Here is a 141,282-nt window from a genome sequence, read left to right as displayed (position 1 = left end):
ATACAATTTGAGAACTGAAACTATATTTTGAATTTTAATTTTTTTAATCTATCTTTTAGTTAGATTTTTAAAAGTTGTCAGTGAAATTACTACTTGAACTATCCCTCCTAATTTAATTGAAACAATATGAAACATAATTACAAACTTAAGAATTAAAATTCCCAATATGTGATTGGTAAGAGACAATTTTGTAATCTAACTCGTAATGTACACAGAAGGCGGAACCAGACTTTCAATTCAGAGGGTCCAATTTTTTTAATAAAATTAATAATTACTCCCTCCGTCCCAATAAAAGTGGCCATTTTTTTGGGCACGAAGATTAAGAAGGGGATTGTTATGTTTTAATTGAGTGTGACCTACAAAAATTAGTGAGTAATTTTTAGAAAGTGGCCTACAATTGTTGACCAAATTAGTGAGTAATTGTTGACTTAATTAAAGTAAACTTTTGCCATTTTTAGAAAGTAGCCACTTTTAATGGGACACCCAAAAAGGAAATGTGGCCACTTTTATTGGGACGAAGGGAGTATATAAACATAAGGAAATAAAATTAAATTAAATTAAATAAAAAATAATAATCATTAACACAATTATAATGTCATTTAAATTACAAAAAAATCCTTTCAAATTGACTTTCAAGTTCATACAAATCAACTTAAAAAAATTAAGACGAATAAAACTTTGCAAGACGAAGTAGCTTTCAAGTGAATAATACTCAGTTGAAAAAAGTACTGCTTGTCTTCTAGTGAATTCAGCTTGCCATCTTGCAATAGAACATACGAAATAAGAGTCAAAAGGGAAAGAAAAAAAACACTTCAAAGAAACAACTATGCAGTATGTGTGAACCAAGTACATAAAGATGATGAAATAACATCCCAGACAAATCATGCATTGTCCAACAAGCTTCCCTTTTCATGCTTTCCTTTCCTTATGGTTTTGAGTAAGCAGTTGTTGGAGGCAAGGGAGCACTTGATTGTCCATCACAAACTGCCAAATAAATGAACATTATGAGAACATGAAGTCAAAGCCAACAAACCCAAAACTGGCCATTATAAGTGTTTGTGTCCACAAATTCTAGCAATCTTATAATTGACTCACTAGTACTACACAGCTGGTCAACAAGTCATGTCTATGAAAGTGAAGATGCCCAATGGAGGCCACTTGGGATTCTTTATCTTGGCCCCGATTCTTGTGAATAATGTTTTGGCCTTATCTCCCTCGTTACTTATTGGATTGCGCCAATTCACGCATCTATGGAAACCTTATTTCGATCCCTACGGCTCGATGCGGTCGAAATTCATGTTCGACTTCTGCACAAAAAACTGGGCAAGAAACGGGATACAACCCTTGACGGAAAACGCAGATCCCCACTGTTTTGGCAGTATCTCATTCATTACTCGACGGATTGAGACAATTCTCGCGCCGTTGGAAAGATTAATCAGAGGCCCACAACAATTCCGATCGGTCCAAATCACATTTTCAGTCTGTTGAAAAATTATCGGGCAGTTTGATCCTGGCCTAAAGCGAGACGTGGTCAGAACATGTCTGGAACGTCACTGTACGTTCCACATCACATATGGGTTTCAAAGGCGAAAGAATCAAGGCATTCCGACTTGTAACGAAAGAAAGGTGCTCATAAAACCCGATTCATCATTCAGAAGTAATTTTGAACCGCACGATCTTCAAACAATATGCACGCGGGATCGTGCGGATTGGCCCGACCATAGTCGTAGCCCTCTGAGTTAGCTTGAAATCAGCGTTGGTTTGACATGAATCCGACCCATAACGAATGAGTTATGGCCAAAACAGTGGATGTCTACCTGGAAAATGAGTCCAATAGAGGCCACTTGGGATTCTTTGTCTTGGTTCTGTTTCTTGCGAAATAATGTTTCGGCCTTATCTCCCTCGTTACTTATCGGATTGCGGCGATTCATGCGTCTATGGAAACCTTATTCCGATCCCTACAGCCTGATGCGGTCGAAATTCACGTTTGACTTCATTACTTGATGGATTGGGATAATTCTTACGTCGTTGGAAAGCTTATTCTGAGGCCTACAATAAACTTGGGCAGTCCAAATAATATACCCGCTCCGTGGAAAATTTATTGGACATTGTCGATCGATAATCCACACCCTGAGCAATTTCGCCCTCTCGGGCCACGGGACAGAACGTGGTAAGAACATTACTACTCGTTCCCCTTCATATATAGGCCCAACAGAGAAAGAATCAAGAGATTTCGACTTGTAATGAAAGAGATATGGCAAAAGAACTACGAAGAATTGCTTCGATGTAGTGTCGAAATAGCCACTACCCACTATTTTGGTCGTATCTCTTTCGTTACTTGATGGATTGAGACAATTCTTACACTGATGGACAGCTTATTCAGAGGCCTACAACAAACCTGAGCGGTCCAAACCACGTACCTGCTTAGTGAAAAAGTTGTTGGGCGTTTTCGATCGATAATCCACACCCCGAGCGATTTCGTCCTCACGGGCCACGGGACGGAACATGGTTGGAACATCACTACTTATTCCCCTTCATATATGGGGCCTAACAGAGAAAGAATCAAGGGATGTCGACTTGTAATGAAATAGATATGACAAAAGAACTGCGAAGGATCACTTCGATGTAGTGTCGAAAATGCCACTGCCCACTATTTTGGCCGGATCTCTTTCGTTACTTGATGAATTGGGATGATTATTACGCTGTTGAAAAGCTTATTTAGAGGCCTACAAGAAACCTGAGCAGTCCAAACAACATACACGCTACGTGGAAAAGTTATTGGGCATTTATGCCGATAATCCACACCACGAGCAATTTTGCCCTCCCGGCCACGAGACGAAACATGGTCTAAACATTGCTACTCGTTCCCCTTCTTATATGGGGCCCAATGGAGAAAGAATCAAGGGATTTCAAATTGTAATGAAAGAGATATTGCAAAAGAACTACGAAGAATCACTTCGATGTAGTGTCGAAAACGCCACTGCCCACTATTTTGGCTGTATCTCCTTCGTTACTTAACGGATTGGGACGATCCTCACGCCGATGGAAAGCTTATTCAGAGGCCTACAACAAACCTGAGCGATCCAAATCACGTACCCTCTCCGTGGAATGTTATTAGGCATTTTCAGCCGATAATCCATAAAAGATTACAGAGCGAAATTGAACCATTTCCCACGCTGCATTTACTGGGACTCGAAAACCGCTTCCAGAATCTGCAATAAGATCGACATCTAGCTCCAAGAGATGGGCGTGTTGAGCGTCAAAATCGATATGGTAGAGGAGCTCTTGAGGCCTGTCCACTATCGCAGGTTGTTGGGGCCCTTTTTCGAATCGGTGAAGCGGACGGGAATCATCGTCTGTGGCGCGAAGGAATTGGTGTTCCTGGGCCGATGTTGAGGTATTTCTGTGTTTGGACTGATATATAGATTGCTCTTTGCTATTCCTAGATGTTTAATTCTGTTTGATTATGTGTTTGATAACTTTGAACGAAAGCTAGAATCACTTGACTTGTAATCATGCATTATGAGAAATCGTATTTGTTTGGGATTGGGCTTTTCTTTTTGAATGAACACCCTAAATTTGCATAATACTTGGTATCTTAGATTGAATGTGGATCAAACAGGTGATTTACGGCATGTGTATTTTGCATTTCTTTGGTATCTTAGAACAATACAAAAAGAAAAAAAGAAAAAAAATCAATCTGTACGAATGTATTATTGTTGATATATTAATATATGTTGTGATCTGAGTTTATGATTCAAAAATGTAGCATTGAAACATCATAAAAAATTCTAAATACCAAGTCCTGATTTTGCAAAAATATCAACCTCTGTTGTCCTTGTATTTGGGAATGAGAAGGAAAAAGAAACCTAGAGAGATGATGTACATGATATTTGACAAGGAAAGGCATATTCATATGATACATATATATATCCAACATTGGCCTCTACCTAAGTGGGAAACAAAATGACAAGTGCTTAATTATATTATAATTATAATAAATACATACACTCTGGTAATGGTAATGCTAACTAAAATGAGTTATAACAGTCGGAGGAGTTGGAATCATCAGAGGGAGAATGGTTGTGTCGGCCTTCATAGGTAGTAATCACCATCCTGCAATCTTCCGACAGCCGCTCTACTCTCTTCTTCACTCTACAATTGTTGTGTGTGCATCTGTAGTAGCTTCTGCATATATTCATCATCAATCCTCTTTTCTTCTTCTTCAAAACCACAAAAACAAAAAACAAAACACCTACCTAATGCAAACAAAATCCTCCACATATCATTATAACATTACCTTATTACTTATATACATATATTACAAAACTTTACTCCAAATAAAAAGTTATATCATTGTAAAATAAAAGAAATGAGAAAAGGGAAACCCGAAAAGCAAACTCTTGAAAGCACAACACGTAAACTAAGGATCGACCTCATTAAAATCTTTCCAATGAAAACCATGTGAGACACTGAATGGAAAAATTGCTATCAATACAATTTGAGAACTGAAACTATATTTTGAATTTTAATTTTTTTAATTTATCTTTTAGTTAGATTTTTAAAAGTTGTCAGTGAAATTACTACTTGAACTATCCCTCCTAATTTAATTGAAACAATATGAAACATAATTACAAACTTAAGAATTAAAATTCCCAATATGTGATTGGTAAGAGGCAATTTTGTAATCTAACTCGTAATGTACACAGCGGCGGAACCAGACTTTCAATTCAAAGGGTCCAATTTTTTTAATAAAATTAATAATTATATAAACATAAGAAAATATAATTAAATTAAATTAAATAAAAAATAATAATCATTAACACAATTATAATGTCATTTAAATTACAAAAAAATCCTTTCAAATTGACTTTCAAGTTCATACAAATCAACTTAAAAAAATTAAGACGAATAAAACTTTGCAAGACGAAGTAGCTTTCAATATCAAAATCAAAAAATGAATCTCTAACATCCAAGCATGACATGCATAAATTAGTTACCTGTTCACTTCACCAAAATATCGATTCAACTCTAAACTTGCATATCAAATACTGTGTAAAAATAGCTCAACTCGAGAATAATGGAGATAAAATCATATTATATATATATATATATATATATATATATATATATATATATATATAAAGTATATATGTACTTTACTTGTATTGAATACTATACATTTTGGGTACATTTGATTTGCGGTATATATAGGATAAGGTGTGATATGTTTGAGAATATCATGTTTGGTAAAATGCATTAAACTATATGTAAAATATAATATGTTGTTTGGTATGATATATTAAGAATATTATATAAAGTTAATAATAGTTATAATTAAAATTTGTATTACGCATATCACCTAAGGAGGTGCTATACAGAATCCCTCAAATCAGTATAATATTTTCGGGCTTTTAATTTGTAAAGGGTCGTGTATTTCGTATTACTTTTTACCATATGTGCTAATATGGTATGTATGTACCAGTAAGTAAAATTACTATGAGAGTATCGAAATTTAACTACTAAATTAATCAGTAGGTTTGAGCTTAGATTAACACTTTTAGTCACGCTCTGATAGATCTTTTAGATCCTCATGAGTCCACGTCTCTTGAGCTTTAAATCGATAAAACTCATTTACTCTATCTAGCTAATTTATAGTTAAGAAAATGCAGCGCCCTTCATAATGCTCCGATTAACATTATTTCTGCTAATTTGATATGTATATAAATACTACTAGAATTAAGATATTGCTAATTAATTGTCGATAACAAACTATGAAAGCTTGGAGTGGGCCGGGGTGATCTAGTTAGTAGGTTGAGTTATGCAGATCATAGATTAATAGTAGTTGCGGGTATCTCAGACATGTAGGAAAGAATTAATATTGATAATATATAGTGACCCATAAAAACTAATTTATGATTATTACGTACACGGACTAATTTAAATTATTAAAACAATTTGCTAACTAAAGAAGGATATAAACCACTGTCATCCGAGAGATTAACTAAGAAAATTAATTGTAGACTGTTTTTAAAGGTTAATACAATATTTTCTTCTTGTTAGACATCAGGTGTGGTTTGGTTAAACGCATCAAAAATATTTTCGAATCGGTGAAGCGGACGATAATCATCGTCTGTATGGCGCGAAGGATTTGGTGTTCCTGGGCCGATGTTGAGGTATTTCTGTGTTTGGACTGATATATAGATTGCTCTTTGCTATTCCTAGATGTTTAATTCTGTTTGATTGTGTGTTTGATAACTTTGAACGAAAGCTAGAATCACTTGACTTGTAATCATGCATTATGATAAATTAATCGTATTTGTTTGGGATTGGGCTTTTCTTTTTGAATGAACACCCTAAATTTGCATAATATTTGGTATCTTAGATTGAATGTGGATCAAACAGGTGATTTACGGCATGCGTATTTTACATTTCTTTGGTATCTTAGAACAATACAAAAAGACAAAAAAATCAATCTGTACGAATGTATTATTGTTGATATATTAATATATGTTGTGATATGAGTTTATGATTCGAAAATGTAGCATTGGAACATCATAAAAAATTCTAAATACCAAGTCCTGATTTTGCAAAAATATCAATCTCTATTGTTAATCTTGTATTTGGAAATGAGAAGGAAAAAGAAACCTAGAGAGATGATGTACATGATATTCGACAAGGAAAGGCATATTCATATGATACATATATATCCAACATTGGCCTCTACCTAAGTGGGAAACAAAATGACAAGTGCTTAATTATATTATAATTATAATAAATACATGGTAATGGTAATGATAATGCTAATGCTAACTAAAAAGAGTTATAACAGTCGGAGGAGTTGGAATCATCAGAGGGAGAATGGTTGTGTCGGCCTTCATAGGTAGTAATCACCATCCTGCAATCTTCCGACAGCCGCTCTACTCTCTTCTTCACTCTACAATTGTTGTGTGTGCATCTGTAGTAGCTTCTGCATATATTCATCATCAATCCTCTTTTCTTCTTCTTCAAAACCACAAAAACAAAAAACAAAACGCCTACCTAATGCAAACAAAATCCTCCACATATCATTATAACATTACCTTATTACTTATATACATATATTACAAAACTTTACTCCAAATATTATCTTATTATTATGGTCCCCTTAAGACGGTCTAGTGGTAAAGTGGGTATTTTTTAAACCAAAGGTCTCAGGTTCAAGGAACATGGTTTACGTGCGCATCCAAGGTAAGAACTACAAGTTCTCATGAACTGAAATAAAGAAGAAAAATAAGCTTATAATTATGACTTGGGTGCCTGAAGAGAATTAACGTCTTGAAGAAAATTGCTATCATATAAAATTTCTCAAAAAAATAAAAAGTTATATCATTGTAAAATAAAAGAAATGAGAAAAGGGAAACCCGCAAAGCAAACTCTTGAAAGCACAACACGAAAACTAAGGATCGACCTCATTAAAATCTTTCCAATGAAAACCATGTGACACACTGAATGGAAAAATTGATATCAATACAATTTGAGAACTGAAACTATATTTTGAATTTTAATTTTTTTAATTTATCTTTTAGTTAGATTTTTAAAAGTTGTCAGTGAAATTACTACTTGAACTATCCCTCCTAATTTAATTGAAACAATATGAAACATAATTACAAACTTAAGAATTAAAATTCCCAATATGTGATTGGTAAGAGGCAATTTTGTAATCTAACTCGTAATGTAGACAGCGGCAGAACCAAACTTTCAATTCAGAGGGTCCAATTTTTTTAATAAAATTAATAATTATATAAACATAAGAAAATATAATTAAATTAAATTAAATAAAAAATAATAATCATTAACACAATTATAATGTCATTTAAATTACAAAAAAATCCTTTCAAATTGACTTTCAAGTTCATACAAATCAACTTAAAAAAATTAAGATGAATAAAACTTTGCAAGACGAAGTAGCTTTCAATATCAAAATCAAAAAATGAATCTCCAGCATCCAAGCATGACATGCATAAATTAGTTACCTGTTCACTTCACCAAAATATCGATTCAACTCTAAACTTGCATATCAAATACTGTGTAAAAATAGCTCAACTCGGGAATAATGGAGATAAAATCATATTATATATATATATATATATATAAAGTATATATGTACTTGTATTGAATACTATACATTTTGGGTACATTTGATTTGCGGTATAGGATAAGGTGTGATATGTTTGAGCGGTATGTCTTTTACAATATATCATATTAATATCATGTTTGGTAGAATGCATTAAAATATATGTAAAATATAATATGTTGTTTGGTATGATATATTAAGATTATATAAAGTTAATAATAGTTATAATTAAAATTTGTATTACGCATATCACCTAAGGAGGTGCTATACAAAATCCCTCAAATCAGTATAATATTTTCGGGCTTTTAATTTGTAAAGGGTCGTGTGTTTCGTATTACTTTTTACCAAACAAGATATTAGGGTGTCATAGGCATATTATACACCTTTATCACCCGTTCCAAACGAGCCTACATGTACCAGTAAGGTAAAATTAATATGAGAGTATCGAAATTTAACTACTAAATTAATCAGTAGGTTTGAGCTTAGATTAACACTTTTAGTCACGCTCTGATAGATCTTTTAGATCCTCATGAGTCCACGTCTCTTGAGCTTTAAATCGATAAAACTCATTTACTCTATCTAGCTAATTTATAGTTAAGAAAATGCAGCGCCCTTCATAATGCTCCGATTAACATTATTTCTGCTAATTTGATATGTATATAAATACTACTAGAATTAAGATATTGCTAATTAATTGTCGATAACAAACTATGAAAGCTTGGAGTGGGCCGGGGTGATCTAGTTAGTAGGTTGAGTTATGCAGATCATAGATTAATAGTAGTTGCGGGTATCTCAGACATGTAGGAAAGAATTAATATTGATAATATATAGTGACCCATAAAAACTAATTTATGATTATTACGTACACGGACTAATTTAAATTATTAAAACAATTTGCTAAGTAAAGAAGGATAAGCCATTGTCATCCGAGAGATTAACTAATTGTAGACTGTTTTTAAAGGTTAATACAATGTTTTCTTCTTGTTAGACATGAGGTGTGGTTTGGTTAAACGCATCAAAAATATTATGATTAATAGTTTTATATAGTTTAGAAGTTGATGTAGTGTTTGTTTGTAATGGCAGTAGATAGATATATATACCTTGGATGAAGGCTGTTCTTGACAACTTTCTGTCCATATTTCCTCCATTTGTAGCCATCATCAAGAACGTCGACATCGCTCCTTGTCTGAAAACAAAACCTTGGCTCTCTCAGCTTTCTTCTTATCTTCACCTTGTTCTTGTCTGAGGAACAACTCCTCCACCTGCAACTTAATTAATTTAGATCACATGCACATCTGATTGAGATTAATTAATTTTAGCTAGCACTATATATATATAGTGGAATGCCCATTATTGATCATCTGAATCGGACTTGATAATAGTTGATGCACCAAAATCATTCATGTGGGATCTCTCTCTCAACAATCACAAGCAAGACGAAGCCTTTTTGGTTCCCCACTCAGCTTCCAAATGAAAATTAAAGCACCCACAAAATAGATCTCTAGCTAGGGTTTCATAATTACGAATCATCATATGCATTCATAAGAGAAGAGAGAGAAACAAGCCATTGAGTCAATCAGAATCGGGAAAGAGATGATACCATGAATTGCCACCGTCGTTGGCGTTACCACTGCAATTTTCATCATTCACGACCTTAGGATCCACCACCTACACATATATTTAATTAACAAAAGAAATAATTAGAAATGAAGCAATCATGGTAGATTTCAATTTGACAATGAGTAGAAAAGAAAGAGAGAGAAAGGGCAACTACCTCTACCTGGTCGTTATTCCATGAGGGTCTATTCACTGCAAGCTCAGCATGATTGAACCCTAAGGAACAATTATTATTGGTGGCGGTGGTTGCCTTGGCGGCCATCTGCGGCGGCGCCACCAGAAAGCTCAACACCGGATTATGATCTTCGAACTGCACAAACCCCATTTCTTGCTCTTGATGATGAGGAGGAGCGCTGAAGGAAATCTGCAGATGATGATCATAAATGGGAGCCAACCCTCTTTCCCCTTCCATTTTCTCTAAACTAATAGTTGATGATCAATTCAAAATTTTTCTCTCTGCAAATATGTGTGGGGGCTGGGCGACTCTCTATATTTATGTTTCTTGAATTTTAATTTTTTATAACAGTATATAAATAATAATTTGAGTATTGTTGGGTCAACTAGTAAACGCTGGATATGGAATATTGTGGCATGAAATTTCAAGATTATACATGATCGTGTTTCTTCTACTTAGGTTGTCCGGATTCTACAAATAAAGAAGCACTGCCTCACACCCTTCTCTCTCTTCACGCTTCCACTGTGATCAACACTTTCACCATCATGAAATGAAACTAATCAATATTAATCGTTTGATTAAGGATTAATAGGAATGTATTACGTACTCTCTCTGGAAAAAAGAGATTAATTATATTGTCTTTATAGATTGAATGTGGAAATTATACATTCAAATGATGCGCATTATTCAAGTATATATGAGTCAACAAAATCTAGTGCATGTTCAGACGCAGTAGTACTAGAGAACTAGCTAGCTAGGGATAATACAACTAAGCAACATAAATGAAGGAGTGTATTTCTATTTGTAAGATGAGCCATGATTTGGATTCAAATTCTCTTTCAATTACATATTTCAAATACACGTACCTGTGTGATAAATGAAAAAAATATGTTATTAAGGCCAAATAAAGACAGTGAGACGATGTATATATATATTACTATAAAGTTCATACATATATATATACACATTACACATTGTGTAAAATAGTTTCGTAAATTGCATACTATATATAAATATAAACAAAATTTTGTGTGAAAACCATCTCGCACAAATTTTTGTGTATAAGATATATAGAAGAATATATATATACTAGTTACCTTTAGTGAGAAATTAGTGTTCACGTCATTTATTTAATTCAAGTCAACACTTGTATAATTTGTTAACATTATATACAAGTCACCTTCCTGTGGTAACATTATTTTTTTAATTTGTTTTATACGAAATTATTCTTTTTATTTTATTCTTTCTCTATATATATATATATATATGTGTGTGTGTGTGTGTGTGTGTATCTCGTAAATTATGACGCCGTTTATTTAATTTATAAATTACATAAAACTAAATCTTAATTTATTTTTAATGATTTGGCTTAAAATAAATTAATAAAAGAATAAATTGAGTTTTTCCTTTTATGCAGTTTATAAACAAAATCATACCGAATAACAATTTATGAGATATTAAAATTAAAATAAATAAATAAATAAATAAATAAAATACTAATATTGTCTAAAAGTAATCAAGGCTCACCAAAAATGACTAGCGTGTCATATCTTGATATTACCAGAGATTAAATTGACCTGAGATTACTCGAAATTAGTTTTGTTATATGAGTAGGCAAAAACTCACAAGTCATGATTAATTCTATGTGATAATGTCTTGAAATTAAGTATCGGATCATACTCTTCTCAAAAAAAAAAGTATCGGGTCATACCATCCAACCAAACATTATATGAATAATCCTATCTAATATTCCTAAAAATTGAAAATCCCCATATATATTGCATCTAGCATAATAATTAAATGGATTCTTATAGATTAATTACGTACAGTATCTTGATTGTTTTAATTAAAATGGATTTCATTTTTAATTACGTAAATATCCATTAATATAATCATTATTTTGAATACATATAGCACACATAATATGCAATCAATAAATAAATTACAAATACAGGGGAAAAAAAGAAGAAGCCAAACCGCATAATATAAACAATAAATGATCTTTTCGATTGTGACAGAAAATCTACCGTGATAGTGCAGCGATTATTAGCTTCATTAGCAAATTAATTAAGCTGGATAAAACCATTAGGTTTTGATAGCTACTTGAAGTTAAATGTGGCTGCGCATTATTGAAAAGGAAAAATTGGAGTTAGATTCGAGAAACATAATTTAAATTAAGTCAACACTCGTATAATTTGGAATAGATGTGGTGCCTTGTGTTTGTGTATCCTAAATCAATTATAGATAGGAAATTATTTCAATATTCTAGAAATTGTCGAAATAATTTAGGCGTACCCACCGAATGTAGGAGAAGTGACGGGTTACATGATCTTTTCTTGCTGCAATCTATATATAAGTAGAACTGATCAAACGAGAATAATCTTTAAAATAGGAAATATAGAATTAGATTTAAAACGTCGCACATTAAATATTTACGGTTAAAATTAATTATGTGAATTGAGATTAGCGTTAATAAAATGCACTAATAACATTTGATTTTAGGGTCAAATTTTGGAGGGATTGAAATTTTACCACATTAATTTAATATGGTTGTTTGTGTGTTGTTATTTATTTGTTCGTAAATTTTTATTGACTTATTCGTACATTTAAGTAATTATGTTCATTAAATATATTTATCATAAATCTTAGATCTGAATCGTAGATACAATGATCCTATGGTCTATAAGTCATTATATTTCTTTTTTTCTTTTTCTTTTTTGAGTAAAGTTAATTCATTTCTTAAGATAATTATGTGCATTCTCACAAGAACCTATGAATCCTACAAATCGAGATTATGTGTTTATTAGTAAAAGTAATATGACTTTTTTACATTTTCTAACTTACGACTCACAAACCTACGCATTCTAAAATGTCAATTTTGTAATTGCATGTAATTTAGTATACTATTTTTATGGGCTCAACAAAAAACACAAGCCCAACACGCGACAGATTAGTAATATAGAATAACCAAACAATTAGATAAAGTTAGATATAGTGTTTATAAGGCCTACCAAACAAGGCCTTAAGCGCACAAGATATTCGACAAGGGATATGAAAAGAGTAATAAAAGGCAATATACTTCAGATTTCAGAATGTAATGTCAAAACAAACAACTAAAACGTGTTTTTTCAGATTTCACGAAGCAAAACTGAGCATCAATGTCACAACTAATTGTTCATATTCTCTCCCGCACGATTGATAGGAAACTGGACAATGAGCGGCAGAAGCAGCACAAGTAACATCTCATTTACCACCCAAGGTAGGGAATTGCCCCGGGTCTTCGATGGCTGGTGCTTGGAAACTGCTCCTGTCGCTTGGCCCGCCATAGCCTACTCTCCCGCCACGGCCACGGCCTCGTCCACGCCCACCGGGGCTGTAGTACCTCTCACCCTCAGCAGGCTTCAAGAATTCATTGATGCTGACAGCCTAGACCAGCCAATGTAACAGACATCAGATTCCAATCAAACAAATTTCTTCCCTTTTCCAACATAAATCCCTGTCTTCTTGAAACAGATGATGTATTGATCTTTAGCAGACTACATAAACTAAGGATATATGGTATGATAGAATGGAAGAGGGAACGGAATGGTCATTTCTACTTCCACTCCATTCAATTGCTAGGTATAATTTTTTCTTATGAATCACCATTCCTACTAGATTAGGAATAGCTTGGTATGATGGAATGAGGGGTACAAGAGGCTATTCAGCACTTTTTCAACAAATATCCATAATGGATTCAAGAGGGGTGATATACAACCCAAAAGTAAATGCAAGAATTGTCTAGCAACAGCTACATACACCATAAGAACGTACTCAGCATGCAAGAAAGATACCTTTTTAGCTCTCTCTTCTTTCTCGGCCAACTCTTTCTTTTTATCCTTCTCAGAGCCCTAAACAGAAGCATCTCATAAATAAGAAAAGTTCATACTCAAAATAAGCTAACTTCTTGAAGCAATAGCCAGAAAAAAAAGGACGAAAGGAGAGACGGCCAGAAATGTGCTCATTAGGGGGTACAGTAGTTCACCAATTTAATGAAGATGTCATCATTAGCTTTCTTGTTTGAGAGTGGTTGCATTGATTCAAATTCTTTGGCATCAACCTTCCTTTCCTCAGATTTAAGAGCAAGCAAAGCCTTCCTTTTCTCCTCAAGAAGCTTCTCATACTCTTCCAGAGTCATCTCCTATAAAACATTATTTTACAAAGTTCAGTAAAACTCAGGGGTGTAGTGATTCCTAACTCACAATAAAAGGGTAGCATTTCCCATAAAAATGTAACTTGTTAGAGGTAGCTTATAACAGATACTTTAATAGGGCAGAAGTAGGTGAATAACACTCAAACATCAAATCAAAACCTACTACATAAAGCCTTTTAAGGATAAAATCATTCAAGCATTGTGATTAACTTTTATCAATTCTTTTACCTTATCCTCAGGCTTCTCTTCATTTTCATCTTTAGTAGCTTCCTTTTCTACATTTTCAGCAGCATCTTCCTCTCCTGAGGGCTTTTCCAGATTCAGATTTTTATCATCTTCATTGACAACTTCCTCGGTCACTCTAGAAAGAAAAATTGGTTAACCAAAAAACAGATTGCTGGTGAAATGGAAACATATACATCTCAGCATGTCAATGAACTCAAACGGCCAAAAGAAATATTGAAACTCTTACTGAGCCAATTCATCAGTCTGCATTCCCCAGTTTCCCCGACCTGCCCCTTCTCGTTTCATCTCAGTTCTGCATAAGAAAGGGGGTTAGTGATCGGACCTACTTCAAATCACAACAACAAATATCTCACACGCACCCACGTCCAGTTCCACTACGACGCTCAAGCGGCCTACGGATGCGGTCTCGTTCTCCTTCTCCAGCATCTCCATTGCTGAAACCACCTCGACGGCCGCCACGGAATGAACCACGGGGTCCACCATAGCCACCACCACGCCTTTCAGAAGGTTTTCCATCAACCTCGTCGGGTGCACCCTGAGGAGCAAACACTTCCTTGTTGCCATATGAGTTTTCGTTGTTGGCAAAGTCTCTATTGGGGCCCACACCAGCACCACGAGCATATCCACGTCCTCGACCACGTCCACCTCGAGCAGAATCAAATTTTGCCTCTCTTACTGTTGGGATATACAAGCCGGAAGGTGAACAAACATAACAATGATTGAAATGGCAGCAATATAAAATATCAAATGAATAATTAAAACCAAAAAACACAAAACAAATCCTCCGCAGAACCAACTGTCAGTATAATACATAAAACTAACCATGAAAAGTAATAGAAGCAAGTATTTCAGTTCTAAAACTTCATGTTTTACAGCTTATAAGTTTCTACTTGCCAAAAAATTGCGAGAAGCCAAGCACAGCAAAATTATTGAATATTGAAAAAACAGTAATTTAACATTACTTATTGTTAAGAGGGGAATCCATAGAAGGTCAAAGTGCACATATTTTTCGAGAAAACATACAAATAATAAATTTATTACTAAGAAACAATCATTATATGTTCCTTAGAATAAGATAGAGGGAGCACTGACCAGCCTGAGCCGGGGGCAGCGGCTTGGAGGGGAGCTTCGGCTGCGCTGGCTGCTTGGTCGGTGGTGCAACGCTTTTTTTGGGCTCGATCTTCTGCTGCTGAGCTGCAAGCAGCGAGGGGTCCTCCGTATCGTCGCCCAGCAAATCGAATGGGTTTAGCGTCGCCATTTCTTGAGCAACAACACCAAAACCAAAACCCTGTCTTTCAGATTATTGATAACTAATCCTTTAATTTAACCTTGTATTCATTATTGAGTGTATGAATCAACAGATCTAAGAGTCTCGAATCAACAGGTCTAAGAGTCTCGAAAGACCGGAAGAAGAGGTGAGAGACTGAAGAGGAGAGAGATAAAGAGAGAGCCAAACCCTAGCCGCAATCAACAGTGAGTATAGTGAGGTTTATCTAAACACACTGCGGTGACTGTTATATACGTAAATGTTTTTATTTATATGAAAATGGCCTAAATGTAAGAAAGAAGAGAGAAGTAATCTCATCCGTTGATCTTATCTAATCTAACGGACATGATTTATTCACGCCATGTTCAACGAAATTCGTTGAACATTCGTGAACATATACAATATTTTTGGAGTTCTGGGTTTCGACTCCCCTATATATATCTCTGAAAAAAGATGTCTTTTTTTAGCAATAACAAATTTTGGTTTTGCTTGTTTTCAATGATCGGATGGGAAAGGTTCGATTCGTCCAAGCTCAAAACGGCATACCTACCAATCAATGAAACAAGTGAACCAGGGGGATTGGAGATTGGAGATATAAGATGGATTTTGGTGAATGGAGAGATAAGGTGGTTGTTGGAGTGGATGGAAAACTAATTACTAACATCTAACATGACTTTGCCCGATCAAAAAAAAATCAATGAAACAAGTGATTTCTTTGAAATTCCATAAATCTGTCGAGTAGATTTAAGCTAAAAAAAAGACTTTGTCCTAATCCAGCTAGTCAATTAAATTTCCCTCCACTGAAATAATAATTATAGCAAGTTCAAGAATTTTCTTTTGTCCAAGAAAAAGATTGGATTTTTGGAGTAGGTTTCGCCCAAGCATTATTGGTTGAGTTTGGAAGAGAGCTACAAACTCCATTCTAATCAAAATTTGTTCATTCTAGAATAATTTTTTAAATCAAATTCCATGTTTAAATTTTTTAAATGGATCGGCAATGTTAATAGACATTTGATCTTCTCATATATGTGACTAGGGATGGCAACGGGCCGGATCTGGACCGGGTCTGGCCAATACCAGATCCAGATCCGTTTTCATATACCAGATCCAGATCCAGATCCGTGGATCTGAAAATTTTGGATTCAGATCCAGATCCGTCAGATCCGCGGGTCTAGATCCATGGATCTACTATTTTTATATTAAATTAAAAAAATTTCACAAAATCAACAACATCTAATTTCCATCATGAAAAATATAACACAAAATACTTTTATCTAATTACTTTTAGTTTTTATTCTTTTGAATATAATTTATTTATTATTTTTAATTTAGTTAATATTATTAGTAAACTAAATATAAAATATAAAAAATATATATAAAATAAAACGGATCCACGGGTCGGATCTGGGCCGGATCCGGATCTAAAATTTCAAGATCCAGATCCAGATCCGTTTTTAAAATTGAGATCCAGATCCAGATCCAGATTCATCGGGTCCAAAAAATTGAGATCCAAATCCGTAAAAATGGATCTGAATCCACGGATCTGGATCGGGTCCAAGATCCACTGCCATCCCTATATGTGACTACTACTCTTTAAAGGAGAGAAACACGTGGCAGAGGTCGACTGTTTATGACAACTCAGATATCATCGAAAAAAGAAAAAAAAGAAAATCATTTATCACGTCGCTCGTAACGAAGACCCAAAGATTTTGGCTCCCGAAAACCATCGCAACCAAAACCTTTACACATTTTCCTCCGACACACAAACCGTTATAGCATGAGCTATTGATGACAACGTTAGGATTTCCGACGAGGTATTGTTTCTCGATCGCCCGCTGTAATTTTCAAGGGCTTTTACTTGTTGCCAGAGACCCAAATTGATTCACCCTTTCCATTTCTTGCTGTTTACTCTAATGAGATTTGCTCTGTCTGTAATTATTAATTGGAAGGGGAAGTTGTAGGATTTTTTAATTGGAAAATTCAAGATTGTGTTTTAATTCTCTTTCTTTTGGTGGGGTTTATTTTTCGTTGCTTATTATGGTTTTTTTTTTGGGGTTTTTTTCTTTCAGAAATTGATTGCCTGGGTAGAGTTGATCTTGATGATTATTGTCTTTCTGGAATTTCAAGCGGTTACAGCATTGCCCCCTTAATTCTACTAGGCACACACTCACAATTCACAAATAGCCAAGTAAGTGTGTGTATAACTTGGCGACTGATGAACGATTAAATAATAAAATTTGTGATAATGAAATACATTTAATGGCTCTTAGTTAAAGACTGATAAATCCTATTGAACCCTTGATAAATTTTATTGGTGTAATCTGAATGTATAATGAGGGTTTGTGGAGCTTGGTAATTGATGCTCGATTAGATATTGGATTCGACAAAAATGAGAGTACTTTTAGTTGTTTTTAACTAAACAAGACTTGGAAATAATTGAAACCCTTGAGAATTTTTGTTTATGTTATCAGTGAAACGCGGTTCAACAGTCTTTATCCAATCCTTTTTGTTTTTGTTATGTGGATTCGAAGGTTGCCTGTGCAAATGCAAACCAAATTCTAGTTACTGCTTAGAAATGCTCAAATTTATTATTGATGGTGTGTGTTGCATGCATTATCCTACTTGTATCAGAGGTTGTAGGTTTGTATGCTGGGATTTTTTTTTCAAGTAATCAGAATAATTATATGATTCATTACCGTTAATAAATTACTATAAACCAATTATATATTGGACCATTTTGTATGGCATATAAGGTTACAAAGATTACATCCTGGTAATAACTGAGTGTGGTTGAGCCATTTGATTTATATTTGTTGAAGTTTCTCACGGAACTTTCTGTTTTTTCGGGTTACTATAGGATTGAGCTTATGAGGGAAAGGTATCACCCTTTTTGATACTTGAGTGAGTTTGTATATCATACCTCACCATTGGTAGATCTGAAACTGAGGGATGTTTATGAAACATGATTAAGCAGGATTTCCTGTGGTTAGATCTGTTAGATCTCCTTTTTCTTCTGAATTTTGTTCTTCCAAAGGCAATCATTTATTTCTTGATCATATTGGGATGTCAAAATATATCTGTATGACATTCCAAAGACGAAGACAACTGTTTGTTATAATGTGGTCACCTGATGTCTAGGCATAATTTTTAAGTCCTTTTTATTAGCTTTTGGAAATATCTGCAACATATCAAGCTTTATTGCTGAAAAGTAGTTTCACTGCTTGATCTGATCAAGTTTCTGCTGTCACTGCTACTCCTTGTTTCTATGAGAGACTTGGCTGCATATTCTGTTCAATCTAACACGTCAGCAGATATTGTTTTCATTTTACTTCAGATGCTATATGCATGCTTGTGCAATCCCGGAACTCATATATTCCTAGTGGTTGATGGCCATGAGAGAGATGGTCAAGAGAGACTAGAAAGCTGAAATGGATGCATCAGCTAAAATGGACGGGATGTTAGCTAAAGAAATTGAAGACGAGCTTATGAAGTACACAAAGAAGTATGACCATAAAGTGGAGGCAAACTTGGTCGTGAAGACTAATGATGTTCAAATTAATAGTGATGTAGAGGTCAACATCACAGAATGTACAAAATCTTTGGGCAATGAGCTTTTTTCAGCAGAACTCCAGGACACAACCGAGAACTCAAGTTCTTTTGAAGACTGCAATTCTGGTGTAGAAAATGTTGATGCCTTTGGTGATTCTGAAGCTTCATCAGATTTTCGCGGTGATGCTGCACCAGCGCTAGATTTTGATGGATTTGGTGAGAGGTTTAGACTGAGGTACTCCACCCTTCAAACTGTACAAATTGTACTGATTCTTATAAAGTGTTTGTTCATGCTTGTTATATTACGCCACTTCTGATTTTTAGGAGGAAAAAACTGACAACTCATTGGAGGTCATTTATTCATCCTCTTATGTGGCGTTGCAAATGGGTTGAATTGCAAATCAAGAAGCTGCAGTCACGGGCACAACTATATGACAGAGAACTTGAAGTATACGATGAGAAAAAGCAGACTCAACTGGATAACTCCATAATGATAGATGGCACAAAATCTCTTCCATTTTCACAAAAAAATGCTAAAATGGACGTCTTTAGGAGAAAGAAAAGGAGGAGGACTGAAGCAACTACAGATGTAACAGCATATATGTCACAACATAACCTTTTCTCATGTTATGGTAGAAATGTTTATGTATTTCTATCAAACTACTTTCTTTGTTGCTTCTTGCCGGTTAAGAACTTGATATTTTTGCAGAAAATAAGAAGTGCTTCACTGAGGGTGCCTTCATGAACAACGAGTTGAAGAATCCAGGTGAGAAGTGATATTTTTGCTATTTATTCAGTTTTTTGCATTATATTTGCATCATCACTATGCGCAAGTTGCTCTCTTGAATTGCTTAAGCTCTCAATGTTGCAGTGATGGGTATAAGTCTCTCTCCCAATGATTTCTTCTATATTTGTTGGTAGAACTAGCTCTTGATTCCCTTCTCATTGCTTATTTAACTTCGAGATTGTTTAGTATATCTTATCTCTTAGGTTATGATTGAATAACATGACTTTGCTTACTCTTTTCCTCAAACTATCTGCTCGGCTTTTTGGTGTTTCAATATGTATGAGATGCATATGAATTGTGCTTTTAGAATATTGGTTGTACAAATATAGTTCATAAACATGAAATTGATAGACTTTTTTCTTTTTCTTTTATTTCCTTTTCCTTTCCTCTTTTGCTTGGAAAAGCTAACCAGAAAATCACAACCGATCTCGAGATATTGGGTGATGACGAACTACTCTCTCTTGATCTTGGAGATGGTGATAATTCTATCGGCCAAATACTTTTGAAGATTGACTTTCTACAGTCAGAAGTTGGCAAGCTGAGGAGCAAATTTGATAGGATAACAGCAGAAAATGCTGAAAGAATTTCTGTCGCCGAGAAACTGGACTTGCTGCCTCCACATAGTGAAAACGGAATAGAAGTAACTTGTATTGCATCTCAGAGTACCGCAGCAGTAGTTCCACAAACTGGAGCGACAAGTTATGTAGAGGTTCCCGTGACTAGTGGAAGCATTGATCCTGCTTGTTTTGAAGCATACAAACCTGTGAGTTCCATTCTGTGCTGCGTGTTTCCCTTCTATTTTCCATATCCGTCTCGTCTATAATTTGTAATGGTGTGAAATATGCATGCATTCAGGTGGAAGATGGAGTACTTATAGATAATCAGAGGGTTAAGGAAGAGATGAACAGTTTTGAGGAAGTGAAGATTCAACAAATGCCATTGGTGCTTAAGGATGAGACGGGTGACACCACGCCTTCTGTTATAGCAGAACCTGGCACTGCAGACGATCAGCCGCCAGCAAAAGTCCGTTCTATTGCAAAAATTACTGGCACTAGGAGCAAGAGAAAAAGGGGGAGAAAAAAAGCTGCCACCAGTCGTCGGGGCAGAAGATCCACGGGTTAGTCTCCTTAGATTCGGCTCTCTCCTCTCTCAGATGAGGAGATAAGAAGATGTATTACTGCAGGGAAAGGAACATGCTGCCTTCTAAGGAATTCGTCGTGCAAATATGACCACAGTTTTTTTTTTGGTGGAGAGAAGTGTTGGTTACATTCCCCCTTCAGCTGTAGTTTCTGTATCTATTCTTTTCTTTAGCTTGTATACATGAGGTGTTGATGGCAGTAGAAAACTTAGAAATTGCATATTATTTATCCTTTGATTCATCTAAATACAAGTTTCTTCATCATGCAATATAAATTACAGTATGTAGGAAATTCTGGTGGTTGAGTTTTATGCAGCGGTGTTGTCACGGAACATCTTCCTGGATAGCTTGACAGAGACGAGGGCCAAGAAGGTGGCGGATGGCACGAAAATGACGTCGGGGATGGCCTTGATGAGCTTTAGCTGAGGTACACTCTCACCTGCTCTCTTGGCTGCCATAGCTGCTGGTGGTGTTACTATCCCTGTGATGAGTGTGGATTCATCCAACCTGCTTAGATTCACCTTCTCCTTTATGAATTTCACCAACACTTCCTTCTTTACCGCCTCGTTCCGGGCGGCTTTCCATTCACCATAGCATGCCTGTGTTTACTAGTTTTTGAGTTAGCACCCAATCATCTAGGAGAGAGAGAGGGGGGGAAAGAGAGAGAAAGAGACCTGAACTTCCTCTGGAGAAGGAACATCATAGTGTTTACCAGGCAATGCAGAGTTGAAAGTACTGGAAATGTAAAAGCAGGCTATCAAAATCAAAGACAAAAGGCATTTGAAGATGGTGAAAATGTTACCTGAAAATATGAAGCATTGCCATATGAAAGTCCTCAAAAGTTTTGATCTCTTTATCTATGAACTGTCTTTCAAGTGTTCCCATCACCAAATTCACCATCTGTGTTGTAGGCAAACCTTTTCCCATCAAACTCATGGCCAATCCCATCTTCAATATAGTTAATGATGCTATCTCAACCCTATATATATATATATAAAGAGAGAGAGAGAGAGAGATTTGGAATGGCTTGTTAGTGAAAGTGATAAGTAGAAGCAAGGAATCCAGAAATGATTCCTGAAAACTACTGATTCCTGGCTTTGCCTCGAGTTTGGTCTTGCACAGACAAAAGCTGCAGTTGAAGCTTGCAGATATGCAAATGATAATCTTTTATCTCATTCTCCTATGACTTTTGTTATAGTTAGTAACTAATTTTGTTTATTTTATAGTATATATTCCACAGTCCTGCTTGATTCCCAGTTTGTCAATTCACTCATACAAATTAAGAACCTTCTTCATTTAACATTAAACAACTCTTCATCTCAACAACGAAAATAGGTTGCTTCTTTGACTACAACTTGAGCAGCTACAGAATGGTGTGAAAACAAGGAAAAAAAAATAGATGAGAGAGAGAGAGAGATGTTTAAAGTTTAAACAGTGTAGTGCTGGTTCATGGCATCAATGTCCAATCCTCTTAGCTTAGCAAAAGACTCCACCTTGCCCTTGAGGGTATGAATCTCTCTGAGCCTGCAACATCATACATTCTTAGTCCCAAACCCAAACAAACAATGATGCAAAACATCTTCAATCCAACCAACTCTAAAAGCTAACCTTGCTATCTCTGCGCGTCGTTTAGCTTCTTCTGCCATGAGATTGAGTTCTGCAAAGCTGCCCTTCTCGAACAATGGCGTTGGCTGAAGCCCGTGCAGTGTCCGTTGCTCGGTTGCCCAGGCAGCCTCACGCGCCTCCCTTCCAAAGTCCTTTTTCGTGGAGAACGCTGTCTGTGTGTCATCCATCCAACATCAGACAATCACTTCATTCACATCACTATTCTACTAATTCTAGTATTATGACAATCAACTTACTCTTCTCTCCAACACAAGTCCCCAGGCTTTCCCACTCTGAGCATATCTAACTGCAAATTTGATGGGGTCAAGAAGCATATACGTCACCGTATTATACAGCCAGATCACCCCTGTCCATCCCCACCCTATGCTTCTGATCCCAGCAAATTTTATTGTTGCAGTGGCAGCTATAACAGTTGCAATCTGATCAAACCAAAATGTTTGGTAAAAATATCTCAGTTTGAACCTTGTAAAGAGATGAAACTGCAGATTAGGAAGTGGCTATTACCAGCTGTGCAATAAGGAAAGCAGTCACAAGCAGGAGGCCAGGGCGTTCGAGGAAAGAAAATCCCCTCGAACGAGTCACAAAGATCAAGGCCTGGCTGATCGTGCTGACTTGAAGATAAACTGCCGATGCCATCATCTCATTGAGTGGATCTGCTTGCGAGTGATCCGACATGTTGAAGTGGTGCTTGTTGAAGCTTCGTACGTTGAAATGGTTCTGCAGAGACAAAGGAAGAGCCTTTAAAACTAAACTGATTTTCGAGAAAGGGGGGTTGGGTTGTTTGCAGAGATGGATTTACCGGGAAGAAATCCGTTTCGTAGGCAGCCCAGAAAAATATTACAGTCATTAGAGCCATGTAACTTCCTAGGACTATCCCAGTTGCAAAGATCTCACTCAGCTTCCAACTGTCTGGAAATGGAGAAGGTTTCACTCTGTCTTTTGATATTGTCATTATAGTACCTGAGATGAAAAGAGCAAGTAAAGAGCTGTTTGTTTCGAGTATGCTTCCTAGATCAAGAATACGACTCACCATCGTTGAGGATGGCAATGACGAGCACCATGAATGGAGGAAAGTCAAATTTCCAGAACACGGTGAGCAGCATAAATCCCAGCTGCAATTAGATGAAGGTTTCATTCTTTTAAATCATGTTTAGTATGATATAGATCATATATGTTCAACTAAAGCTGCTTACCACTATACGTATAGTGATGGAGACCGCGTAAATCTGGGAAAAGAGATGGAAACTATTAGTCTCTTACTGCCTTGCCTGATAACTAAAAGGAACAAGTATGATTATTGGTGTCATCACCGTGTAGTTCTTCATTCTTTGGAAAATGGCGCGGCTGGTTAGCACAGCGCTGATGATCACGCTCAAACCAGGCTCGGTCAGAACTATATCAGAAGCACTACGTGCAGCATCTGTCGAATCTGCCACAGCAATCCCTATGTCAGCTATTTTGAGGGCAGGGGCATCATTGACGCCGTCACCAGTCATCCCACAGATGTGTTTTCTAGCTTGCAATTTCTTCACAATCTCGTATTTGTGCTCTGCAGGCAATCAACTGGAATCAGATTTGAGAAAGAAAGAAAAAATGAAGCCAATAAGGATGCATACCGGGGAAGACGCCAGCAAAGCCATCGGCCTTCTCAATGAGCTCGTCTATGGGTAGAGATGCATTTGCCTCATCCTTGGAATCACCAAGCAGAGATGATGAAGGATACATATTTGTGCCCATCCCAAGCCTTCTTCCTGTCTCCTTAGCAATCGCCAATTGATCACCTGCACAAGTTTAGCCACATTCTACTTATGTTCTTGATCATGATCATGCCATTTTGATCTTCTGTGGAGCATGTTTCCCACCTGTTATCATCTTGACACTCACACCAAGATCAAGAGCTCTCCTAATCGTCTCAGCACTGTCGTGACGAGGAGGATCAAAGAGGGGGAGAAGGCCAACGAACTCCCAAGGGCCACCGGGGCTGTCTTTGGTGCCAGCAGGCACTTCTTGTCGAGCAACTCCAAGGGACCGGAGTCCACGCTCTGCAAACTTGTCAATTATGGTATGCACCCTTCGTTCGATTTCTGATCTGTTGTGTGCTAGGTTGAGAATCTAGAGAGGTCCGGGTCAAGAATGTCAGCCCTTGCATAGCAATAAGGTATTGCAATTGATAAGAGTAAGACGACGTTGTTACCTGTTCTGGTGCACCTTTGCTAACCCTGTGCATTTTCCCGGCCTTATCTGTGTATGTTAGAGCAGTTCTCTTGTCTGTCGGATTGAATGGAAGGAAATGTACCTCTGTGATCCCGGCTCGCGCCTTAAACAGACCAGTTTCAAGCATGGATCTATCATCATCATCATCATCAACAAGGTAGTAGTGGAAACTTGTGTGAAAAGATCATACCTCCTTTGGATCTCCCAGCATTGAGACGATTGCAGTGTCGATTGCATCTTGATTCTCCAGCCTCGAAGCTCTTGCAGCCATCAGGACCACCGCGTCCCTGTCGACTCCCTTGGCAAAAAGCTGCCAGGAGAAGAAGTTAGCACAGAAAAGAGTTCATTTGGTGCATTTCATCTCCATGAGAAGTACCTCAATCATGTTCTTGTCCACAGTCAGCTTGTTGAGAGTGAGGGTGCCTGTTTTATCACTGCAGAGGACGTCCATCCCCGCCATTTCCTCGATCGCAGTCATTCTCTTCGTGATAGCACCCTGAGTTATTTACCAAATGGAAACATAAAGATACTATTCAATATCTTGGCTCATGTCTCATATTCAGGTTGTGAACCTTCACACCTGTTGAGATAAGCGATGCGATCCAATAGCCATGGTGACAGAGAGCACGGTTGGCATTGCGATAGGGATCCCTCCGATGAGCAGCACGAGAAGATTATCTATGCCAGGGCGATACGGCCTCTTCTGGAGGCCGTATATCACAATGATCTCAATCAGCATCCCAACTGCAATGGAGCAAATGCAGAAGTTCCCTATTGAGGTCAAGACCTGGGCATTGGAGGAATCCAACATTTAGTATACTCCAAAAACAAGCCTAAAATTGCTTGTGCAATGCACACACACACACACCTTCTGGAAATGGCCGACGTGGTTGGTGTTCTCGACAAGATGAGCAGCTTTGCCAAAGAAAGTGTGCACTCCAGTTGCTATGACGACACCCTCAATTTCTCCTTGCTTACATGTTGAGCCCGAGTATACCCCATCACCGGGATTCTTAGTCACCGGGAGAGACTCTCCGGTTAGAGCAGACTGCATAACCACGACACAGAAACAGTAAATAAGAGCAGAGCAAGAGATATGAGGGGGAGATTTCTGATTCCTGAAGCACCTGGTCTATTTTAAGAGGATCTCCTTCCAAAAGGCGTGCATCAGCCGGAATAATGTCTCCTAGCTTGATGCTGATTATATCACCAGGAACGAGAATCGCAGCTTCTTCTTCGCTCCACTTCCCATCTCGTAGAACCTGGACACGAAATCAGACTTGTTTCCCAAAGGTTGAGATGATGGTATAATGAAAAGCAATTTGCATCACCAAACCTTGGCCTTTGGAGCCAATCTAGCCATGAGGGCAGCTGCAGCGTTTCCAGCATTGTTTTCCTCGATGAAACTGATGGTGGAGTTGATGATGAGCAACACGATGATGCCAATGAAATCGGGATAATCAGATGGCTTATTCTGCAGGGAACATGAACAAGATTCAGTTTTTGATCTCATCTCAAATGAAATGAATACAGGGGAGTTGAAATGAGATAATATATATTAGTACCCCTCCATGTGCAAGAGCAATGGCCATTATAGCTGCTGCTTCCATCACCCAAGATAAAGGGTTCCACATAAACCCAAGAAACTTGACAACTTTGCTTTCCTACAAACAATCAGCAAGCATGAGAAGGAGCTCAAATAGTTAGATGAGTGTGTCGAGACGTGTTCTAACATTTTTCTCTTCGAGTTTGTTGTATCCAAATACATCCAGTCTTTCTTCAGCTTGGTTGCTGCTCAACCCTTGTGGCGTGCATTTGAGGCATTTGAAGACTTCTTCGATGGGTATACTCTCCTGTAATATTAATCACAGATAGAGGATTACTAGAAGCTTTTCCTCATTTTCGACTAAATTTATCAAAATTCAATCTTGTTTGATGAATAATGTTTGGAAGATCTTACCAGATTAACCTCTTCCCTAATAACAGGACCTAGTGCTATGGACTTGTCCATTTTCACTTGCAAAATCTTGCTTCACTCTCAAAACTCACAAAAAGGAGAAATGGTTCAAAATCTTAAGCATGAAGTTGAGAGTTGAGAGTTGCACCTCCTCAATTCAAGAACTTGTCAACATGCAGTTCATTGGATTGTGGAGATGTTAGCCATGGACAGAGTGTTCCAAGAATGGAGAAGTAATGTGTATATATACACGTGTGTGTGTGTGTGTGTGTGTGTGCAGGTATAGGAATAACTCATAAATGTATGTAGACAAATCAACCAATGAAGAAGTGAAACAAGAAAAGAGAGAAACAACACTGGATTTGCCATATGGCGCCAAGCTTTCTTGGAATGAAAGCCGGCCGGCCATGAGAGAGAGAGAGAGAGAGAGAGTGCTTAAAATTTGGAAGTTCCTTTGCCAATTGCCATGAATGAAATATCATAATGATAATAGAATAATGTACGGTCAAGGACAAGGCCGTAGAGGAAGCATATGCAGATTAACAATAAAATAATTATGGAGTAATTATCACGGTTATGCTTGCCCACGATGGGTAGGTGATCGGTTCTGATAATTATCAAGTACAAAATTAGATAATCGTCACTTGAAAATTACCTTAAAAATCACTAATGACAAAATTACATTGTTTGGGTGTATCGACCATTTGACTCTATTTCTCTCGTAAAGTTTGTTCATATTCCTTCTTTTTTATTTATTTTTTAGCACAAGGATTAATATGTCAATTTTTATTTCGATTAATATAGTGAAATGATCAATCAAGAAATTTATTTTTCTATGAGCTCTTAATAGAAATGATCAAACTATTAACAACACGAAAAACCGGCCTCATAAGATTTTGTCTTCCATTCTCTTCCTCTTGTTTTAAGTTTTGTTTCCCCATTTTTTTTAAATTTCTTTCATTTTCTTTGCGTGTTAGTAAAATGAAAGAAATTCGTGATTTTATAAAATCTTGGTTTGGCTTCTTCCCACAATATAGGATTCCTTTCGGCAAAAAGAAACAACAATTTATTATAGTGTAAGACAAGTATAGAATTTCTATCATCATATGATATTTGGTGAAACAGAGATACTAAAGAAAATTTGAGCTTACTTCTTTCTGCTTAACTAACATCCATGACATCAATAATTTCAAAATGCATCTGCATATCAGGGAGTTTACTAGGAAAGTACAATCTCTCACGAACAAGCAATTTACCCGTATTCCGTTTCGCAGCAAGCTTCACGAGTCGAACGAGGGCGTCCTTCTCCTTACGGATCCAAATCCGCCTCTCGTCACACCACTGCCTTGGCGTTCCGTGAAAGAGAAACCTGATGCCCAGGCGCCTCTGAGGAAGGCCTTCCGAGATCCTATCAATCGCGTCGCTATTGGTGAGATAAGCTCCTTCAGCGTTCAACCCCACATCTACATAATGAATCTCGGATATGCTGTTGAAGAGGAGCTCCTTTGACGTGGGTACAATCCAGTCGTCTTCTTTGACAGCGGATTGGGATTCTGAGAAGAAGGCAAACTCAGTTATAAGCTGGTTGAGCACTGTACCGCCCTTGCTAAACCCGAAAAGTGCTGTCTGTGGTTTGCATGGTGATGGCGAAGAAGCTTCAGTTAGGCACGGCTCTTTCTGTTTCCCCAGAATGACGTTTTTCGCCTGCAAGATAGTGGCAAATGCCACACTTAGGTTATTACTCAGCAAGAAGCATAATGGCTCTATAATGAAGGATGTAATAGTTTGGTTATCAAACTAGCTTGAGCCAAAAAAAACGTGGAACGCATATAGCAGAAGTAACTGAAAAGTACCCAAAACTAAATGGATTTCCTTTCAGCTAAACGGTAAAATGTAATTGTAGGATAGTTAGCAGATAAATCAGTTTAGGCTACAAGGCCATCAGCAAGTTCAGACACAGCAGATGTTTTTTATATACTTCAAGAATCACGAGATCAAAATATACAATCTGAGAATTAAGACACATTCTTTACCTCTGCAAGAAACTTTGACAAGAGCAAGACCAGTGATGTAGAAGCTGGGAACCCAGTTGCGTCATAAGATTTTGGCTCTCCGTACTCATTCAAAGAGGGGATAAAATCCTTATAAACAGCGAAAGGTCCATTGAAAATGGGAGCCTCCACAACAAAGGCATTAATGGATCCACCAAATTTTGAAACTAAAATTTCAGCAATCTTCTGAGGATCAGATAATCTCTCGATCACTGGATTTCCCGTGCCTTCCACCCGATCTCCACTAAAGAATATTGCATTTCCAGAAGGTACCTATCTCACATAAATTATGCAAAAACTTTAAGGTAACCATTCACAATCCTTTTTTGGGGTGATGCTTTTTTTCAGCTATGCAAGACTGTAACCAAAACACATACTGCAAGCCTTTTGGGAGAAGAGGAAAGGGCGAGGGATGCTGCAACCCGGTAGAAACTACTGGTACCTGGATGCAACTGGATTTTCAAGATGCCACTCCAACGATCCATGATTTTCTGAACAAGTATGTTGTGATAATGTTAAAAACTTCATTAGCTGCATAAAAGATATACTAGCTATTTGAAAAGTTAGGAGCATCTTTCCACCTTCCATAAATACCCATGAATCGCATGTCACCAAGATATCATGGTATAATTTGAGACAATTCAAAGAAATATGATTCCATGCTCGAGTCCCCATTCAAACACAACAGCAACTTCGTAGAGAACTGTCTATAACAAGCAAATGGTGTAAGGTAAAACAAAATCCTGAAGTTACACTCTTGTGATGAAGCTACTTCTCACCTCTACTGTTGATCAATGCAAAAGGGAAATCTAAAGATTAACAAAATACTATCTTGTTGGTAAAGGCTAAGGCTTCTACTGTTGCTTCAAAGCAATTAAGAAAATACGATCTTGTTTCTGGTGTTGCCAAAAAAAATCTCTATTAACTAACATTTCTTTAACAGATTTTCCTGAAAAGATTTAACTTTTCTTTTCCACTATTTCTTCCACCCTTTTGATGGCAGTTAATGAACTGTAAAATCAATTAACCGGATGATTACTTTCAGTGGCACAAAATATTGAATGCGAGCATAGCGTTTTCCATTCATGAAACAAAACTTACCTTTACAATTAATTACATGTAGCTCACGGGTTAAGAAATTGAGAAATCATAGTTGTGCTACAGAGATCAAAACTAATATTTTTTTTAAAGGGAAGATCAAAACTGAGTTAAAATACCAGCTTCAAACTTGAAACTGTTCCATCCCAAAATCAATCAATCCGATAGCAGAAGTGCACGGAAAAAGATAGTAATGAAAAATAACACATGAAGTCAGTGAGACATTTTAACAAACAGGTGGCGAGACTAAGAGAAACTGCGGAATTCTCACGAACCTCAGAAGCTCGATCAAAAAATCCGAATTTGATCAATTCTCACGAACCACAAAAGCTCGATCAGAATCCTCACGAAGCCTGATCAAAATTCCCAGAGACACAGTGGGCAATCTGGGTCGGGTAAGATCCGACTATAATCTCAGGAATGCAAATGTAGTTGTCGATGAGGCCCAGAGCGGGCTGGGCCTGGCCACCCGGGCTTTTAAATATATTTGGGCTCAGCCCTATCTACGACCATCTACAAAGTGGGCTTGAGCCAGACCTCAGATAGGCTTTATGAAAACATTTTAAAATATTTTTTAAGGATTAGCTGTCTATAGATACACAATTTAACTAAATTTATTTTTCGGTTATAAATTAAATAAATTTTTTATTTTTTAAATTTTGATTCAGTCTAAAAGTTCACCAGCCAATATTCGAAGATACCGTTGAAAATCTTTCGATCTCTATGATACCCATATTGCCGGGCTTTGGTCACCAAAAATAGTAAAAAAATATAAAATTTCATGATATTAACTTTTATTTTATTATATATGTACATACCTCATGTCTAGATTATTCCATTAATTGATTTAGGCGAAATCGTTCGATATTAATATACATGCGTGGTCTTGACTATAATCAATTCGTGCTCCTATTTTCTTGAGATATTTAAGCTCAAATGTAAATGAAACTTACATTCCGCCCACTATGTGTGTTATAAAAAATATTAATTACAAACTAAAGAAATGCAATAGTCTGCAATTCAATGTCACTTGTGGACCATGGGATCTTCATGGACTATAATTACTATTAAATAAGAAATTAAGAGCAAATGGACTATTGGGGCAAATTACATGTACTTTAATTTAAGCACATACAACTCATTTTTCTTGAAAAAAAAGTTACAATTTCATACTAGACCTTTTTTTTTTGAAAGAAGTATCAAGAGTTAAACATAATTATAAATAAGGAGGTGGGGTCAGATGGCGGCTAATATGTTTATCAATATTAATTACAACATATTTTCATCACTCTCGATACACTTAAGAACTCCGCCTCAAAAATATGTGCCCCCTCCTAAGAAATTATTTGGAGGCCGGAGGTAGTAGAACATTTCTATTAGTTTTGTGATAATTCAAATATTTAATCGTTATTATGTATAATTCGATAAATGTTTGTCAAATATATAATATTTCCTCTGTCAATAAAATTATGTATTTATTCCATTTTTTATACGTCTCTCAAATATACGCATTTTTATTTTTTGATGTTACTTCACACATAATTGAGTGATTTTATTTTCAATATGGGACCCATTCCTCAAGTGTCACTAACCATAATCAAATTAACAATATCTTCTATGAATTTTTTTTTCACTATCAATATATTTACAATGTTTACTTTGATAGAAAAGGTTAGAAAAAGTATATTTTCCATCATTTTCACATGTTTCCTATGACGGATAATTTTCTCCGGTCAGGCTGGAAATTATTCGGGCAGCCCTTTTTCACTCATTTTCTCACAAATGTTGGATAATATTATCCTATTGAGAGGATGTGAAAATATTTTCCAACATTTCAATTTGTTTATCCATCTATTTCTAACAAAGTAAACACATGATAAAAAAAAAATAAAAGGAGAAAAAGATAATATTATCTCACATTTTCTTATCCATCATTTTCAAATGAAAATTTTACTTCCAAAGTAAACACACCCTTAGAAGTATTATTGTCGTTAAAAATCAATAATTTTAGGTACTAAATTGTAATTTTGCCCAAATTTCTTGTAGCATGCTGCACTATATATAATTGAGTGGAGAGCAAGAGCTAATAAGATCAATCAGAAAAGAAAGAAAAATGCAAGCAAACACAATCTCAAATCCTGATGTAATCCTGTTCGATTCAATACAAAGTTTTCTCTTAAACGATTCTGATTTTCCACATGAATTTTGCAACAATAGCCCCACTCCGACCTCGACGAGCAGCTCCTGTTGGCCACAGAGCTGCGGAGATGATGCAGCGATCGTCGGCGAGGGCGCGGAGCGGAGTCCCCACGCGCCGGCGGAGTGGAGGCGGTACCGGGGCGTGAGGCGGCGGCCGTGGGGGAAGTTCGCGGCGGAGATGAGGCATCCGGACAGGCGGGGCGGAAGGATCTGGCTGGGGACGTACGAGACGGCGGAGGACGCTGCATTGGCCTATGATCAAGCGGCGTACGAGCTGCGCGGCGCGCGAGCCAGGATTAATTTTCCGCACCTCATCGGCTCATCCGCCGCCAGGAAGCCGGTCAGAGTCACGAAGCAGCGGCGGCCGCCGGCGTCGTCGTCATCGTTGGCCGGCGAAATTAGGGCAAAATTGGAGGGGGCTGCAAAGTGCTATTGAGCTGGCTTACGGCAACAGCACCCCCAAATAATTAATAGGAAAACAGAATTACAAAAAATGAAATGGGGAATTGTTGCGGATTGGGCTGTTTGCTTAAATTTGGATTTTGCCGTGGTAGTGAGTTTCACGATAATGATAAATTATGAAGTATGTTAAAGCAAAGATGAGCTTTTCCAACAGTTCATGCAATTTGATAATTGATTGTTAGATTGCAAGTTTTGCATCTTAGAAATATTAATTAAAGATAGTAAAAATTAATAATTGTTCAGTTTAATACTATTTTAATAAATTATAGTCACATTTTAATGTAATGAATAAATTTGTTCTTGAGCACTTGTACGTACAAAACAGACTTCATTTCTTTTAAACCCTAAATATCAGATGATTGGCTCTCTTCTCTCTCTATTTTCGACCATCTTTTCTCTAATTTTCTTCTTCACCACAATCGACATCCTTTTCTTCATATTCACCCGAACGCAGTCGTCAATATTATCTTCTCCAAAATCTAGTGAATTACACCATTGTGCCGCCATAGCGAGGTCTACTTCCCTCATCCGAGATCTAGTTCCGGATATACAGTGAGTTATGAGAGTCATTTGAGATTAAGGGTTTGAGAGAGGGAGTGCCAAAAAAGAAGAAGTTGAGAGTTTGAAGGAGAGGGATAAAGTCAGGGATAATTCCATCCAAATGAATTTTAGTTATATATTTTAAAAATGATTAGAAAATGATTATTGATTTTCATTATTTTATATGGCTATTACAGTATTTGCCTCCAAGAAAATGCCTCATTGTCATTGGTGTTTAGACTTAGTAATTTTGTATATAAAAATTAGAATGTCGTATCGTTCACATAGAATGATAGGACATATATTAATGAAATTGCATGGGAACGGAAGAATAAAAGTAAAGAATATGGGCAATTGGTGTTGGTAAGGGAAGTTGACAGATGAGGATATCTGACTTATACGTAGATTGTTGGTATAAGAAATTGAGTCAAATGTAGATTAATGTTCGTGGGAATGGAAGAAATTATGTTGCTCCAGATTTATGGAAAACAAGACTACGGTAGTTCGACGTTATTTTCAGATTTCGTCCAAGATACTCATTCGTATTTCAATAAAAAGTATATTCCCCTAAACAAAATAGCTTTCTAATTTTCCTTTTTCATCTATTCAAATATATATATATATATATATATATATATATATATATATATATATATATATATATATATATAGGGTGTGGTTCAAGAGAGAACCACCCTTAGTGGTAGAATAGAGAACTAATATTGACCCTTGATCTATGGAAATTAACGGCACTGATCATTAATGCGTGCACTTTAAGTTTTGATCAATTACATCATTAATTATTAGATTAAATTGAAGAGAAGGGTATTACGGTATTTTTGCTGAATTTATTTATATGGCAAATCCCACAAAATTTGTTTTAATTAAACGGTTTCCCATTAATATCTCCAACTTTACTCATTACTCATTGATGCACCGATTTTGTAACCCATTTGACAAAAAAAAAACGACTTTGTAACCCATTTTGTTTTTTGGTTTTAGAATATGGAGAATTTTTTTGTGGTAAATACTATGATGCTGACTAAAATTTTTATATAATATATTTTTCACACATAAACACAAATACTGGTGTAGATGCAATTGAATTTGATTTAACTAAACATGAATTTAAAAATTCTTCTTTTGTTGGTTACGAAATTGCTTTATGGGATGTAGTTTAATTGTTTTTTTTTTATTGGATGCAACAAAATAAATCGAAAAGCTATATTATTGGTTTATGTGGATATTGATTTGTCATTCACATTTAATTTTGGTCTATTTCGGAATATAGTGCGGTTCTTGTGAGAACCACAATTTTTCATGAGAACATGAGAACCGATAAAATGGTTGCATCTGCTATACAAATTAATGTATTTGCTATTAAATTTACTGCATTTGAAAAAAAATAAAAAAAATTATCCCTTTAGGATTCGAATTTAGGTGTTGCATTTATCCATTAAGATGATGCATCCACCGTAGATATTGATGATCCAATGGCTTAAAATGTTTTTTCGTTCTTATTTTATTTAGTGTTCTTATTTGAACATCTCCATTTGAGAATATTTGGAGTTTAAGTTATATATATATTGTATGGGTACATGTGAGACCCATTTGGTGAGAATCTATTGTTTCATAGTATATTATATATTATTATATAATTGTATAACCAAATGATAGGTCAAGATGCAATAATTTAATTTTTAAACGTGTCCAGATTGTCAGAAAAATCCATTATTTTTTAGCATGTATTTGTAATTTACTGCATCGTATATGGTTTTAAAATGTATTTACATGTGTATTGTAATGTATTGGGAACTCATGTTAAGTTGAATCCTAATATCTTTATAGATAAAGGTAAAGGTAAGGTGAGAGAAACATCGCTTGAACAATCAAGTCCCAATTTTGTGCCACGGATTGTAGAGTATGAAGGTAAGGAGCTTGGTATTATTCAATACTAATAATTAATGACATGTTACAGATTTTATTCTAATAAGTTTTTCATAAAAAACATTGCAGATAGGACAATGCAGTCTCATGGTAAAGGCATATTAACCAAGGATGCATTGGCAAAAATAAAAGATGTTTCATCAGGTAGTAAAAGAGCACGTGATGCAGAATCTGACCTTGATAAATTCGGTAAGCTGAAAAAGACGAATTTTCTACAGTATAAAGAACCACGGAAAGATATTGAAAAGGGAGATGATAAGAGAAGAAAGTACAAGAAAATGGAGATACAACCGAAGGGCGATTATCCCACCTTGCGTACAAGGTCCAGTCCACGATGCCTATTTGATGCAGTTCACAATATGAATAATAGGCAAATAAAAGCTGTGCAGGAAATGGGGTTTGGCAATGTTTTAAACTTGAACATCAAAATGAAAACATATTAAATTAATGTATCTGTTATTAAATTTATTGCATTTGAAAAACATATTAATGGTTAAAGTAGAAAAATGAATAATTGCTAAGCGATTAGTGCGAACCACAATTTTCATGAAAACATATTATACAAATTAATGTATCTGTTATTAAATTTATTGCATTTGAAAAAAAAATTAAAAAATTATGCCTTCAAAATTCGAACCCATGTTCTGCATTTCATCCACAAATATGATGCGTCCATCGTAATTTTTGACGATCGTATGTCTTAAGATGGTTCTCCGTTCTTATTTTATTTCGTGATTATTATTTATACCTCTACATGGAAAGAGCATGGATGCGTAAAAATTTGTGGTATATGCATGATTTTGTTAGACGAATGCGTCACCTGGATTCGACACATGGAGCGAGCAAAAATTGTTTTTTTTAACAAGTGCTTTAATTTTAACCGAGAATGCATCAATTTTTTTCGTGGATGCATTATGTATATATCTATTATCTATACTATATTAAAAACTAAAAAAGCAGTTTTCATTTTGAAATCAATTTCAAATCAATTTAAAAATTGAGTGACAATTTTGTAGTTATAATAAAATTGAAGGTTTATGTTTAAACTATATTTTTTTTTTATTTCTTTAACTTCTTATTTGTTGTTTTATTTCTTTCCAGAATTGTGAAATTCGATTAATTATAAAATATGTAATATGCATATCAAATTAAAAATTACGATATGAGCTTTAATATAATATATTTTATGTAATTATTTGATTTAAAATGTACAAATTAAATTTGTTTAAATATTAAAATTTTATAAGTTTCTCTCTTTTCTCTCGTCTTTTTGAAAAAAAAAAGTTTTTTAATTCTTTTTTATTAGTATTTTTTTAACGGGTTTTTGTTTTGCTTTTCATAAGATGAAGGTTCATAAAAATGTGTTGCAAAAGCATTAATATATTGAAATTCAGGTACCATGAACATGATAATATATTGGAATTTACGCACCATGAAAATGACTTATTAATAAAAAAATATGAAATTATGTTTCATAATAGATTACGTTTCCTGATTAGTAGCCATAAGTTAGTTATAAGAATATGTTAATTTACATATACAGCCTTCCGTTAAAGTAATATAATGTTAAATTTTTTATCATTAGGCTTAAATCATAGCCGTCGATTTAATAGTATGAAGGGTCCTGATTGGTTCTCCGGTCTCCCAATATTTATTAGTTCTTTCCTGAACCTCTCCCTATATATATATATATATATTCATTCTTTTGGATAAAATCTCACTATCATCATTAAAATAATTACATATTTACACAATTATCACTGATAAACTTACATAAATCTATTAATAATGAACCCATGTAAACCAACTAACTATCACTGTTTTTTTTTTTTAAATTGTAAAACCCTTTTTCCACTTTCATCAAATATACAATAATTTTCTTAACTCTGTTTAACTATTTTAAGGAAAATGTTTCATAAAATACTTTAAAAAATATTTAATGAATGAATGTATTATTTATCATATAGAAAGGAAAACCTTATATCATTATTTGTAAATATCTTGCAGATGAAGATATTAACATACACTAATACTACTTTATATCTTGCAGATGAAGATATTAACATATCTTGCAGATGAAGATCTTGCAGATGAAGATATTAACATACACTAATACTACTTTATATTAAAATATTCCCTCCGTTTCAGAAAAAGGAATGACAAGAATTTAATAAAAATAATTAAATATATTGTAAATGAAGAAAATTCCACTGTTAATAATGATAATTAATTATAGTGTGAATAAAGAAAAAAAATTACCACCAATAAAATATAAATAAATTAAAATATTTAAGATAAAATGTCAAATAAATAAATAAATTATAACTCGACTATTTTTTAGAAACAATAAGAACGAAGAGAGTATTTAAGAGCACCTCCAGCGCTCGTGTCGAGCGCTGGATCGACCCGCGTCGAGGAGGGGAGCGGCGCACTGGAGACCCGGCCAGATGCGAAGCCGTGGCGAGGCAGAGACCCGGGGCGAAGGCTGAAAAATTCTCCTGCGTGGATGCCACGCGCGTGAAATAAGAAAAAATAAATAAATTTGAAGAGCGAATTGAAATTTGCAGAGCGGCTGGGTGGGGAAGTTGGGAAAGAAGGAAGGGAAAAAAGGCTGGGTTGGGTGGGGTGGGAGGAGTCGGTAGGGTTTCAATTTTTTTTTTCTTTTAAAATCCTATTTATTTTAGTTAATGTAATATTGAATATTTCAATTTTTAAAATCCTATATTTTCTTTATGTATTTTTTTATTATTTAAATTATGTAATATTTTTTTATTGTAATGTTTGAATTTTATTTTTAATAAAAATTTGAAATTTTAAAATTAAAGCGTAGAATTGGGGATTTTATTTTAAAATTGGACTTGAAGGAGCACATTTGGTTTTGTTTTGGTCCGATTGAGCCCTACAAAATTATTGTAATATTTTTTATTATTATTGTATTTAAATTATGTCTTTAAATTATTGTAATGTAGAATTTTAATTTTAATAAAATATGAATTTTAAAAATAAAAGTGTAGAAATATGAATTTTGTGAAAATGAAGATCTAAGCACCCACCTAAGACACAATGCATTGGAGAGGGGTGTGTCTTAGAGGGGTGGTGGGATCCACTCCTAAGACACCCCTCTAAGACACAAGCATTGGAGTTGCTCTAAGAGTTATGAGCAATAGTTGCTGGTAGAGCAATTTAGCTATTAATACTCGCAACTGCTAAGCAATTTAGCCCAATAATATAGACTCTACAATTTAGCCCATTAAAAATCTTAACGGCAAAGCAGTATAAACCCAATAACATAGGCAGAGCACGCCCACTATACTAAGCTACTCGGCCACAAAAAAACATGCTGCGATTTAAAAGTCTATAGCAGAAAAAGTAGGTATATTGCCAAAGGAACTAGTAAAAACAAAAGTAACTAAATGCATACTAGAAATTCCATCAGCAGTTGCAGCAGGTCTAAGAAGCCACATAAAATTTGTTCAATTCAAATAAGTTGAGTGCAGATTTAGTCTACTTCCTCCATCTTGCTGCCATCGGCATCGGCCTCGGCTTCCTCCAACGCAGGCATATCGACATCAGCATCACCAGCATCATCATCAATGCTCAGCCCGAGCTTCAGCATCCTGTGAATCCTGTTGCCAAAGGTGTTGGGCTCATCCAGACTGAAACCAGATGTGAGGAGAGCCGTCTCGAACAGCAGCATAACCAAGTCCTTCACAGACTTGTCGTTCTTGTCGGCATCGGCCCTCTTCCTCAGCTCTTCCATGATTGAGTTTTCTGGGTTGATCTCCATAGTCTTCTTGCTCGACATGTATCCTGCCATGCTCGAGTCCCTCAGAGCTTGCGCCTTCATAATCCTCTCCATGTTAGCAGTCCAACCATACTCCCCGGTCACCAAGCAGCAAGGAGAGTCGACAACACGATCAGAGACAATCACCTTCTCGACCTTGTCACCGAGGACATCTTTAATCACCTTGCAGAGGCCCTCAAACTTCGCTTTCAGCTCTTCCTTCTTCTTCTTTTCGTCCTCACTCTCGTCAAGCTTCAGGCCTTCCTTGGTGGCAGAGACGAGCTTCTTCCCTTCGAATTCTTTCAGCTGACCAACAGCATACTCATCGATGGCATCCACCATGTAAAGGACCTCATATCCCTTCTTCTTCAACTTCTCAAGGAATGGCGAGTTCTCAACAGCCTTCTTGCTCTCGCCAGTGATGTAGTAGATGTCGTTCTGGCCTTCCTTCATCCTCGTCACGTAGTACTTCAAACTGGTCATCTCATCGCCACTCTTGGTGGAGTGGTACCTGAGCAGTTCAGCAATCTTTCCTTTATTCTGGGAGTCCTCATGGATACCAAGCTTGAGGTTCTTCGAGAAGGCCTCGTAGAACTTGTTGTAGTCCTCTTTGTTCTCAGCTATCTCGAAGAAGAGCTCGATGCACTTCTTCACCAAGTTCTTGCGGATCACCTTCAAGATCTTGTTCTGCTGCAACATCTCACGGGAGATGTTGAGAGGCAGATCCTCCGAGTCCACGATACCCTTCACAAAGCCTAGGTACTCGGGCATCAATTCCTCACAGTTGTCCATAATAAAAACACGGCGGACGTATAGCTTGATGTTGTTGGGTTTCTTCCTGGAGTCGAAGAGGTCAAAAGGAGCCCTCTTAGGAACAAAGAGAATAGCTTTGAACTCAAGCTGTCCCTCAACCGAAAAGTGCTTGACAGCCAAGTGCTCCTCCCAATCATTGGTAAGACTTTTGTAGAAGGCAGCATACTCTTCTTTTGTGATCTCCTCAGGCTTCCTCATCCAGATGGGCTTCTGCTTGTTCACCAAGTTCCACTCATGAGAGACTTCCTTGATCTTCTTCTTTTTCTTCTCAGCTTTCTCCTTCTCTTCGTCAACTTCTTCTACCTTGCCTTCCTCATCCTTCTTGTCCTCCTCGTCCTCATCATCAGATATCTCCTTTTCAGTAGTCTTCTCAACCCATAGAGAGATGGGATAGCTGATGAACTCGGAATGCTTCTTAATCAAATCCTTCAGCCTGCGCTCCTCAAGGTACTCGAGCTGGTCCTCCTTGAGGTGGAGAGTGATCTTCGTGCCTCTGCCTAGGACCTCACCAGAGGTATCTCTTGTGACAGTGAATGAACCACCAGCTTGCGACTCCCACACATATTGCTCATCATCATTGTGCTTTGTTGTGACAATCACCTTATCAGCTACCAAGTAAGCAGAGTAGAAACCAACACCAAATTGCCCTATCATGCTCACATCAGCACCGGCAGCTAGGGCTTCCATGAATTCCTTTGTTCCGGATCTAGCAATTGTACCAAGATTGTTGACCAAATCTAAAAATCAAAACAAAGTGAGTCCATGATCATGTATACAAACTAAATAGGTGCCAAAAAACTAATGAGAATCAAGAACAAAATACTTACCAGCCTTGGTCATACCAATACCACTATCTATGATAGAGAGAGTGTTATTGGTCTTGTCAGGAATAATATGGATGAATAGCTCTGGCTGACCATCTAGCTTGCTTTTGTCAGTCAAGCTTTCAAAACGGATCTTGTCAAGAGCCTGAATACAACATGATCCAAATTCAAAGAACACAGATTATTAGCCGCATAAACATGAAAACAAAGTAACACTTTGAACATAAAAACCAGTTGTGTAACATCGCTTCGAACACACAACAAAAACAGCCGTGTAGCATCACAAGCATGGATATTTGAACAGTCACATTTACATAACGCACTGCAACCTTTTCACTCTGACACGATACCAAACATTAATTCACAATTTTAAAAATTAACCAGTAGTAATAAACAAACAGGGAGCAATACTGAATTCAACTTAGTAATAAACAGTGCAGCAGAGCGAAGATGAAACCGATAATAAACAACTCAGAGTTGACTAAACCATTGCACACAACAGTTCTAGAATTATAGACAAGATGAGGATTTTATACTTAGGCACACGTTGGAGGAGGATGACAACATTCTAGCATTAAACAATTATGAAATGCTCCGGAAATTCCCTCGGTTTCACGATAATTAAAAAAATTAAAATAAAAAATAAAGATACTACTAAATCAACAATCAAAGCAATAAACCTATCAACGACTGCATGCTCGACATCTATTAATTCTAATTTTTTTGTCCAACTTCACGTATATAGTAAAGGAGATGCAAATCGCATAATCATTCACAAAATTTACGTAGGAACCAGCAAACAGAAACCGGATCTACATATACAAACGGCGATATACAAAAACACGAGAGATAGAGGCTTACGTCGGAGGAGTTGCTGATCAATTCACGTAGAAAGATCTCCTTGTTGCTGTAGAAAGTGTTGATGATCAGACTCAAAAGCTGATTGATCTCGGCCTGGAAGGCAAACGTCTCAGTTTCCGCCATTGTCATGATTTCCAAAGCTCGGTTTCTCTCTCTAATAAAAATTTTCAGTGACAGAGATATCGACTGTGATTGAAGAAATGTGAAGAGACAGAGCGTAAACAGAGAGGGCAGGGCAATGAGGCAGCACGAGCGAGTGAGATTTTATATAGCAGTTATACCCACTTGGTTTCTAGATCCTTCTGCTTTTTTTATTTTTCTTTTTTTCTTTTTTTGAGATCCTAGATCCTTCCGTGGTTTGATTTCCCCATCTCTTTCTTTTCTTCCGGCGATTTTTGTTGGAGGATTAGTATTTATTGACTTTTTTTTTTCTTTTCTTGGTTATAATAATAATAATAATAATAATAATAATAATAATAGTACTACTCCCTCGGCCTAATGGCAAAAGGGAGAGGTTTTGGAATTTAAAAATCATGAATTAATTAATTTTCCATTTATGTGGAGTGTACATCTACCTTGACATTACTGCCATAATTAAAAAATCTTATCTTATTACTATAATGTCACAGACACATAATTATTTATTTGACTGAAAATAGATGCAGAAACAAGATCAATCATTGTCCTATCAAAGAGTAATTCAACCCAGCAGTCTGCAGGATAAGAAGCCCAAATCAATGGGCTTGTATGTATGATTTGAATTTCTAGAGGCTTAATGGGCTTGTATCCAATCAAAGTAATTCAACCCAGCAGTGTGGAGGATAGATTATAGAAGCCCAAATAAATGGGCTTTTATGTATGATTTTAATTTTCTAGAGGCTTAATGGGCTTGTATATATAATTGGTATTATTGGTTTTCCGTCCTATGTCAGGTTTGTTAAGTAATTAAAAGTATAAAAGATTAAAATTGATGTGTGCATTTTAGTTACTTAGTGAGTGTTTGCTATGGTTTTATATGATTTTTACATGGTTTGTGATATTTTGGAGATGAACAAAATTGGAGATGGATTTTGTGGATGGAAGAAATCGAAGGAAGTCGAGATTTTGGATGAAAGTGGCGTGGATTTGATGAAGATGGTGGATTTTGAAGGAAGTGTAGAGATTTGGACTTGGAGCTAATTATTTTACAAATAATTAAGTCCAAAAATTCATGTTTATTTAATTTTAATTAAGGCCAAAGCCCCGAAACTTTCAGGGATTTTAATTTCCCTAATCTTTTTTGTTTCCACCTCCTAGCCGCCACTTAGGTTGTTTAAATAGGAGAATAGGTTGACTTTAGTAGACACTTACTTTTCTTTTGATTCCTTTTAATTGAGAGCATTTCACGTTTATTTTTGCTTAGTTGATTAGGTTGATTTTATTTGTTTAGCTTTTGTTCTTTTAAAGTTGGCGGCTATTGATACAAGTTCAAGGCAGACGAGTTTCTTCATTGTTTTAATTCAAGTGGTGATTTTATTTATTCACAATTTAATTTATTTTTCTGTTTTATATTTGATTTTATTTATTTGATTGTTCTAGTTTTAATTATAAGTAGCTAATTCTTTAATTCGGCGATAATAATGAAGTATTGATTTAATAATCTGTGAGACCTAATTGAGCATAAAATTTAGGGGCAAAATGGAAAGTACCCCTTTTCAAAGACAAAAACAAAAATGTACCCACCCTTTACCAAACATATAAAATCTACCCATCTAGGACAATAATACCCTTATGCCTATTTTAGTATTCTGCTCGCCAACAGTTTGTCGAGCATGTCGAGTATTTCATCGAGCATGTCGAGCGCGTCGAGCATTATACCAAATACCCAAACGATTCTCTATAATTCATCATAATCATTTATGTTTTAAACAATAAACAGGCCCAACATGCTTCCGTAAACACTTCGAAATAATTCTTAATTTAAACCAACATTATACCTTTGTCAACTGGTCTTCTTCAGGAGTTGGTCTTGTTGCGTTTTACGGCTCGTCTGCCCAGAGCACGAGTGTTCAGCAAATGTGATGGGCTCGACAAGTCGATTTGGGTGACTTACAAGGGACACCTCCTACGGAGAGCTACGCTTCGGGAACGACCTCACGCGGTAGAGGCTCGGAGTTTTTTATAGGCTCTGATACCATTTTCAACTAGGATCTTTAATATTGTTTTTTGCTTGAAAGTACGTGGCGTTGTCTCACAGTCCAGACCCAGTTTACCGAAGTAACCTATTGGGCACGAGGAAAGTTTCCAGCCGATATACCATTCAAGCCTCAATTTTAATGCATATGATGAATTAAGAGAATTCTTGTACATAGCAAAACAAAGGGTGGAAATAGCTGAGGGCAAAATTGTCTAAAGTGGGTACATTTTGTATGTTTTAAAATAGGTGGGTACATTTTAGGTTTTATCTATGAAAAAGGGTATTTTCAACCATTAACCCTAAAATTTATTCCTATTGATTTCGATTTATTCCTAGAGTTTAAAGATAATTCTGATTTTATTTAAATCTGGCCAACTTAGGTTTAATCGGATTACAATCAATTAGCATCTCCAATCCGTAATTGTTGGAATATGGCTGATTAGTGATAAACTACCGTGTTCGTAATAGGAATAAATTAGTGGATTAATTATTACTAGCGTATCTAGGATAATTTATCTAAACTGAGTTTTTTCATCTTAATGTTATTAAAATATTAAATTTAGGTCTGGCGTCTCCAACTCCCTTATATTTTAATAAGGGAAATAAGCGTCAGAGCTTTAAATTGATATGGATATTGATATGGATTTATTCGAGCCGAGTTACCTTTTATTGATTAATTTCTAGATTGTTATTTGAGTATTTGATTTCTTAGTTATAATAAATTTTCTCAAAATTAAGGTGTGGTGGTAACACCAAAATTATAGATTTTAGGGAATTGAATGATTTACCTGCTCTCTGTGGAATTGACTGTGGGATCGACCCTGCTTGTCATTATACTAATTAATTTTTGATAATTTTGCAGGAATTATTTGGTGGAAAACTACGTCCACCAAAAATAATAAGTCTCATCAATACACAAAGTAGACAATTTCATATACTTTAGTATTTATATAGCCACAAAAATAAAAGGATAAGTTTAATAAGTCTCTTTCCTCTCTCTTCACACTTCTTAATCGGATTTTTTTTTTTTTTTCATTTGCAAGTTTTATGTTGCTCCCTGATTCACGTACAATGATTTTAGACTTTAGTGGACAATGAATGCTAATTTAAGAGAAGTTGGTGAAAAAAAACACATGAAAAAAATAACAAAAACACATTTATTCTTCTCTATTTTCTTTGTAGGGTTTCCAAAAACTCATGAAAATTATGAAAACAAATGGTAACAATAAAAGTTTGGGTCGATCGAAACTTTTTGGGTGTTTTGACTGTATTTAGGTATGTATGTTAAATTCATAGTAGGTGTATCAATTGTATTAAAAAAAATTCTAATTTTTTGGTGTGTTGTTTTACGTAGTCTGCATGCAATCCACAATTATATTCGTAAATGATATAATTAAAAATATCTTAAAATCAACATCATAATTTATAATTTTCTAATAAAAAAGCTTGAGTTCTTTTACATGTAAGACCATGCTAATTATAATATAGTGAACCATCATATTATAATGGCAATATATGACAGTACTATATATGCTTGATCAAAGTTGCAAGTGGAAGGAAAATAACTATTTTTGATATTGATTTGCATTTGTATTTCAACAAACATATACTCTTTTTTCACATGTCCCCACCTATTTAATAGAATAATTATCAACTTTTAACAGCCAGCAATCTGTCTTTTTGGAAGAAGACAACCACGCTATGGTTAATTGAATGATCAACAATATAATATGTTCAATGATACAACTGATCAAACCATAAATTAAAACGTGGATTATTTTAAAATCACTTTTTCAGTCCATAAAACATTTTTTTTTGGGATAAAATGAACAAAAGGTTTATACTATATATACATCTCTACAATTATCAAACAGCTAATTAATCTCATACATTTCCATGAACACAGCGACAAATGGAAGCTCAAAATCGATCAGAATTCGATCCCGCTTGGCTCCAATCCGTACAGGACTATCTCCTCAGCGACGCCGTCGACTTCCCGATCCGCGGTGGCGCCGGCAGCGACGACGCCGTTTCGCTGCAGATGATCGAGGAGCTACTGTGCGGAGACGGCGATTCCGCAGGCGCGGCGGCGGCGGCGACGGATTGGAAGCGGTACAGAGGCGTGAGGCGGCGGCCGTGGGGGAAATTCGCGGCGGAGATACGGAATCCGGAGAAGAAGGGGTCGAGATTGTGGCTGGGGACGTACGAGACGCCGGAGGAGGCCGCCGTGGCTTACGACAGGGCAGCGTTTGAGCTGCATGGATCTCGGGCTCGGGTCAACTTCCCGCACCTAATCGGGTCGGGCGCTTCGGAGCCGACGAGGGTGAGTAAGCGACGTCGTATTTCGGCAGATCGTGCCGCATCATCGCGTTGTTCGTCTTCTTCGTTAACGCAAGCAACTTCCAAGAAAATCAAAATGGCTTTGGCTTAATTAATGATTTACGATAATTAGTTTCTAATAATGTAATTATTTGCGGATTATAAATTGTAATTTTTGAGCATAAAGTGTTGAATACTTTGAATTCGAATTTAGAAGATCGAAAGGTTGAGCTTTGAGTTGATTTTAGGATGATAAAGGTAAATTATATTGGAATTAATTAAGAATACACGATATCTAATTAAAATATAAAATAATGTGTAGAATCGATTATGGAAATGGACGTTCATACTGCAACAAACCATTGACATTCACGAAACATGAAGTGAAGGTCGTCGTTAATTCCTTCATTCTTGAATATCTATTAATTATATAAAATAAAACATATTGAAGGCACCTTCTCCATTCTTCATTTTTAACTATCTTAAATCTTCTATCCATACTGAAAACAAATTAAATTTTAATAATTTATAACCTAAATAAAAAGTTACTTATTAATTTTTATTTTTTGAGACGATAAAAAGTTTCTTAATAGCTATTCATGATTCCATATTGATCTTTTATTAAACTTCATTATGGAAAATTTTGAATTGCTACAAAATATAATTTTTTGTATCCACCAAGTGAATTAAAATTGTATGTATGTGATAACTATAATTTTCATTATTAATACATCCAGAACATAAAATATGAGAAAATAAATTGAATTACTATAAAATATAAATTTAATAACTAAAAATGGTACATTTAAAATTTAATAACTTATATTCTTCCAACCAAAAATTCATAATTATTTGACAGAGTAATTGACATTAATACTAATCAAATTGCAACATAATTCTTAATTATGTAACCAAATAAATAGTGATATTTTTATTTGAAAATATAATTTGGTTGATCATTAAGTTTTGCAAATAAATAAGTTTTTTCAAATAAATAGTTTTTATGTTTACTAGAAAATTAAGTTTGGCCTTAGAAAGTAAGAGAAATCTATTCTTAATTAATACAAAGACCATGTATTATGTATTGTTATAATAAAAAAAATATAGTGCATATATTTTATTACATTTTTTTTTTTGAGGAAATGACGCAGCTAGTGAGGTTATTACATATTGTTATAAAAGAATGTATTACATAATTTCATGTTCTTAATACACATTGTATTGCATGTTATTATATATGATGTATTAATATATATATAGTATATAATGATATGTTTTAGTCGATATTCACCAATTTTCGAGTCTCTATTGATTATGATAACAATTATATTTATAAATTAAAGAAAAATCATTGGAAATGAAAATATATAAGTAAATTTCCTAGAATGCCCATATTTATTATTTAATGATATATTAAAGTGAGAGTAAATTAAAGAATTAAATAGGGATATAATAGTAAATGAGTAAAAAAATATTACTTTTTATGGAAACAAGCCGATATAAATGGGACATTCAGAAAAGGAAAACAAGCCTAAGCTTATGGGACGGAGGGAGTAAGTGTAGACAATTAACACGTATTACTATACATTTATGTAACAAGAACGAATAGTAATATCGTACTTTACATATTAAATTCAAGTGATTACCGATATAAGAATGATTTCATTTACTATAATCATAAATAGGCTAGGGCTGTCGATCGGTTCGGGTTTGGTTACCCATACCCGAATTTTCGATTTCTCGAACCCGAAATTGCCATATTTCACTAACCGTTCCCGAACCGTTTTAGGTGTTCGGTTACCCAAATAACCGAATCGGGTAACCGAAGCGGATTAATTTGAACCTTAGTTTATAGAAAATACACAAAGCAACTTATCCACTGGACTAAAGCTCATTCTTATACTTTAAATATATCATAATTTTATTTTAGCTAAGACTCAGATTTTTTTAAAAAAATATAAATAAATTAATGAATTAATAATTAAAATATATATAATATATATTAAATAATTTTCGGTTATTTCGGTTAACCCGTTTCGGTTATTGGGTTAACTGATACCCAAATTTTTTCTAAAAATGATATCCGAAACCGAACCGATAACCAAAAAATTCGGTTATTGGATACCCAAACCCGAAAATTTCGATTCGGTTAACTAATTATCCAATTAGACAGCCCTGATCATAAACAAAACTATAATATAATTACTCGTCGACGAGTTTTGACGAGTTATACACTACTATTAATATATGGAAACTCGTGTTCAATTTGCTTATTATTTTGAAGATAGAAGATCAAAGTCGACCAAGTTATATGAGTATTAATTCATAGTTAGCGATGGGCGGATCTTCATAGGGGTTGGCCCAGTGCAACCCCAAATTTTGCCCTATGTATATTAAATATATTTAGCCTAATATTTATATAATTCGGCTTTTAGCTCAGTCCAATTTTTAGAGAAAGATAAAAAAAAAAATTCAACATAATAATAAAAATTAATTTATTCTTGTAGAAGATAGATTAATTTTTTTAAAAATATATAAAGGTAATTTTTTTTATGCTTTCAATGTATATATTATTAAATTATTTATTATAATCTGTGATCGAATTTTAATTCTATATCCATTAAAATTTTATTTGAACATAAAAATAAACAGTATGGACTACCCAAAAACTTTGGCTCGGGGCCTACCGCCCTCGAACCCCCGCGCAATACCTTCAACTAGTTCAGCCCTCCCTATTGACAATTTCTAGATCCGCCTCTACGTATACACAATATTTCACTTAAAACTTATTGAAAATTGTTGTTAACAGGCCAAGTTTTGAAGTTGATTAAATATCGAATATATTAATTCTTTGAATATCTTATAGTCCATCATAATTATTTGAACCTAATTACGTATATACCGGACACTATATCTTGTCTTCTTAAAGTGAAACGCGACATTAAAAGTCAAATTTATCATAATTCAAACGGAACTTATTCATGTCCACTGATGTACCTTGTTGAACTTTTTTGAGAATAATTCAAACATTTTATGAGTGTGAATGTGTAAGCATATAAACTTTATGCTGTGCTTATTAAAAAATTAATTAGCAGCATGCTATTTCTCGATATCAATCATTTTTATTCCACTGTGAAGAAAATCTAATTATACCATAAAATAATATTGTCATAAACTTAAACTCGGAACACTAATTTACCATTTTCCCCTAGCCTATAATTTGTTACAATTAAATTAAGTGAAGTCTATTTCCAGGAAATAAATTAAGAATATTTCAGGTAGCTTATGAGAAGCACCTAGGGTTGCACTTTTTCAACATCACGTTTATAACCGGGAGGATATATATATATATATATATATATATATATATATATATATATATAGAAACAATAGGGGCGGATGGCCCTATTGGTGATTGAAACTTAAATTTTGTCCACAAAATTTAAAACATCAATATTTGGCCATCTTTTATGTGCTCTACCTAATTTACCCTTTAACCCAATAGATCCAACAACTTTCTTTGACCCGGATCCAGATTTAGGGATTAACCCATGCCTTGTCTACCCCCAGACCCCCGACCCCACCCACCTACCCCCCCTACCACCCACCCCAAGCCAAAAAAAAAAAAAATTTTACTTCCCCTGCTTGTCTACCCCCCAGAGCCCCGACCCCACCCCCCACCCACCCACCCACTCCCCCCACCACCCACCCCCAAGCCAAAAAAAAAAAAAAAATTTTTTTTACTTTCCCTGCTTTGTCTACCCCCAGACCCCAGACCCCCGACCCCACCCATCCCCCACCCCCCCACCACCCACCCCCAAGCCAAAAAAAAAATTTCTTTTTTTTACTTCCCCTGCCTTGTCTACCCCCAGACCCCCGACCCCACCCACCCCCCCCACCACCCACCCCCAAGCCAAAATTTTTTTTTTTTTTACTTCCCATGCCTTGTCTATCCCCCCAGACCCCCGACCCCACCCACCCCCCACCCACCCACCCACCCACCCCCCCACCACCCACCCCCAAGCCAAATTTTTTTTTTTTACTTCCCCTAGGGTTTAGATATTTCATTTAGGGTTTAGATTATCCATTTAGGATTTAGATGTTCCATTTAGGGTTTAGATTATCCATTTAGTGTTTAAATGTTCCATTTAGGGTTTAGATGATGTTGTTGTTTCTATATTTGTTCTGCATGTTTGGCACTTATGGCACTATTAGTGCCATAAGTGCTAAAAAGACCATTTTACTTTATTTTATTTTGGATTTTCGTTGGCACTTATGGCACTATTAGTGCCATAAGTGCCAAATAATAAAGTAAAATTTTTTGGCTTGGGGGTGGGTGGGGTCGGGGGTCTGGGGGGCAGACAGGGCAGGGGGAGGAAAAAAAAAATTCGTTGGCACTTATGGCACTATTAGTGCCATAAGTGCCATAAAATAAAATAATAAAGTAAAAGTTTTTGGCTTGGGGGTGGGTGGGGTCGGGGGTCTGGGGGGTAGACAGGGCAGGGGGAGTAAAAAAAAATTTCGTTGGCACTTATGGCACTAATAGTGCCATAAGTGCCTAACCCGACCCGCGTGCCTGATCCTACCCGGCACGCGACCCGCGCTTCTGACCCTACCCAGTCCGCCCAATTAAGGGCAAAAACGTCCCAAAGCTATAAAAATGGCCAAAATTTGTGTTTTTTCAATGTGTGGCCATAAATTGTGTTTTATGCTTCATTTTGGCTACTTCAAAATTTTACTCTATATATATATATATATATATATATATATATATATATATATATATATAGGGGTGGGCTATAATAAAAACACATTTTTTTGTAAAAACTAAAAACGGCTGAATTCTATGTAGAACGCGTATGAATTAGCTGTGTAACTGTATGAATTAAGCCAATTCATACGTGTTCTACATAGAATTCAGCCGTTTTTAGATTTTACAAAAAGATGTGTTTTTATTATAGCCCACCTCTATATATATATATATATATATATATATATATATAGGGTGTGGTTCTAGAGAGAACTACATTATTTGTGAGAACGAGAGAACCATCAAATCTAATGCATTCACTGTAAAAATTAATGCATCCGCTGTTAAAATTAATGCACTCAAAAAAATAAAAAAAAATGCTCCCTTCAGGATTCGAACCCAGGATCTGCATTCATCCAACAAGATGATGCATCCACCGTAGATCTTGATGATCGAATGGCTGAAAATGGTTCTCCAGTCTTCTTTTATTTATGGTTCTTTCCTGAACCTCTCCCTATATATATATATATATATATATAGGGTTGGTATCCTGTGAGAATTTGAAATTTTGTGAGAACTAAGAACCATCCTAAACCCTTGATTATTGTTAATCCAACGGATGAGATCAATAGTTTTCCATTTTTAATTATGTGTCATTTTAGTATTATTTCAGCCGATTTTAGTGAATAGGGGTACTTTAGGAATGCGAACAAACACCAAATCATGCGTTTCAATTAAAGATTTCAATAGATCCCTTAATTTTCGCATTTAATATTTGCTCAAATTTTTACTTTCTATCACACGTCTCTTCACAATCAATATTCACAGCCGTTTTTGTCTTCTATCTATGTATTAGACTATTACTAGTCTTCCATTGAAGGAAACTCCATTGAACAAGCTTTTCTTGTTGATTGATTTTCGACATTTTTTGGCGAACGTCTGCGCTTCAGAAGATCATCGAGGAACAAAGTGTTGTTGCTTTGTTTATTTTTTTTAATTGTGTATGTTGTTGCTTTTATTACGGGTGTAGTTTTCGTTGCACAACAAAATGGACATTGGGTTTAGTTTTAATTTTAAAAGATTCTTTTTGGTGTGTGTATTTTTCAAAATAAAGAACATCCAATAGTATCTGTTCATATTTTGGTGTGCCTCTCCATTTTTGGTGTGCATATTATTCAAAAAACTTATTTATCATGTTCGTGGTATACTCATCATATTGGATTGAATATTCAAAGTATATGACATTATTGTTCATAAGGACGTTATTCATCATATGTTTTGATTTTTATTATGTTTTCTGCCAAAATTGATATTCATGTTTGTGTTCATTTGTCACATGTGGTTGTTCATTGGATCTTTATTGAGAATTTGATTTTTTATGAGAAAGAATAAATGTGTATGTTACATATATTTTATTCACGGATTAATAAGATTTGTTCATGTCCATATGTTTTTAGTTCGTTCGGGTTATTGTTCTGTTCACATGATTGTTTTTAATATTTATTCTTACTCAATTTATAAATATCTTTATTTTGGATAATTTGTATTATTCATGTGTTTACTAGATTTGTTCATGCATACAGTGTTTTTTGTTCATTTCTTGTTTTGTTTTATTCACTCGATTGTTTTATTTATTCATTTTAGTTGTTTACTTATTAACTTATACTTTTTTCATTTATATGATTTTATGTGGCTATTTATAATATTGTAATGCTATATAATTTTGTTTTTTTGCGGCATTTAGAGAAGTTTATGGGACATGGACCCGCAAGCTAAAAATGTGGAATATCATCTTCGTCACCACGACAAATAAGTCGTATGCGAGTTAGATATTACGCTGCAATTCTAATTTGTGAATACAACTATGTGAAGGAAGACCTTTTGAAATCTGCATCTGCGGATTATCGCGAGTTGTGAATTAAAAGCTAACTTCGTTTTGCTTGGATGAGGCAAATTCAAAGTATGATCAGAGTATGGATATTGATGTTTGATTTTTTTCTTTTTTCCTTTTTTCTTTTATCATTGGGGTATATATTCTAGTGTTGAACTCAAACTTATGTGACAATAAATGTAAGAATATTGGCAGAAGCTATTAATTTTATTTTTTATGAGAAAGAATAAATGTGTATGTTACAGATTTTTTTTGTTCATGGATTAATAAGATTTGTTCATGTCTATATTTTTTTAGTTCATTCGTGTTATTGTTTTGTTCACGAGATCGTTTAATATTTATTCTTACTCAATTTATAAATAGATTTATTTTGAATAATTTGTTTTATTCACGTTTTTATTTCCATTGTTCATGAACATATGGTGGTTATGCAACCGTTCGCAAAGTTGTTCATGCTTGCTTTGCATATATTTTTTTGGGGATGAGATCAAGTGAGAATTGCATCTTTTTGTGAAAATGAGGAACCAATCACAGCTCTTTATTTGGACATGATACAATGATTGTTGTGCGAACTGATGAATAAATAAATAAAATACATGAACAAAAACACATGAACAACGATGTTCATGAAGAACCATGAACAAATACATAAAATACATGAACATAAGCACATGAACAACGATGTTCATGACTTAATGTTGAACAATCGTTGTTTATGTCCAAATAAAAGGGCTGTGATTGGTTCCCCATTCTCACAAAAAGATGCAATTCTCACTTGATAAATTTATACCAATAGCAATTTATTAATTTGATAAAGCACATTTGTTTTCTAGTTAATTAATTGAATCACAAAAGGCCACTACTACTAATCTTGATCAAATCGATCCAATCAGAATTTGCGATTATTAAAAAATTGAAATAATCGATAAAGAGGTCAATTATCATAAAATATATATCGAATGACCCAGCCACGGGCTACATAAAATATTTGTATCCTCAAACAACCAATTATTGCTATTCGTTAACAAATACACTATACTTTATTTTATCCAAACGTGATTCAAATGAATTAAAAATAAATTAAAAGAAAAGCGATCAACCTTCATGGAAATTCATTTTTTTTTATTAAATTAACGATTTTATTAAAAAGAAAACCTAAAAAGAACCCTTGAAAGCACAGAAAGCAGACTAAGGGCCGAGCCTCGTTAAAACCTTGCTAAGGAAAACCCAATGGGAAAAACCTTAACAAGGAAAAAGAGTACCCGTCTACCAACAAACAAAAACAACCAGAGACGACCAAAACTAGGCGACGAAAGGTGAAACGACTTCAGGAGCTCCGTCTTAACCATTGCCCCTAAGAAGTTCCGTCATGGAAATTCATAAAATGGATGAAATCATCCAGGGGCGGAGCCAGGGGGGCAGTGGGGTCACTGGACCCCCCTGGAATTTCCAAAAATCCCAGGGGTATTTTAGTAATTTTACAAATATATTAAAAAAAAATAAAAAATATTAATTTTATCTAATATTTCTAATTGCTCCACCATCTACTCGCCTCTCTCTCTCTCTACCATCTCCCTCATTCTCCCTCTCTAAATCGCTCCACCAGTTCCCCTCTGCAAATCCACCGGCGCCGCCGCTCACTTCCCCTCTGTTCCACCGGCGCCGCCTCCCTCTTCCCCCTCTGTTCCGCCTCCGCCTCCCCCCTTCCCCCTCTGTAAATCCGCTCCCCCATGAATTAGGGCTCGTCGCCGCCTCTGCCTGCCTCTTGCCTCTCTTCTCACGCCGTCTCTCGCCGTCAGGTCGTCTCTTCTCTCCTCCACCATTCATGGTGCTTCGCCGTAGATCTAGCTCTGTTCGTGAGCTTCGCGCACCGCAGCCTCAGATCTCTTTCTCTCGAGCTCAAGGCACAGGAAGTTGTGGTTTGATTTATGTATCTTTGATTTTGTGGATGAAGATTTTATGTATCTTTGATTTTTGTGGAGGATGATGCCTTTATGTATCTTTGATTTTGGGGATGAAGCTTTAATTTAGAGTACAAATTTTTTCTGTGATAATTTTCGTTCTGCATTTGTTCTGCATTTTAGGGTTTATAATTTGTTCAACATTTTAGGGATGAATTCTTGTTTGAGTTCGTTGAATCTGCATCAGTCGAGCTTCATTTAGGCATTTGTTTGAGTTCGTTGAATTCTTGTTTGAGTTCTTGTTTGGTTATTAATATGCTTGCTAATTGTTATATTGGACTTTTTTTATAAAAAAAATTATGTTTATTTTTTTTAACTTGCTATATAATTTAAATAACATTATAATTATATTAATTATTATTATTTATTTTTTTAATTTTTTTATTTAATTATTATTTTTTTGAAAAAAAAAATTTGGACCCCCCCTGAGTCGAAAGTCTGGCTCCGCCCCTGAAATCATCATCTGTCTATAAAGAAGAATAGATCAAACACTGCATGCAAACCGCTAAGAACTAGAAGCCATACTTAGCATAATATTATTTGAGAAGTAAATATTTTGTCCTTTATTAATCACATTATTCCTTCATATTTACGTAGAAAAGAAAAAAAAAATTAATGGAAGCACAAAACGTATCTGAATTCGATCTGGCTAGGCTCGACTCCATACAATGCTTTCTTCTCAGCGATTTCGACTTCGATTTCAATTTTGATTTCGATTTCGATTCATCACCGACAAATCCTCCGCTGATCAATGCGACGCCGATCAACGACGAGAGTCATGATTCCGCAGGGTCGGAGGAGAAGCCGCAGAGCATTGCGGCGGTGACGGAGTGGAAGCGGTACAGAGGCGTGAGGCGGCGGCCGTGGGGGAAGTTCGCGGCGGAGATAAGGAATCCGGTTAAGAAAGGGGCGAGGTTGTGGCTGGGGACGTACGAGACGCCGGAGGAGGCTGCCGTGGCGTATGACAGAGCCGCCTTTAAGCTGCGCGGATCTCGGGCTCGGGTCAACTTCCCGCACCTAATCGGGTCGGGTGTTTCGGAGCCGACCAGGGTGATGAAGCGGCGTCGGACTCGGTCTTCACAATACCAATCGGAATCTTATTCGGAATCATTGAAGCATGCAACGAAGAAGATGAAAATTGTTGTAGCTAGCCTAATTTAGGGCTTTTTTCTGAAAAAATAAAAATAAAAATGAACTACTATGTAAGTAATAGAGCAGCAAATGATATTATGACTAACTTTGGATCTACGTCGCATATAAGTAATTTTCTATTTTCTAATTTTAAACTTAAATATATTGGAACAAGAATATATATATATATATATATATATATATATATATATATATTCATGATACCTTTAATTTTTTTTATATAAAATTAAGACTACAACTATAATAAAAATTGAATCAATTATACACTCCCTTCTTTCCTAAAAGATATTTCATTTTTTTCATTTTAATACATCTACAAAAAGTAGTCATTTTCTATTTATAAACACTACTCCACAACATATCAGAATTTTTTCCCTTACTCTAAAATAATTTTTTATGATATTTTAATTGACATATGGACTAAGACATGTAAAAGTTTAATATGTCTAAATTTTCTCCCTACTCTTTATTAGGATGAGATTCTCTATCCCATAATTTATTGTGTCTCACAACATTTTTAATCTCATTATTTTATAATTATTTATTAGTAAATGAAAAGTATTATTATATAATGACTTGATATAATTAATAAATATCACCAAAAATTGAAATTTAAGAAAATTACACACCCTAACTTTTGATTAGTTAATTACCTCAAACAATCCATTATTGATTTAAATTAATATAAAAAGTAATTATAAACCTTAATTGGATGGGTGAACCCTAATTAATTCTTAAACTTATATATATTAAAACATAGTAATAATTTAAAATTGAATAAAATAGTTAAAAACTATAACAAATAAAAAATTAAACACAATGAAACATAATAAATTGTATTTGTGCGTCAATTACGTTTCATATACGCTTTGGTTATGAAAAAACAAAACAAATGAAGCTAATACATGTACACATACTGTTATAAAATCTCAATCTAAAACATAGGAGTATTAATTATCTCAAGTTGAACGAAGATGAATGAGTCATGGTGGGTGAAGATAATCATTATTGATTTTGAAAATCAATATTTTTCCACATATTGACCAGCACGTGGGTTAATAAATTAAATTTAAGCTAAAAGCAATACTTAATTATTTAATTAAATTAGAAACACCTGAGCCCCTTTTCCTCGAAACAGAAAATTACGAATGCTGAGACCCAGATTCAGGTTTATTTTGCGATATCTCCTTGAATTTTCCTTTTCAACGCCACGTTTATGGCATGTGGTCTTACAAGTTTATGCTATAATTGTATATATACGTAGAAATACAATCACACTCTTATCTATGTCCAATTTATTTTAAATCATACTCAAAGTGCGTGACATGCGCAATGCATAAAATATTGGATCTTCTCCCCACCAATATCTTTTGATAGATTCGCACATTAAAATAAATTTAAAAAATTAAATTCAAACTACAGTAGAATTGGTGATCCAGTAGTCTCGAATAAATTTTAAAATACATCAATAAGAGATAATCATATTGTGAATAATTAAATATAATCAATAATAAGGATTAAAAAATAACTAATTTGGTTTATATGTATTATTATATCTAATTTTTCACTCTAATTGTTTTTTATTCATTAAATTTTATAATTTTATATATGTAGGGTTTTCATAATTATTAAGGAGTATTTATTTTGATCGCCCTTTATGGTACCTTTTGGAAACACTTTTATTTTCCATGCATGGGACTGTATATAAATTCTAAATGCTATTCTAAAATTCGTGTATAGAGGTAATTAACTTCAAATAAAATAATTACTAGTTTATTTGGCATTAGTCTCTTTGTATATATAACATCTAGATAGTTTTTCCACGTTGCCAGCTTTATCTATGCTTGATTAATTAAATAATTTTTGTTTTCACTCTAATCAGGGATTATAATTAATTTACCTTGACGTGGCAAAACCCCATCTAGTTGAGGTATTTTCAGCTCCATTCTTTTTGTCGGAACATCACAATAGCATTCTCAAACTAATTGTATTATACAGACATTTTATATAGATTTAATTTTAAATAAAATGGAGGTCGGAGCTAGACTACAAAGATGATACATGCAATTATTTGTTGCTAATGGAATAAATATTACTCCCAAGAACGACACGAATTTTATAAAAATAGTTAAATGTATTGTGAGTAGAGGGAGTTCAACTTAAAAAATAGTGTTAATAAATTATAATTAATTGTATTGTGAATGGATAAATGAGTCCATCATATATAAATTTTTTTAGAAAATTAAAATGGATTAATTTTTATGCATGTTCCAAAATAGTAAAAATTATTTTTTTGTTGATGGATGAAGTATTAATATTGTCATGCAAAGTAGCTAGGAGATTATAACTAATTTTCAGTTATAGCCATCAATTAGTATAAATTTAGTTAATTTTGGGTCCCTACAATTATCTTTTTGAAGGGGTCCCTATCTATATTTTAGTTTTTGGCCTAAGCTGTTATAACTTATAATTTGTTTTGGCATATCTATAAATTTATAAGTTAATTTTGGGTCCGTATGTAACGTAATATTTGTTGTGGGCCTAGTTAAGCTGTTATAACTTTTATTTTAAGGTATAATTATAATGGTCGTAAATACATTATGTATATCTATATTTTAGTTTTTAATTATTATAATTATTTTATTAATAAATACATAAATTTTGGATATTTTGAATTTTGATCCAAATAAAATGTTTTGCAATATTTTATCCTATGTGGACGTCGGAACAACATCTTATTATACAGTGGCTAATAGATTACCGAGAAAAACGCCCCACATTATAACACACTTACTAAGAGATTATCCAGAGAAAAATTCCTTGATAAAATTATTACCCGAATCGATTAAATTCTCGATGCACATTTACCAAAGAATTATTCTCTCGGTAATTCCTTGATACTACTATTTACCGAGTGATGCCTATCTTCAGTAAAAAATTACCGATATTGAAAATAACGACGACCTCTTGTAATCAGTAATAGCTATGCAACAAATTAGATAATAAACGACGTAAATATTTGAGAAGATCATGCAATAACCTAGACGTATTCAAAATTGAAGGTTTAAGAGATATTTTTAATTAAGCACATGCATGGATTTTTAATAGAACATGCATGTAATGTAAGACATTTCGGATAAAATGAGAGTATTAAGATTGCTAAAATTGAAAAGTGTTTAAAATTATAATGATTGGAATGTCATGCAAAAATTGCACGATTAATATTTAATAATCACTTTTCCTCAAAAAAATATTCAATCATCATTTGTTTCTTTACGTCAAACATTAAAGTAATGCATTCGAGTTTTCTAATCATATTTGATGATTATGCATTAGTGAATTAATGCTACTTTTTAAGTAATGATATATTGACTCAGTGATAAGGCTATACTTAATTTTATTAGAAGCACAAGGAATATTGACATAATACCGAAAATAAAATGAGATTCGTGCAAGATTTCATAATGATAATAATAAAAAAAGCTAATGACAATTTACTGAATTATGCGCCAATCACCCTTGTTTTCTTTCTCTCAATCCAAGTGTCTTGAATACAATAATTAAATTGTTAATGGCTAAGTTCAAATGTCTTGGGTTCGAGTTCATATCGCGACGCAGTCATTAAATTTCTTTACTTAATAATTGTTAATTTACCAAAAAAAAAAAAAAGTTGTTTGATACGGTTTTGTATGAGACGATATTCCACTTGTATTTTGTTAACTTTATTATAATGTTCTAAGTACATGCAATTTTGATCATTATTTGTGTTGGGTCAATCGACGAACACAAACGAAAAACAAGAAAGAAATCGACACGAAGGTTTACGTGGTTCGGCAAAACTATGCCTACATCCACGGGACAAGAAAATGATGATCTTATTGCTCAATCTAACTTTGAATACAAGAGATTACAACAGCGAAAGAAATTGCCGTGAAACAAGCTTTGAACGGCAGTATAACTCTCACAAAGTATTTCTCTCTCAATCTCCTGAAAAACAGCTGCAAATCAACGCTATGAAGAAGACAATGAACAGTGTAATTAGTTATAACTAACTGCACTAATCTCCTTTAATCTGAGCCGTCAAGATCAATCCAACGGCCACGTTATAACGACTAATTGAACAACTAAATCCCTCCGAGATAGTTATTTGCACAATAGCCCCTCCGCCTTTGACAAAACGCGACCACCCTTATACAGAAAATGCGACTTTGCACGAATTTAACCAACAAATCTCCACCTAAATTCTTGCAAAACTCTTTTCTGCCAAGCAAATCAGATCAACAACTTCATCCTCCGAAATCAAAACTTCTCCCAAAAACAAAACCAAATGCAAAAACAGTATGCAATCCCTTCAAAACAAGACAGGGACTGAGCTGCACACAAGCTGCAGCTCAAGGCTTTGAAATCAGCTTCACCAACTCTAGGCAATACTCAAATTTAGCAACTGGTACTGCCTTTGTTAGTATGTCTGATGCATTATCATCAGTGGATACCTTCTCCATTCGAACATCACCTTTTTCAACAATATCACGAACAAAATGCAGCTTGACACTAATGTGCTTTGACCTTTCATGAAAGGTTTGATGCTTGACCAAACACAGTGCACTTTAAGAATCACACTTGATACAAACTGACTTCTGTTCTATCCCAAAATCAGAGACTATCCCTTTAAGCCATAAAGCTTCCTTGACTGCCTCAGTAACAGCCATATACTCGGCCTCAGTTGTTGATAAAGCAACCACATGTTGTAATGAAGATTTCCAACTAACTGCAGATCCAAATAAGGTGAAAATATAGCCAGATTGAGACCTCCTATTGTCTTCATTAGCTGCATAGTCTGAATCAGTAAAACCAACAATAGGATCCCCAGAATATTCAACATTTCTCTCAAACAGCAAAGCCTTATCTGCACTGCCTTTCAAGTATCTGAGTACTTTCTTTAAAACTTCCCAATGATCCTTGCCTGGGTCTGCCATGTATCTGCTACACACAGATATAACATGTGCTATATCTGGCCTCGTACACACCATGGTGTACATTAAACTACCAACCAAATTAGAATATGGAATTACTTCCATATCTCTCATTTCCTTAGCAGAACTTGGCTTCTGTTTATCAGACAATTTATCATGCATAGCTAAAGGTGTAGATGTAGATTTAGCTTCATGCATGTTAAATTTCTGAAGTAATTTGGCTACATAATCCTTCTAACTAAGCCACAATCTTCCTTTAGATCTATCTCTGGTAATATCCATACCCAATATCCTTTTTGCTGCTCCCAAATCCTTCATCTCAAAAGACTTTCCCAAATCTTTCTTGATCCTACTGATCTCACATTTATCTTTACTAGCTATGAGCATATCATCAACATAGAGTAAAAGATATGCAACTGTGATATTTTTAACCCTCTTCAAATATACACAGTTATCATATTCAGATTTGGTAAAACCAATTAATGACATGTGCTCATCAAACTTTCTATACCACTGCCTAGAACTTTGTTTGAGCCCATATAGAGATTTCTTTAGAAGGCATACCTTGTTCTGTGAATTTGGATGTATGAAACCCTCTGGCTGACTCATGTGTATGCTTTCTTCCAAATCACCATGGAGGAAGGCAGTTTTCACATCCATCTGCTCCAACTCCATGTCAAATTGAGCAACAGCAGCTAGCAATATCCTTATTGAGGTATGTTTCACAACTGGTGAAAAAACCTCATTATAATCAATACCTTCTTCTTGAGTAAACCCCCTTGCTACGAGCCTTGCTTTGTACCTTATTTGCTCCTTTCCAATATACTCCACCTTTTTCTTGAATATCCATTTACAAGACACCAACTTTCTGCCAATGGGTTTAGTAACTAAAACCCAGGTACCATTTCTTTCAAGAGACTCCATCTCTTCCTTCATTGCTAACAACCACTGTGCTCTCTCATTACTTCTCATTGCTTCCTTAAAGGTTCTAGGCTCCTGGTATTCAAGCTCTTCAGCTACACTTAGGGCATAATACACCATATCAGCATGAGCATATCTGCTGGGTGGTGTAATTGTCCTTCTAACTCTGTCTCTTGCCAAATTGTAATCCCTCAGAGATTCAGATTCTGCTCTACCTTCCTCTGAATGTTGTTCAGCATCCTGACTATCTCCAGAATCAGTATCATCTCCCATAAATTCTTCCTCAAATAGCTGCTCCACCTGAATCAAATCTGCTGTAGAGTCTGCACTTTCTGATTTATCATCAGATGAATTTCTTTTTGACAAATATGGCATCTGTTGTTCATCAAAAACAACATCTCTGCTTATAATCACTTTGTTCATGTTTGGCTCAGTACACCAAAGCTTATAACCTTTAACACCTTTTGGATAACCTAACATGATACATCTCAAAGCTCTGGGCTCTAGCTTATCTTGCCTTATGTGAGTATAAGCTCTGCATCCAAACACCTTTAGTGCTTCATAGTTTGGAGTTTTTCCATACCAGACTTCATCAGGTACTTTGAACTCAATAGCAGATGATGGTGAGCAATTTATGAGATGACTTGCAGTGGTGACAGCCTCAGCCCAGAACTTCTTTGGCATTCCAGACTCAAACAACATGCACCTCACTTTTTCAAGGATGGTGCGGTTCATCCTTTCTATTACACCATTTTGCTGTGGGTTGTTGGGCACCGTTCTATGCCTTTTGATTCCTCTTTCTGCACAGAAGCTGTTAAACTCATTTGAAATGAACTCCAGCCCGTTATCAGTCCTTAGGCATTTCAGTTTTGTACCCTTTTCATTCTCCACTTCATTGCACCAGCATTTGAATTTCTCAAATGCTTCAGTTTTATCCTTTAAGATAAACACCCACAGCTTCCTTGAAAAATCATCCATAATAGATAGGAAATATTTTCCTTTCCCAAGAGATTCTGTTCTGGAAGGCCCCCACAGATCACAGTATGCATAATCTAGGGGTAACTTTGAACTATGCACACCTGCTCTGTAAGGTAACTTTTTACCTTTCCCCAAAATGCACTGCTCACAAGATTTCAAAGTAAATGGTGTTGAACCTTGTATCAGCTTTCCCTTTAACAATTGAGTCAGTCCCTTTTCTCCAATGTGGCCCAATCTCTTGTGCCATAAATCCATTCCAACATTGCTTATAGCAGCTGATTCTCCTGTTACAGTGTTAGCATGCAAATAATACAATCCATTGCTCCTGACTCCTTTCATAATGATCTTTGAATCCTTCATTATTTCCATGCCTGCATTTGAGGATCTCCATTCATAACCCTTGTTTTCCAGAAGCCCCAAAGAGATTAGATTCCTCTTTAGGCTTGGGATATACCTCACTTCTTGAAGCATTCTTACTGTTCCATCATGTAATTTTAATTTGATGCTACCCATACCCTTTACTCCACAGGCATGATCATTACCTAACAGAACAGTTCCTCCATCAAAGAACTTCAATTCAGTAAACCAGGACTTGATAGGACACATGTGAAAAGAGCACCCTGAGTCAAGAACCCACTGATTTTCAATATGTTGGTCAGCTACATTCAGTGCCTCTGCCACATCACACTGTTCAGATACATCTTTTCCAGATTGTTTTGATGAACCTTGTGGATTCTTCTTCTTCCATATTGGGCAGTCCCTTTTCCAATGTCCACTTTTCTTACAGTGATAACATTTGTTGTTATCTTCCTCTTCCGGTTCCTTTTCCTTTTTCTGCCATGGCTTCTTGGAATCCTTCTTTCCCTTTTTGGGCTTTCCCTTTCCTGAATCGTGCCATGGCTTCTTCTGTTTTGCCATCAAACCTTCCCCCACGGAATCTTGTTTGATGGTGGAAGTTTTCTGCAACTCTTTAGCCTTCAATGCAGATTGCACCTCTTCTACGGATATATCTTTTTCTCTCCCATAGAGCATAGCATCCTTCAAGTGGTCATAGGATTTTGGTAGGGCATTCAAAAGAATTATAGCCTGATCCTCATCTTCCACCTTAACATCTACATTTTCAAGATCATCAATGATCTTGTTGAAAGCTTCCAGTTGATCTTCCAGTAGCTTATCATCTGTAATCTTGAAAGAATACAGTTTCTGTTTGATGTACAATCGATTGGCAAGAGATTTTGCCATGTACAGGGACTCCAGTTTTTCCCATATAGCAGCAGCTGTTTTCTCTTTTGCAACTTCCCTCAAGACCTTATCCCCAAGGCACAAGATTATCAAGCTGTGCGCCTTCTCCTGTATTTCTGCGATCTTGATGGTATCTTTCTTATCATCCGCTGCAACGTCACCACCTTCCTTCAAAGCAGAAGCGAGCCCTTGTTGCGTTAACAAGGCCTTCATCTTAATCCCCCATAAGCCGAAGTCGTTTTTCCCGGTGAATTTCTCGGTTTCCATTTTAGTCGATCCCATCGCAACCGGAGCAATCAATTTCACACCAATCTTTGAAAAAGAAATTGTTGCACACACCAAGCGTTCCCACAGACGGCGCCACTTGTTGGGTCAATCGACGAACACAAACGAAAAACAAGAAAGAAATCGACATGAAGGTTTACGTGGTTCGGCAAAACTATGCCTACATCCACGGGACAAGAAAATGATGATCTTATTGCTCAATCTAACTTTGAATACAAGAGATTACAACAGCGAAAGAAATTGCCGTGAAACAAGCTTTGAACGGCAGTATAACTCTCACAAAGTATTTCTCTCTCAATCTCCTGAAAAACAGCTGCAAATCAACGCTATGAAGAAGACAATGAACAGTGTAATTAGTTATAACTAACTGCACTAATCTCCTTTAATCTGAGCCGTCAAGATCAATCCAACGGCCACGTTATAACGACTAATTGAACAACTAAATCCCTCCGAGATAGTTATTTGCACAATAGCCCCTCCGCCTTTGACAAAACGCGACCACCCTTATACAGAAAATGCGACTTTGCACGAATTTAACCAACAATTTGCTATTAATGAAATATCCCATGTTCGAGTTTTATTATTGGACTTCAACAAACTTTTATCCAATAATTCTGATTGCAAGTTATATATTGTAAAGAATACATATAACTATACACATGACATATATAAACAATACACGACAAAATATTGAACATTATTTGAATGAATTGGTGATAAAAAAAACGAAGAGCTCAATTATTGAAACACTAATATGGGCAAATATATTGAATAATTAGGCGCATTTTCAAAATTTTATTTTTATCTCCAGTATAATATGCTCTATTATACATTAAAAAAAAGAATATTTCAAAATATATTTTTTTAATTAATCTATTCTTGATAGTAGGTTAAATTTATTGTAAATAATAACACAAGTGCGAGAGTCGAGAGATGGTATAATAATTTTGGATTTACCCATTTAATTAGTAGTACTGTGTTGATAAACTAATACGCTACTTTATTCATCCAATATAATTAAAATAAAGACAAAATTATAAAAGTAAACGTGCTTAAAATTAATGCTCTTTTTTTTTACGTGAAAAAATAATGAATTAAGTATTCCAAAAATGAACTTACATCGAAGTCACTTCAAATGAATGAATAATCGCTTTCCTTCTCTCTCTATAAATACAACCGATCAAGCACTGCAACTTCACTCACTCTCACTAAACCAACACAATATCTCTGAAAAATCATCTCTCATTCCGAGATATACTCAAAATTTTGAAGAAGATGGAAGCACAAAATGTATCCGAATTGGATCTGGCTTGGCTCGACTCCATACAGAACTTTCTTCTCAGCGACATCGATTTCGATTTCGGTTTCGATTCGTCACCGACAGATTCCCCGCTCAACGCGACGCCGATCAACGACGACAGCGATTACTCAACGCAGATGATCGAGGAGCTGCTGAGCGACGATAGCGATTCCGCGGTGTCGGAGGAGCCGCCGCAGAGCGTCGCGGAGTGGAAGCGGTACAGAGGCGTGAGGCGGAGGCCGTGGGGGAAGTTCGCGGCGGAGATGAGGAATCCGGACAGAAAAGGTTCGAGATTGTGGCTGGGGACGTACGAGACGCCGGAGGAGGCGGCCATGGCGTATGACAGAGCCGCATTCAAGCTGCGGGGATCTCGAGCCCGGGTCAACTTCCCGCACCTTATCGGGTCGGGTGTTTCCGAGCCCACCCGGGTGACGAAGCGGCGTCGTATCTCGCAGGATGCGACTGTCTCTACCTCAAAGAAAATGAAAACTGGAGCCTAATTAATTTGATTATTTGGGGGTTTTTTTTCTTTGTTTTTAGGAAATGTAAGTATTAGAGCAGCCAGATGTTTGAAATTATCATTCTATTTCGTGAGTATTAATTTTAGACTTTGATAACCGAAAACAGCTACAGAACTTTTTACTAGAGATTCCTAGAAAAGTTTTTGTTATTTAAAATGGCTAATTTTTATATAAATAAATAATAAAAGAGCATTAATAATAATAAAGTAATAATAAAAGAGCAATATTTTTGTTTTGAAGAATTTAAATAGACTTATAATCATAATTTGAAAACGTTAATATGTATTGAGCTTCAATCCACAATATTCGATAGCAAAACTATCCATAAACTATTCATAGAAATGTAGAAGATGATTGTTTAAAGAACATCCCTCCATCCCACCATTTTAGTCCCTTATTCTATTTTGAGATGTCCCAAAAAGATAGTCCGCTTTTCTAATTAATACTATATAAAAATATTATTTTTACTTAATTAACCTTATTAATGCTTCACTTAAATGTGAAAAGGATGTGTGAAAATAACAAATAAGGGTATAAAAGATAAAAATATAAAAATTAAATACATTTTCTTAATATGTGTGAAAAATGGGAGGGGACTAAAATGGTGCATGGAACGACGGAGGGAGTATCTATTAATACTCATTCCCTACCTGAAATAATGTTTAATTGTATGTTGAACATAAATTTTAATAAAATTATTAAAGTTAATTATTGTGAGTGGAATTACCGGCCGGGCAACTATACTATTATTCCCCACCAATAAATGTATGCAATTAATTTATGTCTTTACTGCTATTTGTTGTCATCTTAGAGATTAATTATGGGATTTTTTTTTTTTTTGAAAGGTCAAGATAAATCAAATTACAAGCTAAATGGTATACACTCTCTCGGACAAAAACACCAATCAATTAATGAATAGAAGAAAGAAATAGGATAGTTTGCACGTATTCATTTCCAAGAGTTAATCTTCACACCTTCCACAATCTTTGCAAAATCCGGATTAATGCCCTTAAAAATAAGCTCATTCCTTGCTTTCCAAATTCTCCACATTGTGCATTGCCAAATTAAGTATTATGGGATTATTTCGGTGTATCAGTATGATGTTTGTGGGTTTTTCAAACGGGTTTAAAACAAGTTGCCGCCATGGAGCTAGTAGAACTGTTTTGAGCGATTGAAGTTGAAAATGAATAAATTCGAAGAACAATTGAAATGCAAGCAAATGTTGGAGGTCATATTTTGTAAGAGACTAAAGATAAAGAGCTATGAGTCTGAAGAAGTTAAGAAAGCATATGAGGAATCACGAGTGCAATTGCAAGAATCACAGTTAATTATCAAGGTTGTAAGTCGCAAGGTTAAGGTGCTTAAGGTTGTAACTAATCAGCTTCGCATAAATTGAGGTAACGTTAAATTATTGTCGGTGTTAAAAATCGAATAAGTATTGAAGTTTATCCTATATTTTAATAAAAATTTAATCGTTCATTTTATAATTCGAAAATGGAAGAAAAGTTGGTGTTTTTAAACAATATATACCTCTACTTTTAAATATCAATATCGGTTGTTATTCTAGCGTTAATTTTGTCATTATTTTCAGACAGACTGATTTTTCGTCGCTAAATCCATAGGTAAATGCACTTTTTTTTTAGCAAAACTTAGAGTAATATTTTTGCGAAGATCTCGTAGATATTATACCTTTCCAATGTCACGTTTACAGCCTGTAGTGTGATTGGTTGGGGTATGATATACTCTAATATAGTATAAATTAACACAGAAATATATATATATATTTCCAATTAATAAAAGTAATCTTTTTCGTTTAATATTAATATATACTTGATGTTCGTGCCTCACGATACACTAAATAAATCTAGTTGTCCTGCGTGAGATGGATCCAAACTCAAATATGACAATATAGTTTAAGTTAAATAAATAGAAAACCAACCCAATAAATGAAACCTAACGTGATTACTGATTAGCCTTAAATTAAGTATTCATTCCAAAAATAAATTGTGAATATCTATTTTTTAAATTTAATTATTCACCCACTCTTAGCAAGAATATGCCAACATATGTGTGTATATTTATGGCATTGTGCTTTTTCGGATATATTAGAAGACATTCTCTATTATAACGTTGCTAACGTATGTGTTGTCTTATATATACGTTCAAAATGTTGCTATATAAAGTAGGAATTTTTTAATAAAAAAAAATAAATTGTTTTTTCCTCAATACATACTTTATTTAGATCCAAAAATCTCCATCGTCGAATTTCTCTCTATCAAAAATCTCCACCTCAATGTTTCTTTATTTGATCATATTGAATATATTCTTGATTTCATTATATCGTGAAACAAAATTTGCATGGGTTATATAAAAAATACTCTAATTAAGATGGAAATGAGAACATGAATCCATAATTATGATCCATGCAATATGCAGGCAATGAAATATATACGAGTGGGACCAAATCATAATCAATGTTGTAATTAATCACTCAATTATTAGAAATTAAAAAATTAATTTTGCTAATCTGGGGTCCGATCTTGGCTGTACATTGTTCGAACCCAAAATGTATTTTATTTTTATTCCCAACACGTCATACTTAGAGATAAATTAATTATCTGCAATTATTAAAAATTAGAATGCGCCTCATCATGTTTAAAAATGTAAGTTTTACATGCCACATTGTGATTATAAAAATACGGTAAAGCTATTTGGACAAATTTTGTCCAGCCAAAAAGCTTATTTTGGTTGACTTCTTTTTCAATTAAATTTATAACTAAAAGCAATACATATAAAGTGACTATTTTGCCCTATATTTATTAATTCCATTGAAAAGCTTCCTTCACTTATTTCCTTATTGCACCGATTCATCCAAAAATTAAAAAGTTGGAATAAAGCATTTATATGTTTCATTGCTCCAACGTAATCAACTCCGAGTCTTCCAATGTTATACTGTATATCATTGGACCGTTTGTATTTTATTAGACAGTGTGTTTTATAAGGCATTTTTTCAATTAAATTATCTATCTATCTATATAAGCATTTTTATTCGACAATAACAGTTTCTTTTTATAAAATAGTTAAGAAGAGAAATCTAGATACTTAATAAAATAATACTAGTATACTAATAATTTAGTATGCATAAAATTAATTTCAGGAAAGCCTAATAACATTACAATTCAGAAATAAATTGTTACATTTAGGATGTAATTTATTGTTAAACTATTAACGAAAAGCATATACTAAATTCAACATATCTTTATTAAGTATTATACTTTCTACGAGTTACTTTCATCATTCTTGATTTGCCTAACTCAATTAAATAATAGGGGTGTGCCCCATATCTATAAATCTTTTAACTTAATTTTTTAATTGAAAGAAAATAAAATCAAAGGATATAATCGAAAGTTTGTAATTAATTAAATGCATAATTGGATTTTTATAATTAAATTATCTATCTATCTATATATATTAGTATATTTGATTACTAATAATAATTTCAAATATGGAAGTAATTATAAAAATGTCACGTATTTTAAAAATACTTCCATATTATAATTATTAAAAATTTGTTATTATTTTACTCTATATAAAAATAGAACAATGAAACTCCCAATTCAAATTGGTCAAATCGAGCATCACAAGTGAAACCCCCAATTCGAATTATTCCAATCGAGCATCACAAGTGAAACCCCCAATTCAAATTGTTCCAATCGAGCATCACAAGTGAAACCCCCAATTCGAATTATTCCAATCGAGCATCATAAGTGAAACCCCCAATTCGAATTGTTCCAATCGAGCATCATAAGTGAAATTCGAATTGGAACAATTCGAATTGGGGGTTTCACTTATGATGCTCGATTGGAACAATTCGAATTGGGGGTTTCACTTGTGATGCTCGATTTGACCAATTTGAATTGGGGGTTTCACTTATGATGCTCGATTGGAATAATTCGAATTGGGGGTTTCACTTGTGATGCTCGATTGGAACAATTCGAATTGGGGGTTTCACTTGTGATGCTCGATTGGAACAATTCGAATTGGGGGTTTCACTTGTCATGCTCGATTGGAACAATTCGAATTGGGGGTTTCACTTGTGATGCTCGATTTGACCAATTCGAATTGGGGGTTTCACTTATGATGCACGATTGGAATAATTCGAATTGGGGTTTCACTTGTGATGCTCGATTGGAACAATTCGAATTGGGGGTTTCATTTGTGATGCTCGATTTGACCAATTCGAATTGGGGATTTCACTTGTGATGCTCGATTGGAAGAATTCGAATTGAGGGTTTCACGTGTGATGCTCGATTTGACCAATTCGAATTGGGGGTTTCACTTGTAATGCTCGATTGGACCAATTCGAATTGGGGTTTCAAAATTAATAATCAATTTGATGAATTCGAATTGGGGATTTCATAATTGAGATTCAATTTGATCAAATCGAATTGGGGGTTCACTTGTGATGCTCGATTGGACTAACTCGAATTGGGGGTTTCAATTGTGATGTTCGATTGGACCAATTTGAATATGGGGTTTCATAACTGAGATTCAATTTGTTTTGAAATTGAATATCAATTTGATCAAATCGAATTGGGGGGTTCACTTGTAATGCTCGATTGGACCAATTCAAATTGGGGGTTTCAAAATTGATAATCAATTTAATGAATTAAAATTGGGGATTTCATAATTGAGATTCAATTTGAACAAATTGAATCTCAATTTGATAAAATCAAAATGAGGGTTTCATTTGTGATGCTCGATTGGACCAATTCGAATTGGGGGTTTCAAAATTGATAATCAATTTGATGAATTCGAATTGGGGATTTCATGATTGAGATTTGAGATCCAATTTGAACAAATTGAATCTCAATTTGATCAAATTGAATTGAGTGTTTCACTTGTGATACTCGATTTGACCAATTCGAATTGGGGGTTTCACTTGTGATGCTCGATTGGAATAATTCGAATTGGGGGTTTCATTTGTGATGCTCGATTTGATCAATTGGAATTGGGGGTTTCACTTGTGATGCTCGATTGGACCAATTCGAATAGGGGCTTTCATTGTTCTATTTTTATATAGAGTAAAATAATAACAAATTTTTAATAATTATAATATGGAAGTATTTTTAAAATATGTGACATTTTTATAATTACTTCCATATTTGAAATTATAATTAGTAATAAAATATACTAATACATATATATATATATATATATATATATATATATATATATATAATTTAATTATAAAAATCCAATTATGCATTTAATTAATTACAAACTTTCGATTATATCCTTTAATTTTATTTTCTTTTAATTAAAAAATTAAGTTAAAAGATTTATAGATTTGGGGCACACCCCTATTATTTAATTGAGTTAGGCAAATCAAGAATGATGAAAGTAACTCGTAGAAGATATGTTGAGTTTAGTATATGCTTTTCGTTAATAGTGACGTTTAACAATAAATTACGTCCTAAATGCAACAATTTATTTCTGAATTGTACTGTTATTAGGCTTTCCGGAAATTTTATGCATACTAAATTATTACTAGTATACTAGTATTATTTTATTAAGTATCTAGATTTCTCTTCTTAACTATTTTATAAAAAGAAACTGAAATTGTAAAAATGCCTTGTAAAACACACTATCTAATAAAATACAAACGGTCCAATGATATACAGTATACAATCTATATATAATCCTTGAGTCTTGACGAACTTTGTTTTCTTTTAGATATTAATGCATGTTCTTAATTTTTTGGGTTTTTGATGCAGGTTGGTTTACGTTGGTTACGGCTGTACAAAAGATAAACTTTTTGATTCTTGAGATTTTAATTTCTTGGGTGATGAAACATGCTTTATTCCAACTTTCTAATTCTTAGATGAATCACTGCAAGTTTGCAGCGAGGAAATGAGTGGAGAAGCTTTTTAATGGAGTTAATAAATGCAGGGTATAATTGTCACTTTATATATATTACTTTTTAGTTACAAATTTAATTGAAAAATGGGTCCACCAAAATAGGCATTTTGTCTGGACAAATTTGTCCGATTAGCATCACTCATAAAAATAATGTCACTAAAGTAGATAATTGAATATGGTATTTCATCCAATCATGATACATTTACAAAATTAAATTGAACATAATTGGTGAATTTTATACTGCTAAAAATTTAGTATACATCACAACATTATTCACATCCATTTTTCAATGTTTCAGAATTTTAAATAACCAAATTGGTCGATAAATATAAATCTTGAATTAATTTCAAGCTGCTTAGTTATATGAGTCATGACACCTCAATTCTCGAATTACTCGCGAGTTCGCCTCGTTTATTTATTTAAAGGCAAATTTCTTGAATTCAACAATTTAGATATTCTCACGGTTTTGAAATTAATACTCTCTCTCTCTCTCTCTAGTTAGGTTATGGTAGTAATTCATATTTTATACATGATTTTATTAAATAAAAGGGATAACTATACACATAAGATACACCTATACTGTACAATATAAAACATAAAGTAATATTTATACAAATTATAAATAAGAGGTGCATTATTGAATCATCAACGTAATCAAATATATATCAAAATTATTAAATTTTGGATCGGATGGGTCATAAAATACTTGCTCGTTCCAACAACCATGTCAGTGCTCTTAATAAACAAATACACTATATTTATCCTTGAAAAAGACAAACTACAGAACTTAAACGTGATTAGTAATGAACTAATACTAATTAAGTTACCCATCATATATAATGAACTACTAAGTTATCCATCAAATTTCGATAAAAGATTTATTATAAGTTATAAGTAAAAATATAAAAGATAAATTTAACATTTTATTTTGATGTGATAGTATATGACAATTCATCGCAAAAAACATTCAAAAATAAATAAATTTATAACAGAATAATAGGTTAAAAGGTGTATTTCTTCGATTTTTTTGAACTTATAATACACACACATATATAATTTTTTATATACCGTACTATAGCACATTTGATTAAAACACAATTTTAATTATCACAATTGATCATCCTCATCCATCTCAATAAAAATTTGAACATGAAATACTAAAATTATTATTATTAACTATTATAATTATCAAAAGATAAAAAAAATGAAGAAAATTCACGTAGCCATGTCGACTAATGTTTTGATTCATTTAGAATTATAAAGGAAGAAAAATAAAAATAAAAAAGAAGAAATTTTATGAAGTTTTTTTGTGAACCACTTATAAGTATCTCATTTGCTCTTATTTTTTACATTTTCACTGCTCTCAATACTAATTAAAACATCTTTTCACCATTCTCAATACACTCAACTAGGGATGGCAATGGATCCTGGACCCGATCCAGATCCGCAGATCCAGATCCTTTTTACAGGATCTGGACCTTGTAAAAAATGAATCCAATGGATCTGGACCGGATCTGGATTACTCTTAAGATTTGCGGAGCTGGATCTGGAGCAAAAGTTTTGAGACCCAGATCCGGCCCACGGATCCGGTTATATATAAAAAATATATATTTTATTTTATTTTTATCAAACTCTACCTTAAAGATCTATTACTAATCTAAACATCTATTTTCATAAATAATGTATATAATTCTATTAAAAATAATATTTTATTTTATCTTAATTTAAATTTTAGTTGTTGTTATTATTATTATTATTATTATTATTATTATTATTATATTTTTTATTTATATTGATAATATTGTTTTTTTTTCAATGTAAAAATGGAAGACACATTGTTCCACTGTTACTGAATATTGTGATGAAGATAGAGATAAAATTGATTGTAACGATATGATAATTAATTTTTCATGCCTTTTTATATATACAATTAAAATAAGTGTGTATCTACTAATATATTATTTAGTACTTGAATATCATATTCTTACTTAATATGAAATTTTATACTAATATTTTTATATAGGTTATGATTTAATATTTATTTTTAAATAATTGTTGATACTCTAGATAAAATTCGATTTTTTTTAGTTAATTCAAAATTTATAAATGTTTTAAAAGAGTAAAAAGTATGGATCTGGATCTGGACCCGAGACCCTGTGGATCTAATGGATCTGGGTCTGGATCTTATTTTTTTGGATCCAATAGATCTGGACCGGATCTGGACTTAAGTAAGAAAATTCGGATCTGGATCTGGACCAAGCAGGATCCGGTCCAGATCCGGCCCATTGCCATCCCTACACTCAACAAGCTTTTATCCACTCTCAATACACTTAACAAAATTTTTTCTTAAAACTTGTGTCACTCTCTTCTATAAAATTCTTTCGTGAACAGAGGGAGTACTATTTCCTTCTTTCTTTTCCTCATTTTCTACAAAATATAACGGGGAAAGTAGCCATTTTGTAGTGAAAAGACAAGCATATCCTCAATGAGGACCACAAATAATATAACTATAATATATTAAATAAAATCAACAAAAATCCCTCTCTCTCTCTTCTCTCTCTCCTGTCTCTCTCGATTTTTTTATTTAAAACCTATTGTCTCTCAATTTAGTATCTCTAAAGTCACCAAATTAGCTTTTCTATCCAAAAAAAAGAAGAAGTTTGTGTTTGAGAGATAAGTGGCCGATCTGTATGACACTTATCCCAAAGATTTGAAGATAACAACAATTATAGTTCCGTCCAAAGAAAAATCCTAAAGGAACAATGAAAAGAAAAGAGCAAAAAATAATTATTAAGCCAATAATAATCTATTTTCTGTTATGTTATCATACTTCAATTTATTTATAAAATCACCTGAATAATAATAATAATAATAATAATAATAATAATAATAATAATAATAATAATAATAATAATAATAATAATAATAATAATAATAATAATAATGTTGCAAGATGGTTTAATAACAAAATCACAAACTCACACCACCATTAACTATGATTTTGTAATTGTTACTCCTTTCAAAAGAAAGTGTCAATTACTTAAATTGCAAGATTTTGACTATATCAAGAAATGCAGATGGCCATTTTTTTTGCTTTACAATTTAATTATAAGAGAATAGATTCTGACTTGAGGCAAATTAGTTGATTACTTGAGGCTTTAAATGTTCTTGAAAGCATTGATACTCCCATGTATATTGGTCAAATAAATGTCCCATTTGCAATATTTTAATTGTGAGCCAAATTAAAATTTACACTAAATTAAAATTTGATTTATTAATTAGTAAAAAAAAAAAAGACACCCCTAGTAATTTCTATAAATTTAATTTATTTTCACAAATGTGCAGATTATAAATCTATACATCTTGGTGATACACCGGTTGGTGGGCGAGAATTCAAATATCCAAATAGGCTTAAAGCCTAGTGTGGATCCAACAAACACGATATTTGTGGATACAGGCTTTTATGTTAGTATACGACATATGTTATTCTATATCTTCTTTATGTATGAACTAACTAATTCATTTTTTTGTGTTTTGTAGGAAGACCTGAAGAGGGAGTTTGCTATACTACATCCCAATGACCCTCAAGGTTACCAAGTTTATGAAAAGTGTCAGTATTTAAGGTTATGTTTTTTTTTTTATCGGATAAAGTTATGTTAGATGTTAACAATTAGTTCTCCAAACACTCCAAGAAATCACCAAGCCCACCTTATCTCTCCAATCACCAAATTCGCTCCCAAAGGGAATCGAACCCGGGTCTCATCACTTAAGTGAGGATCCGGTGGCCAGGTGAGCTAAGCCCCCTGGTTACAAAAACATTGGTATCTATTGTAGATTGTGACAATTTGCAATTTGCAATGTTGATAATCTATTGATGATTATCAACATTGCAAATTGTCACAATCTACAATAGATACCAATGTTTTTGTGTAAATATAATAAAATAAAATTTAGGAAAGTAAATAAAAAATTGAAGTATACATAAATAATTATACTTACGTAATCCGCATCCAACCATGGACGAGAATATGGATTGTTTGTCCCATTGACCCAAGAAAGAAGCACCTTAGGTACTTTCCACCTTAAATACTGACACTTTTCAGAAACTTGGTAACCTTGAGGGTCATTGGGATGTAGTATAGCAAACTCCCTATTCAGGTCTTCCTACAAAACACAAAAAAATGAATTAGTTAGTTCATACATAAAGAAGATATAGAATAACATATGTCGTATACTAACATAAAAGCCTGTATCCACAAATATCGTGTTTGTTGGATCCACACTAGGCTTTAAGCCTATTTGGATATTTGAATTCTCGCCCACCAACCGGTGTATCACCAAGATGTATAGATTTATAATCTGCACATTTGTGAAAATAAATTAAATTTATAGAAATTACTAGGGGTGTCCTTTTTTTTTACTAATTAATAAATCAAATTTTAATTTAGTGTAAATTTTAATTTGGCTCACAATTAAAATATTGCAAATGGGACATTTATTTGAGCAATATACATGGGAGTATAAATGCTTTCAAGAACATTTAAAGCCTCAAGTAATCAACTAATTTGCCTCAAGTCAGAATCTATTCTCTTATAATTAAATTGTAAAGCAAAAAAAATGGCTATCTGCATAGACTGCATTTCTTGATATAGTCAAAATCTTGCAATTTAAGTAATTGACATTTTCTTTTGAAAGGAGTAACAATTACAAAATCATAGTTAATGGTGGTGTGAGTTTGTGATTTTGTTATTAAACCATCTTGCAACATTATTATTATTATTATTATTATTATTATTATTATTATTATTATTATTATTATTATTATTATTATTATTATTATTATTATTATTATTCAGGTGATTTTATAAATAAATTGAAGTATGATAACATAACAGAAAATAGATTATTATTGGCTTAATAATTATTTTTTGCTCTTTTCTTTTCATTGTTCCTTTAGGATTTTTCTTTGGATGGAACTATAATTGTTGTTATCTTCAAATCTTTGTTATCTTCAAATCTTTGGGATAAGTGTCATACAGATCGGCCACTTATCTCTCAAACACAAACTTCTTCTTTTTTTTGGATAGAAAAGCTAATTTGGTGAATTTAGAGATACTAAATTGAGAGACAATAGGTTTTAAACAAAAAAATCGAGAGAGACAGGAGAGAGAGAAGAGAGAGAGAGAGGGATTTTTGTTGATTTTATTTAATATATTATAGTTATATTATTTTTTTTTTATCAGTAAAAGAGGAAAATTTATTGAGGTAAAAACAAGGCACCAGAGATGCCACTAAAACAACAAATCAAGATTGAATCCCTTCGAACACCAAACCGTAAAAGGGGTTCCTAACTCTACCACTTTGAAAGCCACATTCCAACTCCAAAGACAACCTTTAATATGCAAGACAGTTCTATCAATGTCCCAAGCTTTGTTTTGAAATCTACTTTCATTTCTACCTTTCCAAAGCGCCCAAATAGTGCCGACCCACAATGCCAAAAGAAGTCTCCTACCTTTCTTCCTTTTTCCAGCAGCAAAGAAGGAAACAAAGTGTTGGAGGATACCTCTAGGCTTTGCCGTTTTGATGTTGAGCCATTGTTGAGTCTGATCCCAAACCGCCTCAGCTTTCGGGCAATGTAAGAACAGGTGTTCCGCCGTCTCCTCGCAAGACACACATGCGTTGCACCATCTTTCCTCAGTGATGATCTGAATATTATAGTTATATTATTTGTGGTCCCCATTGAGGATATACTTGTCTTTTCACTACAAAATGACTACTTTTACTATAGTTTTATATTTGTGGCTCTATTAAATATATTATTTATTTTATAGGCTAAATATAAATTTCCCCCAATAATCAAAAGTGATACACATTATATTATAGGATTAAAAAAAAACACTAAAAAAGGTAAACGAAAAAGAGAGAGAACTTTCACGGAAGGAAAGTCACTTGACTCAGTTCAAATGAATGAATAGTCTCTTGCCTTTCTCTCTCTATAAATAGAACAAGATCAAAAACTGCAACTCCACTCACTCACTCCACCAATTCCGAGCTTTGCAAAATAATACTATTTCTGAAAAATCATTCATCCCATTCCTTCATATTTCCATTCGAGTAGAAGAAAATATATATACAAACATTAATGGAAGCACAAAACATATCCGAATTCGATCTGGCTTGGCTCGATTCCATACAAAACTTTCTTTTCAGCGATTTCGATTTCGTTTTCGATTCCTCACCTGCAGATTCACCGCTCAATGCGACGCTGATCACAGACGAGAGCGATCATTCGTCGCAGATGATTGAGGAGCTGCTGAGTGATGAGAGTGATTCCGCAGGGTCGGAGGAGCCGCCGCAGAGCGTTGCGGCGGCGGAGTGGAAGCGGTACAGAGGCGTGAGGCGGCGGCCATGGGGGAAGTTCGCGGCGGAGATAAGGAATCCGGATAAGAAAGGGGCGAGGTTGTGGCTGGGGACGTACGAGACGCCGGAGGAGGCTGCCGTGGCCTATGACAGAGCCGCCTTTAAGCTGCGCGGATCTCGGGCTCGGGTCAATTTCCCGCACCTAATCGGGTCGGGTGTCTCGGAGCCGACCCGGGTGACCAAACGGCGCCGTTCCTCGCAAGACCAGAAGAATTCATTTTCGCAGTCGTTGAAACATGCGAGAAAAGAAAATGAAAATTGATGTATATTCGCCCGGGATGAGATCCAGTGTCCCACAATTTTATGTGTGCCACTGCGTCCCATTCTTATATCTATTATTTTAAAAATATTTTTTATAAAAATAAAATCTATTATGATACTATGAATTATATTTAATTTTTATTTTAAAAAATTAAATTTTTTAAAAACTATATACCATGACTTTGAATTTATTAACCTATTATTAACTAATAAAAGTGAAATTAAATGATAAAAAATAATTATATACCCTAGATTGATGGAATAAATCCTAGTTAATAATCACAAAATTAAACTAAAGCATATAAAGTTGAAATTGAAGAAAAAATATATAAGAAAATAAATAAAATTGAAAGTGAAACACAATTGAGACATAAAGTGTGGTACACTGAATCTCATTCCATATTCGCCCTCGATTAGTATTTAGGAAATTAATTATTAGAGCAGAAAGATGTTTCATACTCCATAAAGCCCAACGTTTTTTACTTGATTTATGCTCGTATATCTTAATTTTTGTTTTTCCCTCTTTGAATCCATTTGCACGATCAGTTCTTAATAATTTGTAAAAATAAAATAAATCCTCTCAAAACGAAAAGTTAAAATAGGTTAGAACGTTACTGTATTAATAATTTATAAGAATGTACAATATTTTTATAATAAAAAATAGATATAATATTAAATTATAGTATGTATTTGTGGTGTTCTTTGCTACCCTATTCTTTTTCTACGCAAAGATTTAAAACATCACTTCAACCACTAAATTTGAGAATAAATTTATTTTCATCAATATTTGATCCATTTATATGATTTAATGCGAACTATTTATGTAATTATGGTGTTTTTAGTTATTTGAGATTAAATTCATTTCAAATTATCTGAGAGTGAATAACTGGAAATGTATTTTATCATAAAGAGAAATCAAGACTTATCTATCAAATAAAATTAATTCTAAATGTGATTATCTCGAGACAAGGTATATCAAACTGTCTAAATTAACCACAAAGTTCAACACCTTTACAAATGTTATCGGCCTTTTTTTATCAAAAGCAACTAATTAAATATCATCTGAATTAATAATAGAGGTAGGAAAAAGTTAAACCAAATAAGGTTGATTATCTTAATTAACCAAAATCAACTTAGCATATATTTCCTGGAAAGTGAAACTTATCATTGAAAGATTGTTGGATTTTGTCCTTAATTTTCAGCTTCACGTTTACAAGCTGTGCTGATGTATGTTGTGTGTGTGTGTGTGTGTGTTGAGGTTAAGCTAATTTATTTTAATAAAACAATGCTAGAAGTGCGTGCGTGACTCATAATGCATATTTTTCTGTAGATCTTTGGCAATATCTTTGGATGGATACCCAGATTCAAATATACTAATCTTTGTTCAATTTAAAAAGAATAAAATAAAGAACCCATGAACGTGATGATGAACATTTAATTAAGTAACCAGCTTTCCAATGAACTTTCATAGAAATTAGTTAAAATTGTAGAAAAGTTATTTAAAGATGAGCCTCAACGCAATTAACATCAAATTAAGCATATATCTCCATTAAATATTATCAATTAAATAGTTAAACAATAACGCAAACAGAAACTTCAAACTTGTATATATCCAAATTTCATGATCTAGCTAGCTCCACGACTTACAAAACTATCACCACTTGTATCGATTCATTGGCTAGTGTGGAGGGGCACCGGGAAATAGTGAAATTAAAGAAATTCTATTTTTTAGAATAAAAATACTTTTTTTTAATAAATTAACGGTATTAAATAAACAAATTTAAAGATTGCGCCACAGGGGATTGGAATCCAAGACTTTTGGCCTTAGTCATTAACCAACACACGCATGCTAGAATAAAAATACTTAATTAATGATTCATTTAATATACGATAAAAGCTAAAATTGAATATTTATCCTCAATATCGTTAAACTTTAATCAATGGTTTAGATGCTTAAATCATTAAGAACTATTTTCACCAAACAATTGAAATCCAACTTCGTCTAAAATGTCGTATAAAATTCCCTAAACAATTGATTATGAAAATGAATTTAATTCTCCATCTTTCAGATGGGAAACGCAGTAATATTTACATGATTTAAATGAAGTTATTTTCCGGAAGTAATTCCATATAATGTATGTAAGAGATTGACAAAACAGCATGCATGCATGTCAACTCATTCAATATAATGGTCAAATTTCACGACTTATTCAAGCACACATTATTTTAACATAGTAAATGAGAAAACGGAAAATCTTACCAAACTCCGTGCTTTAAAATAAACGTGAACGCGCTGTATCTGTACGGTACTAAGCATAGTATCAAATAGAGATGAGAAAATTACATTTACTGTTTTCGTTCCTCAAAATTTTCAATTATGTGTTAAATCTTGACGAAATCTTATTGTTTTAATTTGTCGCGTCGGGAGAATAATGTTTCATTTCATATTTAATTTTCTTCTTTTTTTTAATGAAATTCATATTTAATTTTCTTAGTTAATTAATACTTTCGACTTCATTGATATATCGCGACTTGAACACATTAATCTTACATATCTTTGTAGGCTTCTACATGACCACTAATCACATTATGATATTTGCCTCAAATTAACATAAAAAACAGAAAAGCTACCTCTCTACGTACTTTGCATTTATATATAACGACCACTTATACATATATAACTTTTTTTTTTTTGAATTAGACCTATACATGATCATAACTTATAAAGTAATTATCATAGGATTTGGATTCATAAATCCTATTTGAATTTAATGAAATGCATACAAATATTTGCCAAAAACAAACATAGGCCACAATATATAATGGGAAATATTTTAAGCAAAGAATTAATTAAACGACAAATTAAACAAATTTGCATGTGATCAAAATCAATAAAAATACACTTCCTTGATCAAATTCAATATAAAATTACATGAAACCAGCTTCAAAGAAATTACTCACGATTTATGAAATACCTCAGCTTTCTCTCTCATGCACGATCTGTTATATATGTATATATGTGTACGAAACACTCTCACTCGATCACACAGTCACACAATATATCTGCATAACCATCTTCTAATCTCCGTTGCGTTAATATCGAGATCACAATTATGGAACAAACAATTGAATCAGATTTCGATGGTGATCATTGGCTCCACTCCATACAAAACTATCTTCTTAGCGACTCCGATTTCGCGCTTCATGATAACGCGTCGCCGATCAGCGACGACGACGTTTCGCAAATGGTCGACGAGCTGCTACGCGGAGAGGTCGCCGAGTCCGAGTCTTCACCTTCGCCGCAGGCGGCGGCGGCGGCGGCGGAGTGGAAGCGGTACAAAGGCGTGAGGCGGCGGCCGTGGGGGAAGTTCGCGGCGGAGATAAGGAATCCGGATAAGAAAGGGGCGAGGCTGTGGCTGGGGACGTACGAGACGCCGGAGGAGGCCGCCGTGGCGTATGATCGAGCCGCTTTCAAGCTGCGCGGCTCACGGGCTCGGGTCAACTTCCCGCATCTTATCGGGTCGGGCATTCCGGAGCCAACCCGGGTCACGAAGAGGAAACACGCGGATTTTAAGAAAATGGATTGTACACAAACACAGTCGGATTATTAGGGTTTTCTTAATTTAGTATTAATCCTATATTAATTAGGATTAATTTGCTTCAGCCTTCATCCATAAGGCTTTGTAATTGCACGTTAATTACCTGATCATCAACCAACCACGAGATTATATATATGAAGAGTTGGAATTTGGTTTGTGGCGTAATATAGTTTTATTGACTAAAAATTGAATCGACATTAATTATGTGACACGAATTAAATCATATCTGATTTGCCATCACTAGATGCTAGGAAGATGTTACTGGCATTAATATATATACGTAATATGCCATTAATATAATTATAAATAATCATGATCGACATGATCTAATTTAAATTTGTATTAGCTGGAGCAGCTAGATGAGACAATTTGTGATAAATAGCATGCTGTCGGAAAATAAGAATATTCATTTGTGCAATATGATGATATTAATTAGATTGAATAATTTAATTGACGAATTGAATCGTCTAAGTTAAAGATGTGCTGATCATAAACTTACAATAATGCTAATAATAATAGCAGTGCTAGATCCAACACGTAGAGCATGGGCACCCATATATATATTTGGAACGATTATGTTGTAAATTATTTTTAAAATATAAACTAGAAATAGATTTACTTCATTAGCATATCCATATAATTTAACGGTTGAGATTTAATTTTTAAATAATTACATGTTCGAATTTAATAAAGAATACATCTAAATTCATTGTGTAAATTAATGTATGAATTTCAGAAATTAAAATTTCACGCTTTCTATCAAATTTTAATTTAGTATCTTGAATTCATTTAATAAAACAATAAATTAAGTAGAAAGTTTGATGATTTAATGACTAAAATAATTTTTATTTTATATTTTAAAAGTTGTTCTCAATATATATAAATTTTTTGGTTTGGGGGTAATAATATACTAGCTCCGTCTATTAAGAATATACTATTTTAATTTGATATAAATTTTAATAAAATAAGTGGTAGACGTATTTTAAGTAAAAATGAATGGTTATGATTGAATTAGTGCATGTGTAACAATCTAATGATATAAAAATAACTGATTGTAATTTAAATCGAGTAATCAGTTATTATTGGCTTACAAAAAGGTTGCATGTGTTTAATTGTTTCTAGAATAGACGAGCTAGGTTGTCACATTGAAAAGTGGAATCAGTTGACAGAAATTGACTTGTCACAATTGGTGAAGATCATTGGAGGTCATATTATATTAAATTTTTGTTTGAATGATAAATAATTTTAGAAATTAGCTGACGAAGGATGTAAATTTATAATCTCTAATTTTAAATATTAATTATTCTGTCATTTTATTAATATAAATACGTTTTTATTGATTATTCTTCACAAATCTTGTCTCTAGCTTATTTGCACGCACGCGTTATCAATTGGTCTGACGTGATGGGTAAACCGATAATTATTGAATGCATGATGCAATATTATTTGTGCTTAATTTAAATTGTGAACTAGCATAAAAAAAATCTTAATCAGCATAAAAAAAATCCAATGCTTAAAGTCGTTAATTACCGAATTAAGCAACAACACACTTGCCTCTTTCTCGACTAAAAGGAGAGACATATATCTATAGAATATTTTTCATCAACGTTAAAATTATTAAATTTGTTTTGCTACAAAAGTAAATGAATAGTGAATTCTATTGAGACTTCAAAATGCCTGTTTTTTGCGACAAATAAATAAAATCAAAACATAAGTTGTTTTATTATGGTATTGGTAAACTATTTCTAAAATTAATGTTAAATGTATTAAAAAATGATCGAATATACTCTAATATTTAATCCTTCATTAAGTCAATGGCAGTTGAGATATAAATAATTAGATCGGAAAGGCACAAAATAAAAACTTATAATAAATTTAGACTTTGTTATTTATTACATAGAAAGAAATAATCAAAAAATAAAATAAAAAAATAAACGTTATGTTATTTGTGAATGGTCTAGCAATAATTATTACCAAAAAAATAAATAAAATAAGCAAATCAAATATAAACGTGATAATGGAGTATTAAAAAATGAGCATATGATGAGATTGATTCGTAATTAAGTACGGCTTTTCGTCGTGCAAAATCTCATGCCTTTTAGTCATACCTGAGGTCTAATTTTTATTGTATAGTAGAATATAAATTACTAATAATAAAGTAAACACGTCTAAATCTACTGCATTATTGTATGGGAATATTAATTTTTGTAGAATAGTATTTCTTGGAAGTTGGACTCGAGATTCTCTTTGTCTGAGACTACAGAAAAAATATATATCTAGAATTAAAAAACGTGTATACAATAAACCCTTCTAAATTATGTATGTAGATAAGCCCACACCGTCCATTCACAAACCTTAATTATAAGCACAATATTTTCAAATATTATAATGTTGAGAATTAATTGAACGTAATAGTGCATAACTAGAACGTGATGAATATGCAATATAAAACTGGCTAAGAAGCTCAATCAGAAAATTCCTCTGTTACATACATATATACATATTGCACGCTTCGTTACTTTATTTAATGCATATGTCTCGTTCGTCGTTACTTCATTTTGCATAATTTTCGAACACGTGAAAAAAGAAGAAGGATACATTATATTGAATAACATCTTTCCTGTTGTAAACCCTATATCTTATAACCCTATTGAAGAATATAATTTTATTTTACATTCTCATGTATAAATGTGTGTTTGTTTTGAGGTATAAGAAAAGGATAAATTTCATTTATCATATTTTATACCTCATTTGCTTTAACATAATAAACAATATATCACTACAAGAAAACACGCGGTTAACGACCGAAATTAACGACCGAAATTTTCGGTCGTTAATTTTGCGGCCTTAACGACCGATTTACGACCGTTTAACGACCGATTTTATTTTTTATTTTTTTTATTTTTTAACGACCGAAAATTCGGTCGCTAATTATTATTTTAATATTTTAATATTTAATTTTTCTTAACGACCGAATTTTCGGTCGTAAAATATATTTTTTTTTATTTTAATTATTTTTTTAATTTTAACGACCGAAAATTCGGTCGTTAATATATTTTTTTTTTATTTTTTTTTATTAAAAAATATTTTTTTTTAAAAAAAACTATTTTTTTTTTTTGAAAAAAAAATTAATTTTTTAACGACCGAATTATTCGGTCGTTAATATTATTTTTTAATTTTTTTTGAATTTTTTTATTATTTTTTTAATATTTTTAAAATAAAAAAAATATTTTTTTTAATTATTTTTTTTAAAGACCGAATTTTTCGGTCGTTAAAATTATTTTTATTTATTTTTTATTTATTTATTTATTTTCTTTTTTTTTTAATTTATTAATTTATTTATTTTATTTATTAACGACCGAATAATCGGTCGTTAATATTATTTTTAAAATTTTAAAAATTTTTAAATTTCATTTATATTTTTATTTATTTTTATTTTTTCATTATATATAAATATTTAATTATTTTTTAGTAATTTTCTATTTAATTATTATTTTCAAATTATAGAGATTATTTTTAATTATTTAATTATTATTTTTCGATTATTATTTAATTATTATTTTCTATAGAAATAATTAATTATTTAATTATTATTTTTCGATTATTATTTTATTTTTATTTTTCTATTTCTATTTAATTATTTTTTATTAATTTTCTATTTAATATTATTTTTAATTATTTTACAAATTTAATTATTTTACAAATTTAATTATTTTGTATTAATTTTCTATTTAATTATTTTTCGATTATATATAAATATTTAATTATTTTTTATTATTTTCAAATTATTTTTATTTTTATTATTTAATTATTTAATTATTATTTTCAAATAATAATAAATTATTAGATTTATTATAATAAAGTATTAGACTTATTAGATTTTCTAAATTATTAGATTCATAATAATAAAATTATTTTTCAAATATTAATTTTATAAATATTGATTATTTGATTTAATATTGATTTTGTTGTATTGATTATTATTTTTCATACTCATATTTTCTTTTCTTTATTTAATTACTATAATATTAATTTTTTACTATTTTAAATTCGATCGTATATTTATCGTAAATGTTTAATGATATTTTATATTATCTCGACATATTATAAGGTTATGAATGATTAATGATATTTTATATTGAATTAGAGTTTAAATGAATTAATAGGTACTATATATATCAATAATACGAGTGTTCTGTACTGGTGACTACTCGAAAAGAACTCCGAGGTTAAGCGTGCTTGACTTAGAGCACAAGTAAGATGGGTGACCTACTGGGAAGTTCGTCAAATGGTATGCAATTAAGGTCAAAATACATTAGAAATACACTAAAAATACTTGTAGGATACAAAGATATATATATATATAAAAAAAAAATTATTTTTTTCGAAAAAAAAAATTATTTTTTTTATTAATTTTTAACGACCGAAAATTCGGTCGTTAAAAATAAAATTTCGGTCGTTAATTAAAAAAAATAAAAAAAAATATTTTTTTTTATTTTTATTTTTATTTTTTATTTCTCTTTTTAACGACCGAAATTTCGGTCGTTAAAAATAAAAAATCGGTCGTTAAATTTAACGACCGAAAAAACGGTCGTTAAAACTCGGGCGACGATGCAAACAACGACCGAAAAAAACGGTCGTTAAATCGGTCGTTAATAATATTAACGACCGATTTTTGGGTTTTAACGACCGAAATTTCGGTCGTTAGAGCCGCATTTTCTTGTAGTGTATGTACTTGGTATGAAATTTTGGGTGGCACCTTTTTCTTTGGATAAAGTATAATTTTATATCTAAGGGAGAGTGATATAGTTGTATACCATCTTATAAGGAATGGATAAATATATTATCATTCAAAATAAATTAATAAGATATATAAAGTATGATCCTCACTTTAAGTGATATGAATTTATATTTCATTATATTATTCTTCTATTTATAGGGATAAAAAGCAAACACACCCAATTGTTTAGAACTACTTGTCGTCTCTAATTTTTTATTTTATTTTAATGGCGAAGATAAAAAGCTGCAATAGTTCGTCATGTGAAGCGAGATCATAATGCTATCGCTCATTCCATAACGAAAGCGGCGAGGGATATTAGTACACAACATGTTTGGGATGAACCTCCGACCTTTGTGGTGGATCATCTTCATTTACCATGTACTTGTGATCAATAGTGAAAGTTTCGCCTATCCATTAACATATAAACTCGCACACCTAGAAAGTTAAAACTCGTGCAGAAACTCAACCAGAAACTCTGGCAGAGACACAAACAGAAACTGTGCAGAAAATATGAAGAACACAAGAACACCAACAATAGTTACCCAATTCGGTGATAACACACCTACGTCTGGGGGGCCACGCCCAGGGCAAATTATCCACTAGTGATGATAAGATATACAAAGGACTTACACGCGAAGACTCGTTCTCCCTAGCCTCTATATCTTCCCAAACCTCCACCAAGATGAATAATTGAGAGTAAATTAACAACTCACTCCCTAAGCTTGAATGCTACACATTCAACGCTTAAACCCAACAAATAAACTTACTCCAACAGGCTGGAGCAATCGTAAACACAATAGAACAAACCCACGATCCGCGCTTACAAAAGAAATAAGCCACAAACTAGAACACACTTACATGTATTGTATGCTCTTGATAAGGCTACGAAAATACTCTTAATAATCAGTAGAGTAGAATGAAAATCAGCAGCAAAAACGAATTCCCTTCATCACCAATATATAGCCAAACCCTAGGAGAAGTTTGGGCTCAAGTCGGGCTAAACTCTTGGCGGACTGCAGGCTCCAGGCGGCGGCTGATCGAAAGGATTACTTGAGGCAGTACTAAATAGGGTTCATAAAAGCCCTAGGAATAAAGACTCCTTAGCAAACTTGAAGGCCCAAGCCTATCTCAAACTAAAAACCCGCAGGGAAAGAAATCTGTCAGACAAGAGACTGAAGAAGCAACCCAACAAGAGACATTCTGAGAAACAGCAGAAGATACATCCTTTGTTCTACATAATGACAACAAACAACTTAGAGTATATAAATATTCTAACAAATACTCCCTCCGTCCACTAATTCAAGGCCTACTTTCCTTTTTGATTCGTCCACCAACTCAAGGCCTATTCATTTTTAGTAAGTTTTATTCATATTTTAATTGGTGGGTCCCAATAAACAATACACTTTTTCTCCACTCAACTAATAAACAATACACTTTGTGGGCCCCTTTCTCCACTCAACCAATAAACAATATATTTTGTGGGACCCTTTCTCCACTCAACTAATAAAAATACTATTTTTCTTAAAATCCGTGTTTTTTCATGTAGGCCTTGAATTAGTGGACGGAGGGAGTAGTATATATTATCGTCTCGTTAAAAAAAAAACAGTATTTATTCTGGCGTTATATTATACTCCAACATTCAGCTATTTATTTTGGGTATAAAGGATAACAAGATATGATTAATGTAATGGACAAAATAGGTTTATTTCGAGCCCAATAAATTATGTTATGAGTCAAATTAGTTACATATGATTAGGTAGTCCAGCCCAATGCAAGACTAATAAGCCCAACTTAAATTCGTTAATAGGCCATATATATTATCTCCTCCGAGACGTTACCACTTCCCTATTAGTGTGTGGGTGGCCACAATGTGGCTGCATAGATTTATTGTTAAAAAAAAGCTGTTTTAGCTTATCGAGATGGCATGACAATAACATGAAACAGCTTTTTTTATATTTTATATTCAGAGCGAGTATATATCATTTTGCTCTCAATATTTAATTAGCATAGGTTAGGTGTGACGTGTAGCGGTGAACTGAAACACGAAATCGTAACAGAAGAAGTGAAGCGATGGTGATGATGAATGCATGAAACGGAAAAATTCAGGCTACCCACGCTAGAAACCAAGAGGTGGCCATCCTCACTTTCTCTTGGTTTGCTATTTTAAGGCACCGCAAAATCACCATTTCATTAAATTCTTCCTTACCTACATTTCCCACCACCCTATAAATACAATGCAACAACCCTAATCTATATCACACACAAGATTTGATTTCATTTCTCCTATATATATACATACACCTAGCTACAAGGAAAAAAAAAAACAGAATTAATGAAGGGTGGTGGCGTTGTGGCAGTCCTGGCAATAATCCTGGCCGTGGCGGTGCAGCGTGGCGAGGCGGTGAGCTGCGGGCAGGTGGACGCGGCGCTGGTGCCGTGCGCGGAGTTCCTGACGGGGCGTGCGGCGGAGGCAGGGCGGGCGTGCTGCGATGGGGTGAGGGCGGTGAAGGGGATGGCCGTGACACCCGCCGACAAGAGGGCGGCGTGCATCTGCATCAAGAACGCCGCCAACGGCTTCAGCGGCCTCGACGACAGTGCGGCGCAGAGCCTCCCCGGCAAGTGTGGGGTCACACTCGACATCCCCGTTTCCCGCACCGTCAACTGTGATAGGATTGCTTGAGATTATCATCATCATATGCATGCATGTGCAATAATAAAGTGTTCTTCAACACTATCACTCCATGTTTACTTATCCTCTCAATATCGAGCTCATTATACAGATTGCATCCAGCATGAATCAAATTCAAATCCTTCCAACTTTTAGAAGAAAGGTTTTTAGTTTTGAATTAATAAGTTTTAGTTAATCACTCCTAACGAAGGGTACCCAAATTCTTGTCCAGAAGAGGTAAAAATAAGTGTGGATTTCTAAAGTGTCTAAATTGAATTAGTATAAATAAAAAATTATTGATTAAAAAAAATCACATTTAATATTTTACATTTCATACAAAAAAAAAACTTAAAAATTATCCATTAATTTTTTAATTGTGAATTTTGATTTTAATTTGAGTTGGAATTCACAACTAAGACTATTTTAAGTTGTGAATTGTAGATTTAAAAACTCAAATCACAATCAATACTATTTCTAGTTGTAAATTGTTGCTTTAAAATCCGAATTCACAATCAATTCATACTCGAGTTGTAAAATTTTCGTTTTAAAATTTGATTTGATTTCATTTCACAACCAAGACAACTAGTTATAAATTCTAGCTTTAAAAATCGAATTCACAACCAATCTATATTCGAGTTGTGAATTTTTAATTTTGCAATCGAATTCAGATTCAAGACAACTAGTTGCGAATTCTAACTTTAAAACTCGAATTAAAGAGTGCTGAATAAGATAGTAATAGAGAGACGAACATCTTAAATCCATTGATGAGAGCAGCAGCTATTTATTTCAATAGCAAAAAGAAGGTGTTTGATATGGTCGAGTACAATAAGCAGTATAATTGTTTTGAGCCGCATGACAAAACTAGATCTGCAATTGGACCCAACACTGTAAATTTTGGAGTCCATATTTGGCCCATTTTAAATAGCAGGAATGTCGTTTGTCAAAATGCCATCAATCCAAAAACTGGCATGCAACCTCCTCAACCTATGGGGTGTCGTCTCCTGCAAACAATAAACCCAAATAACATCAAACAATGCAACACGTTCTCTCATAAAGATGGTACTACCCCTAATCCCACTTAATCCCCTAGCTTCTTCATTATTTAAGAATCTGCTGCTACTTGTAGAGTTCAATAATCATTTATTTGCACATCATGCCAGTACCAAATACCCTAAACTCCAAGTATGGATTCCAACAGCTACCTCTTTGGGCGGCTACGATCTTCCTCAAAGTCCATTATCACTCCACCATGTTCAGAAAAGATCTCCTCATGCCCTCGGAAGTCAATGTCGGCCTGCTTACAATTGGTAACTTCTGCCACAACGTAAGACACATCGACCAACAAATCCAGAGAGACTGTATATACACTATTTCTTAAACAGATAAAAGTCAAACATATAGGTAAGATGCATACTGGACTAATCTAATACATACATTTCACTGTTAAATTGTCAGCTTAAGAAAATATACGGAGTACCATTTTTTATATATATACTGATATACACATACCGAACTCATCAGAGTCTTCAGTTGGAACAGTCGATTGTCTCAAATGTAGGAGCTAATTACGTGTGCATCGTGATAACCGAGCATTGGAACGCACACGACAGACAAAAAAAGACAGCACCAAGAAATACAAGTAAAATGATAAAGTTTCGCTACAAACTGACCTTGATAGATAGTGTTTTCTTTACTTCCTCTACCCGCTCTTCTACTTCCTTTTCGTGCTTCTTGTCTATCTCACTCATAGCATCTCCCCATTTTATCTTCTCTTGAATTGAGACCAGAAGATTTTCTGACGTACACAGCCTATAAATGACAAAAGCAAGATATAATAAATTCTAAGCACCTAAACAGTCAATAAGAAACAGGAGGGAATGTGATCCATATCCGCTAACATGTTGGCTGCAATGTCATACAACAAAATCTCATCAATTTACAATGACATCATCAGACACCTTCTGCTGAGTCAAAATATAAATCAAACAAGACAATTCAATGCTCTAAAGCAAAAAAATATTCACCAGTTTGATAATGTTTGGATCATCCCACCCAATTGCCCAGGTCTAAGATCCCTGCCTGCTGCAAATTGCACCTATAAATTCACCAACTATCAGATTATAATGAATTATAAGTCAGGTAAGAACCTGAGCAACAGTAGATTTTAACCACGCAAAGCATAAGGAATACCTCAAAGCATCTTTTCAATTGATCCAGTTTTCCTCTGACTATGCCCTGTCCACATACCAGTGACAGGTTAAAGCATTATCATCATAATCTCTTACATCTGACTAGGCCACTTATCAAAACAAAGGAAATTCAGGTATTTAAAACCAGGGGGAGATACAGTCTGGACAAAACAGAAAATTATATGCTGTTAAGCATTTTTAATATATGACTCCAGTTAAAAGTAACTGGGCACGAAGAAAAAAGAGAAACTTACCACATACATGCAGTCGTTAATGAGAAAGTCTTCCAACTCACGAACATTGCTAACGTCCAACTCCTGCATCAATGAATCATATGGCAATACCTAGACAAAGGTCAAGAAAATGCTTAAGAACCCTATCATTCTGAGAAGGAAGACAGAGAAAAAATTCATAGCCAAGGAGTTTATCTAATAACATTAACAGAATCCGTGTTATATATATTTATCATACAAACTTTTATCCCAATATTTGAATAATGCAAGTTAAGGAAATTAAAATATAACATGAACTAGAATTGCAAGTCTTGATACTAGAAACAAGAGGAGCCAAAGCATAATAGCAGGAAACTGCCAGTAGCAGATACATATGGCTCCTGAGACCTATCAATAAGCAGTAGCCCCAGTATGTAAACGAAGGTTACAAAATTAGTCAACATATTATGAAGTCGTGCAAAATCTCGGAATTGAGAGATCATGCAAATTTCAATCACTAAATTGTGCCACCCTTTTTATGCCGAACCATCTTGCTCTGTCCAAATTCTAACATTCAAAAATATCACTTACATTTTAAGAGGAGATGTTCACATTGGCAAACATATCTCCAACATTTTACTTTAACGAACACTTGCAGAATATTGGAAGGATACCTTGTTAGTCTCGGCCAGAGTAAGTACAGTCAACTGCTTCAATTTGAGGACTTGATCAGGAACCAATTGTGGAAGACGACTAGCAGCAACTGTCCACAATAAAGAACATAAAGTTCATTCCGATTTCAGGGCAAGAAAATATAACTCCATAACCCTGTGCGAGACTATATATCTTATAGAAGGGACACCCACACTATCTTTCGTGTGCAAGACAGCCAAATACTTGAATTACTTGGCGAGCTTTTCACAAGGTTTAAATAGATCGCTAAGTATGAAGACGAGAAAACAATAAGTGAAAAGATAGAACGTTGGCTCTAGTCTTTATTCACCTACCATGCCAGTTTTGAACCAAAATGATCAGCTAGGAGAAGAATGATGATAGTTAATAGAAAAGGATTGAATGCTTACTCTTATATTCACTCCATGTACCATACGCAAACATGCGAAGCACGTCAAGGAAGGCACTATTCTCAGTCCCTTCTAGCTGCAGATAACTCCGTACATTAGAGAAAGGGGTGAAAAAGATGCATACACACAGACATACATACATACATACATACATACATACATAAATATCCTAGAAAATAATAGCAATAATGCCACGTTCAATTCAAATAATCAACAAATTGATGTGAATATGTTCCAACTTTGGATATCAAACAATAAAGCCGAAAGACATTGTAATCACTCTACTAGATTTTTTTTTTGCTACATTTTGTATTGCAACTCAGGACTAGAAGCCTCCAGTGTATATCACTTTGTTTTCCACAATAAGCTAAAAATCCCACATAGTGGAAAGATTTTTCCCAAGTGCGATTTTTTAAGAGATTATTAGCGAAAAACGCAGACCAGGATGGTTTCTGTCTCCTCCTATAGAGCCTATACTGCAATTAATCAGATCATATAATCCACAACATAGGTAGAAAATATTATGTCTATACTTCTTTCTCATAAGACCCGTTTGTACAAGCTTCATAAAGCACGACATTTATTCATCATGCACACCACCTAACCTCAATCGGATTAAACTATGTTCTATTAGCTCACATAGAGTACTGATGTCCAGCCCAAGTTACATTATCACAAAATAATCAAGGGATGGTTCAAGTGAATACATAAACATCCCCTCATAGACTGTATCTCAACGGAAACCCTAAAAAACCCAAGAATACAACAGCGCCAACTATTTACTGTCAAAATACTCCATTAAATGATATAACAGTAATACGAATTATTTGTACCTCTATGACGTTAGGGACGGCGAGAATCTCGGAGAAAGCAAAGAGGGAAGGATGCGAAGTTGCCTCTACGACGACGTTCGACAGCGCCGAGTCCTTGAGAGTCGACGCCTTCTTCAAGAAGTAGTCAATGTGCTCAGCTTGCTGTTGCTCAATGTCCATATTTACAACACCAAATTTCTACGGATGCGACAGAAGATTGCGAAATCGCATAGAATTTTGCTCGTACTAATCGCCCTTGTGTCGGTGAAGTTGCCACTGCATATATTCGCCGAAGGGTTTAATTGATCGCGATAAGGGTTTAGGGATTTAGAGAGTATTAATTTTTTAGAAAATTTTCCCCTTTCTTCATCAGATAAATTATGGGAAGGGTTTTTCTCATTTGAGAGAGAGGTCTGGTTTTTCGAATTCTCTCTCTCTCTAAGAAATCCCAATTTGGCCCCTTAAAATTATGAGAAATTAACACTTACGTCCTTCAACTATTGTTACGTGAAAAATCACCACACTCCGAGCTACAAATAAAGGGCTGTAAACGAACCGAACCGAGCCGAGCCGAATACTAACAGGCTCGAACTCGGCTCGTTTAAATATTCGGATGTTCGAGCTCAACTCGAGCTCGATTCAAGCTTTTATTTTGATGATCGAGCTCGGTTCATCACCCACTTAACTTACCAAACTCGAGCTCGGTTCGAATTCGGCTCGGGTGATGCTCGATAATATCAAATTCGAATTTGAGCTCGAGCTCAGCTCGTTAGATGTTCGTATATATGATGTTCAAGCTCGAATTTGTTATAAATTTAAGAAAATCTTTTTAATTAATATGTTACTCGAGCTCGAGTTCGATTCGTTTAAGGTTTGTGTACTAATTCGATTGAAGGCTTGGCTGAAGGTTCGTGAACAGGCTCGCGAACAATCGAATTCGAACATGTTCGCGAGCCCAACGAGCCGAGCACTATCAGGCTCGAGCTCGGCTCGATAAAAATTTCTAACTCGAAATCAGATTCGAGTTCGGCTCGTTTATTATCGAATCGAGCTTCGAACGAACTTTTTTCGAGTCGAATCTCGAATAATTGGCGAGTAGCTCTGTTTATTTATGCGTGAAAAAGTTATTGGCAAAAATCGCACTTTTTTTATACGCTTAATTGATTTTTCTTGATTTATGCGTTGAAACTTTAAATAATACTATATAATAATTTATGTGTTTTAAATTGATTTTTGATAATTTTTAAATTATTTTTTTCAATTTTTAATTTAAGATATGGAGTACATTGAATATTTTTTCAAAGCTATGGAGTACATTGAAAAAATTGAAAGAGAACCCAATTCATAGCCAATTCAAAGCTATGGAGTTTATTTAAGATATGGAGTACATTGAAAAAATTCATAGCCAAGGAGTTTATCTAAAAATTGAAAGAGAAAAAAGAAAGAAGAGAGCTAAAATACGGCGCTAAAATCTTACCATTAAAAACTGTAATATTGTTGTAAATATATCTTCTAGATATATCTTATGTGTGTTGACCAAGAAATCTCCCTAAAACCCTAGCTTCCTACTTGTATAAATAGAGGCCTTTGGCCCTCATATTGAAGATAGTTAATTCGTATTCTCTTCTATATTCTCTCGTTTCTCTCTAGTTTATAACACGTTATCAGCACCATAGTTCTAGTTCTCTCATCTCCCTAGATTGTAGAAAGTTTCAGTTCTCGATTCCAATTGAGTCAATATTGGAGGTATGCCATAGGAAAGAATCATGTCTTTCCGACAAGGTAATCCGTGTTTGATTATATGTGCGATATTCGATTTGTCACTTTGAAATTGTGAAAATTGACGATAGACAAATAAAAATAGCTATGAATTCATATGTAGTTATTAGATTTGAAAATTATTGCTTTATGAGTCATATCGCTTGATATTTGCAATCGAATTTATTATTATTTTTTTATATATATTTGATTGCTTCAATTTTTTTATTAGACCTACACAGTTTCAAATCTATAATATGGTTTTACAAATTGCTGTTCGATTAACTCCAATTTATTAGATCTACAATTTCAAATTATATAATAGTATTATTTTACAAATTGTTGTTCGATTAAATCTAATTTATTTGATTCGATTGATTCAATTGAATCAATTTTTTATTAAATCTATGGCATGGTATATTTCTACTCAAATCCAATTATTTGTCAGAACTACCAAAACAATTAACCTAATCCAACTAAATCAATTGCTTATATTATTGCATTTAGTTATTATTTTTATGATTGATTTAATAAGTCGATTATTTTTATGTTGGAATCACTCAATTGTTTAATCAATTGTATTGAAATATTATTATTTCAGCAAGGCTAATATTATGTTTTGATTTAATCTTAATGGGTCATTTACACAATTTATTTGTATTATGTATATTGCATCAATATATTGACCCCTTATAACTCTAGACTTCTAGTTCCGATCTTTCATATGAATTGCTCATTTTTTGTGCATTATTAAGCTCAATTGTTTAACATATTTTTAATTGTTTGTCATAACTATATTACATTCATATGCATTTATTGATGTTATCAATTTAATGCTCACAGTTTAATAAATATGACAAATTGATATTCATTAAAATAAATCAAATCGATTTGTTTATTGTGAAGTTTATTGTTACCAATTTTCATGTCAAATCATGTGATTCTTGTGCTTTGATTTCGAGATTTGATATGTTATATTTTGAAATACTACATATATACGGTCTATTTATCCAAAATGATCTTGAAAATTAATTGATGCTATTTAAATAGCACAAGTAATATTCCTGAAGAATATTACATTCAAGATCTTAAATTAATGCTATTAAAGTAGCACAATTAATATTCCTAAAGAATATTACATGCTTTTGAAGAGCAATTCATATTACATGCTCTCGAAAATTAGACCTTGAGCACAAGTAATATTCCTGAAGAATATTACATTCAAAATCTTAAATTGATGCTATTAAAGTAGCACAAGCAATATTCATAAAGAATATTATATGCTGTTGAAGAACAATTCATATTACATGCTCTCGAAAATTAGACCTTGAACACAAATAGTATTCCTATATAATATTACATTCAAGATCTTAAATTGATGTTATTAAAGTAGCACAAGTAATATTCCTGAAGAATATTACATGCTTTAAGAGCAAGTAAATTAAATATTTGGATAACATATCCTTGAATCTTTATCTATTTGATTCATATTGTTGCTCCCAATGTAGCACAATCAATATTCCATGAAGAATATTATATACTCTTCAAGAGCAATTCATATTACATGCTCTTGAAAATTAGACCTTGAAGGTCAAATGGCCCTAAAGGGCGAATGGCTGTACTCTTTTTCCCTTACTAAGTTTTTTCCTACGAGGTTTTCTTAGTTAAGGTTTTTAACGAGGCAACTAGTGTAATATATGAGTAAATATATATGTCTTGTACTCTTTTCCTCTACCGAATTTTTCCCATGGGGTTTTTACGGAGATGTTTTTAACAAGGCATGAACATCTATACACTAACATCATATGGAATCTTGTGATATTTGTCTTGGTGATAGTGCCAATACACATATTATTCTTCAAAAGAAGAAGTGTTTCCTTAAGTTAACATTAGTTGAGGATAATGTTAACACAATATCAGATGCATCAAACATCATTGAAGGCTCAGGAAGAGCTTGTATCATTTTGTCAAATGATACTAAACTAGATATTGAAAATGCCCTGTACTCTAGTAAGTTCAAAAGGAACTTACTAAGTTTCAAGGATATCCGCAATAATGGATACCACATCGAGACAATTGCGGAAGGTAGCAATGAATATCTTTACATAAATTCTTTTGTTTCAGGCTATAAGCTGACAAAAGAAAAAATAGCATCACTACCTTCTGGAATGTATTATACATTCATAAAAGCAATTGAGACAAACCATGTCATGAACATGAAGTTCAATGACACAAAAAGCTTTAAGCTTTGGCATGATAAGTTTGGACATCCTGGAGCAACTATGATGCAATAATCAATAATTCACATGGGCAAAACATATGAATCAAAAAGATTCTTTCTACAAATGAATGTCATGTGATGCTTGTGCGCAAGACAAGTTAGTCATTAGACCTTCATATACGAAGGATAATACTGAATCTCCATCTTTCTAAAAAAGAATTCAAGGAGACATTTGTGGACTTATACATCCACCTTGTGGACCTTTTCGATACTTTATGGTATTGATTGATACTTTTTCTAGATGGTCAAATGTATGCTTGCTTTCTACTAGAAATGCAACATTTGCTAGACTACTTGCTCAAATCACTAGTGAGTTTACGTCTCAAGAATTTTGAAAACTATTGTATGGCTATTGAAATTAAGATTGAACATCCAGTAGCTTGTGTCCATACTCAAAATGGTTTAGCAGAATCATTGATTAAACGTCTTCAAATTATTGCTAGACCATTACTTATGAAATCAAAACTCTCAACTATTGTTTGGGGTCATGCCATATTACATGCTGCAACATTAGTTCGACTAAGGACATAAGCCAATCATGAATATTCCCCAATGCAAATTATTTTTGGCCGAGAATCTGATGTTTCTCAATTACGAACTTTTGGTTGCACGGTTCAAGTCCCAATTGCACCCCTACAACGAACAAAAATGGGTTCCCAACAAAGACTTGGGATATATGTTGGATTTGATTCACCCTCGATTATAAGGTATATAGAACCTTTACAGGTGATTTATTTACTGCACGTTTTGTAGATTGTCATTTTGACGAAATGACATTTCCAACATTAGGAGGAACAAATCTACATCTAGAAAAGCACAAGGAACTCTCTTGAAATGAGAAAAACTTATCACATTTTGATTTTAGAACAAACAAATGTGAACAAGAAATTGAAAAGATCATTCATTTGCACAAGATTGCAAATCAAATTCCTGATGCTTTTGTAGATACAAGAAAAGTGACACAATCTCACATATATGCTGCAAATACTCCAGCTAAAATTGATGTCCTTGAAGGACAAATAAAGTTGGCAGCAAATGAGTCTAAAATTCGTCAAAAATGTGGTCGACCAGTTGGTTCCAAAGATTCTATGCCTAGAAAAAGAAAGGGGCAAGATGGAAACCAAACAATGACGAAAATGACTAATCAACCAATGAAAGCGATGTAATTCCTAAAGAATTACAAGTATCTGAAAATCATGAGATCTCAATAAATTATTTACATCAGATACTAGAGAGAGAAAATATCATTGTTGATGATATATTTGCCTTTCATATAGCTCGTCATGTTTTAAATAAGGATCCTCAACTAAAATCTGTTGCAGAATGCAAACAGAGACTTAATTGGCCAAAGTGAAAAGAAGCTATAGAAAGGGAATTAAATTCCTGTGATAACCGGAAAGTATTTGGATATATAACCTTAACTCCGGAATCTAAAATTCATGTTGAATACAGGTGGATCTTTGTTAGAAAGAGAACCGAGAAAAATGAAGTTACGAGATATAGAGCAAAACTCGTAGCACAAGGTTTCTCACAAAAACCAGGAATTGATTATGAGAAAATATACTCTCCCGTGATGAACGCTATTACTTTCAGATTTTGATTAGTCTGGCTGTGTCACAAAGGCTTGATATGCGCCTTATGGATGTAGTAACTGCTTATCTATATGTGTCATTAGAAAATGACATATAATTGAAAATTCCCGAAGGATTTAAAATGCCTAAAGGATTGCAGTCAAAACCCAAAAGCATGAATTCAATTAAAACGCAAAAGTCGTTGTATATGTTGAAACAGTCTGGGCGTATGTGGTACGATAGATTGAGCGAGTATCTCTTAAAAGAAGGATACAAGAATAATGATATATGCCCTTGTGTTTTCATTAAGAAAACCGAAAGTGGATTTGCAATCATAGCAGTTTATGTTGATTATTTAAATTCAAATTGGGACTCCTGAAGAGCTCAATAAAGCTGCTAAATATTTGAAGAAAGAATTTGATATAAAAGATTTTGAAAAAGACAAAGTTTTGTCTTGGTTTGCAAATGGAACGTATCCGTGGAGGAACGTTTATCCATCAATCCACATATACAGAAAAAGTGTTAAAACGCTTTTACATGGATAATGCACATTCATTAGCATCACCAATGGTCGTTAGATCTCTTGATACTAAGAAATATCCATTTCGACCAATTGAAGAGGGTGAAATAATACTTGGTCTAGAAGTACCATATCTAAGTGCAATTGGAGCGTTGACTTGTCTCACTAATAATACTAGACCAGATATAGCTTTTTCTGTCAATCTTCTAGCAAGATTTAGCGCTGCACCAACTTTGAGACATTGGAATGGTGTTAAGCACATTCTACGTTATCTAAAGGGTACCATTGACCTTGAATTGTATTATCAAGAAAAATCTGATAATACTCTAGTGGGGTACTCGGATGCAGGATTTTTATCCGATCCACATGAAGCTAAGTCACAAACTAGATACGTTTTCACATGTGGTGAAACTGCTATATCATGGAAGTCTGTGAAGCAAACCTTGACTGCAACATCCTCAAATCATTCTGAAATCATTGCAATCCAAGAAACAAGTCGAGAATGTGTATGATTGAGAAATGTGACGAGTCATATCCAAGAGTCGTGCGAGTTAGCTTCATCAAAGGCCAAACATACTGTTTTATATGAAGACAATGCTCCTTGCATCGCGCAACTCAAGGAAGGATACATCAAAGACGATAAGACGAAACATATTTCTCTCAAGCTCTTCTACACACACGACCTTCAAAAGGGATGGCGATATCGACATTCAACAAATTCGCTCAAGTGATAATCTGGCGGACTTATTCCCCAAGGCATTACCAACATCGATATTCAGAAAGTTGGTACACGAGATCGGCATGCGTCGACTCAAAGATATTCAATGATTTCAAGTTCAGGGGAAGCAGTTGTACTCTTTTTCCTTCGACTAGGTTTTGTCCCATTGGGTTTTCCTAGCAAGGTTTTAATGAGGCAACATTTTTGTTTTAGGGATTGGTCAATCAAGGGGAAGTGTTGTAAATATATCTTCTAGATATATCTTAGGTGTGTTGACCAAGAAATCTCCCTAAAACCCTAGCTTCCTACTTGTATAAATAGAGGCCTTTGGCCCTCATATTGAAGATAGTTAATTCGTATTCTCTTCTATATTCTCTCGTTTCTCTCTAGTTTATAACAAATATATAGATGTGAATGAATTATTTTCAAAGCTCACCCAATTTTGTGTGGAACCGCCAAATAACGTAGCTTTCACACATTCCCTCTCAAAATCCTCTGTTCAAATACAATGGCGACAACCGGAACGGCGCTCCATACAACGGCCACTGCTCCGTCAGCTAGATCAGTTTATGATTTTCTTCTCGCTATACTATTAGTCGTAAGTAAATTTTAGAACAATCGGCATTAGAGTGTAGCATTCAAAAAGATGATTGCATTAGAGATTCCTCTGAAGAGATCACCAGTAGTTAATTGCTGGTGTGATCTAGAGGTTTTATTGAGTTCTAATTGGAATGCTATGTGTAACATATAGCTTTACTCAATTTTTGTTGTTGTTTTGCTTTTAAGTGCTATTGGTGAACAGTATTTTCATAGTTTTGGGCGGTATGCAGCGTCTCGGAAGCTTATTGTATCAGTTTCATGAGCTCGACACAAAATTCGATATTTTTCATGTTAGATATTATCAGTAATAGTGCATTGGGCTCGTAATTTTGACATGTGCTATGTTTGCGTGTGAGCGTTGTGTGTCTATTAATCATTTTATGAATTCACTACCAGTTACTATTAGAGCCGCATCGTGTTTATTATTACAGATAGAGAAGTACTCTGATGGCCTGAGAAACTGTAGAATGTGCTGTGTTTCGAGGTGCAGGAAATAGTTGGATCTGAAAGGGCAACAAAATGTTGTTGCAAAAGAACAAAGTGTTGTATGCCAATCCAGAACTAGGCTTCATGTTGTTAGAAATATCTTTACCGAATAGCCTATGGTAGCCTTACCATGAGCTGTTAGATTGCTTCCTTTTTTGCATGACTAAGTTTGCTTAGTATACTATACTACAGAATCCATTCCAAATACATATATACCAGCCATGGAGTTGCAAAAATATGGCTGGGCTAAGTGGACTATTTCTGTGTTTTGTTTGTGTCTGTATATAATCTATGTGTGAGCTAGTTTTGGGTTGGATAGTGTTCCATGTTTCTCTCAAAGGATAGATCGATTAGACTAAGTTGTTTCTGGTTTGATGTGATCTATTCTTTCAATTCTCATGTGTTATTATTAACATGAGATTGATCAGAATGTTAAGATTCTACTTTTATGATCTTGTAGTGTTATCCTCTTATGTAATGTGTGTTTGATTTTTCGGGCCAGAAGTAAGAAAAAACTGATGAAACTTCTTATGTTTGTATTAATTTCTATTTTCATTACTAGCCTTGTTTTTCACTTTCCCAATTTATGACTTGTTTTTGTTCTTCAAAGTTACTCGTCAGCAAGCTAAATTAAAAGTGTAAAAGAAAAAGGACAAAGAAAAGTAAACTAATTGAAGTAAAAAAACTTGTGCCCGTGCCCTAAAGGGACTCACTTGCAGGCTAAATCAAAGATGAATGACGAACGGAAATTTGGAATTAAAAAGGTTAATATAATGAACCTATAAGTGCAGAAAGGTACTTCCTCAATTTGCACAACCTGCTGCAATAGAGCTAGAAGAGTCTGCTCTTCTCAATCTCTGGTATAGTTGTTTTTGTCGGTACACTAATTCACGACTAGGATGTCTTAACAGAATCCTAAATTAGGCCTCACATGATCTTGGCCTCCAGGATTCTTTGACACTTGAGATCATTAAAAATCTCTATGTTTTTTTATTTCAAGCTCATATTCTTAAAGATTTTGGTGACTGCTCACTTTATGTATTTTCCACCCCTCATTTCTCATTACTTATTTCTGTAAAAAACCTGCTGCTCCAACAGTTTCATGTTAGATATTGATGAGTATCTCAAAAAGCAATATGCACTCATAAGGAAGGAGTTATTCTGAACTTTAGGACTATGACAAATGGTGGTGGAATGAAAAGTAGAAAGACTACTTTTATAGAGAATCCTGCTCTAGACACACCAGAATTTTTGCCTGGCCTAGTTATTAAGTGCCACAGTAGGTTTTATTTATCAACAAAATGTCAAATACTAGACACTTTTAGGATCTTAAGACTTAAAATGATCTTCTTAGGTCTGGCTCAGTGTCAAATGATTCCATTCAAAAGAGTTGTAGGTTGATGAGGTAAAAACTCCTGGTAGGCTGGGAACTATGCAATGCTCTCGTATCTTTTCCCCCTCCCTCTGTGTGTTTGTGTGTGGACACATTTGGAAAGTTTCAGTTATATGTGAGATTCCAAGTATCTAATGGCATACGGAGGGACAGCATCTCGTTTCGATTCCATGTATTTATGTTTAAGTCGTAGTGGTCTTATATTTTTCCATCTCTTATTAGGATCGAATAAGAATTAATGCTTGCTAAGTGATTCAACAAATATATGTTTGCTTTTCCCCTAAACTAAAGAAAGTTGTTTTTATCATTTCTGACCTATTTGAGGATCAAATATATTTTTGAATAGTATACTTTTCTATTGTTTAGCCGAGAATGTCAGTGTCTTCAGTCGCAGATTGGTAGTGAAATGTCAAGACTGGAAGAGCTTACAATAACGCCAACGAAAATTATTGTTTTCAGCCTGGGATGGTAGTCAGATCCAAGCTCTACATAAATTTGTTTTTTTGCTAGAAAATTGAGTGATATATTCTGGTTTGTGGGGTATGTGAAGCTCTGCTGCTAATCTCATCAACATATTTTCTTTGCTCCATTTCCCGTTACACATGAGAACTATGTAAGAAGAGAATCCATGTTGATATATTTATAATGCAACGAAGGGCGAAGCACGTGATTCAGCTATGGTGGGGCTGCTGTCTGTGAACCGTTTTCGTAAGTCTTAATAGATGTGTGGGATCCATTGCTACGTACGTAGTTTGACTCTAATGAGAAGATCCTTTCCCTTTTTTGCTAGCTGGTTTGCAAACACAACGTGGTAGGGACCCTTAATTTGGAGCACAAGAAAATTTGTGTGGAATCCTCCATTTCCAGTTTAAGAGGTATTTTTCTCCAATCTCTCTTTTCCAATTTGCATTTACTTGTTTTCTTCAGACTTCAATCAAGTTGGAATCTCAGCACCCCCTTTGATTGGTAGATGAGACTATTTATTGTTTTGAGTTCATCAACAGAAGCATTAATATCACTTTCTATTCCATTTTTAAAACTTATCAATTTTATCCTTTTTTTTTAAAAAAAATATGTATCAATTCTATCATGGGAATAGAAGAATGATTTTTGAAACCCAAAATTAATTGAAAGCTTTTGAGGCCTGTAACTTGGGTTGTTTGTTCATATCTTTCAATTTTTGTTGACAGACAGTTTGTCTCTGTTACATCAATTTTTTGACTTAATTATTCATTTATTCTACATTGGACATTCAATAGCAAAATTGAAAATATGGGCAGATATCCCAGACCTTAGACTTCAAAAGTCCTTTTATTATTTTATGCTAGAATTTATACACATTAAAGATACATGATAGTAGTATAAAATTTACAAATTTGAAAGATTGAGAAATGAGAAATCCAAAGGTTGGGATAGAAAGTGAAATTGATGGGAGGGGCTATAATTGCAAACTACATAGTCTTTTGGGGTGTGCTTGGCAAATTAAATTTGTGGGGCTGGGCCCTTTCTTGCAAAAAGTGGCAGCTGCGCCAATTGGCAACAAAATTAATGCTGACAAAAGAATTTATTTTGAGGTGGGGGCTGGAAAACTTTCATCTTTTTAGGTTGGATAAAAAAGAATTAGTTCCATCATTTTCTATGGATTGCAGCCTCTGTGTGCCATCTTCCACACACCTACTGTTTTTGTTTCTACTCATCTAGAATAAAATGATACAGTAATAGCAATTCCCCTAAGTCCGGAGAGATGAATTATAAAATAGTAAATGAAACATATGAAGAATTATATCAGCTTTTTTACTTTGGGTCAGAAAATATTTGGAGGGTTTCTACTTTCTGCCCTTTCTGTTTTGTATACAGTGTTTCTTGAGTGTAGTTTGTAGGTTATATTATGTGTAGAGTACTGTAGCTTTGGTGGTTATGTGAAATTTTTTTGTCTTAATGTTTCATGAATTCGAGAAATTGGTACACTGAGCTAGCTGTACTTGGTTGATTTTATGTTTAAGTAAAAGCTTAGGGTAAAGTAAATAAAATAAAGCTAATTTTGCTAAATATTGTTCGGAACTCATACTTTCCATCTTGAATTCTCGAGATGACTTATGAGGAACTATAATTTTAAAGCTCTGCAATGTTGTTCTTGCTTCATTCTAGTTGATCCAAAGTTGTTGGTCTGTAATGTTGCTTCTCCTCGTTCTAGTTTGTTGGAGTTCGTTGATCTGCTGTGCCGTTACTTATAAAATAAAGTTGTTTTATCTTTAAAAACGATACGAATCGCGATTTTAGTTTTGGAAGCATCGTATTTCCAACATGTTATAATGAATTTTTTTTATAGAATGTGTATTATATGCACGTGCTTTGTAAAAGTTTCTTTGTTATAATTTACTTAATAAAAAAAAAAGTGTTTCAATTAAGAATAACGATTAAACTAATCCAGAATTAATTAGCCTTTCGAGTTTCAAATAACTAGTATGATATATTTGATTTATTGGACTTGGTATGATCTGAAATTCAAAATCTTTTTGTCCTGGGTATAAATGAAGATGTGGCCAATTATTGATTCATCTTTCCATAACCAGATAAGGACACAAACAGGGTTTTTGGTTGATGATAAGTACAAATTTCGGTTGGGGACATGAAATTAATGAATAAAATAAAATGAAAAGCTATTTAAAGAAATGAAAATACTGCAAAATATAGGTCTAAGTGATTTTGATTGTTGGGTCCAGTTGGGACAGAGGTGGAAAAAATTCCTTTCACAAATTTCAACCATTTACTTTCACCACCACCCCTATTTCCCTTTAATTCCTTTTTTCCTACAAAATAATAATTTTAAACAAAAGGACTTCACCCAATATCAACATTCAGCAGTGGACATACCCACTTTTTAGGGCTTTATGTATCAAAACTGGATCACTTTTTGAAAATTTTAATACATCCCGAAAGGAAAAAAATAAAAGAATTTTATAAAAGTGTGTTTGGGGTGGGGTGTGGGTCGGGGGGGGGGGGGGGGGGGAGTAATAGCTGAAATTTTAGAATCTTTAAGAAAAAGAAACTACTCACATTTCAAATGAGTAATTTTGTTATGTTCTACTTAATCCAATTATATCAATTTAATCTATAATATATATATATATATATATATAGGGTGCGGTTATAGTGAGAACCACAATTATCGTGAGAACATAAGAACCAATAAAATTACTGCATCCGCTATTAAATTTAATGCATCCGAAAAAAATAATTTTTTTGCTCCCTTCAGGATTCGAACCCAGCACTTGCATCCATCCACCAAGATGATGCATCCACCGTAGATCTTGATGATCGAATGGCTTAAAATGGTTCTCCGTTCTTATTTTATTAGTGGTTCTTATATGAACCTCTCCCTATATATATATATTTTGGCCTCATATTTTCTCTCTCTTCTATTATCTTTTTTTTATTAATTTTTATCTTTTCTATTCTCTTTTCCAATTTTGATTCTTTTCTAAAACTTATCAACTTCAATTTATGAAAAAAATATTCAATAGAGATATTAAAATAAAGATCATAACAAGATATTTAATTTGATTTAAAAATTATAAAAAATAAATTGAAACAAATAAATTATAATCGTTTAAAATATCAATTTTTTTTGTTCTGCCTCATCTATGTCTAATTTTGAATATTACTATTTTTCATATTGTTTTCTTATTTATTGGAGGAAAAAATGAGTAGATGTCATTTTTTTCAAAAAGTTACATTATTGTTTAAATTTACACATAGTTATAATAATTTTAAATGCAATTGAGGAGAATAAGATTATATTGATTCATTTTAGAAATTTTTTATTTTAAAAATAAAAATTTTAAAGTATTATTTTAATATAAACTTTTAGATGGAAAAATAGTTATACATCTATAAATTAGAATTGAAAATATTATATAGATTCATTTAATTTTTAGTTATGTTTTGTGCATGAATTATTTATTTTTTTATTTATTTGTATAAATATATTTGTTGTCATTTTTATTTTGTTATTGTTTGTATTTTTTTTTTAAATTTAGTTTTGGGTTATTTTTAAATATGGACTTTTAATATTAATATAGTTTGAATTTTAAGAGACCAAAATTGTTATATTAAGTGTGGGGCAGTGGGCTATTAATTTTGTTATATTAGTGGTTTAGTAATTTGGTCGAGATTGACTTAAAATTATTTATTTTATAATTTATAAATTTAATCATTATTATACTCATTGAATTGATAATATTGCTATTATACACTATTTCAAATCAATACTAATATATAAATTAACATAAATTATTTTTTATTATCAATTAATCTAATTTATAATTGATGATATTTTAATATTTTTACATAATTTAAAAATTTTAAAATAATAAAATATATTGTGACCCGTACATTAAAAAAATGACATACTAGTTTATATTTAAATTGGAGTTGGTATAAATTATTTAGTATCAGCAACATGTATGTATTTATTTCCTTTTCGTATAATTATTTTCTATTACTTACTTTATCTCACAAAAACATAAATAATTGGGAGTGACAAGAGTCTTAAAAAATATTAGTTGAGAGTTATTGTGAGTGAAAAATAGATCTAACTTTATAAAGTGTTGTGAGAGTAATGAGTTAATTGAGGAAAAGTAGTGGTGGGCTATGATGATTTTTTTGTGAATAAGTATGAAAAGAAGGGATAAAAAATAAGGGGATAGTGAACAAAAATAAAATGCTCATGTTAATGTGAGACGCTTTCAAAATGGTGAATTGTTCATATTTTTGTGAGACAGTGAGAGTATATTTATATATTTTTACACTCAAATTTTACTTTCTTAAATGATTGTTTTACCATGTCCATCAAAAATAGGTTAAATTGACGGGGAACATGAAAGTATCATATATAGTGGTAATAACATATATTCAAGTTTTCCTCTTTTGATTCATTGGAATTAACTACTTGCACCTCTTCTTCTTTTTTTTAAAATTAACTACTTGCACCTCTTTTTGACCTAGATGCTTTCTACATTGCCTCCTCCTTTTAGATGGTAGTTATTATTATTATTTTTTTAATAATAAGAATAAAAGTAATAAAAGGAAAGGAATTTACCATTTAAGGCCACCCACCCACCAAAAAAAATTATCTTTACTGCTTAACTTTGTCGCCAACTTTCACTTTTTTACAGATGCCTTTACGCTTAAAAAAAGTTTCGTTAAATTCAAGCTTTAGACATTATAGTTACTCTACTCAATTTTTCTATGACTAGAATTCTAAAAATATACCACCCTCCTTTCCATCTTAACTAGAATTATTAATACCGCATAAATTCTAAATAAAATTTTCATAAAGACGAAATACATACATGAGTGATGAGCATTGACATCAAAATGGATTACATATTTCTCCAGATTCTGATAATCAACAATCTGTGGATGAAATCAAAATATATTACTAGTATTTTATTGAGAGCTGCAGAGTGCAGGCAGTGTAATAAGCAATAAGTAGAAATAGAAATGAAGTATTATTGTAAAAGTAGAAAACAGAGAAATGATTTTCCCTTTAAGTAGTGGAGAGTTGAGAGTAGTGAAGAGTAAAGTGCAGTGACGGATGGGACATCATCTCTCTCCATAATCCCATCGGAAACACACCAAGATGGGTTGCGCCGCCTCCAAGCTCGACAACGAGGACACCGTGCGCCGCTGCAAGGACCGCCGCCGCCTCATGAAGGAGGCCGTCTACGCCCGCCACCACCTCGCCGCCGCCCACGCCGACTACTGCCGCTCCCTCCGGATCACCGGCTCCGCCCTCGTCACCTTCGCCTCCGGCGAGCCCCTCGCCGTCTCCCAGCACGCCCCCGCCGTCCTCCTCCGCACCCCCTCTTCCGCCAAACCTAAACCCCGGCCTCCCCCCTCCCCTTCCCCCTCCCTCCGCCCCCCTCCGCCCCCGCCCCCGCCCTTCGAGCAGCAGCCGATGCGGCGGAAGAAGCCCCTGAAAGTCCCCCACATCCTCTCCGACTCGAGCTTCACTTCCTCGCCGCCGCACAACGCCAGAGCTCATTCCACCTACTCCACCACCCCCTCCCAAACCTCCTCCGTCTGGAATTGGGACAATTTCTACCCCCCTCCCTCCCCGCCCTCCTCCGAGCACTTCGACCAGCTCCGCGGCGCCAAGCACTCCGCCGCCGCCGCCGACAGCAATTCCGACGACGATCGCTACACCGACAACGACAGCTTCACATCCGATCACTACCAGAACCCCTTCACCGCCGATCAGCCCAAGCACTTCGACGACAGGGCGTCCAACCACTCCTCTTTTTCCCGCTACTCCAACAACAGCCACTCGAGGCCGCCATTGCCCAAGAAAGGGCCGAGCTTGAAACGGTGGGAGAGCGAGGAGGAAACAGAGAGGGAGGAGGTGCAGTGCAGTGAATGGGGAGATCACGATCACGACCATTACAGTAGCACCACCACTTCATCTGATGACGATGATGATGATGAGAGGGGGGATTTGAAGTCAAGATCTGATTTTGGGACGAGGTCGAATGTGGGCTCGGTCAAAAATGAGTCTTCCGCGGCTAACATCGGTGGCGGCAATGTGAATGTCGATTCCAAGTTCTCCAAGTTGTCGGAGGAGGACGACGGTAAGTCGTCGGTGAGTTGGGGGGATGGGAATCATAAAGAAGGCAACTTGGACAGGAGGATTGTGGTGAGGCACAAAGATTTGGCCGAGATCGTGGCGGTGATTAGGGAGTATTTCGACAAGGCCGCCGCCGCCGGGGATCAGGTCTCCGAGATGCTGGAAACCGGCAGGGCTCAGCTCGATCGGAGCTTCAAGCAACTGAAGAGTAAGTTTTTCAGCTTTTTTGGATTCTTGAATCAAGAATTTGATTATTGTTTGTTGCTGCAGATTGAATTTCTTAGATATGATGATTACTTATTACAACATTTGACTGATAGATATGAGGTGTAGAAATTGAGTGTTTATTTTTTCTTTGTGTGTTATCGTAGAGACAGTGTATCATTCTAGTGGAATGCTAAGTAACTTGAGCTCTAGCTGGACATCTAAGCCTCCTTTGGCTGTTAAATACCGGTTCGATCCGAGTTCGATCGAGCAGTCTGGTGATTCCAAGAGTCTTTGCTCCACACTGGAACGGCTCTTGGCGTGGGAGAAGAAACTCTATCAAGAAGTGAAGGTATACATCTAAAATCTTTAACTTTAATCATTTTACTTCTTTGGTGACAATTGTGAGTAAAGATTCATTTTTTATTGGAGTTATCTCGTGATCGAAACTGTGTTGTGAAAGTTTTGGGGAATTGCGTTTGCATATACTTGAGGTTGGAACAAATGTTGTGAGTTGGGTGTTGCTGGTTTGCACCTTTCATATATGTGAGCTTATTATTTTCTTGGATTCCTTGTATGTTTATGGAATGTGTAGAGTGACTGTTTGTGGTGTGGGACAATGACAGCCTGGATTTTATCTTGGGGTGTCAGCATGTCCCATGCTGATAGGTCTTGTCTTCAAAAAAAGAAGTTATCTTTTGTTCCAGCTGAGGTTTTGCTGTCATCAAGAAAAGAAAATGAATTCTCTCTATGTTGGAGTAACAAATTTCCATTATCCATGTTTCAACAAATTCTGTTAGTAGGAAGTTACTTTTTACTCGTACCTCCATTTGTATGGTTCGCATACCTTTATCCGTCTTTATGCATTTGAACTTACTCTCGAGGGCCTCCGATATTTGGTGTTACTTCAAGTATGTGAAATTTTGGGATAGTGGAGGTTTTCTTGCTGATATTAGGTCCCCCTCCCACCATCCTTGGTTCTAAATTTGGTGCCACTTTGTTGTACTGATTTTTCATTATTGTGTCGATGATCAACTCAGGCGAGAGAAGGGGTAAAAATTGAGCACGAGAAGAAATTGTCTACACTTCAAAGCCAGGAATACCGGAGTGAAGAGGAATCCAAATTGGACAAGACAAAGACATCAATAAATAGGCTTCAGTCTCTAATTGTGGTGACATCTCAGGCGGTGTCAACAACTTCGTCTGCTATTATTGGTCTACGAGACTCCGACCTTGTCCCACAGCTCGTGGAACTTTGTCACGGGTATGTCCAATCTCAATCTCGTCTGCTTCTACGAAATGTCAGTTCTCTATATGTTTGAAGCGGATGTTTATTGCCTCCCCCCAACCCAAACCAATTTTGCTTTTACCAATCTTGTTTTAAAATGGTGAAATGATTTCCAAAGGTTAATGATTCAATTTATTCCTCTATAGTCTCGTTCGTGTTGAAATATGATAGTGCATTTTCCTGCCTTCTTGGAGTGAACATTATAGGAACTTTGTCGTCTCCCTCTGTCGCACCCACAGGGGAGCGCGAGATGGAGGTGGTGATCAATTCTTCACGCCGTTTAGGGGCTAAAATTGCATTGATTATATCCATCTCACTCAATAGAGATCATTCATCTTGGAAAAATGAAAATACGAATGTGTGGCAACGGATACAACGACACTCGTGCATATGGCAATTTGATTGTGACTGAAAATGAAATGCAGGTTCATGTACATGTGGAAGTCGATGAATCAGTTCCACGAGGTCCAGAACGACATAGTGCAGCAAGTCCGCGGCCTTGTGAATCAAACAAACAAAGGTGAGTCAACGTCCGATCTGCACAGGCAGGCAACACGCGATCTTGAGTCGGCTGTATCCGCATGGCACTCAAGTTTCTGTCGTCTGGTGAAGTTTCAGAGGGATTTCGTCTGCTCCCTCCACGGTTGGTTCAAACTCACCCTCCTCCCCGTGCACACGGAAACCAGCAACGGAGCCAGAGAGCTATCTCAAGTCTTCGCCTTCTGTGACGAGTGGAAACTGGCGCTCGACCGCGTCCCGGACACTGTTGCATCTGAGGCCATCAAGAGCTTCATCAACGTCGTCCACTCCATAACCTCGAAGCAAGCGGAGGAGCTGAAGATCAAGAAACGGACCGAATCCGCATCCAAGGAGCTCGAGAAGAAAGCATCCTCTCTCCGGAGCATCGAGAGGAAGTACTACCACTCCTACTCCATGGTCGGGATAGGGCTCCCCGACGACAACGGGCACGCCCTCGACGCGAGGGACCCACTGTCGGAGAAGAAACTGGAGCTGGCGGCCTGCCAGCGACGCGTGGAGGACGAGATGGTGAAGCATTCCAATGGCCGTGGAGGTGACGAGGGCGATGACGCTGAACAACATCCAAACGGGGCTGCCGGGAGTCTTCCAAGCCATGACCAGTTTCTCTGCTTTGATGACTGAAGCTCTTGAAACTGTGTGCACAAGATCTTACTCCATTTAGATATAAAAAAAGGAAACCCTACATTATTAATTGGTTTTTCTTGCTCATCTTTTTGGGTTTTGAGGCAAGTTTTTAGAAATACAAAGGCTGCAGGCAAAATTTATTATTTTTGTTTCCTTGATAATTGTTGTGGGTTGTTGTAATATGTGAATATGCTGGAATTTTGTAGCTCATTTTCATCATCATCACCACCACCACCCCCTTTTGCTCTGTGTACATAAAATTGCTTGCATTGTTGTATCAGATTGAATAAATTCATTGCTCTCTCTCTCTCTTTCTCTCTCTCTCTCTCCAGGTGAATTCTTCCCAGTTTGCACATGGATTCAAGAAATTAACCTGAGCAGATTCAAACTCTGTAGTCTGTACAATCATCCACCAAATTTTCTGACACACACTAATTCATAACTCAATATGATCTGCTGCATGCATGTGATGATTCCCAACGGTGCCTGCCTCTTTTTAACACAATAAAAAAAACATTTCTCTCTCTGCTCCAAATTATTGGTACAAGAAGAAATAGTAATATATATATATATATATTCAAGTATAGATAGATACAAGAAAGATTTGGTGATGCGCATGTACACAAAAGACAAGCAAAAGAAGGAGAAGATGAAGATAGAAGAAGAGCAAAGTTGCATTGAAATATGTGACTGCAGTCACTGTCAGACTGCATGTTTGTCTTGCTCAAACCCCGCCTACAAACTAGGATTGCATTTGCATTGCCTCTTAATATTCAAATTATTTGTCACTAATTATTAACTAATCTTGGATCTTGAGCCCTTTCTCTTCTATGTTTGACTATGGTCAACTCAAAATCACATTACTTGATCTCGTTTTTGAGGATTCTAGCTTCTGCGGTTAAAATTTTTATGTGGGTAATTTTATTTTTATTACTTTAAATTATTGCATGGGAAAAAAGTATAGAATTTCTAAATGATTCAAACAAAAAGTATGATATGTTCCTATCACGAAAAACGCCTTAAAAAAACGCAGCTACTTTTATGGGTTTATTATATGGATTCAGATTCTCAAAAACATCATAAACATATAATAATGGCTGCCTTTTAATTGATTATGTATGTATGTTTGAATCATTTTATGAAAAAAGGAAAATGATAGATTGTAAAAAAGCATTACGCTTGCTACAATCGGAATGGCATAAAAGGCCCATGATAACAATGTAACATAGTGATGCATGCATGATAAATTATTTTCATATACAAAAGCAAAAGAAGAGATGTTAAGTGAAGGGGACCATTTTTGAAATAAATGCCCACAAAAAAAGGCCAACTAACAAAGCAACTTTCACCTCTCAAAATAATAACTCAAGAATGGGTTTCTCTTTCAGCTTGTTTATTATCTATATGAATCGAGTTTATAATAAAATATTCAAGAATAAGAGAAACATATCCCAGTTATTCAGATCGACTTAACTCATGGTAACATAATTTAATTTAAATCATTTACAATTAGCATGGGTTACACCAATTATATATATAGCTGTATGATGAGAGGGGTTGAATAGTACATTTTAAATGTGATATTGCAAGATCGATACACGTGTATCATTATCTTAGAGCATTATTTTTTTAGCATTATTATGTATGCAAAAAATTGCAGAAAGTGGATCCAATATTTGAAGGAACTGTTGCTAACAGTAAAAAGAATCTACCGAGTCGGATAAATTTGGCGTGAATTCAAATTTATTCAGTCAAATCCTATATTTTGTCTTCTATTCAATAATTAGTTTCCATTGCCATAACTGGAATTTTGCTCAACTAAAACAATACAAAAATAAATAAATAAATAATAAAAAACTTGGAATTTTGCTTTATTGGGTTGTCCGAAAATTGAGCTTTATCACTGCAGCATTTATTTGGTAGAATTTCCTAAATTGCACCCACCATTTGTCTATGCACAAAAACACGCATATGTATCATCTATCACCTACAACTTTTTTGCTATATGGAATTATCCACACCATACAATTTTCTACATTTAATATTTAATTTACTGGATTTGTATATTTCTAAATTTTAAAATGTAAATGGGCTTCACATTTGTACTTTAGTTCGAGCCCATTATATAACAAATCAAGGTCCAACTAAAAGAGCTACAAAAAAAATCAACTTTTCCAATTTGCAGCCTCTGATGTTTCTTTTTTGATTCATCTGATCTGAGCATATATATTACAACAAAAACATTTTAATTTAGAAGTTACAAGAAAAAATGTTAATTTACAGGAGAATTATTCACAGGAGAAGTAAACGGAATTCCCAATTCTAATGGAATCAATGCAACTAAAATATTGTGACATGCCAACAGACAACAATGATATACATGCCTACTCTAAAAGAACTCGAAGTCCAAATATTTACCCTCAGATTTCATGTATGTTCCTGCTTTTTTCTCGCGTTCAGCGCCCGCACAGGACGGGGTCGATGTCCACGTGCTTCGAGGGGAGTTCAGCCTCGACCGGGCTCGGCACCTCTGGCGGCGTACTGCACCGTATCAGAGCCCAATTCACACCTTCAAAGAAAGGGTGCTGCTTGATCTCAGTTGCTCCTCTCTTCACCCCAAGCCGGTTCTGTGGCTCCTTCACGAGCAGGCCGCGGATGAGGTCCCGGCTAGCGTAACTTGTTGGTGGCGAATCAGGGAATTTGAGCTGCTGCCCAACGACGTTAAAGAGCGTTGCACGATTTCCTGAACCTTTGAATGGGGTTTTGCCATAGAGCAGCTCATGCAAGAATACACCAAAGGTCCACCAGTCCACTGCACTGCCATGGCCTTCACCCTTGATGATTTCCGGGGCTAAGTACTCATGGGTCCCGACAAATGACATGGACCGAGCTGCAGTAGGCTCTGCAACTAGCTCGGGCAAAGCACCGGATGGCATCCCACTGTCTATTTGGGACTTACCAGATCTTTTCTTGCTCTTTTGATGGAAGATTCGAGGTAGAAAGCATGAGGGTTGGATGCATGCTGATGGTGATTCGATGCAAGCTGGCTGTTTGCAGAATTCAGCTCCTTGTTTGGAAGGATTGGAATCTAAAGCAGGGGATGTTATTAGAGTTGGTGAAACTGCACATCTGAGGGAAAGGTCAAAGTCCGATAGCATAATGTGGCCATCTTCGCGGACCAGAACATTTTCTGGTTTCAGGTCCCTGTATACGACTCCTAGCATGTGGAGGTATTCAAGTGCCAAAAGAACTTCGGCTGCATAAAACCTGCATCCGCCGAACAAATACATCAGTAAGTAGCTTTACATATATCGGTTGATTGGGTTAGATTAGCCATATAACAGCATTTCTTTAAATGACAACAGAAATTCAATATTATACCAATGATACTTTCATATACACAAGCTGGCAAATGGATAATGATGATCATCCTACGTAAGACTAATGGTTAATGTTAAAAAAAAGAAATCACAAGCTTTGGGGGTTAAACACCTCCATGCAATGTTGAATAAGGTTAGAGTGGAGATTTACTATACAATTTCATCTTAGCTTCTGGTAAAGTAATGCAATAAATTGCAGGAAGTATTCATATGTCTGGTATTAAAGACAAAAGCAAGAAAATATATTTCTATTCTTATTCAGTTAGTTCAGCCACATACCAAATGAGTCTTATGAGGATCTGATCCATTAAGTTGATTAAAAAACACAATAGCATGTCACACATTTCAGAAATCATGCATGCACGCAGGAGAATCTGTGTTGGCATGAATGTTCTTGAAATAGCAATGGAGCAAAGTTACACTGCTGTGAAGATAAAGAAAAGAATGTAGCTTCTTCACATCTTAGGTCAATGTGAAAGAGAAACAATCTTTTTGTGCCAGGAGTCTATACCACTTAAGCTAAATTAAATTTGCATGATGTGTGGCTAGGGAAATTATGACAATAAATCTCTACCCACTTTCTGCTGCCAATTTATGCCGTGCATATATAGGAAGAGAAAGAATTCAATGAAGCCCTTCGAAAATAGAATTCAAGATTTTAAAGTAGCATATTAAATTGTGGTTTATGGGTCTAAATTCACCATATCTTTTAACTTATGGAAAGATAAGCTCTCATATAGGAAAATGCAGAATCAAAAGAAGGTATACTGCATTAGGGATGGGAGGTGATCCACGCACCTAGCAGCATACTCCAAGAAAAATTTCCCGGTTGTCGTTGCCTCAGGGTATGCAGGTCGCCCCCGGGACAATATTCCATGACTAGGCACGAAAATCTGTCGGTTTCAAAATGAGTGTACAATGTTGGCAAGAATGGATGGTCTAGAAGCTGCAAGATTTCCCTTTCTGTATGTGCCCTGGTCAACTTCTTCCTGCTGGCAAGGGATGCCTTATCCATCACTTTCATTGCAAAGAAACATCGTGTTGCACTGAGCTTAGAAAGATATACACTTCCAATATCCCCACAGCCAACCCTTTTCAGCAACCTGAACTGCCTCATGCCTAAAATGCCATCCCTTGCTCGAACAGAAAGTATAGCCTTCCATCTCGGATCATCTCCCTTGTGAGGCTTATTTGCACTGCCAGTAGTGTTACTCCAGTTACTATCATCACTAAGGCCGCTGCTATCACTTGCTCGGCTCAGGCTAGTTTTACTACTCTCAAGAGAGTCCCCTCGAATGCTTCCTTCTTTCATGCTATCGTAGTTTCTGTCAACATTAAACATGCCAACACTCGTCACCCCATCACTACAGTATGTGCTGGTCGAGCTATTGACAATGCTAATGGCCGTAGCCAAACCAATACTGTCAATGCTACTATGAGGACTGACACTGCCACTTGGAGGTAATGAAGCATCCCAGATACATTCTTTTTCCTCAGATACAGCAGCTATATCATCGGGCTCTTCAGCCAAGCTCCCATCAGGCAAAAGTATTGACATGTTCGATTTGAAACTCGGTACCCTGATCGAAACATCCTCCAGAAACGGGCTGTTAATCAAATATTTCTCATCCCCGCTATTCTGGTCAATTGGTACACACACTGGCCTCATGAGGTCAGTATCAACCAGGTTCAGCGGGGTGGCTCACCCCATGGAATGAAGTAGAGCCAGCTTCCTCAAGGGAATCAACGCTGGCCCTAAACGACATGACATCGGGCGTAAGCTCTTCAGCCTCCTGCAAGAAGTTCTGTCCTCTCCATTCTTGTGCAGCAGGAGCAGGAAGATCCAACTCTAGAGAATCTTGTGGGTTGGATCCTTTCACAATCTCCTCTTCTAAAAACATCTCGTTATGAGCAAGTAACAATTGCCTAGAAAGTGACTGCGTTTCAGGGATTTCCTCCATATCCAATCACCACATTTTGTCATCACAAAGTTATCTGTATCGATTGGACTAGCCTGCCAATGAAGAAAAAAAGATACATTTAACACCAGCTTAGCAACCAAACATGCTTTAACCCAATCCAACAAAACCAATCAAGAACTAATTCCCAAGCTCTGACAGGACTTAATCTCGATATAATAGCAGAAAATGCGGCTTACTCGGTATAATTATCAAGAAGCAACATCAAATCCACAATGGAATGCAAACCACTCACAAGAAACCTTGATCGCAGCATAACTCTAACCAAAGAAATCATAGCTGGAAATTAAAAAATCCTCGGAAGATTCAAGAAACTCGTACATACCCCAATCCACGAGCGAATTAAATTCTGGAATACGAGTGATAAAGCAAATGTACAATCACCGGGAATTTGTGCAGCAGAAAGAGATTTGAGGTGTGAGAAAAATGGAAAATAGACCTGTGCTGATGCTGTGATGCTGCTACTCAGAAAAGTAGTGTAGAGAGAGAGAAGAAATTATAGATACAACAAACTAATTTGAAATAGTAGGGGTTTTATATAGTCTACACTCTACACAATAAAAAAGAGAGTTTTATAGGGGAAAAAAAAAAGCTTGAAAATCTAACAAACTCTTATTTAAAAAAGGGCAAATTGAATGAAAATACCTCACTTTATACCAAATTTCGGTTTTTTGACAAACTTTTTAATTGTAGCAAGAAATTGAACGACCTTTCAATTTATTGCAATTGGCATCTCCGGTGTTTTTCCGGCCAAACGTGGCAGCCGGAATGCCAAAGTGGCATCAAAAATGCCAAATCACCCCCTCCCCCTCCCACGTCACCCTCTCTCTCTCTCTCTTCCCCCATCCCTCTTCCCTGTCTCCCCCATCGGCTTTCACCCTCTCTCTCACTTCCACCGCTGCCTCCTCCCCCTCCCCTCTTTCTCTCCCCTCCACTCGATTCCCGACGTCGATTTTCAGGAGATGGCTCAAGCCAAAGAGCGACGTCGAGTGGTGGGAAGTCCCAGAAAACGCCTCAGCCAAGAGAGAGAGAGAGAGAAAGGAATCGAGCGGAAGGGGAGGCCACCACAGAGTAGGAGACGAGCGAGAGAGTGACGGCCGATCTAAGAAAAGAATTAGGGCTCAGAGGCGGCGAGCGAGCTCCACCATTGTGGCGGCGGATCTGGGGTGGATCATCGGCGGATTTGGCTGTGCTGTCGTCGGATTGAAGAGAGATTTAAGGGATATGTCTAGATTTAGGGCTTAGGGTTTCTGACGGCGTCGTGCTGTGGTGTTGCTGAGTGTTGTGTCTTGTTGTGTTGGCTTGTGTTGTGGTGTTGTTGAGGGAGTGTCAGCCGATGAAGAGAGGTGAGAGTCGGGAGTCAGGGCGGCGACGGCGGTGGCTATGAGCTACTGCTGGTTGTCCGGCGTTTAGAGAGAAGAGAGGCGGTGGGAGTGCATGCATCCTTTTCAAAGTCGAACAAGAGAGGGAGAGCTCTGGCTGTCACCGGAATTGTAGAGGGAGGCGGCGCCGCCCCGTGCTGCGTCTGTGTGTGTGTTCTGTTTTGGGGGAAGCGGCGTCGGACTCGAGATTCTGGGCGGTTGTGGCGGCGGTGGTGGAAGTGAGAGAGAGGGTGAAAGCCGATGGGGGAGACAGGGAAGAGGGATGGGGGAAGAGAGAGAGAGAGAGGGTGACGTGGGAGGGGGAGGGGGTGATTTGGCATTTTTGATGCCACTTTGGCATTCCGGCTGCCACGTTTGGCCGGAAAAACACCGGAGATGCCAATTGCAATAAATTGAAAGGTCGTTCAATTTCTTGCTACAATTAAAAAGTTTGTCAAAAAACCGGAATTTGGTATAAAGTGAGGTATTTTCATGCAATTTGCCCTTTAAAAAATAAAAAAAGAGAAGAAATTGAAGACAAAAATTATCTCCCTCGTTCTTCATCTGTCATTCTCAGATTCTCTCTTATCTCCATTGAAAATTTGCAGCACTTATATATCTCCCATTGAAAAACAAATGGTTCGCCGTCGAAGTCGCGAGAGAGGACATGCGATGAAGAAGGAGCAACCAACGACTGCGCAGAGGAGCCACATCCTCCGGTGAGCAATCAGCGACTACGAAGAACCTGTCGACGTCGGGTACACAAGAGTGTGGAGCTAGCTTCTGATGATGATCGAGGGGATTCACCCTGCGCGCTGTTGCCTACTTTGTGGTGCTGTCAAATGTATATGCTAGGGCTGAGAAGTGGAAGGGGAACTGGATTCACGTGGAATGGAACATCTATGAGTTTTGTGGTTGCTGATATATCTCATGAGATAACATGTTTGATATATGATGTTCTTGATTGATATCATTGGGGAAGCTACTTGAATTTTTAGTTTCCACACAATTGAATTTTAAGTACACAATTCAGCTTCTAAATGACACACTTGAAATTTCTAAATAACTAAACTTAAAATACATTGAGATTCACGATATGATTCGTTATTTTGAGAACACAAAAAAAAGTTTTTTCACGTTTTAAGATCACATTAAAGAATAATAAACTTAAATAAATGTGTTGTTAGGAAGACACGGTTAGTTTGGGTTCGAGTACTTGAATAAAAAATCAGAGCAAATATACAAATCGATATCGAACCATATTAGTTATTCAGTTATGTGATAATCGCTTTGATTATTATGATTCGGTATTGGGGTATCCGAAATGACCAAAATTAATAATAATAAAAACTTTTATTCTATTTTTTCAACTTAAATCCTAAAAGAACAATAATAATCACAACAATAATAATTTTTCTTCTCGGTGACTGGCTGGCGACGACTAGAGAAAGTTGTTGCGCTGTTGGAGATTCAATTATTCGATTAATTCAATTTAATTATAGGGTTAATCGATACCCGAAATTATCAAATAACTAATTGAATATTTACTAAAAGATCGCTTATCAGATAATCGAATCTGATTTAGTTTGGTTATCGAGTTAACCAATACCCGTTTACTGTTTAGACACCTCTAGTTAAGAGTATAGAGTTGATCAATACTATGATTTGTTGTTTTTACAATTTAAAAGTATATTTTCTCACATTTAGGACCATATTAAATATAGAAAAATTGAAATACATGCGTGCTTAATAAGACACAATTGGAAGTACATAGTTGTATTCTTAAGGACACATTTAAATATATTTATTTATGAATTATATATATTTAATTTATTTATCAAGTGATTTATATAACTTTTTATATATTTATAAATATAGTTAAGGAGACGGGTGGAGTATTATTTGCAAAAATAAAAAGTATTATTTTGTATTATTAAAAGTGTTATTTGTAATGTAATGTATGTTTTTATACATTACAAATGATAGTTTTAATGCATGCAAATGATATTTTCGAATAAGATTTAGGGGGAAAAAAATAAAAAAAAAGTGAACTAAATCAAATTAGAGAATTGATGAAAATAATGATTGTGAGAATCAAACTTTGCGATCTCGTGGATAAAAATCACACAATAAACTAATCAGGCTAGACATCTATTGTTGTTTATAAGCATTTATATATTATTTATAAAACCAATCACCTACTCATTGTAAAGACGAGTTTTTTTATATGAATATTAGTATGAAATGAATTATTCATATTTTTTAATAAAATATTTTACTAAAAAATATTTTATTCAAACATTTTAGGACATGTGAGTGAGTTGGCCCGGAGAATTTGTGAATCCAAGAAAGGAATTTGTAGAGTCGAAGAGTGAATGACTCAAATAAGACTTCATTGTCAAAAATTCCAAATACTCAAAAAAAAAAAGAAAAAAAGAGAGACTTCATTGTCAAAAACAACTTGGCTGTTGAGGCCGACTCCGAAACTGCGATCAAAAGCTTAAACAACCGACACTCCCACTAACCGTTTGCAAACAGACCCCAACCAAACGGCCCTCAAATTCTCCGCCGTCGACGTCGCCGCACGCACACAGTAGACGTGTATATAGATTGATCACTATGGCGGCTATGATGTCGGAGAAGATGGTGGACCCCACCCCAACGCCTGCGGCCTCAATCACTCGCAATTCTTCCGAACAGTTTTCCGCCGAATCTCCGGCCGATTCACCGTCTCTGGAACCACCCAATCGCTCACCCTCCTCCACTCCCAGTCCTTCCAGGCAGCAGCTTGATGATCTTCAGGTAACTGTCGAATTTCAATTGTTATTCAACTTTTGTGATGTGAAATTGCTTGCGGAGGAAGAGAGGGAAAGTATGGTTTACTGTTTTAGAGTTGATATTTAGACATTGATTGCTTAGGAAAACATTCAAGTGTCTTCAATTTGGTTTTATTGGAGCGTAATCGCTTTTAGATTTGTTTATACTTTGCGTAGATGAATTTGTTGAGTCTATCTGTAGTTTATAGGTGATCTATTCACCGACTAAACTTGCGCTGAAGTTGCATCGTAAGAACTTATAGGAATGTGATTGATTGACTATGAAGGGGGATAAAGAGTTCTACTAGTATAGTAAAACAGGAGGGGTTCAGGTTATCCTTTTGAATTTATACAGTGCGAGGCAGCTCATCCTGCATCACTTTCATGTTCTCATCGAGGGAGACAACTGTGACTTCTGTATAAAGGAAAACACCTACTGTTCCCTGTTATTACATATTGATCTGATTAGTTGATGTGTCACTATTATGTTATCCTACAGGGTCACCTGCCTACGAGAGTTGAAGAGTATCGGCAGCTGTTTCGTCTTCCATCTGATGAAGTAAGTAAACTCAAGTGTCATAATATTTGTCTCTGCTTGACAAATTTTATGGATGTATTCAATATCTTTGGTCTTGCTGAGGCTGTGTGAGATGAGTGATGATGAGCAACAGCATTTGAGCTGTATCACTTCACGTAATAGGATGCTCCTATGTTGTCACTACTTATTGGAATAGAAAATTGAAAGCAGTTTGTGGGAGTTCAAAATCATTTTGTTGAGTAGAGTACACAAATATATGCTGCATTAGCATTTCCGGCATTGCAGTATTTCAGCATTTGCTGTATAGGACTAATAAGTGTTACCTGTAATTGTTCTGTTGCATATAACTTTTTTAACTTCGCGTCATGCTTCCTAATTATCTAAATCATTGTATCATTAATTTGATGAGTGTTTCCTGTCGTGGGGAGTGAATTGGTTTCTTTTGTTAAAGGTAGACCTGGATCAGACACCATCAGTTTGCTTTTCAATCTCAAATACTAATGTGATAATTCATGTTAGATGGTTGTATTCTCATATTTATTAAACTTTGCACATCATTTACTTCATTATCCTGAAACTTTACAGGTTCTCATCCAAGATTTTAACTGTGCCTTGCAAGAGAATTTTCTTCTTCAGGTAACTTATAATGTTCCATTTCTTATTTTATCTTTTTAAATCTTCAATCTCAATTTCTTCCTGCATGAATTTTTTATTCTAAATAGATAATATTCATCGTTGTTCTACCATGGATTCGAACCAAACTTTTTTTCTTTGTTATTTTACAAGGTTTAAAGCCAAGTGATATTCTACTTCACTAATAGATTTATATTTTCTCCTTGCAGGGTCATATGTACCTCTTTGGCCACTATATCTGCTTCTATTCCAACCTATTTGGATTTGAGACAAAGGTCCGTTCTTGAATTTGTAATTTCCTTTCTTCTTGAAACTTCTTCTTAATTATTAGTTTGGGTAGTATCTATATTGTGGCTGTACTGATACATTTTTATTTCAATAATTTGGAATAGTATCATTTATTCAATGAACCATGATGAATTTATAATTTCCTTTCTTCTTTAAACTTCTTCTTCATTTTTAGTTCGGGCAGTATATATGTTGTGGCTATACTGATTCATGCAGTGTTATTTCAATAATTTGGAACAGAATCATATAATCAATGAAGTTGTGATGAATTTACCAAAATGTTAGGTAAATTATGTAAGTGAAAGATTATTGTTTTTATCATTGGTGCGAGAACAAAATGGAGGTATTCATGCTGTAGTTCTCAACGCGTTCTAGATTCCTCATAAAATAAAAATACACAATACAAATAACGAATTTGACATGTTCCTGACTTCCTGTCTATATGCTAAGGGCTACATAGCTCTGTATATGTTTATGGTCATTGATGATGCCTCACAGACAAATGTGATTCTCAACTACTTGATGCTTCTAGAAGTTACTATACTATGCAGTATGCACAAATGGGACTTTTTTTTTATGTTTCTTGTATGTTATAACTTTAATTGACTTGAAATTTCAGAAAGTTATTCCATTTAATGAAATCACATCATTACGAAGAGCAAAAGCAGTAGCTGTTTTTCCAACTGCTATAGAAATAATAGCTGGCGGGAAGAAGGTATCAGTCTATTTTCGTACGGCTTTGGTGTTCAACAAAACAACTATTATCTACATATAATTTAGTATATGTTATATATGTTTTTCTTTTTATGCAGTACTTCTTTACCTCTTTTTTATTCCGTGATGAAGCTTATAAGCTTATCAATGAAGGTTGGCTGCACCATGGCTGTGGGTCTAAGGAAATTACAGATCAACAGGTACCTAAATGTATTCATGATTAAACTTGTGATCTGTTCCAGTCATGGACTACACCTTTCTTTATTTAAGTTGCATTATACTTTTTTATTGTTTGCCTTCTGGGTTTCTCATGCATTATCCACTTGATGTCTTTTTTTGGATCTGAATTAGTCACTTGGCATAGAGTTTGTCATTAGCATCAATAGATGTTCACATGTCATAGTCTTAGTAATTTCTGTTATTTCTGGAACCATGAGACTTAACCTGTGAATGAGGGGATATAGTCTTTTGACATCTTGCCTGCTTGACATTGTTTTGCTATTATCATCATATTGTGTTGTAGGAGTTGTTCTTTGTTTTCTGTATGTTCGTACATATGTACAGATACATGTGTGTGTGTGTGTGTGTGTTTTGACAGATGTGATGAAAGTTCAAAAAGATAGATGTTGACAGTTGACATGATATCATATTTATCATTCACGAATCATTTCATAGACTTCATTGTACCTGTTAAGTTTACAAGTTTGTCATCTCAATGAAGCTTGTGTTCAGAATATGTTGGTGTGAAATGTTTGGGTTAATATTGCTCACGGTTGCACATATTTGGGTGACTATTGCTCATGGCTGCACTGGATTGTGCTTTCTTGATTTTGTCCAACTTAGGAGCCAAAGCCTGATGTACCAAGCCAGGAAAACGGCATCTATATAGTTGAAGAATCAGGTAGTGCTAGACAATCATTGGATGAGTCAGATATCACTGGAAGGTATCTATTCTTTTTCCAATTCATGTCTTGAATGATTTCACTAATGTGTAAAATATTTGGACCTAAGAAGTTAACTGTAGTGGTTCCGAAATTTAGTGAGACTGATGAAGTGATTTTAGAGCCAATTCCTGAATATACATTTTGTTGGAAGATTGTGATTTTTCTACTTCTGAAAGTTCGACTGTAATAGTTCATTCATTGTATGATACCCGGGTTCTGTTTCCTAATGCGCAACATATGTAGCATACAAATAATTGAAAATCTTAAAATGAGACTGCTTATGCTTTTGTGGAAAAAGGTGAAATTAGTTAATCCTGTCTAGCAGATATGTGGGAAATTTGATGCAGCTGATAGTTTAATGGAAGTGATATTGGGGTTTATGAGTTTCAGAAGTCGAGTTACAAAGAGATGACAGTCTGATGAAGTATTGGACGTTTCCAATTTACGAGATATTCTAAGCCATTGACAATATGCTGATGAAGCCTTGGAAATTATATAAATGGTTACCTAATAGAATTGGGGTACTCGACAGATGACCTGAGCTTACTTTTGGGTCTGCATCATCTTGGCTCTTAAGTTTGATATAGTAAAGACATTATCAAATATAGAAAACACCTAATCTACATTTGAGTAATGTATTGCAACCGGGCTTGTAGGAGTTTAGTACCTTTCGGGATAAGAATGATACCCTGGGAATGTAGCACAGCACCACCTTAGAAGGAGTGAGCCAGAAATCTCATTTCAATATGAAAGGGATAACCACCTATTGCTATGATTGGGTTGGCACTCAAATTCACTTTATGTTGTTCTGTGCACAGTGATAACAATCACAACAATCACCTCATATCGGAAGGATCCAAACATTTAGCTGATGGTGAACCTGAAATTATCCCAACATCGTCAGTCATGGAAGTTAAGGAAGAGCCCAGTGCACTGTCTGCTCCTGTTATTGAGTGTTCATCATCAGGAAAATCTTCTACATGGGAGCCTGAGCCTACTGATGCACCTGGAGGTTAGCCAATATTATTTTGCAATGTCCTGAGTTTTATTTAAGGTATTCCTTATTAACCAATTGGGCCTCCATGTAATGTGGGGTAGTTGTTAGAGGTTATATTTTGTACCTAGGCTTCCAGATTTTGCATATGTGAACATATTGATTAGAGAATGGTTTTTTTTGCAATTTCATGCTGCATCTTCAAACCTTTTTTTATGTACTTTTCTTTTTACATTTTTTCAGTCTTTCCACTAATCCTGATTTTGGGTTTTTGTGATGCAGTTCCTGAAGGCTACACCAGAGTTGCAGAGTCAAAGTTTCCGGTAGTACAATATTTTCTAATTCATTTATCATGTTGATTATAGGATGTCATCTTTATGATTGGATTGGTCACAAGCAAGATTCATCTAATTATTGAGCTTCTTTTTATTTTGATGCAGGTACGAGCAGAGGACTTCTTTAATATATTCTTCTCTGATGATAGTGTTAGTTTCCATGAGTCATTTCATGCAAAGTGTGGTGATAAAGGTGATTGAGCGAAGGCATTCTATGGCTTGTCATATCCTTATAGTTTCTTGTTCTTTGTTTGTGGTGATCCTTTTAAAGGGTTGATCACAAAGACACAAACTAATCTTGAGGTTTATCCTGTTTACAGAGAATCTCAACAATGTTTATGAAATATTAAAATCAAAACTTGAGTAAAGACTTGTTTTACAGAAAAATTTAACAAGTTTTCTAAAATTTAAAATTGCTAGTACCCCTTACTATTTGTTTCTACTTTTTAAATTGCACCGCTAAGAGGGTATTTGTAAGACAAATAAAAATCTTAAGGTGGTATTTGCTCTAATGCAAGGGTAAATTTTTAATTCAAGTACATAACTTGGTTCTTTTCTAAATGGGTAAATATCAAGGTTAATATTTGTAATTGACCATATTTATATGTTATTTAACCACTGTGCTTGATGTGGTTTACTGTTTCCCTGACAGATTTCAAGTGTTCATCATGGCATCCTCATGAAAAATTTGGGCATACCCGTGATGTATCATTTCAGCATCCAATTAAACTTTATTTTGGTATGTCTTGTTCAAGTCATGTTCATGTTAGAAATGGTGTTTCCTGCCTGAAGTGTCACCCAGGTCCTTATTCTCTAACTTCTATGCATATCAGGTGCAAGATTTGGTAGCTGTCAAGAGGTTCAGAAATATAGAGTTTATAGGAACAGGTATGTTTTATTATCATGAGAAATACAATATCACGTTGTTGTACATGATGATGATTATTGTTGCTGGGGCAGGTTGCTGCCAATTTTCCAACTTCATATTACTAGTTTTGTTTGATTGCATTGTGATTCTCACTTTGACATGTTCATCAACTGTCTTGATTTGCTACATGTGTTGCCATACTTGGAAGTATTAGCACTTCAGAAAACTACAGTTCAAAAGCATTTTTTATAGAGTAAATCTTCTGAAATGTCTCTCGTGAATTCTGCATCTGCATGAGTGCTCTTGTTTTCCCTGAAAACCTTGTAATGTTTGGGCAAATTTCCTGCCTCTACTTCTGAAGATGCGTATTTGGCTATAGATCTCACAGCACACTACTATGCTGGGTCTTTGGCATTCACCAAATTAAAGCCTGCCAGTTTGGTGTAGTTAGAACTTGCATCTTATTTTCACTTGCCATGTCTTCGAAAACGTTTTCTTGGACTGTCAACAACTAAATAGGACCTGGTTAGTTGAATCCTGAGGTTTTCCTTTTAGCTAGGTCTTACTAGAAAGATGTGCAAAGTAAATAATTGGAAAATACAATATTTTGTGGATATCTCTTGCTATATGATAAATTAATAGGAACCAATGTTGGAGAATGTTCAGATGACAAGGTTAGCAAGACATTTTCATTCTCAGACATTGGACCTAGTTAAAATTTATTGAGGATATGAGCTGCCAGAAGAATGGTTTGTTATTTTTTCAAGCTTACCCACAATACATACTATATTTGATAATAGTATATAACCTGCATCTCTCCTTTAGATATTGAGCATGACACTCTAAATTAGTGTGGAAGTAAATAAAATCATTTTTCTGGTGTGATTTATTGTTTATAATATGTATATGGTAAATTAGTAAGTCCATATGACCCTTTGAAATTTATTTCTTCGCAAATTCACAGTGTTTGTTTTTTATTGAAGGGTAAATTGATATGTTCATTAATCTGAAAACCCTGAAGTGGTATTTATAGCATGTTACTTTATGTGATTTAAGAATAGTTCCTTTTTTAGTCGGTCAAAACCCAGGCTACTTATTAACTATAGTAATACTTATATTACAAACCTTATGAGCTCAAATTCTTGGAAGCTAGTCCAGCAATCTCTGTTTCAATATTGTTCGGCCTCGTTTCTAACATGTACCTTAGTAAAGATTTATGTTGTTGATTGAGACTTTTTATTCAATGTAAGCCGTAAGATCTTCCATTCTATTATATAAAGATTTCAGTGGTGGTTTCATGATATTTGTTTGCTGGTCGAAAATTATTATCTTACTCACCATCTCAACTTTATCTTGCAGTCATTTGATCATTGATACTTCTCAAAATATTAGTGATGTACCATACGGGGACTACTTTGCTGTAGAGGTATTGATTCCTTACATACTAGCTAGTTGTGATCAATCCTATTAGGAACACACCTGATTTATTTTTCTAGTCATCCTTGTTGCACTATCCTCCCTCCTCTCTGTCATCCTGCCCACCCTATCATTTCTACCCATTATTGGTTCATCTCCTTCTCAATTACTGGAGAGAGGGGTCTTATTCTGTTTCTCCTGATCACTTTGATGGATATTCATTTTAATTGTCCTTATAAGGGACGTTGGGATGTCGAGCAAGAGGGAAATGATTCAACGCCTTGCTGCACTTTGAGAGTTTACACCAATGTGGCCTTTTCAAAGAGAACCATGTGGAAAGGTTTGTCTTTAAACAGTTTCTTTATATCTTCTAGGCAAAAATTCTTGCCCATGCGGAAGGAAGAATATAATTTTTACATGATATATTGGCTCCAGAAGACTGTGCCTGTGGAATGATATTAATTGCAGAATATAGAATTTATGATGACAGTATTACATGAACTGAATTGTTAGGGTTGTTGCACCCTAGGCTAGAGGGATGCTACCTTGATTTATTGGGGATAGATGCTGCTCAAGAGGATATTATTGATACTTTAGATTCCCAAGACACCCATCAAATACATAAGAAAATCTTTCCATATTTACTATCTGTATCTTATAGACACAGCTTATCAGCAGATAAAACAATGTGAATTGAAGAAGGCAATAATATCAGGGAGGTAGTGTATTTAAACAATCTAATAAAGTTGTGTCTTCACTCCGTACGGATATACAGAAGCTTCTATTATGCTTGATTCCACTCTGGCATTCTGTCTGCACACTTACTTTTTAGTGGCTTGCCCTAGTTGGTTTGGTTTCTTCTTTTCTCAGACTTGTGTTTGTTAGTTTGAGGATTGCAGCAGCTTTGCGGTGAGGAAGAGCTTCACGGAAATTTTGGTTTGAGTGCTGACTGGGTGCTAAAATTTGCAGGGAAGATAGTTCAGTCTACAATAGAAGAGTGCCGAGAAGCTTATGCAATTTGGATAGACTTGGTATCCTCCTTTTCTTGAACCAACACTTGAATTCCCTATTTTGCCTTTTTCCTCGAATACAATTTCCTGCATTGGTGCAAATGTATCTAATAGACTAATAATTCAGGCACACAAAGTGTTGAAGCAGAAGAACTTGGAGAAAGGAGGTATTTCTGCTGTTCATATGTGCCAGATATGGAAATCCTAATGATATAGTTCTTATCTTTTTTTTTTTAATGGAAAATATTTAGTTCATGGAATTTATTTAATATGCTTGTTATTATAGCAAAAAACCTGGTCCCTACTAGCTATTTGATGTTACATATCTCATGTAGGGGTTTCTGCTCCCAACACGATCCCAAATATAGAAGTTCAACCAGAAAAGCAAAGAATCAGTTTGCAAAACCTGGAATCAAAGGCGAGTGATGTGGGAATATCAGCAATCTTGCCTGACGTGACGGATATGAACCAACGAGTCACTTATCTTCCGCAAGGAAATGCTAGTGAGGCATTAGCTGGATCTCTATTTAGAAATCCCCTTGCCAAATTCTATACATCAATAAAACATATGAGCACTCCATCCCTATTTCTGGTCGTTACTATTGCTGTGATTCTCGTTTTAATGCAGGTAAACTTGCCTACTGATTACTTGGTTTGAAATTATACCATGCATGTCGTCATTATATATATATATATATATATATATATATATATATAGAGGGGTTGGTTATCAAATCCATGAACGAGAAATGATATGGTCATCTCTTGTTCATGTATTTTATGTCTTTGAGCATGGTTCTCAGTTCTCACGAAAAGATGTGATTCTTACTGGATCTCATCCATATATATGTGTGTGTGTGGTTATATTGAGAACTACATTTTTCGTGAGAACATTAGAACAATAGATTTTTCTATAAATTAATGAATTAAAAAAAATGGGACTTTCGCTTTCTCCAGGATTCCAATTCAAGTGTTGTATTCATCTATTAAGATGATGTATCAAATGTAGATTATTACGGTCAAAGGATTGAAAATGGTTCTCCGTTCTCATTTTATTTAAGGGTTCTCATTTGAACCTCTCCCTATATATATGTATGTATATATATATTTTAGTGTTGGGGTATAATGTAAAATTTAAGCGTTTAGTATGCAATTCTCTCTGAATCTGAGGTTGAGTATTTCTTAATGCAAAGATGCTATTTTCTGTCATTTCTTCACTTCTCAAAATGTTTAGCATAAAGATGAAGAAATAGAAACCTTCTTTACTTGTGATATGAAAGTGTGATGAGGAACACTCCGCTCCATATTAGGATGTGTGACATAATATGAGTAGTAGATTATGCAATTCTGCATTGTGACTTTGTTTGTTTGATTTGTATAGTTAAGCATCCTCGTGTTATTAAGTAGACCCCAGCGGATCCACGTGATCCCTCAGGCAGGCTTCACGAGCGGCATGGAAAATAGAGGGGAGGCAGTCGCCTCTGTGAGCAGGCAAATCAAGTATCTGAAGGAGGAGATGCATTTTGTGGAGACTTTGCTGGAGAAGATGCAACATGAGCATGCTCAACTCAAAGGAAAATTAAGAGAATTAGAGCTGTTCAGGAACCATCGTATCTGAGAAAAAGGTGTTTGTACATTTTGACATTTTTTTGGTGAAAGTTTGTCTGTGTCAGCTCCCTCCATTATTCGAGTTTCATTGTACATCTGTAAAGAAGGCCTCATCAACCAGGGACTTTTGTATTCTATGACTCACTCACTACATGTAATGGCTCTCTCTCTCTCTCTCTCATATTTGGCAGTATGGAGTAATTACTTTTACAGAGCGTTTGTTTTTAAGTGATAGGGTAGATTGTTAAAACATATGATTAAATATTTGAAGAAAATGGTGGTCAAACAAGTTCAAAGCTAATTAATTCAACAAAGAAAATGGTAGATTAAGTTGACTTATTTTTATCTGTACATTCAGTCACTTGATCACTTAGTAGGCGTTTATTTTTTAGGATTAGTCTGAATACATCAAAATAGTAAAACTAATTCTGTATCTATTTATATGGATTGAAACTTTGGGATATCCTAAAACTTTTGATTATAAATATGCTTGATTTATATTCCACTGGAGGGATGGGATCCGAGAAATTTTATTTTTGAAGATAAAAATATACATTCATGTATCTTATCAATCATGCAAAATAAATGTCCTCTTATAGTAAATGTAGTCTTAGGGGTGCGTTCTCCTTGATGAAAAATGGTAGGATATATATAGTTTCCCTCTTTTTTCACTTTTTTCACATGTTCTCTTTATTGAAAATATTTCCTTGTGCATGAGGGAAAATTTTCTTGGACTACCCCTTTTTCCACCCTTTTTCTCCATTTTGTGATAATATATTATTACAAGTTATATGTGTAATAATATTTTCCATATTGTATATTTTGATAATCTTTCAATTTTACTTCATCTCTCTATATTTCTCCTTCTCTCTCTCTTCATTTTCTCTTTCTCCACACTCTCTCACTATCTCTATTTTTTCTCTCTTCATTAATATATTCATTTACTTTTTCATCAAAGAGAACATGAGATAAAAGAATGGGAACCACTAAAATGTGATAAAAAAATTTCCGGTCTTTTTTTTTTCCACTTCTTTTTTCATGATAAACTTACAATCAAAGAGAATATACCTTTATTGTTCTCCATCTATTTTCATATATAAGAATAAGATTAAATCCCTCAATGTTACTAAATCTACATGTTTTGATGTGCAGCCTCTAAGCTAAGATTAGGGTCGTAGACGAATCAAATCGTGTTGCGCAATATTCTATTCCTATTCAGCTAGTTTAGAAAATATTCGAATTCTTTTATGTAGTATTTGAGTTTAGAAGTTGATTTTATATTCAGTTTTCGATAAAATATACTATTATATTCGTTTCTGCAAAGCATAATAGTTTAAACAAAGTATTGCTTTCTTAAAAAAGGTATTATTTGGATGCATATGGATAATCGAATTTGAATCTTGATATACAAAATTCGAATGCCGAATGATTAAAAAAGAGAACGATTTTCACAAATCAGATCCCTAGGTGAGGCTAATCTAAGATGAATTAGTTGATAACAGTATATAAATCTAAGAAGGTGTATTTTTCTCATTGGAGGCATGGGTCCCTAAAGGAGGAAGATCATATTTTTAATAAGATGTGACCTTTTAACAACTTGGAAATGAGATTATTTGGCCATAGCTTAATCGTAAAAGTCATGATTCTATATATCACTTACGGCAAAAAAAAAGTCTCAAATATCCCTTTTGTCTTTTATTCTTTTCTTCAAACTAGTTCAATGATATGTGTGATATATTAATACATATGGTTAATTTTTATAAAAGAAAAATTTAAAAATACATAAATATAGCTATATATAAATATTAAATTATTAAACTATCTTCAATAATAAAATAAATTCATGATTATAATAAAAATGGGATATGAATAGTTGGCTAAAAGCTATGTCAGAATTTTTTTTGAGATTCTAATGATATAGACTCTAAAGTGCTGGTAATGAGGGGAGAAAGAAAATGAGAGGATGGGATGAACTGAGAAACTACATGCAAAAACGCTTTTTAAATAATTCACATATTGAAAGTGAAGTGAGTGAGGAACACGTGTGAATATTAATTTAGATAGTACACGCATCACTCCTAGGGTAATGATTCCATGAGATAAGATCTTCATTTTATATATAAAATGATTTAAATGCACATGTGTGTTTAACCGTCCAAACGCAAAGGAACAGTACCATATATCCCAAAATATATACGCCCCCTCCACTCCTCAAATAATTTTTTATCTTCCTTTTTTTGAAATTATTCCTCAAGTAATTTTCTATTCATTTTATGATGAAATAAATATCAACACAATCATTAAAAAATACTAAATTTTTTACATGGTTCAATCGCAATGATCTATGTCCACAATAGATTATTGAAAAATTTTACTATTATTGATGAGAGTTTATATTTACAAGTTGTGTTGATAAAAAGAGCCCCCTAAATTTACACATGAAAGTTCTATATATAGTTTACAAAGAAACCATAACTTTAATGATCCTTTCATTAGGGCAATTGGATCCAAGCATCCAGGGGTGGATCCAGGATTTGCCGATAGGGGAGGCTGAACTTGAAGGTATGCCCGGGGATTGGGGGGCGGTAGCCTCGAGCCAAAATTTTCGAACAGTCCGTACAATTCATCTTTATGTTCAAGTATAATCTTAATGGACTTAGAATTATAGTTTGATCAATAATTATAATCAATATTTGTTTTCTTTTTATTGATTCAATAACAAATACTATATTGAAAGCATATAAAAAACTATCTCTTTATGTTTTTTTAAAAATTAATCTATCTTCTACAAGAATAAATTAATTTTTTATTACTCACTCCGTCCACTAATTCAAGGCCTTCTTTCCTTTTTGGGACGTCCACCAACTCAAGGCCTATCCATTTTTAGTAAGCTTTTATTTATATTTAATTGGTGGGTCCCAAAACAATACACTTTTTCTCCACTCAACTAATAAAAATACACTTTTTCTTAAAACTCGTGTTTTGCTACTTAGGTCCTGAATTAGTGGACGGAGGGAGTATTATTTTGAAATTTTTTTATCATTCTCTTAAAATTGGACTGGGCTATGAGTTGAGCTACATAAATATTAAGTTAAATATATTAATACATATAAAATAAAATTTTGGGGTTGCACTGGGCTAGCTGGAGCCCAGTGCAGCCCCAACTAAGATCCGCCCATGCAAGCCTCATTACAATAGTCCTTGTTTTCGGAGCAGAGATGTTAGGCTTGAGCCAGAGCTGAGCTGCCAAATATGAGGTAGAGTTGAGCAGCCGAGTATGGCAGAGTTGGCCTTCAAGAGAGTTGACTCAGGTATAGTTCAAAGTTGAAAAAAAATATTTTTGATAATTCTTGATATAATTAATAATGCGAAGATAGTTTGAGATACACAAAAAAATATATGTATATCAACTTAAAATTATGGGTTAATTGTTGATAAATACAAAAGTTATACCCAAATTTTAATTTTTAACCAATGTCAATTTTCTATTCAACATAAAATCTTAACTTTTTGAAATTTGACGTGGATACCAAAATTTTATTACATGATATTTTTATATGATATATCTATCATGTGATAATCTAAATGACAATTTAAATTGTTTCTTGCATGAACTTGAAGTCTCCATCTTCTTTATATTCACTGCAACAAATTAATTCGCTCATAGCGATTTGAAGAAAAAGATTACAAGGAAACGTGCATCTAGTTTTCAAGAAAAAGTTGCAATGCAAGTTCATATAAGCTAGCTAGTTCATTAAAAATGACATTTCATGTGCAAAACCTTGGTTTAATTTACCAAGTGGAGTATATATTTCTGTACCATATATCTAGAAATCGATCATTCTATACTAAAAAAATAGCCACCATCTTCAATTAATCAGATAGGGCTGTGGGGTGATGAATGTGTTACATATACACATGCAAAATTAATGAATCAATCAAATAATGATCCAAAAATTTGAATTATCCACAAAGAATTTGTTGCTTCTCCTCCTGAGCTCTCTCCAGCAGCACCCTCTTGAGCGGGCAGTTGGAGCTCACGAAATTATCCACCAAATGCAGATACGTCTTGAGATCGTGACACGTGGCGACGCTCCCGCTGCTGAGGCTGGCGCAGTCGCGGCTGCTGAGCTTCAGCTCCTTCCCTATCTCGGCGTACACCCACTGCGTCTCCTCCACGCGCCTCTGCAGCCAGTTGAAGAGCCGCGCGTCCTCGTTCAGCACGAACCCCGGCACCTTCGTGATCGGATCGTCGGCGTTCACGATCCGCAGCACCTTCGTCCCGCTCTTCTCCACCTGCCCTCGGAAGCTCTTGTTTCCCACCCGAGGCCCCCCGAAGGACACCACCGTCACCAGCGGCGCGTGCTTGAACGTCGTCGCCACGTCGTGCGCCGTCAGCGTCGCCAGCGCCGCGCCCAGGCTGTGCCCGTCACGGTGATGCTGAGCGGCTCGTCGGCGTATTTATGGAGGATTTTCTCCACCTCCTCGCGCACGGACTCCTGCAGGCTCTTCCTTGCGGCGGTGCGGGAGGTGTACATGCTGAGGAATCCGGTCTGAACCATGGAGTCGTTGTCGGCCGCCGCCATGTCGGCGGGGAGGGCGCCGAGCGTGACGCGCAGATTCTCGAGCCACTCGAGACACGTGGCGGTGCCGCGGTAGGCGATGACGACGTCGCGGCGGCCCAGGCGGGCGATCTCGGTCTTGTCGTGGCAGACCGCCACGTAGCCGATCCAGCTGGACTGGGCCGAGGCCCACTCTGGGGCCCAAGCCGGGGAGCTGGAGCCCGCAGGTGGCGTGCAGGCTCTTGGTGACCCTGTAGCCGCTCCGGCCCAGGCCGCACTGGCTGAGCAGGGAGCTGTCGGGGAAGCGACACGTGGCGTAGCCGGGCGATGAGGTGTCGAAGTCGAAGCACTTGTAGGCGGCGTCGACGAACTCGCCGTAGCGGAGGAATCTCGCGGCGGAGGTCGTCGTCGAGTGGGTCCAGCAAGCCCTCCCAGTTCTTGATCCCTTGAAATTCCATCCATTTATCCCTCACTTTCTTGGCGCGGGAGACAAGGGATTCGCCGCAGCTAATCGACATATTTCCTTTTGGATTCCAAGAATCAATGTTTTTAATCTTCAAACTACATTTCTGCGGCAGTGATTGGGTTGAGCTCATCATTAGCACATTCAAATTGGACTGCGTTGCAATCCCAGAGCCAAGTTTCATAGTAGGATTTAATTTATCCGCAGAGATATGTAGAGAGAGAGAGAGAAGTTAGTTGTTATTGTGGTGAGTAGAGTTTTGGACATTAATATAGGGTAGCAAGTGAGACTGAATTTATAGTGAGAGTGAGAGAGAAGGAGAGAGGAAAGAGAGAAGATTTTTAGGCTGCGGAGGAGTTGGTTGGGTTGGGTTTCCTTAGATAGGTTGTGGGGACTCCTACAAAATCTGACTTGAAAATTAATGGAGAGTTGAAAAACGTTTTATGATTGGGATTTTGCTTACGCGTCCCTCATTTTTTTTTCCAATTACTACTGCACTGGTCTAGCTATTGACGCAACTTTATTCAAACAAAATTCAAATGGTCCCACCATATACTCGTTGCATTGCATCTTTCCTAATCTTATCTCAACCAAATTTAATCAAATCATTACATTTTCCTGAATCATTTCCTTTTTTTTGGGTTTATATCAATAGTAGATCTCTATGTAAATTATGTAATTGGCTTCAACACAAATCGCAGCTCATTTCAGTGGTAAGATGCTACCCTCCTCCAATTATTCACTTCATCCCGTCTTGCCGAAATTAAATTAGCTCGAAATTATTTAAGATTGAATTGGCTTAAGACTAATTTTGTCATAGGGGTAACTCAAGACTATTCCTATATGGTATTATTCTAAGATTGAATCATGGGCTGTATCCATCCAACCGAACAAGATATTATAAGATTAATCTAATTTAGTCCTATCTAATCCTTTAAATTCGAACGACCGTGTATTATTTCATTTCGGCATAATTATTTTAAAATAAATAAATTATACTTTAAGTATTTTATTTCTTTTTGATACATATATACTTTTTTTTTTTGCGTAATATATTCGCCCTCCCCTGGCTTATATGCCCTACCTACCCCTATCCAATACTTTTTTTGCATTTTAAGACAAGAACGATTAAATCGTGACTTTCTTAAAAGAAGTAAGAACTATTATATATATTGAATAGTTTGGAGCTGTAGTTAAACATGCAAATATAAAAACACTATAACTATTTATATACTGAGAGGATAAATTTCTTCCTTATGTATATAGTACTAACTTAAAATAATTTATTTTTTTTGAAACTAAAAAGGGAATTGTATTAATCAAAATCGGAACGAACAATATCTAGAAGTCAGATAGGGAAATCAAACTTCCACATCATTACATCTTTACAAGAAAAGGAAAAACGAGCAAGCTCGTGAGCCGCTCTATTTGCTTCACGATGAGCGTGAAAAACTTCAAGAACCACGTGCCTCATCCCACAGTGAATCCGAACCGCTGTGCAACTCATGAAGCACATGGACAACCATTAATGTATGATCTTGGATTGTTATAAAAAAAAACAATAATACAATGTATTAAGAATTGGTATCATCAACTAATAAATAAAGAGGAAAATTGTTCGAGCGAAATCAATTGTGAATTTTCATTTTTGTGTAGGCAGTAACACTATGATGTAGTGAAATTAATATCTCAACCGATGTTAAATAAGAATTCAAAATTCAATTGAGACTAACTTTAAATTGAATGCTGCATTGGGACCATGAGTAGTACAGTGTGAGAAATGAACAATAACATGTCACAATTTTATGTAATAAGTGAACAGATTGAATGCATGTAAACTTCTGAGTCCAAATATATTTGAAATGAAGATAATAAAATGCAATAAAGAGTGTCAACATCAAAAGTGGAGTTTGATAGTGGGGCCCGCCAAATCAATTATCCAATCAGGCGTCATTTGTAGTTCTCTCTCCGACCATATAAAGACACACATTAAGATTAAGCTTCACGGACGCGTTAGTCCACTCCATCATGAAATCAAAGCCTACCATCTCATATGAATAATATTTTAAATATAAATGTAACATAATTATATGCTCTCAAAGTTTGATTACCTACTGATCTTAGTATGCTAAATTTGGCATGCTTTTAACTTATTCTTTCCTACGTTCGGATAACGACCTGACGAGCTTAATAGTTGTAAGACAGACGTAAAATAAAACTCGCAAAAGAATGATATTTGATAAAAAAGAATTGAATGAAGGATATATAATGGAGTGATATATCTATAGAAGATTAATTGGACTTAGAGCATGCCCAACCAGGGACGGAGCCAGGAATTAATTTCGGGGGGGGCTGAAACTGTACGGGGGTTCGGGGGCGGTAGCCCCCGAGAAAATTTTTTTGGGCATTCTGTATATTTAAAGTATTTTTTTATTAAAATACGAGCATAATACTAATAATAAAGAACAATATTTTCATAGATTATATAGTTTCAATATATCACAAAACTTTTTTTGGACATTCCGTATATTTAAGACATTTTTTTATTAAAAGGCAAGCATAATAATAATAATAACAAACAACATGTTCATAGATTATATATTTTCTATATATTACAAATTAGTTTCAATACATTATAATTTTTTTTAGCATTTCATACATATTAGGCATTTTTTATTAAAAGACAAGTATAATAGTAATAATAACAAACAATATTTCATAGATTATATAGTTTTAAATAACGGAATTATCCTTAAATTAAGTATATATATGAGAGAATATAATAACCAAATACTCTTTTATAAAAAAAAATATTTTATAATAGGTATAAACATATATCTATATATATTTTAAAATTTAAAAAAAAAAAAAAAAAAAAAAAAAAAAAAAAAAAAAAACTCAAAATTTGGGAGGGGGCTCTAGCCCCCCCTGGCTCCGTCCCTGTGCCCAACGCTGGGTGCGAAGGCCGGATCGAACCCGGCCTATCGCACCCAGCGCCGTTGCTGCACCCTGTTGAAAATACAAAGTCAGAGAAGGCAGCATACAAAGTCAGAGAAAGCAGTAGCCAACTTCAGTCAAAAATGAACAAAAATCCCTTAATCGTAGGGATCCTTGTATGACTATCATCTCATCTTTTGTAGTATAAAAATGGATGATTGTAATCAGAGCAATATAACATCAAGCAATACAATAACAATCATTTGCTTCTCTTTATCTTTCTCTATGCATTATGATAATACCATATTTTAACATGGTATCAGAGCAGGTTTAATCCTAGGAACTCAGAAACAAATCATCATCGTTCATAATCCCAAACCAAAACCTTTCTTAGCCAAAAAAAAAAAAAAAAAATCCGCAGTTTAATTCTATTGAAAAGAAAAAAAAAAAATTCCGAAAATGAAGGCGTGGTCTTACAAACAGTACGGCGGCCCGGAGGTTTTGAAGCTCGAGTCCGACGTGGCAGTGCCGGAGCTCAAGGACGATCAGGTCCTAATTAAGGTTGTCGCGGCGGCGCTCAACCCCGTCGATTTCAAGAGGCGCGGCGGCGCTTTCGGCCCCTACGATTCGCCTCTTCCCATTATTCCTGGATTCGATGCCGCCGGAGTTGTGGTGAAAGTTGGGAGCAAAGTGGAGAGTTTCAAGGAAGGAGACGAAGTTTATGGAGACATCAACGATCCATATTGTTGTACTCGGGGACATAAAAATCACAAAGGGCGGCAAATTCCACCTCCTCTACTCCAAGTTCGGCCTCCAGTTCGAGGCCAAGTTCTCCGGCATCGGCGCTTTCGGCGTCGGCCCCCTGGATCTGAGCGATCTGACAGCGGAGCAGCTGGGGCTCATCGACCAGCTGCAGCGGAGCACGGTGGCGGAAGAGCGGAGGATATCGGAGAAAGTGGCGAAGCAGCAGGAGAGTGTGGCGGGTATGGAGACGTCACGAAGCTCCAGACCGGAGCAGCGGCGGTGGCCGTGGACCGGTCGTCTCCGGTTGGGCAGAATGGAGGCAGCGGGCGTGAGGGGGAGGTGGCTGGTGTGGTTTGGGGAGAATTAAAAGCAGGTATAGGGTTTGGTGTTTTCACACCAAACCCTCCATCTTTTCCTTATTATCATAAAAGACCCCATTTTATGCCAACTAACCCCCCAAGTTCCGAGATATTACAAAATCCACCCCTTGATTCTAATGAATTGCAGAAATTACCCCATGTTATGCAAAAAGACCCACCTACTCTTATTAAATATCAGAATAGCCCCCATTTGCAGCCTAGTCCCTCGAAATTTAGGGATTTATATAGTATACCCCATTTTATGCAAAACCAACCCCAAAAAATGCATAATCATGATATTGACCCTAAAAGGCCTTCAAACTTTTCCGCTGTGTACCAGATGTCAGGTAATAATAGGGATAGAGATAAAGGGTGGATTTTTTATTGTGGAGCCACTGATACAATGACTTTTGATAAAACTGATATTATTAAGTCATCAACATCACATCGTACGCATGTTCAGACTGCAAATGGTGATTTGACTCGTGTTAAAGGAGCCGGAACTATAGAAATTTCCCCTACTTTACGTCTCTCAAATTGTCTTTATGTCCCGTCTCTTTCACACAAACTCTTATCTATTAGCCATGTTACAAAAGAATTCAATTGTACCATGATAATGCATCCCCACTTCTGTTTGCTTCAGGATATCAGGACGGGGGAGATTATTGGGCGTGGCACTGAGCGGGATGGATTGTACTATGTGGATGAGATAGCTCAACAAGGCAAGGTGATGCTGGCTCACGGAACTGCTGACCGGGAAGCCTGGCTTTGGCACCGTCGGTTAGGGCATCCATCCATGGGGTATCTTAAGCTTTTATTTCCTAAATTAATAAAAAATGATGAGA

General features: G+C 34.9%; 19 protein-coding genes and 1 pseudogene across 30 annotated transcripts; 10 read left to right on the top strand and 10 right to left on the bottom strand.

The window, feature by feature from the left end:
- Positions 1-6,637: 6,637 nt before the first annotated feature.
- Positions 6,638-10,414, bottom strand: LOC131022839 (probable WRKY transcription factor 12). 3 transcript variants are annotated; one of them, XM_057952374.1, is made up of 4 exons: positions 9,891-10,414; positions 9,717-9,784; positions 9,217-9,378; positions 6,638-6,970 (listed from the first exon to the last, which is right to left on the bottom strand). In XM_057952374.1, the coding sequence occupies exons 1-4, from the start codon at positions 10,143-10,145 to the stop codon at positions 6,814-6,816; spliced, it is 642 nt and encodes a 213-aa protein (XP_057808357.1). In that variant the 5' UTR covers positions 10,146-10,414; the 3' UTR covers positions 6,638-6,813. The 3 variants fall into 3 exon arrangements, with proteins under 3 accessions (XP_057808357.1, XP_057808358.1, XP_057808359.1); XM_057952375.1 differs by having other exon boundaries at positions 6,638-6,967; positions 9,891-10,384; XM_057952376.1 differs by having other exon boundaries at positions 9,897-10,370.
- Positions 10,415-12,960: 2,546 nt separating this feature from the next.
- Positions 12,961-15,946, bottom strand: LOC131022838 (RGG repeats nuclear RNA binding protein A-like). Its single transcript, XM_057952372.1, has 7 exons — positions 15,439-15,946; positions 14,706-15,021; positions 14,573-14,638; positions 14,329-14,461; positions 13,933-14,088; positions 13,742-13,798; positions 12,961-13,334 (listed from the first exon to the last, which is right to left on the bottom strand). Exons 1-7 carry the CDS (start codon positions 15,602-15,604, stop codon positions 13,152-13,154), a joined length of 1,077 nt encoding a protein of 358 aa, XP_057808355.1. The 5' UTR covers positions 15,605-15,946; the 3' UTR covers positions 12,961-13,151.
- Positions 15,947-17,227: 1,281 nt separating this feature from the next.
- Positions 17,228-21,356, top strand: LOC131022835 (uncharacterized). Of its 4 annotated transcripts, none has more exons than XM_057952370.1 (7): positions 17,228-17,427; positions 17,683-17,801; positions 18,948-19,397; positions 19,487-19,794; positions 19,872-19,928; positions 20,354-20,712; positions 20,805-21,356. In XM_057952370.1, the coding sequence occupies exons 3-7, from the start codon at positions 19,042-19,044 to the stop codon at positions 21,069-21,071; spliced, it is 1,347 nt and encodes a 448-aa protein (XP_057808353.1). In that variant the 5' UTR covers positions 17,228-17,427; positions 17,683-17,801; positions 18,948-19,041; the 3' UTR covers positions 21,072-21,356. The 4 variants fall into 4 exon arrangements, with proteins under 4 accessions (XP_057808353.1, XP_057808352.1, XP_057808351.1 ...); XM_057952369.1 differs by having other exon boundaries at positions 18,925-19,397; XM_057952368.1 differs by lacking the exon at positions 17,683-17,801 and having other exon boundaries at positions 17,229-17,427.
- LOC131022837 (uncharacterized) lies at positions 21,278-22,066 on the bottom strand. The gene is made up of 3 exons (XM_057952371.1): positions 21,890-22,066; positions 21,762-21,822; positions 21,278-21,686 (listed from the first exon to the last, which is right to left on the bottom strand). Exons 1-3 carry the CDS (start codon positions 22,033-22,035, stop codon positions 21,396-21,398), a joined length of 498 nt encoding a protein of 165 aa, XP_057808354.1. The 5' UTR covers positions 22,036-22,066; the 3' UTR covers positions 21,278-21,395.
- A 139-nt stretch (positions 22,067-22,205) lies between these two features.
- Positions 22,206-27,171, bottom strand: LOC131022834 (plasma membrane ATPase 1-like). The gene is made up of 20 exons (XM_057952366.1): positions 26,888-27,171; positions 26,661-26,780; positions 26,493-26,591; positions 26,264-26,401; positions 26,055-26,189; positions 25,796-25,975; positions 25,508-25,714; positions 25,304-25,423; positions 25,118-25,237; positions 24,908-25,030; positions 24,576-24,825; positions 24,330-24,494; positions 24,024-24,262; positions 23,907-23,939; positions 23,744-23,825; positions 23,513-23,673; positions 23,218-23,430; positions 22,950-23,132; positions 22,696-22,865; positions 22,206-22,611 (listed from the first exon to the last, which is right to left on the bottom strand). The coding sequence occupies exons 1-20, from the start codon at positions 26,936-26,938 to the stop codon at positions 22,515-22,517; spliced, it is 2,886 nt and encodes a 961-aa protein (XP_057808349.1). The 5' UTR covers positions 26,939-27,171; the 3' UTR covers positions 22,206-22,514.
- Positions 27,172-28,015: 844 nt separating this feature from the next.
- On the bottom strand, positions 28,016-30,463 carry LOC131022833 (uncharacterized). Of its 5 annotated transcripts, none has more exons than XM_057952361.1 (5): positions 30,309-30,450; positions 29,530-29,642; positions 29,313-29,426; positions 28,918-29,208; positions 28,016-28,588 (listed from the first exon to the last, which is right to left on the bottom strand). In XM_057952361.1, exons 2-5 carry the CDS (start codon positions 29,608-29,610, stop codon positions 28,046-28,048), a joined length of 1,029 nt encoding a protein of 342 aa, XP_057808344.1. In that variant the 5' UTR covers positions 29,611-29,642; positions 30,309-30,450; the 3' UTR covers positions 28,016-28,045. The 5 variants fall into 5 exon arrangements, with proteins under 5 accessions (XP_057808344.1, XP_057808345.1, XP_057808346.1 ...); XM_057952362.1 differs by having other exon boundaries at positions 29,530-29,638; positions 30,309-30,440; XM_057952363.1 differs by having other exon boundaries at positions 29,530-30,169; positions 30,309-30,431.
- A 1,618-nt stretch (positions 30,464-32,081) lies between these two features.
- Positions 32,082-32,891, top strand: LOC131022832 (ethylene-responsive transcription factor 13-like). The gene has a single exon (XM_057952360.1). It carries the CDS (start codon positions 32,147-32,149, stop codon positions 32,666-32,668), a length of 522 nt encoding a protein of 173 aa, XP_057808343.1. The 5' UTR covers positions 32,082-32,146; the 3' UTR covers positions 32,669-32,891.
- A 5,646-nt stretch (positions 32,892-38,537) lies between these two features.
- On the bottom strand, positions 38,538-41,845 carry LOC131022831 (heat shock cognate protein 80). Its single transcript, XM_057952358.1, has 3 exons — positions 41,464-41,845; positions 40,606-40,747; positions 38,538-40,515 (listed from the first exon to the last, which is right to left on the bottom strand). The coding sequence occupies exons 1-3, from the start codon at positions 41,590-41,592 to the stop codon at positions 38,681-38,683; spliced, it is 2,106 nt and encodes a 701-aa protein (XP_057808341.1). The 5' UTR covers positions 41,593-41,845; the 3' UTR covers positions 38,538-38,680.
- Positions 41,846-45,433: 3,588 nt separating this feature from the next.
- LOC131022830 (ethylene-responsive transcription factor 1-like) lies at positions 45,434-46,174 on the top strand. Its single transcript, XM_057952357.1, has one exon. The coding sequence runs from the start codon at positions 45,552-45,554 to the stop codon at positions 46,068-46,070; it is 519 nt and encodes a 172-aa protein (XP_057808340.1). The 5' UTR covers positions 45,434-45,551; the 3' UTR covers positions 46,071-46,174.
- Positions 46,175-55,063: 8,889 nt separating this feature from the next.
- On the top strand, positions 55,064-55,797 carry LOC131022829 (ethylene-responsive transcription factor 13-like). The gene has a single exon (XM_057952356.1). The coding sequence runs from the start codon at positions 55,176-55,178 to the stop codon at positions 55,719-55,721; it is 546 nt and encodes a 181-aa protein (XP_057808339.1). The 5' UTR covers positions 55,064-55,175; the 3' UTR covers positions 55,722-55,797.
- Positions 55,798-60,103: 4,306 nt separating this feature from the next.
- On the bottom strand, positions 60,104-60,883 carry LOC131021095 (secreted RxLR effector protein 161-like). Its single transcript, XM_057950185.1, has 2 exons — positions 60,344-60,883; positions 60,104-60,298 (listed from the first exon to the last, which is right to left on the bottom strand). The coding sequence occupies exons 1-2, from the start codon at positions 60,881-60,883 to the stop codon at positions 60,104-60,106; spliced, it is 735 nt and encodes a 244-aa protein (XP_057806168.1).
- Positions 60,884-65,284: 4,401 nt separating this feature from the next.
- Positions 65,285-66,028, top strand: LOC131022827 (ethylene-responsive transcription factor 1-like). The gene has a single exon (XM_057952355.1). The coding sequence runs from the start codon at positions 65,387-65,389 to the stop codon at positions 65,909-65,911; it is 525 nt and encodes a 174-aa protein (XP_057808338.1). The 5' UTR covers positions 65,285-65,386; the 3' UTR covers positions 65,912-66,028.
- An 11,844-nt stretch (positions 66,029-77,872) lies between these two features.
- On the top strand, positions 77,873-78,656 carry LOC131022826 (ethylene-responsive transcription factor 13-like). Its single transcript, XM_057952354.1, has one exon. The coding sequence runs from the start codon at positions 77,997-77,999 to the stop codon at positions 78,534-78,536; it is 540 nt and encodes a 179-aa protein (XP_057808337.1). The 5' UTR covers positions 77,873-77,996; the 3' UTR covers positions 78,537-78,656.
- Positions 78,657-81,447: 2,791 nt separating this feature from the next.
- LOC131022825 (ethylene-responsive transcription factor 13-like) lies at positions 81,448-82,296 on the top strand. Its single transcript, XM_057952353.1, has one exon. It carries the CDS (start codon positions 81,649-81,651, stop codon positions 82,144-82,146), a length of 498 nt encoding a protein of 165 aa, XP_057808336.1. The 5' UTR covers positions 81,448-81,648; the 3' UTR covers positions 82,147-82,296.
- Positions 82,297-89,037: 6,741 nt separating this feature from the next.
- Positions 89,038-89,744, top strand: LOC131022824 (non-specific lipid-transfer protein 1-like). Its single transcript, XM_057952352.1, has one exon. It carries the CDS (start codon positions 89,247-89,249, stop codon positions 89,592-89,594), a length of 348 nt encoding a protein of 115 aa, XP_057808335.1. The 5' UTR covers positions 89,038-89,246; the 3' UTR covers positions 89,595-89,744.
- A 574-nt stretch (positions 89,745-90,318) lies between these two features.
- Positions 90,319-94,360, bottom strand: LOC131022823 (COP9 signalosome complex subunit 7-like). 3 transcript variants are annotated; one of them, XM_057952349.1, is made up of 9 exons: positions 93,899-94,360; positions 93,066-93,141; positions 92,658-92,746; positions 92,026-92,115; positions 91,773-91,817; positions 91,607-91,677; positions 91,253-91,391; positions 90,785-90,876; positions 90,319-90,583 (listed from the first exon to the last, which is right to left on the bottom strand). In XM_057952349.1, the coding sequence occupies exons 1-9, from the start codon at positions 94,055-94,057 to the stop codon at positions 90,562-90,564; spliced, it is 783 nt and encodes a 260-aa protein (XP_057808332.1). In that variant the 5' UTR covers positions 94,058-94,360; the 3' UTR covers positions 90,319-90,561. The 3 variants fall into 3 exon arrangements, with proteins under 3 accessions (XP_057808332.1, XP_057808333.1, XP_057808334.1); XM_057952350.1 differs by having other exon boundaries at positions 90,785-90,896; positions 93,899-94,327; XM_057952351.1 differs by having other exon boundaries at positions 90,785-90,893; positions 93,899-94,327.
- Positions 94,361-108,628: 14,268 nt separating this feature from the next.
- On the top strand, positions 108,629-112,631 carry LOC131022822 (nitrate regulatory gene2 protein-like). The gene is given in 5 exon segments (XM_057952347.1): positions 108,629-110,040; positions 110,204-110,388; positions 111,077-111,300; positions 111,750-112,386; positions 112,388-112,631. Coding segments are annotated over 5 exon segments (2,376 nt in total). The 5' UTR covers positions 108,629-108,848; the 3' UTR covers positions 112,526-112,631.
- A 2,084-nt stretch (positions 112,632-114,715) lies between these two features.
- Positions 114,716-118,465, bottom strand: LOC131022821 (serine/threonine-protein kinase D6PKL1-like; annotated as a pseudogene).
- Positions 118,466-121,556: 3,091 nt separating this feature from the next.
- Positions 121,557-131,584, top strand: LOC131022820 (protein VASCULAR ASSOCIATED DEATH 1, chloroplastic). Its single transcript, XM_057952346.1, has 18 exons — positions 121,557-122,010; positions 122,524-122,583; positions 123,148-123,198; positions 123,405-123,470; positions 124,103-124,198; positions 124,296-124,397; positions 125,041-125,141; positions 125,960-126,153; positions 126,418-126,458; positions 126,576-126,663; positions 127,123-127,209; positions 127,304-127,358; positions 128,698-128,764; positions 128,995-129,094; positions 129,724-129,785; positions 129,892-129,931; positions 130,100-130,392; positions 131,146-131,584. Exons 1-18 carry the CDS (start codon positions 121,828-121,830, stop codon positions 131,380-131,382), a joined length of 1,923 nt encoding a protein of 640 aa, XP_057808329.1. The 5' UTR covers positions 121,557-121,827; the 3' UTR covers positions 131,383-131,584.
- A 3,561-nt stretch (positions 131,585-135,145) lies between these two features.
- LOC131022818 (phospholipase A(1) DAD1, chloroplastic-like) lies at positions 135,146-136,677 on the bottom strand. The gene is given in 4 exon segments (XM_057952345.1): positions 135,146-135,802; positions 135,805-136,144; positions 136,146-136,319; positions 136,321-136,677. Coding segments are annotated over 4 exon segments (1,242 nt in total). The 5' UTR covers positions 136,582-136,677; the 3' UTR covers positions 135,146-135,335.
- Positions 136,678-141,282: the final 4,605 nt, after the last annotated feature.

The sequence above is a fragment of the Salvia miltiorrhiza genome, chromosome 4 (assembly GCF_028751815.1).
Source record: "Salvia miltiorrhiza cultivar Shanhuang (shh) chromosome 4, IMPLAD_Smil_shh, whole genome shotgun sequence".
NCBI classification, from domain to species: domain Eukaryota; kingdom Viridiplantae; phylum Streptophyta; class Magnoliopsida; order Lamiales; family Lamiaceae; genus Salvia; species Salvia miltiorrhiza.
The sequence above is the reverse complement of the archived record's forward strand: the minus strand, read 5'-3'. Positions and strand labels throughout refer to the sequence as shown.

What these genes read in the sequence shown, in the direction of transcription:
- LOC131022839 (XM_057952374.1), bottom strand. Translation starts at nt 10,145, where the DNA reads ATGGAAGGGGAAAGAGGGTTGGCTCCCATTTATGATCATCATCTGCAG. An exon ending in AACGACGGTGGCAATTCATG is followed by an intron (nt 9,379 to 9,716) that starts GTATCATCTCTT and finishes ATTAAGTTGCAG; the next exon opens with GTGGAGGAGTTGTTCCTCAG. An exon ending in AAGAACAGCCTTCATCCAAG is followed by an intron (nt 6,971 to 9,216) that starts GTATATATATCT and finishes GAATATATGCAG; the next exon opens with AAGCTACTACAGATGCACAC.
- LOC131022838 (XM_057952372.1), bottom strand. Translation starts at nt 15,604, where the DNA reads ATGGCGACGCTAAACCCATTCGATTTGCTGGGCGACGATACGGAGGAC. An exon ending in GCTGCCCCCGGCTCAGGCTG is followed by an intron (nt 15,022 to 15,438) that starts GTCAGTGCTCCC and finishes ATATCCCAACAG; the next exon opens with TAAGAGAGGCAAAATTTGAT. An exon ending in ATGACATCTTCATTAAATTG is followed by an intron (nt 13,799 to 13,932) that starts GTGAACTACTGT and finishes GCTTCTGTTTAG; the next exon opens with GGCTCTGAGAAGGATAAAAA.
- LOC131022835 (XM_057952370.1), top strand. Translation starts at nt 19,042, where the DNA reads ATGGATGCATCAGCTAAAATGGACGGGATGTTAGCTAAAGAAATTGAA. An exon ending in GGTGAGAGGTTTAGACTGAG is followed by an intron (nt 19,398 to 19,486) that starts GTACTCCACCCT and finishes TCTGATTTTTAG; the next exon opens with GAGGAAAAAACTGACAACTC. An exon ending in CAACGAGTTGAAGAATCCAG is followed by an intron (nt 19,929 to 20,353) that starts GTGAGAAGTGAT and finishes TGCTTGGAAAAG; the next exon opens with CTAACCAGAAAATCACAACC.
- LOC131022837 (XM_057952371.1), bottom strand. Translation starts at nt 22,035, where the DNA reads ATGGGATTGGCCATGAGTTTGATGGGAAAAGGTTTGCCTACAACACAG. An exon ending in GCAATGCTTCATATTTTCAG is followed by an intron (nt 21,823 to 21,889) that starts GTAACATTTTCA and finishes TTACATTTCCAG; the next exon opens with TACTTTCAACTCTGCATTGC. An exon ending in CTTCTCCAGAGGAAGTTCAG is followed by an intron (nt 21,687 to 21,761) that starts GTCTCTTTCTCT and finishes TAGTAAACACAG; the next exon opens with GCATGCTATGGTGAATGGAA.
- LOC131022834 (XM_057952366.1), bottom strand. Translation starts at nt 26,938, where the DNA reads ATGGACAAGTCCATAGCACTAGGTCCTGTTATTAGGGAAGAGGTTAAT. An exon ending in TGCTGGGAGATCCAAAGGAG is followed by an intron (nt 25,031 to 25,117) that starts GTATGATCTTTT and finishes GGTCTGTTTAAG; the next exon opens with GCGCGAGCCGGGATCACAGA. An exon ending in CTTTCCTTATTGCACAGCTG is followed by an intron (nt 23,133 to 23,217) that starts GTAATAGCCACT and finishes TGGTTTGATCAG; the next exon opens with ATTGCAACTGTTATAGCTGC.
- LOC131022833 (XM_057952361.1), bottom strand. Translation starts at nt 29,610, where the DNA reads ATGGGGACTCGAGCATGGAATCATATTTCTTTGAATTGTCTCAAATTA. An exon ending in TGGTGACATGCGATTCATGG is followed by an intron (nt 29,427 to 29,529) that starts GTATTTATGGAA and finishes ATACTTGTTCAG; the next exon opens with AAAATCATGGATCGTTGGAG. An exon ending in TGTCAAAGTTTCTTGCAGAG is followed by an intron (nt 28,589 to 28,917) that starts GTAAAGAATGTG and finishes ACTATCTTGCAG; the next exon opens with GCGAAAAACGTCATTCTGGG.
- LOC131022832 (XM_057952360.1), top strand. Translation starts at nt 32,147, where the DNA reads ATGCAAGCAAACACAATCTCAAATCCTGATGTAATCCTGTTCGATTCA.
- LOC131022831 (XM_057952358.1), bottom strand. Translation starts at nt 41,592, where the DNA reads ATGACAATGGCGGAAACTGAGACGTTTGCCTTCCAGGCCGAGATCAAT. An exon ending in TGATCAGCAACTCCTCCGAC is followed by an intron (nt 40,748 to 41,463) that starts GTAAGCCTCTAT and finishes TGTTGTATTCAG; the next exon opens with GCTCTTGACAAGATCCGTTT. An exon ending in TATTGGTATGACCAAGGCTG is followed by an intron (nt 40,516 to 40,605) that starts GTAAGTATTTTG and finishes TTTGATTTTTAG; the next exon opens with ATTTGGTCAACAATCTTGGT.
- LOC131022830 (XM_057952357.1), top strand. Translation starts at nt 45,552, where the DNA reads ATGGAAGCTCAAAATCGATCAGAATTCGATCCCGCTTGGCTCCAATCC.
- LOC131022829 (XM_057952356.1), top strand. Translation starts at nt 55,176, where the DNA reads ATGGAAGCACAAAACGTATCTGAATTCGATCTGGCTAGGCTCGACTCC.
- LOC131021095 (XM_057950185.1), bottom strand. Translation starts at nt 60,883, where the DNA reads ATGCATGAAGCTAAATCTACATCTACACCTTTAGCTATGCATGATAAA. An exon ending in TTGGGATAGAACAGAAGTCA is followed by an intron (nt 60,299 to 60,343) that starts GTTTGTATCAAG and finishes TGTTTGGTCAAG; the next exon opens with CATCAAACCTTTCATGAAAG.
- LOC131022827 (XM_057952355.1), top strand. Translation starts at nt 65,387, where the DNA reads ATGGAAGCACAAAATGTATCCGAATTGGATCTGGCTTGGCTCGACTCC.
- LOC131022826 (XM_057952354.1), top strand. Translation starts at nt 77,997, where the DNA reads ATGGAAGCACAAAACATATCCGAATTCGATCTGGCTTGGCTCGATTCC.
- LOC131022825 (XM_057952353.1), top strand. Translation starts at nt 81,649, where the DNA reads ATGGAACAAACAATTGAATCAGATTTCGATGGTGATCATTGGCTCCAC.
- LOC131022824 (XM_057952352.1), top strand. Translation starts at nt 89,247, where the DNA reads ATGAAGGGTGGTGGCGTTGTGGCAGTCCTGGCAATAATCCTGGCCGTG.
- LOC131022823 (XM_057952349.1), bottom strand. Translation starts at nt 94,057, where the DNA reads ATGGACATTGAGCAACAGCAAGCTGAGCACATTGACTACTTCTTGAAG. An exon ending in TACATGGAGTGAATATAAGA is followed by an intron (nt 92,747 to 93,065) that starts GTAAGCATTCAA and finishes TATTGTGGACAG; the next exon opens with TTGCTGCTAGTCGTCTTCCA. An exon ending in GATCGTAGCCGCCCAAAGAG is followed by an intron (nt 90,584 to 90,784) that starts GTAGCTGTTGGA and finishes TATTGTTTGCAG; the next exon opens with GAGACGACACCCCATAGGTT.
- LOC131022820 (XM_057952346.1), top strand. Translation starts at nt 121,828, where the DNA reads ATGGCGGCTATGATGTCGGAGAAGATGGTGGACCCCACCCCAACGCCT. An exon ending in TATAGAGTTTATAGGAACAG is followed by an intron (nt 127,359 to 128,697) that starts GTATGTTTTATT and finishes TTTATCTTGCAG; the next exon opens with TCATTTGATCATTGATACTT. An exon ending in ATGCAATTTGGATAGACTTG is followed by an intron (nt 129,786 to 129,891) that starts GTATCCTCCTTT and finishes CTAATAATTCAG; the next exon opens with GCACACAAAGTGTTGAAGCA.